Source organism: Lytechinus pictus, chromosome 15, assembly GCF_037042905.1.
Source record: "Lytechinus pictus isolate F3 Inbred chromosome 15, Lp3.0, whole genome shotgun sequence".
NCBI classification, from domain to species: domain Eukaryota; kingdom Metazoa; phylum Echinodermata; class Echinoidea; order Temnopleuroida; family Toxopneustidae; genus Lytechinus; species Lytechinus pictus.
Genome location: NC_087259.1, coordinates 14,620,491 through 14,764,669, shown reverse-complemented (window position 1 = coordinate 14,764,669; position 144,179 = coordinate 14,620,491). Strand labels below are relative to the sequence as shown.

General features: G+C 35.8%; 4 protein-coding genes across 5 annotated transcripts in view; 1 reads left to right on the top strand and 3 right to left on the bottom strand.

The window, feature by feature from the left end:
* Positions 1 to 28,456: 28,456 nt before the first annotated feature.
* LOC135156757 (LIM/homeobox protein Lhx9-like) lies at positions 28,457 to 39,354 on the bottom strand. Its single transcript, XM_064109999.1, has 4 exons — positions 39,011 to 39,354; positions 35,410 to 35,954; positions 30,770 to 31,194; positions 28,457 to 28,671 (listed from the first exon to the last, which is right to left on the bottom strand). The coding sequence occupies exons 2-4, from the start codon at positions 35,736 to 35,738 to the stop codon at positions 28,457 to 28,459; spliced, it is 969 nt and encodes a 322-aa protein (XP_063966069.1). The 5' UTR covers positions 35,739 to 35,954; positions 39,011 to 39,354.
* A 29,432-nt stretch (positions 39,355 to 68,786) lies between these two features.
* Positions 68,787 to 99,421, bottom strand: LOC129277797 (small ribosomal subunit protein mS40-like). The gene is made up of 8 exons (XM_054913966.2): positions 99,277 to 99,421; positions 84,480 to 84,633; positions 83,739 to 83,815; positions 82,820 to 82,840; positions 80,978 to 81,058; positions 79,031 to 79,097; positions 70,754 to 70,813; positions 68,787 to 70,262 (listed from the first exon to the last, which is right to left on the bottom strand). The coding sequence occupies exons 1-8, from the start codon at positions 99,403 to 99,405 to the stop codon at positions 70,162 to 70,164; spliced, it is 690 nt and encodes a 229-aa protein (XP_054769941.2). The 5' UTR covers positions 99,406 to 99,421; the 3' UTR covers positions 68,787 to 70,161.
* A 189-nt stretch (positions 99,422 to 99,610) lies between these two features.
* Positions 99,611 to 138,115, top strand: LOC129277794 (serine/threonine-protein phosphatase 1 regulatory subunit 10-like). Its single transcript, XM_064110253.1, has 20 exons — positions 99,611 to 100,041; positions 108,322 to 108,428; positions 114,765 to 114,874; positions 117,656 to 117,742; positions 118,289 to 118,424; positions 118,948 to 118,999; positions 120,628 to 120,696; positions 121,386 to 121,739; positions 122,455 to 122,569; positions 123,354 to 123,469; positions 124,338 to 124,474; positions 125,333 to 125,357; positions 125,950 to 126,210; positions 126,635 to 126,789; positions 127,688 to 127,894; positions 128,169 to 128,465; positions 128,990 to 129,089; positions 129,755 to 129,946; positions 132,150 to 132,377; positions 134,051 to 138,115. The coding sequence occupies exons 2-20, from the start codon at positions 108,426 to 108,428 to the stop codon at positions 134,146 to 134,148; spliced, it is 2,742 nt and encodes a 913-aa protein (XP_063966323.1). The 5' UTR covers positions 99,611 to 100,041; positions 108,322 to 108,425; the 3' UTR covers positions 134,149 to 138,115.
* A 4,269-nt stretch (positions 138,116 to 142,384) lies between these two features.
* The window catches only part of LOC129277795 (box C/D snoRNA protein 1-like), a 19,285-nt gene continuing 17,490 nt past the window's right edge, over positions 142,385 to 144,179 (bottom strand). Inside the window, exons 10-11 of one of the 2 annotated variants that reach the window (XR_010295832.1) lie at positions 143,445 to 144,179; positions 142,385 to 143,253 (exon numbers count right to left, since the gene is read on the bottom strand). The exon at positions 143,445 to 144,179 is cut by the window's right edge and continues 842 nt beyond it. The gene's annotated coding sequence lies outside the window, so the exon portion shown is untranslated. The other variant, XM_054913964.2, reaches the window with a different exon arrangement.

Below are 144,179 nucleotides of genomic sequence, written 5' to 3'. Positions count from 1 at the left end.
AAAGGTATACCTCGCATGTCCGAGAACGAAATTGCTTATTCGAGAACGTTTGAAGGTTTTCGATGGGAATGGGATATGAGATGGTGTGATGCGGGTGATGATGATGATGATGATTATGATCCTAGTGGTGGTGATGGTGATAGTGGTAGCATTCGGCATCGGTAGTTGTAGTGATGATTATCGTCATGCTGATGATGGTGCTTATGGTGGCCGATGATATTGAAGACATTGACGACTATTACCAAGGGGATGATGATGATAATGATGATTACATAGCGTCATCTATCTAGAACTAATCTATTCCGAGGCGCACTATTATTATTACCCGAATTTAGCGCGAGCTGCCTTTCAGTGCTCAGTGCATTCAAGGAATCATGGACCTATACTTCTTGTAGTAGGTCCATGAAGGAATTAATCCTGCCCGGTATCCATTCACCTCACCTGGGTCGAGTGCAGCATAATGTTATGAAAATATTGACGATTATCGTGGTAGTGGTGGTGGTTGTGGTAGTGGTGGTGGTGGTGGTGGTGGCTAAAAGAAATATGTCATGGCTGGTATTCGAACCCACGTCCCTCTGACTGAAAGACAAGAGTCACTAGACAACGACGCTCCCTTGATGATGATGATTGTAAGGATGATAGCAGTGGTGGTGTTTGCAGGTGTATTGCTCAAGTCACAGGTCTCAAATCGACCCCATACCGATCAAAGCTGTTATGTATATCAAATGCCATGTCATCGGTCGGTTTGGAGTCGGTTTCGTTGGTGTGACTGTTGCAAAAAAATCTGAGACCGATTGTTGAGGGGGGAAACTCGTCCTTTAAACACAAGAGACTCGCAAGCGCAGAGAGCGTGGAGGATCGACTAGTGTCAACTCAACATCGGGACCCGCTGACCTTTCTCTGTGTCATAAATCTCGGGAGAAAAATCAAGGAACGAAGATTATAAAGAAACAATGAGATAGGGACGAGTTGACACGAGGTGTCATCCATAAAAGGGTCCGTTTCCACTGATTCAGTATTGTTCTAGATTGCGACTATTATATGGTATAGTAAATGGGTGATTGTAACATTCAGGATGAAACCCCATTCATGTGAACGTGTTTTCGAAACCTTCCTTTTTATGTGCACTTACATTTAAAATAAAAATGAAGTGGCATTGAATCAATTTTCTAAAAAAATATTAGTCTAAGCAGAGTTGCACTGTATCTAATGCACAGACGAAGACGGGACTATATCAAAATTCGTGCAAAAACTTAATATCCAAAAAAAAATCATCATCTGTCTTAATTTGCTCTTTGTATCGTCTATTTCAATAACCACAGTTTTATACTTTCCACTCTTCAAACTCGAAGCAGAAGCAAAGGGAGCAAACAACGAAATGCTAGGACCTATACCTCGCTAAATTGTCCATGTCTTCTACAAGCGATATCACCAAAAGCCCTGGGCCCATTCCATAAAGACATATTATTATGACAAATGCACAATTTCTACAACAAAATTACCATCAGCCAATCAGATTGAAAGATTTCCGTAGCTTTTAATTGTTATCGCAGATTTGTTATTATAAAAAGTTTCATAAAATGGGCCCCTGACATGCCTGATGTAGATGGGCGATGAACAAGACAGTGGGATCAGTCATTTTACGACCAGGTAACCGGGCTATGTCAACGCCGTTAAAAGAATACAACAAATAAATGTAATATAACTATCCATGCCAAATTGCCCCGTGTGTGTATGTATTTTCAATCTTCATAAATCTATCTCCAGACGTTCAAAGGCATGTTCAGCGACGTAAGCAGTCGTCATGTTAAACATTTTGAACTTTCAGTTTCAAATGTCATTATGAAAAACGAATGAAGGCAAATTCATTTCAAAGAAACAAAGAAAATGTATGTGTTTAAGCAGAAAAAAAATCATTTTTTCTCATGCCAAGAGGTAAGTCGTTAACGCTTCCAAATGGTAATTCATTTTTGTAGTCACTTAATATTTCATCGCCTTCTTTTCACATAGTGTATAATCGCGATCATTGGCCCATAGCAGCAAACTTTGCTCATAATACGTCAATATTTTGAGAAAGGGTACTTATAAATCAAGAAGTTGAACTGATTCTGGAATACAAAAATATCAAATAAAGAAGATGTTCACTGTTTTTAGACTTACTTATTCATTCTAAGAGGTATAATTGCATCGATTTCTATTCATAAAAGTAGTTACAGAGAATTGGAGTTAAGACAGTGTAAGGACAAGGGCGGGCGGGACAAGGACGGGTATAAGAGCATGTCAATGGTTTTTTACCATGCTCTTGTGGTCTGTCACTTCAAGCCCCGCAGAAAGACAAATATTTTCATAAACATCAAACTTTGAGAGAACTTGGCCTCGGGGATGCCGAAAGTTCGGCACTGGGAAGACGCAGGCTGCGTCCATACATACAATACCTTTTTTTTTACAATAAATATTTCAACTGAAGGCACATAGATCTCACACTGTTGCACTCAATGTTACACGCAATTATTGTCCATCATCAACCAATAAGAATCCCTTGTAGAAGATTGTAATTAATCGCATGAATGATGTACTGACTCACTTGACTGATGATCGGCGTATAATATGGCGCAAGCAAAATTCTAAAATGACGCCACGGATTTGATTATAGTCTGCTTATTAATACTGAAACTACTCTTGGCCCTTCTTTCTAGATCTTCTTCATTTCTCGAAGATGTGGTAATAACCGAGCTTTCGCTCTGCGACGTACGGAGGATTTTCAAGAACAGATCAAATGTATTGTCAAATGCCCTTAACGACAAAGACCAACCAAGAAGACTCTGTCGACAATTGGTGAATCAAAACAACAGTTTTGTCCTGGACTCTGGACAAACGACATATTCGCAATTGTTCGTCAGCTTCGAAACTTGGAACGAAATTGCTGTTCCAGTTCACCAGTTTTCGACAAAGTCCTCCCGGCTTTGCTTTGTAATTTGACAGGCATATGCAATATATTTACTGTGTCCTTGAACCCTCTGTTCCTCCCAATTGAGATGTATGAACAGGGCATGTGCTGTGGCCACAGGCAGAGAGTGGTATGGAGCTAAGCCATCCCTAAACAACAAATGAAATATGAGTGGACGAATAAAAGAAATTAAGAGAAGGGGAACATAGTGACATAGGCGTGATATGTGACTAGACTATATAGTTAAAAGAGGAATAAACAACCTTTATCTAAAAAATATATACTATATTCATTGAGAAGGAAATATAACAGTGTTCTTTCTATGGTACATTTTTGTTACAGCCCCCGAGGAAAGGACCCCCCCCCCCCCAACTTTTTTTTTATTGTTTCTGAATTTATTTCCTTTTCTACACTTTCCCTATTCAGAGAGTCATTTTTAGAGAGTATGATCCTTGATTTCTTTAAAATTCTGGCAAACATTTATGAATAGCCCAGTGGAAGATGGATGTCCGATGGTTTGAAAGATGTGAGGCAAGGGACTGATAATTTGTCAAGGCTGATATTTTGACAAAATACTCGCAATTCAATATACCCCGAAGGAACGTCATCGTGATACTTTTCTCCTATTTTTTTTTTATTTTTTCCGTCTTTTCTTTTGAATCCTCATTTTCTGAGGTCAAATATCTGAATTCCCCAGCCAACTACAGATCACGGCCCTCGTGACATGAAGCTTTGCGATTGATCGTGTGCCTACTTTTTATGATTGATAATACACAATGATCAATACAACCAGTCGTAAAAACAACACCACAATAAATTGTCAAGCTTTATGGTACGGGGTCCCAGATGCCTTCTTGAACGTGACCAAAGACTCGGTCAGGATTTGCGTCAAGCTCTGATCGCTAGATGCACAGACAGTCGCATGTTACGACGAAACGAATAATCTATCAATAGTCCCACAAATATCAATTAATAATCATAAGTCAAAGTCAAGGTCAAAATATACTTACAGGGGGAGAGCTGACCATCACTGCGTGGTCTGTCATTGACTGTGTGTTACAAAAAGCTAGTCTTAAGATATACATTTAGACATAACACACAGAATAAATTAGCCTATAGTTTTATTTGTGTAGAGGAACTCAAATCATTTGAGAGGAAAGGAACATGTTTTGCTATTTGGTAACTAATTATTGCTTTATGAATGTAATGAGTACTAAATTAGTGTGTTACAAAAACTATTCTGCTCAGACTTCTCAGCGCCCAACGCAAACAGTGATAACAATTTACACTTGTAATCGCCTCCTTTTAAAATAAATATATAGTTCTGCGGTAGGTGCTAGCAAATAGGAGTGACATTTTATCCTATCAATGATTTAATTCTAGTAATTTGAATTTAATTTAATATAAAATCCCTCCCATCTCTACTCATCCGAGACTCTGGAAGATTTCAGTTGGCTGTATTAAGGTGATTTCCCACAGTTTTTTATGGTTTTAAAACGCAGTAATGTTGGAAATGTAAACATTAGAAGACATCTGTGTTTAGAAGAAGCCCGTCCCGGACAAGGAGTCGGTTATGGGACATAATACAGAGTATGGCATTCTTCGACATAGAACGACGCCCATGATGGATGCGAGCCGGCGCAAAGCTTGCTGGAAAACAAACGACATAAAATAAACATACAGACAACTTCACACAATCAAACTCTTCTTCGTCAACACCACCATCATCATCATCATTCTCGAGTTGGAACAAAGCGGGACGGTTTTCATCTCGGCTGTGCAGACGACGCGGCAGTCGCGATGCCGAACATGTATCAAAACAAAGTCGTGTTGAAGAGAGCGACGCGCGCGGGGCATAACTTTGGCCGCCTACCGGATAACTCGGAGGGGGCCGTTATCGCGCGACACGGTGGGCCGTGACGTTGAGTATCCAAACGCACAGTATACAGAAGTCATCAACAGCTACCCATCACCTCTCCTTGCTAGACCTGGCTCTGTTTATTTTCCGTTCGCCGTTGATTTCATTTTTTAAACAAACGTATATTTTGGAATAGTTGAGAGGGTGATGAACTTGGGTGGGAATGATGGGGTAAGAGAAGAAAGAAAGGGAGCCAAAAAAGACATTAAAATGTCCATTATCGATGTCCCGCATCTGGAGACCGGCGAACTGCCTGAACCCACTATCTCAACTTTTCCATCCTCTCTTCCTCTCTCCTTCTCTCCTGTTACCTTTATTCGACTCTATCTTCCTCTTTTTTATATTTCCTTTTAGCTCCCATACTTCTTCTTATTATCATCACATTCTTGCAAATTTGTAAATCTAACAACATAAGAGGTTTACGTTGCCAACTTAGAAACTGAAATTACTGAATTTCAACATGTTTAAGTTTTTGTTCTCTCTCCCGGGTTTTTTTTTTTCATTCTCTCTCCCTCCTCCTCTCTGTCACATATTTCTCTCTCTCTCTCTCACTCACTCCATCTACTGGTCTATTGTCCAATAAACTTTCCCAAATCAAAACGCAATGTCTGAACATCTCTCGCAACCATCCCCATTTTGTTGTATCTGTCATGAGTTTCATGCATAAACGCAAGATAATTTCTAGAGCACATCACACAAGGGTGGTCAAAACATTATTTCACAGAATTGTATTTAGGATTCTTTGTACGAAACTTCTTGATTGCAAGTCACATGCTATCATTACGCGAAGTTTAACTTATAGTACAATTTTATTGGTCGAGAGCAAACTTGTCCCATAATTTATCTTGATCCCAGGCTTCATGAGAAATGTCCTCGAACAATGAGTAATAACTATGACTTCAAGATATTTTACAGTGTATCTTCAAGAGAGACAGACTTGTTTAAAGAACAACATCTTACCGTCATTTATATTTGGCCCAAGATCATGACGGGAACGTGATTTTCATATCTCCAATAAATAAAATCTGTCCCTGGCTCGTGTCAATACTCGTGATGAAGAGATATAAAGACAATGAGAAGTGATAATAAAATTAAAAATGGGAGGATTCAATGTGAGGATACAGTATTGTTTGTGTCGGATAAACAAGATAATCGGGAGTTTTCGGAATCATACGCAGGCGCATTTTATAAACGCAGAGAATGCCCTTCGGAAAGCGTAATTCCGTAAAAAGGAATTACGCCTTCTTCTGTTAAACAATCTTTTATATTTGTACATTCTTTTCTAAGAAATGATTTGGTGTGGATTGTTTTGAAAAATTATATTTTGTGAAAATATAGGAAAATACATGTGTATTTAAATTGAAAATCGAATTCGATGGCGAAAAAACCTTTGTCGAAAATCTGTGAATCAAAACAGCAGTGTCGTCCTGGACTCTGGACAAACGACATTTTGCAATTTTTCGTCAGCTCCGAGTCATACGACGATCTCCTGTCCTGGGTAGCGTTTCATCAATATTTTCATCCGACAAGTTGTCAGATCTGACATCTTTCCATGATTTTGATTGGCAAAGAGGCACTGTTCCTATGGTAACTGTCGGATAAAATGGGACTTGTCGGATAAAACGTCCGACAAGTCGTTTCATGAAACGCCCCCCAGGTCCACCACCTTTCGACCCCCCCCCCCCCCCAAAAAAAAAAAAAAAAAAAAAAAACTCTCAGCTGTCCATTGTGATTTGACTTACATTTTCAAAGGAATTGGTGCCTTGTATAAGTGTCTACGTAGTAATTGCAAAAACTCCCCTATGATAAATTGCCAACTCGTCCACTCACCACATGGCATACCTTCATTCAGTCTAATGCCATTCCGTCCATCAACATTTCGTCTAACAACAATTTGGTCCAATCATTACTCGTCTAATCACCAGTTGGTCTAATACTCGTTTAATTTTCATTCGTTTTGCCCGTTTATATTTTGTGAAAATATAGGACAATAAATGTGTATTTGAATTGAAACTCACAGCCCGTCTAATTATTATACCCAATGGTATATGGACTAACTAGCTATTGGACCAACTGGCTATTAGACGAAATGGTGCGTGGACGAAATGGCAATTAGAACATGTGAATATTGAACGAACTGATGGTAGACCAAATGATAGTAGACGAGTTGGCAATTGGACAAATTGGCAATGGACCAGATGAAAATGAACCCTCCCTAATAGAGGACGGAGGCGGGGAAGACTTACGATTACTGATAAAATATCTAAACGAGGATAAGGGATAACATTTCAAGAAAATATCTAAATAAGGATTATGGATAACATTTCAAGAAAAATATCTAAATGAGGTTTAGGGATATCATTTCAAGAAAAATATCTAAATGAGGTTTAGGGATAACATTTCAAGAAAAATATCTAAATGAGGTTTAGGGATACTATTTCAAAAAAAATATCTAAATGAGGATTAGGGATAACATTTCAAGAAAAATATCTAAATGAGGAATAGGGATAACATTTCAAGAAAAATACCTAAATGAGGATTAGGGATAACATTTCACGAAAAATATCTAAATGATGATTAGGGATAACATTTCAAGAAAAATATCAAAATGAGGAATAGGGAAAGGATTTCAAGAAAAATATCTAAATGAGGAATAGGGATAGCAGTTCAAGAAAATATCTCAATGAAGAATAGGGATAGCAGTTCAAGAAAAACGAGAAATACGGGACAGTTCCAGTAAACAAACAGGAAATATTAGATGGAAAATTGTAGAAAAGAGTACGATGTAGAAGGAGTAGACACTGATCATTGTATGTAGAGAGAGAAACGGAAAGGAGAATGAGGACAAGACTGAGAAGAAATAGGTAAACGATAGAGAGCAATATGCTCTGGTTTTGATAAGAACAAGCAATCTGGACCAGAGTTGCGATTGATCCGATCAACCACAACTATGGATATCCAGTAAACGTCAGCATATGAATTCATGTTTGATCAAAATGTTTTCGAGATAGTTATGATGTATAATCATACATTCATTGTTCCTTGACAATTCAGTATGCTCCTCTTTTGTTTTTTAAGGACATTGTGCAAATTTGCTGTATAGAAAATTATGATATTGATGGATAATAGTTGAGGTTGATCAGATCAATCACAACTCTTTGTAAGACGGGACCGTGGTATAAAAGAGACGGCAAGAATTCGGGAGGCACTTTACGTCAAAGTGTGATCAAAGTCAACTCGAAGAGTGTGAAAGTCAACTTGAACGAGTAAACAAAGTCATTTTGATAGAGTTCCGTTGCCGCCGAAAAACCTCGGGAGCCAAAAGAAATGGAGAGGATGGATATGGTGTAAAGATATATATATCTAATTCCATCTTATCAGGAAGTATAACATTTCAAATATGTGTCGAGGTGTTCCCAATAACTTATCCTTCCTTTCAATTCTGAAATCTATTATGGGAACTGTCCATCCCTTTCCTACAAAGATGGCCAAACCAGGGGTGTACAATTGTCTCCTTTGCTGCGCTCACCTTTACCTTACCCGTCTAACGAAAAAAAAAGATCTACCACTACAAACACAATATCAACCGAGTTTCGTCTTGTCCGTTAACCCCAGAAAATATATATGCCATATTCCTTAGAACAACGAATGGCCGCCATGTCCCTTAACACCGAAATGTCATGTAATTAATGTATCAAAATCATAAATTATTAACATCCTTTAACCATGTTAACAAGTTTAACACCATGAAATGTCTGTAATGTCCTTTAACACCCTGAAATGTCTGTAATGTCTTTTAACACCATGAAATGTCTGTCGTGTCCTTTAACACCATGAAATGTCTGTCATGTCCTTTAAACATGTTAAAGGGATGCCCGGGCTGAAGATATTTATATCGAAATAAATATAGTAAAATTCACAGAGCAAAATGCTAAAAATTTGATCACCATGAGATGTCCCTCATGTCCTTTAACGTCATAAATATAAACCTCAAGGTACTCGAGTGGTAAAATATTACATCAGGGCATATAACACCATAGACAGAGACCTGAACCTTAAACATGCTACACCTCTTTGACTTCAAATCGAACCAACAAACTTCTTCTTACCACACACGCTTCCGATATCAACACAACACCGAAGGGATGGCGAAATTGTGGCAAAGAAGGTTTTGTTTTGTTTTGTGCGGCCCGCGCCGAACGGTGGAAAGACCCCGGGAAGGTGTGGCGGTACAATAAGGTTTTACAAGTCGACAGTGCCCCTCCAAACATATGGGAGGAAACGGACGACAAAAGATCCAGACTCAGAGGTGTAGCAACCTTTATTGAAGTAAGACATCCTGACTGTACTTTCAAAATATTGTTCTCTCGAGACGTCAGTGCCTCACTCTGTGTCAGCATATCACGCTTTTCGCTGTATATTTTCGGTCTATACCTCTCCGTCTCTTTAAATATTTCATCTTTCATTCCCCATTTCATTTTCTTTTCTCTCTTTCTCTTCTTTCTCCTCATCGTATTGGGGTCCCGTTTCATGAAAACTTGTTATAATAACAAATGCGTCTATAACAAAAATATTATCAGCCAATCAGATTAAAGGATATCAGTAGCTTTTAACTGTTACTACAAATTAGTTAATATAATAATAAGTTTCATGAAATGGGTCTCTAATCTTCAGTTTCCAGATGCCTCAGAGTATTCGCTTAAAAATAAATTTAATTAATTCTTCACCGTGCATGAGTCTTGTGTCCTATTCTCCTTAATTCTTGAGAAAAATGTGCAGCTATAAATCCTTCGATTATAACATGCGAACATTCACATTACGTGGCGCCATGTGATGAGCTCAATCGCTTCGCTCCCTCACTTACATTACGTGATAGGCCATTTTATCCATAACATACGATCTTGCCTCCCAAGTAATAGAGTGTACCTCATCTCAATGTACAGGATGTAACTCGAAGTTGATTAAAACGTTTGAAAGAAGACTAAAATCATATTTTCACAAGTTACCAGGGGCCCGTTGCAGAAAGAGTTGCAATCAATCGCAACTCTAAAAATCATGCGTAACTTGATTTTTAACCAATCAACAGCGCGCATTTGGGACTTGCGATTGATATTTTGACTTGCGTTTAAACGCAACTCTTTCTGCAACGGACCCCATGTATTATTGCCGTTCTTCTGTCCGACTATCGGTTGACCACCAAACACGAAGCAACACGAGTGGATATTGTGCAAAGCAATTGGTTTTGTCATTTTAATGAGGGACTTTCGAGAGTTGGTATATAAAACAAGTAGTCCCACGAGATATATTCATGATCATGGTTAAGGTTTTTTTATTATTTACTTCTCGAATTGGTAAAAAAAAATGATCACGTCTTAAAGGGATGGTCCGGACTGAAAGTTATAGCTGAATAAGTAGAGTAGAATTCACTGAGCAAAATGTCAAAAATTTCATCAAAATCGGATAACAAATATCAAAGTTATTGAATTTTAAAGTTAAGCAATATTTTGTGAAAACGGTCGTCATGAATATTCATTAGGTGGGCTGATGATGTCACATCCCCACTTGTTCTTTTGTATTTTATTATATGGAATTAGGTTTATTCATTTTTTTTTCCTCCAAGAACTAGAAAAATTGGATTGACAACTGATTTAGTTCATTCGATATTTATTGCTGCAACTTATTTCATTATAAGGGAGACATACTATACACGCGAGTTGAAATAATGAAAAAATATTATGTAATAACATAAGAAAACGGAAAGTGGGGATGTGACATCATCAGCCCATGCACCTAATGAATATTCATGATGATTGTTTTCACAAAATATTGCTAAAGTTTAAACTTCAATAACTTTATTATTTGTTATCCGATTTTGATGAAATTTTCGGCATTTTGCTCAGTGAATTCTACTCTATGTATTAAGATAAAAATGTTTTCAGTCCGGACCATCCCTTTAACCGTTGATCGTGAACCTGTGTATGGGAAATTCATTTCTATAAATATCTTACGTAATTGTCATCATTTCATATACCTCATGATAGTACATGTAGATGTAAAAATAAAATCCCACGATTATTTTACTTGGAACTTTTTTAGTACAGGCATTTTTTAAAAATATGATAGCTAAGTTCAAATAATACTGGGTTTTCGTTCTACCTGAGATTTATAAATTACTCCGAGTTTTGACGACACTCAGACTATATATTAAACTTAATCACATCTCAAAGTTTGGTCAAAAGTGAATTAATCAAAATATTTATAAATTTTCGTACCTTTTTTGTTTCATACACATTCATCCATTCACTTTTGATGAATTGCCTATCATAGTACATTTTTAATGTCATTGACCTGCAAAGTCTATATCCTTGTAAAAGAATGTGAAAGAATGCTCCCTCATTTCAAACGCTATTCGTACCCATGGAAACTGTATCCATTTATCAACACTCCGTATTCTAGCCGTCCAACCCTTTTTCAAGCCTAACTCGGCGCCTTGACAGCTAGGCGTGACAGAATGGCATGAAGTCGATCCGATCGAAAGAAATAAACAGATACCCAGAAAATATTCCAGAAAATGTCATTTAAGTGGTTCAGGAAAGAGGAGGATGAAGAGCAAGCAATATTATTATTTTTAAAAGTAGATTATAATTATTTAATTTGATATATAATTTGAGGCTGGCATCTTAAATTGTTAAAAATTATCAGAAAAGATAAAACATGACGAACTCTTATACTTGAATATTGGATGAAACTTATACTAGAAACGAGAATAATATAAACATTTTCTAAAGTAAATACTACACACACAAAAACACACCCACCCCGTCACCCATACACACACCACACTCACGCAAACACAAATTTTACCTACCTACAATTCACTTCCTCCCATAATTTTTATTCAATCTCTTTACTTTATACCTCTATAAATTAAGTGATTAAGATTCCTAACTAACAATAACCATAGGGCTATTACAGAGCTCTATGCAATAACATTGTGTGATAGGAAAAGGGACGATATGCAAAACGGCAACCTTTTTTTTCAAAGCGCAGGTAACTACTAACTATTTGTTCAATAAAATGTATCCATGTCCCTCCCCACATATCCCACCCCTCCCCCCCCCTTTCCAGACTCCATACCCCCACAAGTCCAAGTTATTCCGTTCTCCCCCCCCCCCCTCCCATCCTATTCGGTTCCAACCCCCCAACATTCCCAATCGAATAACCAGTCCATCACGTAGAGAAACCGCCCATCTTTCTGGATGTTAACGACAAACAGATTGAGGCCTCCGCCGCCACGGATCCCCATTCATTTTGTTTTTACGATTTATTCAGCATTTTGAGGGGCTACAAAATAGATTACCTCATTTATTCCACACCCTTTTAATCTTGATTGAAAATAACATTAGCAAACATCCAAATTGAGTGGCGGTCTAACATGTGCGAAACAACAATAAATATATATACAATTTGATATACGAGTATTATTGTCCGGGGAATGTTTCATGAAGAAACTCGACAGTGATTTTCACTGACGATTTGTTCTGAGCCAATCAGATGCAAGTATTTCAGTAGCTTATAACAGTTGTCGGATGCAGGTTTAAACGTTGGCGTATCGAGAAAGACGGGTGCCCGAGGCAAGTCCGAAATTTGCGCCCCTCCTAACAGAAGTTATGACGCCGGGGTGAGCGCGGAAGTCGCCCCCGTTCACGCTCTTGATTGCTGTGGCCACATCGGAGTAAACTTTCTAGTATTTTTCTTTCTTTTCCATCCCCTTCAATTTACAATGGCACCCGGAGTGCATTCCCCTAGACCACCCCTTAAACATGTTTGATATGTTTAATATTCCCCTGGATTTCAATTAAGGATTCATTTGCAAGCGAACTCCCTCTAAAATATTCCCATAGCGAAGTTTAAAAAGTCTTGAATCATCTACACATCAAATGATTTAAGAGCTCTCTGTTAAACAATATGTTATTTTTTTTAACTTTTCATTTTAAAAAGCGTATATTTTTCAAATATATCTTTTCCCTTAAAAAAAATGATTTTTATTATTTTATGTATCACGCAAAAGAGATTAATACACAATTCAACCGGAATTAAACGACCTGCCTTGTCTACAACCACTGCAATTTTACTTGTAATGATTACTATTCATTAACATCCAGTCAGTTTTGCCATCAAAAACTTGTCAAGAAAATTTTCGTTAGTATTATTAGTGCTAGATATTGGTGAGTTAGAAAAAATATTCATATTCAAAGTTCAAAGTTGTTATTAGAGCTAGATATTGGTGTGTTAGATACCATATTCATATTCGACCACATCACTTAATTTCAAATACCTTTTCTCAATACCATACATACCCATGGCTCTCTTCACAACTATCAATCACTTTTATGTAGTCCAGAACGAGCCTAAGGGATGTTTCGAAACTTACACGCTCGTGGTAATCTCAATGGTTATGAGAAAGCAAGGGTATTCTTTAACCCTCTTATTGCCAGAGGACCTGCACACACTTACTTAATCAATTTTGTCATAGCTTAAGACAGTTACAGGATTAATATTCATTTGGTTACGATACAAAAAGGGATTTCTGTTAACGCCTTGGCCGCTGCGTGGACAGCAGTCACGTCTCCTTCTGGAGTCCTACATGTCCTTTTTGTGATGGTATGCCGATAAGGAATGGAAAAAGACCCGCCATTTTTCATCCAAACAATTCCAAAACGTGACACGTACGAATGACCGTTGGCGGGGAATTTGTTGATAGCTATGGTAGATAAGATGAATTCAAATAAACAGAAACTTTCTTGATCGGGGTAATAAATGACGCAGTGTAGACCCCTTGATCGGAAACATACTCGTATGGTATATAAAGCGGCGTGAAAAAACGCATGTCAAATGTTCAATAGCAAGACCAATGCCGAATATGGCGACGGGCGTCCATTTTGCTTCCAAGTTAAAGACATGGCGCTTCAAATGACCCAAACAATAGATTGATTACTGAAATTATTTAAGATGGTAAATGAGTTTGAACGATGTAATTATAAAATATTCAATATCTTGTCACAGACATGTGACAAGATGTATATTTTACTTCATAAATCTTTCCTCTAGTATATAATCAAGGCCTTTACTTAATTATTTTCTCGCATTTGTAGCTGCGTGTAATAGAATTGATGTTAAAGGGAAGAGCAATTCTCATTTTCGGATTTTACATTTCTACAATATTACCACATCGTTTTCCGTATGTTGTATTTCACCACATTATTCTCTAAGAACTGTTTTTAATCTCTACTAAGAATTGAAATGAAATGAAACAAAGTGAAGGCCTCTATGATTTGAAATTTCGCATGTATATTTTCTATTATCTATTTTAATAAAGATCAACTTCAACCATGATTTTTTTTTTCATTTGCTCATTACAATATATCACTGTGTGTTCCTACACGCTCAGCAAAGATATAAATATATTCCCAAACAAATCCATCCTATTCATAATATTAGCACTCTAAGAAATGGAGAAAACCAGGACAGGATAATACTATATTAGCCCAAAGTCCTGCAGATCAGCGTCGGCATAAGTACGCCAAAATGGCGCCTCATTACCACAATCCACTGGTTCATTACGGACAACCATGCAGGTCACGTGGTCAAAGATTAGAGAGTGAGAGAGAGAGAGAGAGAGAAGAAAAGAAAACAACAGAAAGTATGCAATACTGCAACACGATATTCGTTTCTATTATTTTGCATCATTCAGGGAAACTTGACTTAAAAAGTCATTAATGAAAAAGTCTATATTCATTTCGATGAAACCCTTTCTTCCAAGCTGATAGCTCGGCCTCTCTTTTTCTTTCTCCTCCCTCTTTAATGCACCTTTTCTACATGTATTTATTTCATCTAAAAGCTCAAGGTAAGTACAACAAATTTACATATATTCATTTTGTGTTAACACATTCTACAAAATGTATTTACACATCCTCACGCACATCCACACCCACGCACAAACTCGCTCTCTATTTCTCATCCCGATCTCAGTAAGTCACGTTTTACGGGGTCGTTACCACTCAAAAGTTTACGAGATTTGAAGAGTGAGGGAATGGGAGACTTGGGCCAAATTTGGTGAATTGTGCATCAGGGTCGCACCCAGTATTTTGTTTTCCATCCATCGAGATTGGGTTTGACACATATATTGCTTTATCATATTGTCATCATACAGCCTCCCCCCCCCCCCCCCCCTTCATCGCTGATTTTGCAACTAGCAAACGTAGACGTACATTACATACAGGGTTTCTTATATTTGGGGTCATTTTTTCTTTCTTTCTGCAAAACTTTTAGATTTTACATCATTTAGCCAGACAGGAGATAGGAGTTTAAAAAATACCAAAACAAGCTAGTTAAATAAGTAGAAGATATAGAGTGAGAGGAGATGATAATCATCTATTGTACAGTACTTTGAAAACAAAACATATGCCGGGATCCTCTGATACAATAATATTTCATAAAATATATTTATGTGTATTATTTTTCTCATTACAGAGCTCTTACGTGTGTTAACAAAGTCAATGGGAGAATTACGGTATTTCAATTTTTGTAAGTTTTCTTCGTTTTTTGTTACGGTATTTGTAAAGATTTTAATGCAATGCTTCACGTAATTTCTTCATTGGGATTCACTTTACGTATATATTAACAAATGATATGTGTCTTTATCAAACAAGAATGTCTTTCATAAAGGGTTCGTCATTTTTAATTATGTCATCGTCAAAGTACCGCATGGGATATTTAATCACTAATCATCCCGTGAAGAACCATCCCTTGTGGTTCGTGCCAAAGTAAAGGGCCCGTCCCACTGCACTTACGGACGCAAAGCGGATGTAAAACGGAAAAAATAGTGCCATTCGTTGGAAAACGCTATGCATCCGTTGTGTACTCATACGTGCATACGTGCTTCATACGCTCTATCCATCGAGCATCCGTCCACTGTGAATTCATCCGCGCAAAAAAGTTTTGAGCTGCAAAAAACTTTTCGAACAGATGAATTTTCCGCCGTGTACGATGTAAATCCGCAACATATACGAGCAAAACACGTTCCATGTCCGTTATCATCCGTTAAACGTCCGCTGTATCCTCTCTGCATCCTCTGGGCATCCTCGCAACTTACATCCACTTTAGCTGAACAACGGGAAGAGGGAGGAGCGATAAAGTACATGTAACGTTTATACATCGTAAGTAGCATAGAAATAGAAATGATGTAAGCGTATATACAGTTCGTATCGATACCCCCGGTAATCATTTCGGAGCTGTCATCCACTCCCATCCACTTTTATCTGCTACGTTTCCGATGAACATCCGTTTAACATCCCCGCTAAATACTACCCACGTCCGTTCTTTTCCATTATGTTTCCGCAAATTTTTTTTGTCCTTTTCTAGAGCGGATGAAACGGAAGGAGCCACTCCCGAAATTTACTCGTCCGCTGTGTCCTTTATGAATATATCCGTTCTGCGTCCATCGGCCAGTGGGACCAGGCCATTAGGATGTGACTGCAGTTGATGGACCAGATGTCCATGAAGTCAAATTTTCACATGGGTTGTAGTGAACTTCAACGTAAAATACCTTTCCAACTAAAGAAAATGATGACTGAACTAAATTATTATGTTAATTTAATTGAAAAAGGTATTTTGCAAATAATTTTACATCTCATGTATAGGGCAATTGCTTCATAGCCATCTGGATTCATTATTTACCTTACCTTGGCACAAATTGAAATTTCCATCACAGTAAAAAGTGCCTTCTCATTATCAAAGCATGGATGATCCAAGCATACGAAAATAAACCACATACAAATAGTTCAAAATTATTTGGGAGAATAAGCTTTTTTCAGAGCACATACATGAAACCATTTTTATAGGTCCATGATAAGACACAGATGCGTTCATGACAATTTTTTTCACTAAACTTGGCAATATTTGGGTGGAAAAGCCTTTTCCCTTTTCTTTTTCTTCTTTGGTGAAAAGTACGAGAGCAAAGGAATGTGGTTCAGAGTCAAGAGTATAGTGAAAGACAACAGAGTGCTCTTTAGGAGCGCAGGGGTAACAAAACCATCCTTTTCTCCCCCGAAGGAGTGCATCCACACACCTCTTCACTAAAAGCAATATCGCTAAATATTGACTCTACGTGAGGAGTTTAAGCTCAAAGTGTTTACAAACTGTCAGCGAGTTTGACAATTCAAAGGCGATCATATTTCATTTACATTATAAATTGTCTTCATCCCTCTAAAGATAATGCGTTTGGACGCTTAATAGGAGAAAGAGAAGGATTGTTTTCAGGTGTGTAAGGAGCGAGGAAATTAAACGATTGAAAGTTTTTTAACTCGTAACTAAATAAAAATCAACCGTTGGCATGGTTAGAGATACCAAACGCATGAATAAAAATGATCCTGGTTGTATGGACCAGAATATGAACAATATTTGATATTTCGTGTTCCAACAAGTACCACAAGATTGATAATACAATGTATACCACCATATCTCGATACGATATTTCAAAAACCTCATTTTTCCCCCTCTAATTCGGCAAACTAAAATAATTTTACCTTATAAATCTTTTACTTACATAATTAAATATACCTTAAATATAAAAAGTTTTTTTTTAGCTAGCTTGCTTATTTTCATTTTCATTTCTTTTTTATGTTGAAAAAGTGCACCTGCACCGTCTTCAGAGCTTCAGTCCATCGCATTGCCGTTTGTGGTTCATGACGCCAAAGTTTTAATAAAAAGGATTTCAGATATCAAATACATAAGAATAAGTGAGGATATGACATTATCAGGTCGCTTATTGCATATTCATTAATATGTCCATAGAAATGTTTCACCGAACTAATACAAAACTTTAGAATGTCATAAATTTCTTTTTCCTTGTCCGATTTTGATAAACTGTTTAATGTCTTCTTTGACAGGATTTACTGAATCTGTTCCAATCAATTTTTTTTGTAAAGTGTATAATGTATGTGTTATATATTATGAAACGCTCGGTTATTAAACCACACACTTGAGTTTACTCTATTGATTCCATCAACTTTCAGATTTGTCCTCGGTTGGAAGGTTTTGCGTGTTGGTGTTGTGCATGCTCGGATGTGTGGTGTTATGCGTGTGTGAGTTTGTAATGACCTCCCTATGAAAACATTTTTTTGTACATTTTACCCATCAACCGAGGACGTTCTACATCAGGGAATGACCCAGGTCCAGAAAACCATGACAATCAATTCATACTATAAAATAGTTTTAAAAAACACACAAAACAATTAAGAAACAATTATAAAATACGATTTGGGGTAAGGTATCGAAGAAATATGAATTATATATTCTAAAATACATAAGAGAAGCTTTTGTGATTATGTGCAGGATAACTAAATTTAATATGTGTCATACCGCGAAATATCTGGAAAATCTATTTAAGAATTGAACTTACACTCAAAAATCCAAATGAAACGTAACGAAATATATACGGAGTTGATCAAACTTCTAAAGTTAATGATAATTTCGTTGGAGCTTAAGCATTACACGAAGTAATTAAATTCATATAAGCGTGTAATATTTAACAAAAGTAAATATAATGAATGCAAATGGTTGCTAAATAGGAGCATCTGCCGTTTCCAACAAAATACCTCGAAAATTTGCAAAACTCAATATTCATTATGAAGATAAATATGAAAATTTTGTAAATGTATGCATACAACTGAACGAATTCGTAAAATGTATCCCAAATGTGGTATTACAAGTATTAATGAAAGCTACATGTATAATCTTGACAAAGATAACGAAAGAAAGTTCTGAGAGTAAGAGCGGGATAACTAAATTGCAACATCCGATTTTACCATGGCAACCAAATGAACATGTGGAAGCCAGATGTTGGAGGAAATGTAGTGTTCGAACAAGAGAAAGATGGCGCAAGAAGGAGAGGATATCTACAATGGGTGAATGAGTAGACAGAAAAAAGAGGGGAGAGAGAAAGAGTTGGTGGACTTTTCTGAGAAGGAAGTGATGCACGAGGAAAATGATAGCAGGAATAGAGAAAGGAAAGATTCAGGATTAAAAATAAATAGAGATGTAGGATTGGGAAGTTTAAACAAGGTGAAAAACTACAAGGAAATTTTTCTTCTTGGCACGCAAGGCCCTGAACAAAATTCATTTCCTTCAACTGAAAATGAACTTTGATCTATTCTAGTGCGCATGTGTATCACAACAGTCCAGTGTCGGATGAGACTTATTGTGTTCCCCAAAGTATACTTGGAGGACAAATATGATTAAGTATTAGGTGACAAACTTACCTCATTTAATTTGTTTGTATTTTGCAATTCTAATAATTTCTTTGCATTTGGCTACATTAAAACGTTGCTGGAAAGAATGAACTTTATAAAATAACATCAGGACCCCGTCTTCATGGTTTACATATCAAAATCAAATTGAAACTGATCTATTAATTATACACAATCTGAGATCAATAGTAACTCCTTGTAAGACGGGTCTAAGACTTATTTTCTTCTAGAAAGTCAAAAAATTGGAACACCTGCTGAATGTGACCAAGACTTATGGTATGAAAATTGTCTAAAGAAACTCATTAAAGTATCATTCTAATTATCAATGAGTATCACGTGATTGTACACCTTGTTACGCATTTTGAAGAATTATTGATAAGCAGTTGTACAAGTGATCACACAATCGAATTTCTTGGTGAAGTGAAACGAAAATCAAATCAAGACAAATCGTGCCCGGTGCATGCAGAAGACTGTTTCAAATCCACCACAGAGCAATTATCCCATATTGGGATTCGACTCCAACTGCGCTGTAATTTTTTTCAACGTCTTTCAAGCGCCGCCCCCCCCCCTCAATCTCTCGACATATTCCTTCCATCATGTCCATGATCGTATGATTTTAAAGGGGTTTGTTAGACACAGGCAAGGTAAGATAGTTTTTAACAATCTTTATTTGTTAATACCACAATATAGGTATTCATCGATAGAAAGAATAATATGCAAAGTAAATACCACACTTGCCTTAATCATATATTGTCTCATTTACATGAATCGTTGATTTTTGGTAAATGAACTTTTTTTTTGCGGCGTTTTTTTGTTCGGAATAAGTGGAGGTGGATGCTGCCCACTTTCTCACATCATAAACCATAAAGTCAATTTTTTTAAATCGTTTCTGTAAATGTCATAAACTGTGAAAATGTGGCAAAGACAAGTGAGTGTATATATTTCATGAGCAAAGGTGCCGTAAAGGGAAAATTAGTGAATAATGATTACAAATATAATAACGTCCAAATTCATTGTGCTTGATATATTAAAAGAAATGATATATTTTTTTAATCATTAAAGAATATCGGATATGTCGTTATTTGGTAAGTTAAAGAGGTTCACACTCTCGAAATATAACGTTGAATATATATAAAAGAGGATAAAAGATTCTCTTTTCTCCAAGCCAAAAATATATTTCTAATACTTCAAATCTCTTTGTCATTCTTGTTTTTTCATCGAGGTTTATGAACTCTCATAATATAACCCCACCTCCCTCATCCCCCTTCAAAAGTTTCTTTCACCAAAAAAAATAAAAATCAGTTAACAATCGCGAAAAAGAGCACTTTTGTTCAATCTCTTTCATGTGATAATCACAACAATATAATTTTGCAAAAACATCCGTTTTACGGATCTCCATTCACATCCAACTTCGTTGTGTTTTATCGTTTGAATATTTTCTCTCTTTGTCGGATGAATGGGGAGTAAACGGGGGCAGTCGAAATAGGTCATTCTTTTTGGATCCCCTTGGCAGGTGTCAGTCAATCATACGCCTCTATTGCGCCACCCCTTTGGGGAAAAAAAGATGAAATTCATCATAAATAATAGCAATTGTGTTCGCGCACCCGGTCATATCATATTCAAGACTCATGGATTAATCCGACGAGCAAATACACTCGGAAAACTAAAGAGAGATAGATATACATCAAATATTGGGATGTCCTCTCCGAAAGCTCATATCAAAGATTACATATAAATTAGACATTTTGATTGCTATAATCAGATAATAGGGATAATAAGGACTGACATGAGTACCTATTTCGTGCCAAAAACCTACACGAGGATCGAGTTAAATATCATTTGGGGGTTTTCTTTTTGTTTATGTCTGTGTGTGTATTCTTATTTTGGAACTAATTTAATACTCAAATTGAAAGTCTAGAAGGTTTTAAAATAGGACCAGTTAACGTCTAAATAGACGCCGCATTAATCATTCCTTTTGGCTCAGAAAGACAAACCTATTTTCAATCGCAAAGTAATGCAGATGATCTTATCTCAATAGAAAAGCGAAGAGAAACAAGCTGTGTGCGATCACCTATATAACTGGGAGATATCTTATTGTTTACAATCTTCTTACGCGATCCTTTATGTCCTTCTCAAAACTTGATTTACTCACAGTAAAATGGAAGTTTGAAAGTCATAACTCCTTAGATAATATCTATAATTCCAGTTGATGATGGGGCTTAATGAAATGCCAAAAATGAGAAGAAATCAAAACAGAAAACGAAACAATTATCCACAGAAAAATGTTCTGATGACTAAGTATGATCTTTCTTTCATAAGCATGATAAAGACATGCAAGGTAAACTTTACTGAAATTTTGTCTACAATGTTTTTTTTCTGCATGTAATATATCATTTCCCATTACTTTGATATCTCGTTCACACCACTCACGGAGTATAGCTATACCACTATTTATTTACTTATTTATTCGATTCTGCATTTCATGACAATATACACAATGCGAACATCACAAAAGTAAATGTAATAAATTTTACATGAAAAGATTTAAAGATCATTTACATAAATGATTGGATGTAAGAGGCAGACATGCAGCGTTATGACAATATAAGTATAACCGTAGCCTGAGCTGCAATGTAAACTGAAATATATTAACATTCTAGAAAATATGCGTGAGACGTTGTCACGCCTTCAGAAAAATAAAATACATATAAGAAAGTACTAAGAAAGTCAAACGAGCCAATAACTACAAATAATGAAAAAAAATATATAATATAATCCACAATTATGAATTCAAATATTTTCAAAATGTGTGCAAGGCGTAATTACTTGAAATTATATTGATCTGCTTTAGTGGCGTTACTCCAGACATTCAGGTTTGGTATATGGATTCGTATTTCAGGTAAGTCTTACATTAAACACACATGTAGCAAGATCGTTGCACTTTAAGAAAATTTCTAAAGACAACCAAGTGAGAGAGAGAGAAAGAGAGAGGAAGAGCGCCGCTAACTTTTATCGAGTACTGGCTATGAAATCGGGCGGCTCGGTCAGGCGTATGATGCTCTCATTCTCCGCTCACATTCTGTGTACACAAAGCACCACTTTTACAAGTATTAGGGTATTAAAAGCCTGACTCTAGGAGCTCAAAATCGTGAGTAAGAAGTAAAGAAAAGAAGGAAAAGGACATCAGTAAAAAGGGATATGGTGCTTGCTTGAGGTCATTTTTATTCTCTCTTTTGTTACATGTTTTTCTTTGGCGTGTAAAATAAGTATTGTTCATCGTTACTCTTTTTCTCCGGCGTTTTACGGTGGTTTTCGAGACCTGTCTGGTTCAATACCGTTCTTGTGTTGACTTACACCCTCCCATTTTCAGCCTCCTATATTCAGGAGAATAAAACAGGGATCCCAACACTATTTTCTTTCCACCGTCTTTATTTTTCTTTGGCATGAACGGTGCTGTTCCGCGATATAAAAGGGACGTTTTTGTTGAGCGTTGTTTGGAATAGCAACACTGGCTGCGCAGGGACCACATCGACAGAAGAAGGGGGAAATTTCGCCAAGGTTTGAAAATCCTGGCAAAAATCACCTCCAACGAACTTACGACTCGCAATTATTTTATTTAACGACATGTTTATAACATTGTTCTATGTTTCGTGATGCATATGGGCAATTCTAGAAAATGATCAACCTTTTTTGTACGTCCGACCCCTGCTGTTTCCCCAATTCTTACTTTACTCCACAAACTGACCGAGTCATGATCCTTTGAGAACATTACAGACTGTCAAAATATCAAAAAAATCAGAGACATAATTTTTCATGAAGGTCCCACATACAGAAACTCTGGATATAGTGTACATCGTCCCCAATCTTCAATCCAGTGATCAAGAAACAAGGAGGTACAGACCATCACAGGCAGCAAACTGTATAACTGATCAATTGGCTTGAGAAAATCCACAGGAGTGGACGAAAGCTCGCCCCAAAATAATCATTAAGGTTGGTTGAAGCTACAAAATTATTCAATTCATATATCTCTACAATAAACAAAAGTTGAAAATGAAAACAAGTGGGACGCCTCTGGCAGTCTCGCCTGCATTGCGCGATTCGATATAGCAGCAGTGCTGACTTTGAAAACGGCTATTGAATAATTATTCACAAAAGAAAACACTCAAATGATAATAAAACACTATGTCCATTGACCTAACATGACCTTTGACCATGATCATGTGACTTAAGATGTGTGCAAAACATACTTGATAGCCCTTGTGTCTACATGTGTAGATCCATAAACTTTCCAAGTTATGATGCCAATTCAACAAATACCCCCAACATGGTCAAAGCTTGTTGACCCTAAGTGACCTTTGACCTTGGTCATGTGACCTAAAACTCGGACAGGATCTTCAGTGATAAACTATTACCCTTATGTATAAGTTTTATGAACTAGGTCCATATACTTTCTACGTTATAACGACTTTTCAAAAACTTAACCTTGGTTAAGAATTCGATATTGATTCCCCCAACATGGCCTAAGTTCATTGACCCTAAATGACCTTTGACCTTGGTCATGTGACCTGAAACTCAGGCAGGGTGTTCAGTAATACTTGATTACCATTATGTCTAAGTTCAATAAACTATAGGTCCATATACTTTCTAAGTTATGATGACATTTCAAAAACTTAACCTTGGTTAAGACTTCAGTGTTTACGACGACGCCGCCGCCGTCGCCGCCGTCGGAAAAGCAGCGCCTATAGTCTCGCTCTGCTATGCAGGCGAGATAAAAACGAGGAGATATTACGGTGTACTCAATCACGACGAGATTGAAGTGTGATGCCGCGTGATGTGTTATGGCGTTAAAACAAAAACATAAGGTGATACGTTTGTGGATTTTGTAGAAAAAAGTATTTCTGAGTTTGTTACATCTCGTTTAGGTTTTCTTTGTCAAAAGTAATTGGTCAGCATATCGGTGCGACAGAAAAATAATAAACATTCCTTGATTATGATTAGGTAAAAGCTGTATTTCAGTGGCAAAATGTGCCATAAATTTTTGAGGGGGCAAAACATGGCGAATGAGGCAAACTTTCTCAAAACCGGGATCAAGCAAAAAAATTGTCTGTTTGTAATGAAAAACTAATTTTGAATTAAACATATATACATTTCTCTTTTTCCCTTTCCCTTTCCTATCATGCCTCCTCCCTTTTCCTTTAATTCGTGGTCGCGGAACTTTTGGTGAATCCAGAGCCCCACCCCCCCCCCCTCCCTATCTATACGTTAATGCTGCATTTTCAGAGTTGTTTATTGGGTCTAAGTCATAAAAAATTAGTCATGTGTACGCATGTTAATGTATTTGACTAGTTGAAAAAAGAATGCGTTTGGGAATGGTTGGTTTTGAAAACATACTCGTTTGGTCACGTGTGGTAGCAAATGAAAGAGATCAATGTGTCTGCCTTTCACACATTATCAAGAACTGGAATTAAAAATGAAAGAAAATGAAACATTCTACGCGGCTCCTTTCCCATTAATAAACAAGCTCGTGAAGACCACACGTGCACGCATGCTTGAATATGAAGTGGGATGTATATCGACACAATAAACACGTTAATATTATGACATCTGCATGAAATTTGTTTTGGAGGAGGCCGAACATCGCAGGCATGTCTCGGCATCATTACCGCAAATCATCCAGCATGTCTTGACATTCATCCCCCGCCCTTGTCCGGCCGGATTGAAAAGCATCACGGACGCATTGTCAATAAATTCGCGCAATTATTAGGGCTCTAATACGATATGACGCTTCTCCGTGTCCAATTAGCGAAGTCCGATTCGTTGACGGCATCATTTGACTCATATTCGATAATTGTCAAACCGGGATGACACGGTATCCCCATAGTTTCGTCGCCATGGCAACAGCTAGACCTTCGCGAAAGAAGTAATGTGGGACTTCGACATGTGACCATTCCATCGAGTTGGCGGACTCTTCTAATAGTATAATAGTTTAGGAATGATTCGTAAATGTATCCACCCCCCCCCCAAAAAAAAAAAATCATCCAAAAGATTTTTAAGAAAGAAACATATATTTCTGAATGACCACATGCACGATCCGCGTAATTATAAACACAGTTTTGAGCGTAAATGTATTTTTGGGTTTCACAAAACCTGTGTATTTTATTTTTTGTGAAAAAAAAAATTTCAAGCATGAAATATTCTGACATTCTATAGGATATAATCTTTGTATCTTTCCGCACGCAATAGCTAAATTGGTAAGATTGGTGTTCAAATGTCCTCTTCTTAAGAAATGATAAAAACATTAATGAGAATCAAGAGCGCGAATACTAATATCAAAATAATGTTAAATCAAATCCCTCACATGGACGAACGGTCACTAAACTTTTGACATTTTGAAAAGTGAGATGACAGTCCCATATATTTATCTGCACAGGAACTTTTATCGGCGTATTAAAAACGCGTATTTTGGCCTACACGATCTGCCTAAGCAATATCTGAGCACAAAAAAAATAATTTAGAATAACATAGGCGCTATTTTTTTAGTAGTCGGTGGGGAGTTGGAAAGACAATAGTGATGGATAAGTTTGATATTGGCAAAACATTCCAGATGACACGTCTTTCGTATCTAAAAACATTCTTTAAAAAAATTGTCGGGAGATAAACGTCATTAATGTTTCTTGTTGAATACATATTTACACTACTACGATTACTATTAAGAGTGAAAAATGATAAAGCAAACGTGAAAGACTGAAGGTGCATGGAATAAAAAAATCTAGCAGATCTAAATGAGATCAAATCGCTGCAATCTGCAAACTTGTTAATCAATATCATCCATTTATATGGAATCCAAAGCTAATAATTAACACGATTAAGGAAAGTGTGGTATTTCTGCTTTCTAGAATTTCAATACCGGCACCCGATCATAATCCTATTAAAATAAACTCGATTTGGCCCGTACAAGAGCATTTTATTCGACTCATCTTTCGGGGGCCCATTAAAATTTTGTTTATTTTCATCACGGTACCCTTGGCTTACTTTTGGCGGAATCAAAGCCTTAAGTGATGTTACAACAAGCCCGAAGCTTGTTTACGTTAAAATTATGATGGAAGAGTGTCAACTTTCGGCCAATCAGAAACCAGAATACTATATTATAAAATTATGTCCTATATAAGTTAATTATCAGATGCTAATGATCTTAAAGAGAGTGCTGATATCCCGAGCATCTTTATCTCCAATTATCAATTTAACTGTAATGTCCGCAAAAATGATGCAACATTTAGGAATTAATTTAGAAATCCCCGTTTTCAAGAAGTTCTACAACACAGTTCATTGCTAACGTTGAAAAGATTATGTAAGCTATACATCTAAATATTGTTCAACCGTCATTCTATACAGCTGAAAATTGAATGTAAGCATTATGATTTGATATCAAAGACTACTAGTGGCGTAATGGGCCAAACATTTTGAGAGGGCTCGATATGGCGTATCGCGTAAAGTTAATAATTTCGACATTTCTATCACCAAAAATCCAAGTTTGTGATAGATTTTGACATACTATTCGGAAAATCACATTTCACCCTTATCCCTTCCCTTTTCCCTTTTGTTTTCTTAGTCGTGAAAAAGCCCCTCCCCCATCTGCACGCCCATGTAGACTACACAATTAAGCAAGGTTGTCACTTAACTAACTTTTTTCAATGTCGTAACAGACGTTACCTTTCGATTTCTGAACATCGTATCTGGTGAACAAAAATTGTGGCATTTTGATTCAGAAATCGAACATATAGACCAATTTAGATGTTTTCCCATTTCGATTTTCGAGTTGAAAACTTTATACGTTTTGATTGAAATGTCGCTGGGAACAGTACAATCAACCTGATCACGAACTGTCCCCTTTTCTCTCCTTCCTGATCCATTTTTAACCCTGTTTATTGTTGGTGGCGCGAATCTTGGCGTTCGAAAATTTGTTTGAACAGCGATTTAGGCGACATCCCAACGCGAGTCGGCGAAGCCCCATGAATAACATATACCCCACAAATACAAGCCCTTGTCAAATTATTGTATATAAATACATTTGGAGGGGCTTATACTCCAACAAACGGGAAGGGGCACATCCTTCACTACTGTTGTTGGATGTATTGAGTATGATAACGAGCGGAAAAACTATTTTTCCCCCAGTGATATTTGCATGATCAAATTCATTTCGCAATCCGTGCGTCAAGAAACTCGTGTATATGTTTTCATCTCCGCGAAAGCTTACACGATTGCGCTGGATTTTCTGGAGCGCGCGTTTATTAGGTGTCGACATGTCGTCTGATCTGCCAACGATCCTAGGTGAGAAATGGAAGTTCTCGCTTCATAAAGATCTTGTGTTTGTTTTTCTGGAGATCAGACATCGCAGTATTCGCCAAATCCTCTCAGAATAAGTGGACTATTTGCATTTTTGCCGTGCCTGTCATTCAAGGGTACTTAAACCTCATACATTCCGCCTGACGATCAAGTTTGTAGGAACGGGAATCTAAGAAATATGATCATGTCTCTACAATAAGAAATTAGATCATGTTCTTTCACTCTGAACAATGTTACTTTATCACCCCACATACACACACACATTTCATGAGGTATGGTGGTATCGTTCACTTCACTCTATAAGAGGTGACGATTTGAATTCCTGTCAGAAGGGCGTCTGGTATGACATAATTATATGAAACGCAGGTATGCGTTTGTGTATACATTTGGGGAAACACTGGGCGCCCCCCCCCCCCTTGCCCAGACCTCCTAACTTAGATCCACGCCTGCAATAATTTTTAAAAAAATGTATTTAAATTCATTCTAGCTTAATTCAATTTCGACCTATTGCTTTATTCAAGAGCAGATTGTTGTAATGCAGACACGATCAGATTTTCTCCCTTAAACAAAAACAATTTGACCATTTCGTCATCAATCGTCAATAAGACTTTCTTCATTCGGAACCCCGCCCCCCTCCCATCCCCTTTTTCTTATCTTCTTTTTTTTCTTCTTCTTTTTGGTACTTGCTGCGATACCACCAATGCAGCGCCTGTGAGTGTCTGAAGGTCTGATCATGGGCGATGGTACAGCCGTACAGGCACATCGATGAAACCGATTCCATTCCGATGGAAGCTACTACGTTCCTACCAACATGACCAATGACAGACCATCGTTTGGTTTGAAGTCCATTTCAATGATATGACTGGGGCACGGGGATTATGCAAGTGTTATTCTGTGATTCTAAGGCGAGCAGCTGTACAAATCGGGTCGGATGTCCCACTATTTGCCCCCTCTCTGTTTACGGAGGAGCATCACCATGACCTTCTTCAAAGTCAAGGTCATGGTCTGTTTGGGAAAGGGATCATGGCACCATGTGAAACCGAGAATAGTGTCTTTGGGTAGGAAACTGTCCGGGGTTCGGCCGCCAGGACGCGCGGACAGGAAGAGCCGATGTATACAGAACAGCGGTGAATAGTGACGAAAATAGGTGCATTCTAAGAGAATAATGGGGATAAATTGGAAGAATGAAAACAGACAAACAAATTCACCGGCAGCTGGCAGATGTATCAATGTCTGTTGTTTAACTCGCACATTTAGACTTTTGGTCAAGAGGCCAGCATACACTTCGCGTGTATGGCTTCACACCAGCGAAACAGTACATTGATGCCAGGAGGCAAAGGAGACAGTCATGGGGAGAAAAAGAGGGGAATGCTTTCGTAACAATGGCCCCGATTTTTGTGGGCTTCATCATGTAAGAATGAGGGCGGGAAACGTAAATATTGAGGCATTGTTCGTTCGCGCAAAGAGGTGGAGCAGTTTGTGTACGGTCGGTCACAGTGAATATAAATTTCGCCCACATTAGCGCACGGTCGCGCGCGCACGTCACAAAAGAGCTCCACTTGAGAAAAAAAGTTGAAACCATCTATTTTCCGCTCTTTCTCTCTCATTCTCGGTCGTCTTTTTTTCTAATATTTGTATGCGTTTTGTAAGTGCATAATGTTTGAAACCCAATGCATGCTGCATTTCAAAAGGACCTGGTGTCTAACAATGTCTAAACAGTTCCCATTTTTGCCGCAAGAAGTGCAAAGTGGACAGTTTGAAAAATATCGATCGCCCGCAGCAAAAATACTTGTTTCCTTCATTATCATATGGCAAGTCGTGCGCGCGAAAACAATGACGAAAACGAAGAGGAATGAACATTATGCACCATTGAGTATGATGTTATACTAATTTACAGCCAGACGACGTTATCACTTGTGAAGCTATTTATCTCTCGCATCATCTGAAATTCGACTCGGTCATTATTATTATTATTGTTATTATTATGTTATTATTAGTATTATCATTGTTATCATTATTATTGTTATTATCATTATTATCATAATCATTAATTATTATTGAAAAATAATAATGCTCATGTATGCATTTTTGTTTTATCATCAACATCTTCATCATGATCACTGATAATTTACAAATTATATGAATCAAACTGATGCTGTATAAATCGGAACTATAAAAGATAAAGAAAACATTCTTCAAGATTAATATAATAATGAAATCCTTTACATTTCAGAATTAAAAGTGTCGTTTGTAATGATTTCTTATCACAATTCTACTCTCTTCTCGTTCATTTTGGTACTTCTGAATCGAATCAATACAGCTGAATGATAACACTTCGTAGACACTATGACTTTAATCGATTAATATTCTTTCATCAAAGAATATCGACAAGTTAAATTCGTGAAGTGGAAAAGGTTACCCGGCCAATGCGGAGGTGCCGTGGCCGAGTGTTCTATAATGCACCTGGAAAGATATATCAAAGTCACTTATACTACTTCTTTTGTATTTTATTATCTGCATTTTTATAAAGCTCCATTTTTATCTGTTGCTTCTCCGTTTCCGTACACGTGATCCGGGACAAGCGTGGATGTGCACCTTCTCATTATCAGTTAGATAATGCTTATTAAAACTGTTCAATATTTATAGCAACATGTGTATTTTATCATCTGCATTTTTATAAAGCTCCATTTTTATCTAGGGTTTCGCCGTATCTGTTGCTTCTCTTTTTTCCGTACACGTGATCCGGGTCAAGCGTGGATGTGCACCTTCTCATTATCAGTTAAATAAGGCTTATTAAAACTGTTAACAATATTTATAGCAACATGTGGTGGGTGTTGTAATCTTATCGGAGTATTTTGTTCATGTAGGATTCGTCTGATTGAAAAAAAAATACTCCATCATTTTGTATCCGTTGATCATTCATTCATTCATTCAAATACTCTTCAGTATTCACGAAAAACATCATTTTCAACATGAATTATCCAGAATCATTTGTCATTAAATATATAAATATAAATTATCTGATTTGTAAACAGAAGAAGTCGTATCTTCCCTACAAGCTGTTGAAAAGTAATGTCAAAGTTTGCGACAAACCGAAGCAACTTGCATTCAGCTATGATCGTGAATCTACCTTAGATCGGAAATCATCACATACATGTACTGTACCTTCAGGAGGGGGAAAAAATCATCGCTGTGACATAGTATTAAAGAAATAATACATAATTATGAGAAAGAATCGAATAACAAACTCACCCATTCCGAAGCCAATGAGATGATCCACACATTTGCGCTTCCGTGGTCTCCCTTTGTGTATCGGGGACAGTCCATTCTGGAAGAAGGGGTGTCCGTTGGATGGCGTCGAAGGGTTCGGTGATCCGCCGTGGGCGTGGTAGCTGGGTGAGAGATTGTGGAGGGAGGGTTGCTGGGGTTGGGGAGAGGCGTGGTGAAGGTGGTGGTAGCTGCTCTGTTCGGACGTCGGCACGAAGAGGGTTTCGTAGTGGAGTTGACAGTACACCAGGTTGTCCCGCATCCCATAATAGTCCCCTGTTGTGAGTTCGAGGTTGCACACGGCACAACTGAAGCAGGCGAGGTGGTATACCAGCTCACGGGCTCGCATCACCATTTCATGGGATTCGATGCCCACCTGGCATCGAGCGCATTTCTTGTTCCCATACCGTCTTTGGAATAATGAAATGATGAATTAGAATTAAAATCTAAATTAATGCGAATACTACCATCAGCATTATCATAAAAAATAACAGTAACAACATCACGACCATTATTATGAAAAAAAAATAATGTTAATGGAGGAATCGGGTAATCATGTCAAATATATTATTAACCCCAACGGTTATTAAGAATTTGTTTACTGATGGAGGGGAGAAATGGTTTTATATACATGTATGGGCGGAAATCCCAGGGGGAAAGGGGAACGCGTCCACCCCCTACCCAAAATAATAGGGGGACACAATATCAAAAGTCCCCCTACTATTTTGGTCTTTTATAATGGAAAGAAATACATCATTCAAAATCGAATTAAAACATGTATTTTGGATGAGATGAACTGACTTTTTGGGTGATAACCCTTTTTTTCTTTTTTCTTTGCTTGTCAATTTTTTTTTCGAAATTACCTTACATTCGGAGTGATAACCCCTTCTTTTTTCTTTTTTCTTTTTCTTTTTTTTTTTTGCTTGTCAAAGTTATTTTGGTCGAAATGACATTGCATTTGGAGCGTTGTGGCCCAGTGGATTAGTCTTCGGACTTTGAAACAGGGGGTCGTGGGTTCGAATCCCAGTCATGGCGTAATTTCCTTCGGCAAGAAATTTATCCACATTGTTCTGCACTCGACCCAGGTGAGGTGAATGGGTACCCGGTAGGATTTATTCCTTGAATGCTTTAGCGCCTATATGGCCGCTCAGCTACAGCCGGGGTAATAATAATATACCAAGTATATTTCAGCGCCTTGAGCACATAATCAATGTGGATTTGGCGCTTTAGAAATATCACTATAACATTTTTTTTGGTCAAATTTTCCTGCCCCTGATCCCCCTACCGTTAGGGGAGATTTCCACCCTTGTATCATGTATCTTTTTCCATGTGACATAAATGCTTGACTGCACAAAATAGGTCAAATTATTTAGTAATTATTATAACAATTGCACATTCATATCGTGCACAACTCTGCCTAAAATGTATCTTGACAAACAGATCGGCATTATCTTACATATTATTCCCCCTACCCTTAATTGTTACTTATAAAGGTATATAACAAGTCAGTCCAAGAAATTAGAAAATGAAAATATGACGAATGGTAAACATGAATAAACAAATTAAGCCATTTTACTTGAGCAATAGACAGCAACGTCTCTAATCTGGTTTGCCGTGACTCGATGTTTTGCGGGCTTGGTCACCCTAGAACTAATAATTTGTCAAAGGCTCCATTGATTGAATAACGTGGCAGCAATATCTCTACTCGTGCGAGTGTAAAACTTACAATTCTAAGTTCGGCGAACAACCACTGCACAATATATAGACCTACATTGTCTTGTTTTTTCAAAAATGTATTACTTCTCCACATGAGACCCTTTTACCATCCACGGTGGCTAGTCTTTTGGATCCAGCCAGAAATACGTCACTATCTCTCTGTTGGTACGCATCTATTCAATATGGGTAAATAATTGATTTTTATTCTTTGTCGACATTATCTCTAATATTCTTAAAAAGCATTTCACTTTAAAGGCAACCCTAAACAAAAGTTAAAGCAAACCATATAGGCCTATCGATAACAGCTTCACAGCAGTCATATATTACACTCGATAACGTATAAAGTAGATGATAACATGAAATGAAATATAGGCCTATACATCCGATTAAAACGTCAATTAAAAGGTTATTCACGGCTTCTGGAAAGGGCACTGTCTTCATTAAAGTGGGGTTTATCATCATAAGAGCCGGCTTAGATATCTCACACTATTGTCATGATTGTGTACGTACTTCACCATGGAATAATTACTACAATAGCTGAAAAATGCTGAGAAAAGATTATTAAAATATTATTCGTGTTTGAGTAATTAGCACACCTCTTAAAAAAAATCACAAGTAATTTACTCGTTTTATAGTGAAGCAAAGAATACATGTTTATTGTTAAAGGACGAGTCCACCCGAACAAAATGTTGATTTGAATAAAAAGAGAAAAATCCAACAAACACAACACTGAAAAGTTCATCAAATTCGGATGTAAAATAAGAAAGTTATGACATTTTTAAGTTTTGCTTAATTTCACTAAACAGTTATATGCACATCCCGGTCGGTATGCAAATGAGGGAACTGATGACATCACTCACTCACTATTTCTTTTGTACTTTATTGTATGAAATATGAAATATTATAATTTTCTCCTCATTTTCCTTTGAAACAAAGTTTTATTTCCCCCTGAACATATGGAAATACCATTGTTTAACATTTCATGGTTCTGTCAAGTTGGTCCTTATTTTCAAATCCGTAAAAAATGAAATATTGTGTAATTCAAACAATAAAAAACAAAAGATATAGTGAGTGAGAGACATCATTGATTCTCTCATTTGCATGTGACTAAATTGTGCATATAACTATGTTGTGAAAAATAAGCGAAAATTCAAATTGTCATAACTTTCTTATTTTACATGCGATTTTGATGAAATTTTCAGCATTATGTTTGTCAGATTTTTCACTATTGATTTAAATCAACATTTTTCTGAAGTGGACTTGTCCTTTAAGCTGTTTTTTTTTCACTTTATTTGTTGGCAACTGGTGTATAAATTTAATTTACCTACTTCTCTTCGGCATAAATGGTAGAACGTATATATCCCTACAATAATTAATGACACATGCAATATTTAAAAAATGACAATTTTCACATAAATTGCATAATCTAGATCAGAACATAACTAGTGAAAATATCTAAAATTTTGTATAGGGTGTTCCAAAAAAACGACTCATGCAAGAGACGACCATTCTGAGATGAATTCGTCATAATTAATATAACCGTATAAAATGGTATGCATCTGCACTCTGTGTGTATATGCATTATAGGTTTAACGATCTGCCTAGTTTCGGTTAATAATACATCCTCTGATCCAATCGTTAACAGCTTTTGTTTTCACGGACCATGAAACATATATATCTTTTATCACAAACAGAAGACATTAAACAACAATTTAATAAGTTAAACTTTCACAAAAATTGAAATCTGAGTATTACCAGGAAAATTAACAAACTGAAAAAGAAAATAGAAATTTCAAATTTCAGATTAGATTTCTCGACATTTTTATTCCTGCTATCATGTATTTTATTTAAGGAAAGTTGCGTTTTTGTCTTATTATTAGAAATAAAAACATTGATTTTCTAGAGCACTCTGTACTTGCATTATTCTTGAGGAATATGTAACCTGGGAGAAGAAATACAATTGTACAAGATATCTAGGAAAGGTGCATTTTAAGTATAAAGTTCATGTATAAAGCACTTAATAGGCACTGAATGTATATATAATTATATATCACATGTCAGTTTAATTATGAAAAAGGGGATACTGAGAATTTCAATTTGAAATTTACATAATTCATGGTTATGTTGCAATTGGGTTATAATCATTCATAACGTTCATGTCCAAAGCACTTAGAAGGCAGAATATATATATATATATATATATATATATATATATATATATATATATATTCATTATATATAAAATCATCTCATTATATATATATATATATATATATGTGTGTGTGTGTGTGTGTGTGTGTGTGTGTATATCACAGTTTAATTATAAAAAAGGGATACTGAGAATTCCCATTTGAAATTTACATAATTTATTATTATATTGCAATTTGGGTTATAAATCATTTATAATCTTTTTTTTTATTCGTTGGCTGCTTTTTTTTAATAAACTTTCACTGAAATTCTCCTGAGATTTGTATGTTGCTGGTAAATGAAATTTAACAAAAAAGTTGGATTTCGTTGGATTCAGAACAGGTAATAATTAAAATATAGACCAATACAACTTCACTCCGAAAATGTAATGTGGTATAGGGTTAGGGTTTTCATTCTCCACTTGGATTATTTTCAATGATATAATTCTTCAACAGTATTTGTAATTTTATATTATTCATCGGTACATCGTATTCTACTCTTTATCTACATTTCTTTATTCATTCTATCAAGCTATAATAAGCTAACCACCACAACTTTGATCAACTTTTTAGAGGGGGTATATACTTTATAGGCCAATTCTTAGGATAGGGTATAAGTTGCTGATAACGTATCGCAATCAGATATTCTTTAACGTAAGGTATTATTGACGACATGAATATCATAATGAGGTAAACTACCGTACTTAGGACACTAAAACTCACTTTAAATAATCTTCTTTGCAGTAGATATTCCCTTCCTTGGCGAAGCAGGATAACTCGCTGTCTAGTTGGATGCTGCACTCACAGCACTGCAAGCACTGCGTGTGCCACTGTCTATCTGCTGCCAATAGGTAGAATCGATCGGTGATGTGCCCGCTGCACCCGGCGCACATCGCCGGGCTACCAGCTACCAACTCCTGGCTGCTACCGCTGCCACCACCACCACCAGCGCTACTGGAACTGCTACTCGTACTGCTGTTGAGGCTGTTGTTGCTGATGTAAGACCCAGGAGAGTTGACCGACATCTCCCCATCGCAGCCCATCACCGGCATGTTGCTGATGAGGTTGCTACCACGGTATATTGGCGAACGGAGCCCCCTGAATGCCGCGGTGAAAATGGGAAGGCTTCCGTTGTGCCTCGCCTGAAGAGCGGAACGTATGGGAGTGGTGTACCCGGGATGCTCCCGCAAAGCAATGTGGTTACCTGGGCCAATAGAACTTTCTCACCCAAGCCTTCACGAATACGATAGGAGTAGAAGTGTATAGGCCTAGCGGATGAGAGGTGAGAGAGAACGCATGAAGGGAGAGACTCGAAGGGGGGATAGAGTGTGCGGAAAGAAGGACAGAAAGAAAGGAAGATAGAAAGAAAGAAAAGAAAAGAAAAGAAAAGAAAAAAAAGTTTAGTTATACTTAAAACTTCATAGAAATATGATCATCCGTCATAAACAATCCAGAGGCCTGTAACACAAAGCTTAGCAATGATCGTAGAACATTTTTTCTACGATTGATTCCATTGACTACAAATCTACAATGTACACTCAGTCGTAAAAATCAAGCTTACGATTAATCTCTAACCTTTGTGTTACGGAACCCTGATGTAGGCCGTATTTATTTGTCTATGGTAGAGACAGTTGAAGGTAAAACAACAACAAACATGGCGAGGGATTATATTAAAATCACGCCTTTTCTTTTTTATAAGGTATCTTGAAATATCTAGAAGGTTTCAAAAAATTTAAGATACCATGTAAGAGAATAATCAGTGTCTAGTACGCCCACGATTACCGGGTATTTGGGTTTTTTTTTTCAAAAGGTTTCGTCAACATTCCGGGCTATACGTACGTCATTAATGTAAGAGATTAAAATGAGAATGATTGCTATATATTTCACATCTATATCGTATGTAGGTAAATGTTGTTCAGTTTATTAGTTAGGCAATTATATCAAGGTTTTGTAAAGATATATATTTGTGGAAAGTCAATTCAATTTTATTCACATCTCTTTAAAAACATCAAAAGATCAAGTTTACAAATCGATACAAAATACAACATACATTATACATAACATTATAAAAGAAATGGTAAAGATGAAGTGAGGAGGATTTGGGGGGTTAAATAAAAGGCCATTGCCCTGTCAAGGTAAATTCCCGAATTTACCCCCACATCAAAAACTAATACAAAATAACACATTACAAACATAAAGCTAACAACATAAAATAACATAACAAATCGAACATATAAAAGGCAATCAATTACAAATTAAATTATTCAGACTTAAGTAAATACAATTTATATATTTTACTAAAAGAACGAGTAGTTTGGCTTTCTTTGAGGTCATCTGGCAAGAGACTCCAAAACTGTGGGCCTTTAAAACTGACAGTTGTTCTTGAAAAATTATAATGGTAAAAAGGTACATACATTTTATTGGCATTTCTTGTGCTATATTTATTTATGTTGATATTATATTCAAAGTATTCATTAAAATAATTTGGAAGCAATTGTTTAGAGTAAGAAAACATAAAAGATGCTAGTTATAATTTATTTATATCATAAATATTCAATATTTTCAATTTCTTAAATAAAGGTTGAGTATGTGATAAATAATTGGCATTAGTAATAACTCGTATTGCTCGTTTCTGTAATAAAAATAATTTCTGTAATGACTGAGACGAATAGCTGCCCCATACAATATTGGAAAACATGAGATGTGATAAAATCAAGCAATTGTATAATTTAATTAAAATCCTCAATGGTAAAATGTGTTTCAAACTATTAAAAACTCCAATGGATCTTGATATCTTTAAAGCAATGTGATTTACATGTTCCTTCCAATTCAGGTTTTCGTCTATGATTACGTCAAGAAATTTAGTACTAGTTTCTCTCTTTATTAATACATCATTCAGTTTTATATTTATTTCACTATCTTGTATTTTGCAATTCCTACTTTTAAAGATCATGTAACATGTTTTATTTTGATTAATATAAAGTTTATTGACAGTAAACCAAGTTTGTATCTTTTCCATTTCTAATTTAAATAAATTGTTCAATGCCACAGGATCATTACCTGATAAAAATAAACTGATATCATCAGCAAACAAAATTATCGATAAAATATTCTAACATATTGCAGATCATTGATATAAAGTAGAAAGAACAGTGGCCCGAGATTTGAGCCTTGCGGTACGCCTACCGTAACATTTTAATAATCAGAGTTACAATCATCAATAGCCACATACTGTTTCCTATTAGACAAATAGCTTTCAAACCATTTTAATGCACTTTCCCCTTATTCCATAATATTCCAGTTTGTTGAGTAAAATCGAATGGTAATACAGTCAAATGCCTTTGACAAATCTAGAAATAAAACATAATCTAAAAATAAAACACTTTAAAAACACTGTGTAAATTTTACCCAATATTGGGTAGAAATGGGAACATGCATGTTGGTTGGGTAAAAAGATACCAAATATTTTGTAAATTTTGCGCAATGTTGCATTGAAATAGCCCAATATGGGGTAAAAAGAAAAAATACCCAGCAAACATGCATGTTCCCTTTCTACCCAATATTGGGTAAAATTTTACACTGTGTTTTTTAAGCGTAAAACTGACTCCAGAGCGACCAAATTTTTTGTTACATTTTTACCAACACAGCAAATACTGTGGTGTTAACCTGTGTACATAGAGGACCACACCAATTATTTTACACCGGTGTTAAATTGACAGTGTTAGTATATACAATAACCATCGTATAACAATGCACAGCCGGCTATATCTTGTGTTTTTTATTTTATTTTTCTAGAGTAAAGACCTCGAACGTAATATTCATGAATATGAGATTTAGTAAAGACAAGTAAAGAATTTGAGATAAACCTAACAGTTTTTTATTTAACCTATAAGCCTAATTAGTTAAATTTCATATTAAATAGTAAACAAAATATCATGAATAATAATGTGGACATATTAATAACCAAGTCATTAGTGATAATTAGGAAAACATAGACAAACTGAACAGTGAACAAACTGTTTGTAAAGAATCTTAATTATTTAAGGAACACTGCGTGGATTATTATATCAAACAGGTAGGCTTAATTAATATTTCAAGATATGATGATAAACATCTATAAAACAACAAAACAAGTTTAAAAGCATTCAAAAAACTAATTTCTTCAAACGAAATTCAATCTCAAACGTGAGAAACACGTGTTCCAAACTTCAAAAATAGATTAAACTAAGTAGAACTTGAGAAAAATTAATTAATATGGTATTAAATAAATAGGAAAGTGAGGCCAATTATTAATAAGAACGTATTTCATGACATCGATACTTACGATAAGTGGTAGATACGTCCTATCGAGGATTGACGAAAGCAATTAGTGAAAACAGAAAGTCACGAATTCATACGAGGTAACACGGCAGTCTCAATAAAATATCAACTTATCGGTTATAAATCCCGGGTCGAAATGGAGTCTGAAGTGCTCTCGCGGTGAGTTTTTATGGCGGTTTTATGGCAACAGATCTGGAAGAGCTGTCAGACCAGCTCATGTGGACGACCCTCGTCTGAAACAGACGCTGAGTAAAACTTCTTTGGTCGACGATGACTATAGTGGTGGAATAGTGTGTATTGTGAGTTGTATGATTCCCCCTTATATGGGTCGACTCAATCCCCACCCCCCGTCAGGAAGATTGACGTTTGGGTTTGGATCCCTCGAAGGGGGCTGGCTCGAGATCTGGAACGGACAGGAGCAAGTGAATGCTTCGCAGTATACGGCAGAGGTCGCCTTGAATCGTTGGAAGACGGTTGGCCGCTGAGAGTTCCTCGGGCACCAATGAAAACGCTGAAGGCAACTTCATGAATCCCAAGTAAAAAATACATGCGTCTCTAAAAGTCCCGGCTATTCGCCTTTTCGATTCTATACACCTAAGAAAACACTTGGCTTTCAAGGCTTCATGTTCATATTTATACGTTTCGCTCGTAGTTACCTATCCAGTTTGAAGAATTTTCGAATTGATGATTTCGACTGAGATGCATTTTTCTTTCATTCTCGGTCGTCTTACGTTTATATTGTTTTGTAATTCGTTACCTCCATCCATTATTTGAAAGCAGTTATCATTCAACTCTTTAAATTATATTTGTCTTTGTAACGCATAGAAACGATGTGTATAAAGAGCACTTCATAACTGTTGCATATTCTTATTATTATTTTTTTTTTATTATTATCATTATTATTAAATGAAGATCTCATTAGTTTAATTTCCTTTTCTGTTATGGCGGCGTGATTTACAAATTAATCAAAAGCTGTATGCACATCTCAGTTTTGTATTTCATCTCTTACTTTGTACTTCTGTTTTATTTTTGCTCGTCGATTTCTTTATTATTTTAGTAAGGAAACTGACTGACTGAAAGTGACTTTCACCATAACTGCTTTCAAACATTGGACTAGGGTACCTCTTATACTCCCAAGCAATCAACCCCCGTCTCTTTATTAAAAGTCACTTAAAACATTTCTATTTTCCAATCCAGATTTTGAGGATTGAAGGTTTCATTTCTATATTTGTAACATTTTCCTTTTCTTATCATGCTTATTGAATATAAGCCCTTTTGCGCCATTTTGAAAAGCGCAGAATATAAATGTTAATGATTAGAAGATTAATGATGATGATGGTGATAATAATGATAATAATACTGACCATGACATAATGTTATTTTGCTTCTCCTACAAAAGCTTTACTATTAGAGAAAAGTAAAAACAAGAAGATTTTTTTCTAGGTTATCATGTTTGTGCTATCCTGCAAAAAATATCTCTTTGTGTTGATTCATTGTTTGTTTGTTTTTTTCTCCAGATTTTACAAATAAATGTAAAGCATGTTTTTCTATTTCAAAATAAAGCCTTTAAAGGTCAAATCTACCCTATATCGCAAAAAAGGTTGATTGTAATCAATAGAGAAAAACAAAGGGAAATAATGCTGGAAATTTCATGATAATCGGATGATAAATACGAAAGTTATGACATTTTAAAATTTCGCTGATTTTTTACAAAACAATCATAATTATGTAAAACTTATAGTGACATGCGAATGAGAGGGTCGACGATGTCCCTCACTCACTATTTCTTTTCTTTTTCTTTTTTGTTGTTGTTTGAATTACATATTTCAATTTTTACAGATTTGAACATAAGGACCCTCTTCTTTAGACCACAAAATGTTAAAACAATGGTAAATCCATATGTTCAGGGAGGAATAAAACTTTGTTTTACATGACAATGGGGAGAAAATGAGAATATTTTTCCTGTTGTGGGGGCATCGTGGTCTAGTGGTTATGACTCTCGTCAAGCTTGAATCTGAGGGACATGGGTCCGATATCCAGCCATGGCGTGTTTTTATTAAGCAAGAAACTTACCCACATTGTGCTGCACTCAACTTAGGTGAGGTAAATGGGTTCCGGCAGGAAGTAATTCCTCAAAAAGCAATGAGCACTGGATTAGGTAGACTAGCTTAGCCGGGGTAATATAGGAGCGCCTTGAGCACCTAACAAGGTGGACATGTGCGCTGTACAAATCCTATATTATTTACTATTATTTGTAATGAAATATAGAAGAATTAGTGAGTGGGTGATGTCATCGGTCTCCTCATTTGCATACCGACAATTTAATTGATTTGTGAAATAAAGCGAGACTTTAAATGTCATCATTATCTTATTTTACACCAGATTTTAATGAAATTTCTAGTGTTATGCTTGTAGGATTTTTTTTCAAGTCACTTTTTTTGGGGGGGCGGACTTGAAAACAACAATAAAAATTCATGTATTTTTCTCCCAAAGGAAATTGTCAGTGATTTGCACTGAAAAAATGTGCTCTGATCCAATAAGATCAAAAGATTATACACTGCAAAACACCGGTGTTGATTTAACACCAGCCCGGTATCTATATCGGTCCACACTAGAGAAGCGTTGAAACAACGCCAATCAAGGATCAAACCGATATTGGTTAAACACTAATTGGTGTTGCTTAAGATAATGCCAAATTGGTGTTAGCCTGACGCCAAACCGGTGTTGTTTCAACACCTCTCTGGTGTGGACCGAAATAGATACCAGGCTGGTGTTAAATTAACACCGGCGTTTTTGCAGTGCATGTATTAGCCTATAAGAACTATTATCTGGCATTTTGTTCAAAACTACATAGAGTGGTCGTTGTTAGCGTTATACTGGTCGTTCAAGGAACGTTATATTACGATATATTTTTTTTTCTGAATATCTTTGATTAACACCTACAGTACTTCAAAAAGGAAGAAATATCAGAGATGCACTTAACAAAAACATATTATGTACTTACGTCAAGGTGACTGAATGGCTTCAAAACTTGGAAAGAACATGTTAAAACCATACATTATTATTTTATGTAAAAGCAAGAAATTGGGTTCAAGTACGCCAGTTCTTGCCTTTCGGGGATCTAGAATTCTTCCTGGCGTAAATTGCCACAATTTTACGAAATCTAGTGTAATATTAGAGTTAGTACGGACTCTAGAAAGCATATAATTTTTAAACGATTTATACCAGATTTGAATATAGCAAGAACCTTTTTTTTTTTTTTAGTTATGTGTTTTTGTTGTTGTTTATTGTCAAAAGCACGAGGCCTGAAATGGACCCGCTATCATGTATAATCATCCACGATGTAAAATGAGTATGGGTCAAGATTTCTATCATCATTTTACTAACTGGCAAACTTAAAAATTCGCAGAAAATGGGGGTAGAGGTGGAAAGGGGCACTGATGGGGACAGGGGGCGTTGTAATCATTGCCTTCCTATTTTGTGTCGATACATGTAATTTGGTGTTATTTTTTTATGGAATTTTAAACAAACGAACTTGAAGTTAATTGAATCATATATATAAGGTGCGATTCTACAAAGGCACTGATGGACACTGGCGGATCCAAGGGAGGCACAGCCGGCCCGTTCTCTCTCCCCCCTTTTGAGAGGCACAGTTAATATTTGAAATGTAAACATAACGTTAAAACAGATGTGTCACCCCCCCCCCCCCCCTGAAAGAGAAGACCCTTTTTTCTTTTTCTTTTTTTTTTGCTTGTCAATTTTTTTCGTTGACGAAATACCCTTACTTTTTGGTTAAAACCCTTTTTTTTTTCTTTTTTTTGGCTTGTCAATTTTTTTCCTTGGGAAATCCTGGATCCGCCCCTGCTGATGGATAAACTCCAAACTAAATCGCTCAAGCCCCCCCCCCTCCCTAAAAAAAATAAATATATTTTTACGACAAAGGGAAAAAATAGATCCATAATGACCCAAAAGGGAAAGGTGGAGGTAATGAAATATGTCTGTATTAGGCTTTCCGGCATCTTCTATCTGAGCATTATGATTTAAGAACATGCTATAGGAATGTTGTGTTTGAAATAATAATTGCGCAACATCAAAAGACAAGTCCACCCCAACATAAAATTAATTTGAGTAAAACAAGAAAAATCCAACAAGCATAACACTGAAAATTTCATCAAAATCAGATATGAAATAAGAAAGTAATGACATTTTAAAGTTTCGCTTAATTTCACAAAACAGTTATTTGCGCATCCTGGTCGGTATGCGAAATAATGAAGAGAGTGATGACGTCATCCACTCACAATTTCTTTTGTATTTCATTATATGAAATATGAAATATTCAAATTTTCTCCTTAATTTCCTAAGAAACAAAGTTATATTCCTCCCTGAACATGTGGCATTACCATTGTTTTATCATTTTATGAATCATTAAAGTTGGTCCTTAATGTCAAATCTGTAAAATATGAAATATTTTTTAATTCAAACAATAAAAAACAAAAGAACTGGTGAGTGATGGACATCATTGACTCTCTCATTCGCATGTCACTGAGTTGTGCATATAACTGTTTTGTGAAAAATAAGCAAAATTTAAAATGTCATAACTTTCTTGTTTTTACATCTGATTTTGATGAATTTTTCAGCGTTATGCTTGTTTGATTTTGTTCTATCGATTCAAATCAACGTTTAGGTTTTATTAATGATATATTTGTGTGTATTTGGAAAATCTCTTTTTTATGTTTTTATTTGACACTGAAAAAAATCAATATGTTGAATTTATTGTAGAAGTTTATTCTTAATGCATATTATTATCATCAATGTTATTTATAATTATGTATTGAAAGATGTCTGACATTGTGTTTTATTGTAACATTCAAGAAAAAAAATGATGTTAAATTTATGAGTTGTCAAGGTATTTATCAATTTGTAAAGACATCAAACTTCTCTTTGTTATTTATATCTTATTTTGTATATGAATTGAAGTTGTCAATAAAAACTACTTAATACAAAAAAAAATTCCGGGGGGCTTGACCTTTAAGTGGTTGATCCGTCTTTCATCTATTCGTAGAGCTGGTTAATTGTAAGTAAGAAAGTCATTCAGTTAGCCGGGGTTTTTTCATGATCGTAAGACATAAAAATATCTTGAGAGAATAGGCAAATTGTTGGTGTCTGAAGGTGTAGTGAAAAAAGTTGACAGTTTATACCAGTTGTCACCTCCAGAGGGGGTGAATATCCTGTCATCCCATGAGCCTTTTATTTTTGCTTCAAGTTCCTCAATTCTATTTTTATATTTCAATGGGATTAATTAATAAATATTTCATTTCATTCCTCTTGATTATTCTTCTCCCAGAATTTAACCTTTTCTTGATTTTTTTTCCAATTTTCAATTCACCTATTCACTATAATATCTAAATATTGTTTGATAATTTTATGTTTGATTGACCTATATCTTTTTCCTCATTTTGTTCATTCAGTTTTGATTTTAGTTAATAAGTTTATTGTGGTTGTTATCTTCGCTTTCATTTTGCTTTTCTTTCCAGCATATTCTGTTTGAGCTTTAAGATTCAAGAAAATTATGAGAATGTTGTGTGAAGGCTAGTTTATGTTTACATAACTATAAATTAAGCTTACTATACCCATTTTCTCTTTTTTATTTTCAATATTGATTCTTTTTGTGTTTTTGGTTTTTCACATCGTCAATCATGTCAATATTGTGATTCTTGATGATTTATAACCAAAACATAAATATAAAAAAACAGACATAAGGAAGATCATCTTAGAGATAATCAAAACTGATTATTCCACAATTGCGTTTTGTAAAACACGCCCAGAGGCGTCTTGGTACAAATCTCATCGAGAAGCGACGAGGAAATGGCGCGCTGCTCCATCACTCATCGTCATTTCTCAGGTATCATTTTTACCTTGGGCTATTTCTTCAATCCTCGCTTTGTTCTCAGTCATAAAAGAAAATTAAAAAAATAATTGATCCAAATGGACCCGATACAATCCATCCAAAGTAAATCAAATCATATATCTGGGAGGGGTTTTTTTTTGGGGGGGGGGGTATACGAGGCAAGAAACAATGAAGGCACTCTAATTTAGCTATAGGGCACATGCAGGAAAACTGTGAGAATGTCAACAAAATATATTTAATGAGTATTTTAAAGTTGTTTTGATTTACCCAGTGTTGCGGTTCGAAGACCAGCTAAACACTGGGGCCCGTATATTCTGAACTCGGGTTTGAATAATTAATTAAGTCGTGGTTTAACTATGGATAGCCAATTGGGGCACGTATCTCTGTTAGTACAGGTTCAATTTATTAACTCGCATGATACTCGTATCATTCATAACTGCTGGAAATGATAAGAGAAGTATTTTTCTTCATTATGAAAGCAAATGGAAGAAAAAACAGTAATTAAACATATGAAATATACAATGTAAACATATTTTTTTAGTTTTTGGCCCCCATAAACATGATCAATTTAGCACAGAGTTAGACCGTGGTCATTATAAGTTAAACCCGACTTCAGAATACGAGCCTGGAAGTATAATACGTCAGATAGTAAAATAATATAAATGTTATAGTTATTTCGAAGGTTATTTTCTCCCCGGCTGGGGTTTTATTTTGCCTTTTAAAATAACAACAACAAAAAAACATTGCCAAGTCGTTGTAACAATTTACAGAATGATTCTTGTTTTTGTTTTTTCCTGTAAAATCTTCGGTTTTGTACTGCGATGCTACAGGTCAATGGATAATTGGGACATTGAATTGTGGCCCTTTCTTTAAACAAACCTATACTATGGGATTTGAACCCCGGACCATTATGGTTCAAAGTCCGGAGACTGATCCACGGAACCCACATCGCCTTTTTTTATATATTATTTTATAGAGTGTTTGGGAGTTTTTTTTACACTTCCTTTGAATTATATTGTTTTATTTCTTGGTAATATATATTTTTAATTCTTTCGTAAACCATAGGGCCTGATTTCTGCATGCAGCCCCCGTTCCACTATGCAGAGCATTGATTACCAGGGGCCGCGGAACCGGGGGGCTGGGGAGGCTTCAGCCCCCCACTTTTGGCTCAGCCCCCCACTTTGAAAACCGTTCCGCGGCCCCTGATTACTGTGTACAATCAATCGTAAAATCGGGCCCCGTGGTCAGTCGCTAAGCCTCAATTGGCTTCGCACTTTCCATATTGTTTCTTGCCTTTTTCTCTCTTCTTTTCGCCGTAGTATATGTCCTGTAGGTATAGGCCTAGACAGGGCGTATCAAAAAAGTTTAAACTTTGAAATATTCCTATTAAATGATATGTCTGAAATACCGTGAAGCGTTTTCCACATTTATTTATTGGTTCAGCCGTTCTAGTCTCTTTGAGCTAATGACGATTGTTAACAAATCCTTATGCTTGAGTAAGCACCACTTATTTTTAAAAAGTTTCGTTAAGCTTTGAGAAAGTTAAATGGATGAAAGTGGAGGTTAATCATGAAGAGCACATGGATTTGCGCTAAGGTTGATTCGAAGAATTTTTTTTTCATTTCTAACTTGTTTTCTTGCCTCCAAAATACTCCCTCTGAAGTCGCATCGCCCCCCCCCCCCCCCCACACACACAACTATAGACCATCGTGATAGTCATGTAACAGTGACTTGCATGAAATGTGTTGGGCTTGATTTCTTCTGTTATTCCTTGTCAAAAAAATGAATGAAATGAAGAATGTCTACCTCTTTGAATGACAAAAGAAAGATTACAGATAAGAACTTATGTTTACAATGATTTTATTTCATTTCATTTTCTCATTCAGCTGGCACAAACAACCTGAGAGTTACGTTTACCCCGGGTTAAAAAAATTATTCGGATAGCAACGAAGCTATTAGTAAAAGTTATAATTTATCTGTTTTATTTCTATTGACTAAATTTTATTTTAAAAATGAAAAAAAAATACAGCATGGTCATTTTTTCGTTTCCCCCATTTTTCCCCTTGATACAACTTGGAAATTATCATTTTTGCCCGCAAACAGATTTCTGTAAACTTTACAAAAACAGAGTGTGCTCAAGTATAATTGTTTTGTTACAAATTATGCTTTCATCTGATAGATGAGACCAAACCCCCAAATTATTATGTTCATGTTGCATTTTTATTTCGATTTCCAGGACTTTTTGTCTAAGTGTAAACTTTGTACTGTATCAACGAAGAATACCTTGTCCGTTTTCACACGCCAATCAAATAACCAACCAAGTCGTCACTTTCGCCTGACCACCACTTGTCAAAAAAATCCCGAATCAGAGTAGCATTTCTACGTTACATGTCTGCATATGACCCATCCCATTGTCTACGGCCCTTTGTCCGACTAGGTAGCCAAACAATGTCTCTCCCCCGTCCGTCTGGCACCCGCGCGGCGGGGCAACCCCTCGGCTTAAGCCCTCGTGAGCCGGCTACCCCCGCGCGAGCCGACAATTGACTTCTCCAACTCCTTGACAGCATTTCTCGCTTCCCTGCCCCGGCCCATTGTATCACATAACCGCTAAGCCGACAAATGAAAGGTAAATTACGGGAATTGTTGTTTTAGATTCTTCTCTTTTGTATTCCCGCTTTATTCTTGGAGGAAATAAGGTGTGTTTATGAACACCGTTATTTTTGTCAATGAAGTGTCATGTCCTTTTCGTGTTTGATTGACATCATTGAGCCTTTTCAATCTGCAGATTATTGCAAGGCAAACCACCAAGACAGTTAAACGTGGGAAATTTATTTATTTGTAAGCTACTTGATATTAGTAATAACTCACATCAGTCTGGACAAATAATACACAAAGCAACACAAAACATGACACAACATAGTGTTTCGTCTCCGTTTTGTTTTAATTCTCCGTATAAATGAATATACGGCTGCAGTCAGTAGCCGAAAATGTTGAGGTACTCGAGTTTTTTTTGTGTTGTGAGTAAACGTATTACATTTTTGTTATTTATTTACTTACTAGTATTTATCTATTTATTTATTTGTTTGTTTGTTTATTTACTTATTTATTTTATTTATTTATTTATTTATTTCTTTATTCATTCATTCATCCATTCATTTAGAAACCAGGGAAGCCCATTCAACATCATGTTGTCTCACACGAAGCTCTACAACAATATACATAATTATAAAACATTACTTAACTAACATTATAACATAACGCATAACTGCTACATAATACAAGTCAACAATCATAAGGCTAAGTTGGAAAGTATATAAACAAAAGGATAATGACAATAGATACACATTGATTTAAAAGCAAAAGTGAATAATAAAATTCACTGGGGCATACCGTACAGTAACCGAGAGATTTATTTCATACACTGCAAAAACTCTGGTGTTGATTTAACACCGGCCCGGAATCTATATTGTCCACACCAGACAAGTGTTAAACAACACCAGTTTCGTTTTGGTCCAACACCAGATAGGTGTTCATACAACACCAATTAGTATTAAAACAGCATCGGTTTGATTCCAAACTGGTGTTGTTTCAATACTTCTCTGGTGTGGACATATATAGATTCCGGGCTGGTGTTAAATCAACATCCGAGTTTTTGCAGTGTACATGCTATAAGAGAGTCGACCCCCCAAAAAACTCACACTAGTGGACTGAAAATATTAATTTTATGTCAGAAGTTAATGTGAATAGAGGAATGTTCGTTGGTCAGAGGTCATTGTTCATTAATGTTTCTTGAAGTGGGATTCAACGCGAATGAATTAACACTAGATGAATTTGGGATCTTGTTTCCGTTGAAAGATGTTATAGGCCCCTAACCCAAAACATTTGGGTGACACAGTATTTGCTCAGGTCTTAATATCTCAGAAGGTGTAAGGTTAGAGTTATGATTGTAATAAGAGTTTTTGGTTCAGAATAATGTAAAAGATAAGGATTAGGTTGTATTTAGATTATGGAGGTGAGGTTTTACGTTTGGCTTAACACGAAGATTTTTCATCGGAGCAATTGTCGCCGGAGCAAATGTCATGGAACCCTTTGGGGATCTGCATGAGATGACTTCATGGATCGTCACCTGTCACGGGTGAGCTCTGAGGGCTCGTTGCTTGGGGAGTTGCGTTTAAACGTAAGTAAAAAGAATCATTCACACGTGACGAATGCGTGCTTTTGATTGGTTGAAAGTCAAGTTACGTGAGTAACGTTTGATTGTATCTCTCTTTGCAAAGAACCACTGGTAGTCTGCATAGTGCCTTGATATCCTCGTCATACTTTTATAGACTCCTCCTCATGGGTTGATGATCGTATATTGTCAAGTATTAGCGGGGAGTCCCTTTGTCTTCTTACAAAGGGCGATTCAGAGGCCACTAAAAACACTTCTTTGTAGTTAAATACGCTCGAATCATCCATCGTGTTCTCGCTATTAATACACTCTATGTGAATATATACCAATTTCCGTCCTCCTTTCTCTCCATCTCTCTCCCCCCTCTCCCTCTTTATCTCTCCTTCTCTCTCTTTGACTCCCTTTTCTCACTTTTTCTTTCCCTCTCACTATCATCCGCCACTCTCTTTATCAACCCTTACTGTCTTGATTCGTGTATCGAACGGAATTTTTCAGAATTAAAAAATATTAAGAAAAATAACAATGGAAATTTATCTTTTCACAGTTGTTGATGATTTTTTCGTTTATGAAAAAAAAATGTATTGTCTATGTTGAACGAAAAGGATTTTCTGATACTACAAACCCATGGTCATTTGTGTAAGAAAGCTTTTATTTTTGTTCTTGTTGTTATATTACTAAGTTTGATTAAGAAATTAAATCTAACCCCCCCCCAAAAAAAAAATAAAAAAAAAACCGAAGAGAAAATAGAATCAAATTTATAAACTCCATCTGGAAAACAAAATTAGTGTGTTAGTATGCATATGATGCAATATATTTCTTTTGCTGTGGTTGTTGTCGAGTGTGCGCTCAACATCTGAGAGTAAATTTGTTGCTTATCCGTTGGGGTATAATATTCTGGAGGTCGGAAGCTTCTAACAAGATTGACACATCTCCATTTCCAGACCCATTCCAACGATATCGATCATATCGATCGCATCAGAGGTGGGCCAATCGATAGCAAACGTTACCGATATTTCAAGACATTACATAGGATATCTCCACACGTTATATAGAAATATTCCAGAAACATGGAAATGTATCTTGAAGAAACAGATACATGCAGAGACACAGCTTTAAATTTTGAATTTATGTTTCATGGAAATGTGAACACACTAGCTAATATTACATCTAAGAAAATCTATAAAGCTTTGTTAAACGTGAAATCTGAGAGGTCATGCGCTGTGAACATATGACTTTTCCGAAAAAGATACTGATATTTTTAAGACCCAATATAGCCACCTCAAATAGTAAGTTAAGGGACTTTCAATCTAAATTGTTGTATGAATTTGTATATACTAAAAAAATATTTGTTTAGATTTAAATTATCTATACATAATCTATTTTCGTTTTGTGGTAAATGTGAAGAGATCTATAAGCACATATACTCCACCTGTGAATACATAAGAACTATGTGGAGAGAATGTGGTTATTTATTTAATCTATATACGTCAAATTGAAAATGTTAATTGAAAGGATATTCATATTGGAGTTAATAATAAATTATGATAAAACCAATTTTAGGTATTTTTGTAAACCAAACATTTCGTATAATATATCTGCTGTTAAATTAAAACTAGGTTCGACAATTCTGGATGTAACTAAAACTGTCAAATGTTTTGGTATAATTTTAGATGATAAATTAATTTTTACTAATCATCATTTACATATTTGTAACAAAATGTCAAAAAATGTAGGAATGGTGTGTAAATTGAAATCCATATTACCAGAAAAGAATTTAATTATGCTATATAAGTCTTTGATACTACCTTATATTCAATATTGCAACATAACATGGGCCAGTGTTGGAATAACTAAACTGGATTGTATCCATAAACTCCAGAAAAAAGCACTACGCATTTGCACCAATTCTCCATATCTGACACCATCAGGGCCATTATTTTTTAGATTAAAAACAATGACAGTCTACGATATTCATAAATTTAAAATTGCTACACTTATTCATGCAGTAAAATATAGATATGCTCCTATTAATATTATCAATTTTTTTCAATATAACTATGACTTACACCGATACAATACTCGCTCTGCTAATAACTTTCATTACCCTAAATTTTTCTAACAACTTCAACCATAATTCTGAATTCTTTTAAATTTACCGGACCGCGAATCTGGAATAATCTCAATGTATGCTTTTTTTCATGTTCAACTGTTTCTTCGTTTAAATGCAAACTCAAATAAATCTTTGTTAGTAGTACCTATGTATAATTTGAACTCAAACTAACCTCATTATACATGCATTATTTTTGTTAATGAATGATCCAAGACGATGGATGTTCGGGTGTGCTTTTGTGTGTGATGATGACGATGTTTCTCGGTGGGTGGGTGTGTCTGTGTGTGAATGTGCATTTTTCGCTTTTCCACCTCTTCATCTGATGTGTACACATATTGATTACTATTTTTGGAGGCTTCATATTTTCAAGTGTAATCTTTTTGTTGCCCTCCTTTTCTTGTAATGATATTTCCATATAATGTACAATTTGATGATGTTTTGATTATTATCAAGAATAAATTGAATTTGAATTTTTGAATTTTTATTTAAGGTTTTTGATATTGGAAAGGAACAGTTACTAATTTCTAATTAAATTTATGATCTTTGAGCATAGTAAAGCTAAAAGAAGACCCCCAACCCCTCAAGAGATTAGGAGAAAAATATTGGAAAATGAAAAGGAGGAAAAAAGGATAGAAGAGACACGTGGAAAATTATCGGGTCACCTGAGTAAGTGGGAAATTTTTTACGCTTCATGATGACGAGGCATTCCGAATTCATTTATTTCTTAGAGTAAACTTACGACATGCACTTGTTTTTATGACAGCTGCCATGACACTTCATGCGGGCAGATGAAATGCATCTTTGATCAGGGTGGATGTGGGTGTGTGTGTGTGTGTGTGTGTGTGAGTGTGTGTATAATTTAAGGAATTTCATTCCGTCCTTATTTGCTTCAGTTTTTGGTAAATATATATGTATTTTTTTTTTGCATATCCTTGTTGATATAAAATGAAGATTTGTATTTTTTTTTTGTATTTATCTGGAGTTTATGTAATTCATTTGAAAAAGTGTGGGTATGTGTGTGTGTGCAGGGGGAGGTGTTCGTGCGTGAATGTGTGTTGAGTGTGGTGGGAATGGGCTGTGAGTTTGTGGGAGGGATTGTGAATATTAAATCTTCTCTCATAAATCTTATTTGTTGTATTCTAATAATTTACAGGATTCAAATTTTTTTTGGCGTGTGTGACACAACCACCAAGGAATGGTGAATAATTTGTTTGATTTTAGGTTGTACTGCTTTTCAATGTTTATATTTAATTAAAAATATGTATCATGTATGTGAATAAATGTAAGAGAAAAGAATATAGGCCTATATTCCTTGGAAAACAAATAGTTATGGAATCAATCTTGTTTTTAAAAAAAAATGTATATCAGGTATTTTAAGAACAAATTGAATTGATTTAGAATTTATTCATGACACTGTTTTACTTCATTTTCGTTAAGAATTGTCAAAAGTATGGATGTGTTGATCACAATAATTGTACGTTCAAACCAAGCTTTCTAATTATGGTGTAATTTGATTTAATACCTTGATTTTGAATAATGATCATGAATGTAATATTTTACTATGTTCAAATTTGTTTGATGAGAAAAGATAATAAATTATTATTATAAAAAATACTAGTATTGCATCAGTGGTAGCGGTGGGGAAGAGATACATTCTTGCTTGAATACTATTTTACTGCCCTTGATTTTTGTTGTGTGTGAGGGTGTGTGTGTATGTGTACATATAATTATATAACAAGGAATTAGGAAGAGGCACGATGTGACAAACAATGACATATGGCTTCGTCATCAGGGTGAACGATAAGCGGAACATGTAATTTCATAACGTTTTTTTTTTATCAGAATGAAATTAGCCTAACCTATGAAGAAATGGTAATGGAATGTTCCGAATATGAAATTTCCCTCTCGATGTAATATAGTTTCAGATAGAAAGTGCAAACAGTATCCCAAGTTTATGGAAAGGTGATTCACTATTTCATTGATGAACTGCTCATATTTATTGTTTTCGTGTAAGAGAAAGAAGCCAGATAATCTTGACCGCACAAGAGAAATATCGAATTCTGTAACTAGAGTTTAAAAGTTTAATACCCACAAATAAACGTTTTCACTTATTTTAATGTCTATTACTTTTCTGATTTCTTTATTTATTGAATCGTTTACTTACTCATCCATTAATTAATACATTAATTAATTCATTCATTCATTCATTCATTTGTTTATTTACTTGTTTATGTATCATTCATTCATAATATTTTGTCGTTTAATCATTCACTTATGATAACTTTGTATTCATTTGGTCATTTTATTCGTTCCTTTAATTATTTTATTTGTTCGTTTATTTATTTAATTATAATCATTCATTTGTATAATCATATATTTGTTATTTATTCATTTAATCATTATCAATTTCTTTGGGCAAGGTTTCTCAGTCAAAAAAAAAAGTATGTGCGCTTTCATCCCATACAAGCTGTCCATCAAAGCATGGACCTATTACGAACACGCGCTCACTGTCCATATACGTGTTTACATAACAACTCTTGAGCTAATGATGCGCTTAACTGTAAGCAAACAACTCCCTTTGCAAAGTTCTTGATCAAAATCAGCGATGAAATATCCAGTAAAGTCCCAGTTTTGATAAGCTAAATTGAATTATCGAGTGTTTTTGTTTTTTTATTGGATGAAAAACTTCCGAGTCGGCTGTCAATCTGAAAGCAAAAATAGTGATTTTCGATCTTGTCTAGACAGCAGACGGTGTATTTGGTTTACTCTTCTTATTAATCTTCGTTTGGTAGCCATTTCCTTTTGAATTTTCTTTAATTTTGTATTTATTGACTACAAATATTGACAGAAAGGGTTTTTTATTTCTTAAAGGTCAAGTCCACCCCAGGAAAATACTGACTTGAATAAATAGAGAAAAATCAAACTAGCATAGTACTGACAATTTCATCAAAATCGGATGTAAAATAAGAAAGTTATGACATTTTAAAGTTTCGCTTGTTTTTCACAAAACAGTGATATGCACAACTAGGTGATATTTCATTTTTTTTAATAGATTTGACAATAAGGACCAACTTGACTGAACCATATAGTATTAAACAATGCTAATTCCACATATTCAGAGAGGAATTAATCGTTGTATCACTTGACAATGAGGAGAAAATTAGAATATTTCATATTTCATATAGTAAAATACAAAAGAAATAGTGAGTAGATGACGTCATAGTCTCCTCATTTGCATACCAGCCAGGATGTGCATACAGTGTATAACTGTTTTGTGAAATTAAGCGAAACTTTAAAATGTCATAACTTTCTTATTTAACATCCGATTTTGATGAAATTTTCAGTGTTATGCTTGTTGGATTTTTCTCTTTTTATTCAAATCAACTTTTTGTTGGGGTGGACATGTCCTTTAATTTGACTAACCATGGACCTATTGACTAACTGACAAAATTTTAATTTTCTCTAAGGAATTATGCGTTTGCATTCCAAAATTGTTGGTATAGGTTTAGTAGAAGAAGTAGGAGTGTAGAAGTAGTAGTAGTAGTAGTAGAAGTAGTAGTAGTAGTATAGCGGCAGCAGCAGAAGTAGTAGTAGTAGTAGTAGTAGAAGTAGTAGTAGTATTAGTAGTAGTAGTAGTAGTAGTAGTAGTAGTAGTAGTAGTAGTAGTAGAAGTAGTAGTAGTAGTAGTAGTAGTAGTAGTAGTAGTAGTAGTAGTAGTAGTAGTAGTAGTAGTAGTAGTAGTAGTAGTAGTAGTAGTAGTATAGCGGCAGCAGCAAAAGAAGTAGTAGTAGTAGTAGTAGTAGTAGATGACGATAAAGATGACAATGGGATTGAGGATGGAGATGCGGATAAAGAAAGTCAGGAGGAGTAACGAGAAGAAGAGGAAAAAGAAGAAGAAAATGAAGGAGATGATGATGATAATGATGATGATGGTGATGATGAGTAGGAGGAGGATGGTGGTAGTGATGATGAAGATGATGATGATGATGGTAATGATGATGATAATGGTGAGGATGATGAGGATGATGATGAGTATGATAATAATAATGGTGGTGATGACGATGATGATAATGATCGACAAAGATGACATTGGGGTTGAGGATGGAGATGCGGATAAAGAAAGTCAGGAGGAATAACGAGAAGAAGAAGAAACAAGTGGAATGCCTCTGGCCGTCTCACCTGCATCACGCGATTCAATATAGCAGCAGTGCTGATTTTGAAAACTACTATAACTCGCACAAGATGTTCAGTGATACTTGGTTACTCTTATTTCCACGTTTTATGAACTAGACCAATACACTTATAGAGATATGATGGCAATTCAACAAATACCCCCAACGTGGCCAAAGTTCTTTGACCTTACATGACCTTTGACCTTGATCATGTGACCTGAAACTCGCACAGGATGTTCAGTGATACTTGATTACTATTATGTCCAAGTTTTATGAACTAGACCAACACACTTTCAAATTTATGGCTGTAATTCAACAAATACCCCAATTTGGCCAAAGTTCATTGACCCTAAATGACCTTTGACCTTGATCATATGACCTGAAACTTGCACAGGATGTTTAGTAATACTTGATTACTATTATGTCCAAGTTTCATGAATCAGATCCATAAACTTTCAAAGTTATGATGGTAATTCAACAGATACCCCCAATTCGGCCAAAGTTCATTGACCCTAAATGACCTTTGACCTTGGTCATGTGATGTGAAACTCATGCAGGATGTTCAGTGATACTTGATTAACCTTATGTATAAGTTTCATGAACTAGGTCCATATATTTTCTAAGTTATGATGACATTTCAAAAACTTAACCTTAGGTTAAGATTTTGATGTTGATTCCCCCAACATGGTCTAAGTTCATTGACCCTAAATGACCTTTGACCTTGGTCATGTGACATGAAACTCAGGCAGGATGTTCAATAATACTTGATTAACCTTATGGCCAAGTTTCATGAACTAGGTCCATATACTTTCTAAGTTATGCTGTCATTTCAAAAACTTAACCTCAGGTTAAGATTTGGTGTTGACGCCGCCGTCGCCGTCGCCGCCGCCGTCGCCGCCGCCGCCGTCGCCGTCGGAAAAGCGGCGCCTATAGTCTCACTCTGCTATGCAGGTGAGACAAAAAGGAAGAAGCAAATGAAGGAGATTATGATGATAATGATGGTGATGATGGTAATGATAGTGATGATGATGAGGAGGAGGAGAATGATAATGATGATGGTGATGATGAGTAGGAGGAGGATTGTGGTAGTGATGATGGTGATGATGATCATGATCATGATGATCTTGATGATGATGAGGATGATGATGATGATGATGATGGTGATGATAATGATGAGGATGATGATGATGATGATGATAATAATGATGGTGATGACGATGATAGTGATCGATAAGGATGACATTGGAGTTGAAAAAGGAAGAAGAAGCAAATGAAGGAGATTATGATGATAATGATGGTGAAGATAGTGATTATGAGGAGGAGGAGCATGACGAGGAGGAGGATGATGATGATGGTGATGATGATGATCATCATTATCATTATGATGATGCAGGGCCCTGGGAACAAGTTTTTACACGGGTTGCTGATGTAAAATTGACAAGCAAATAAAGGAGGGGTGTTACTATTAAATGAAGGTTATTTTGGTCCCGAGAAATGTGACAAGCAAAAAAAGGGTGTTTCACTACAAAATGTGGATCCTTTCGGTTATATCATGCCATTTTGTCACATCTACCAAAATTCCAGGGGGTGCTGCCTATAGAAAGTAACACACGCAGCACCCCACCCCCTGGAAACCCCCGCTTCTATGCATGGCCATGTGATGATGAGGTTGTTGATGATGATGATGATGATGATGATGATGATGGTGATGATAATGATGATGATGATGATTTAGGGAGGCGCGATAGCTCTGTCGATAGAGCGGGGGTTTCGTATTCCGGTGACCCGGGTTCGATTCCCACTTGGTGCGACAGTGCCCTTTGGTAAGGCATTAATCCTCAGTACCAGGTCCTTCGGAGAGGACCTTAAGCCGTCGGTCTTCTGGTTGTTTGCGTACAAGCATTCATGCTTTCGTAGCAATCAGGTAAAAAATCACCACCAATACCAATTATTATTATAAATATTAATAGTAGTAGTAGTAGTAGTAGTAGTAGTAGTAGTATTACTATTATTATTAGTAGTAATAATATCATTACGGTGATGATGAAGGACATTGTGAAGACGAAGAAGAACTTTTTTTTCTGTAGAACGATATATTGATGCATAAATACAAATCAGTATTTATGACACAAAAAGATGAAACATGAACAAGTTGTGAATGCACTGGAATGGTGGAAAGAGATAGTAAAGGGAATAATTTCAACAGACGTCAGAATGACAGACCTCTTCAGATTGCCACTTCAGTGGATTAAATTCTAAGTATACTCTGATAAGTGTAAGACTGTCACTCGTCCAGCGGAAATAGTAATTTCCGTTAGAAATAGAGATAGATGGATATTGTGAAAACAATTATACACTATTCCGACAATTTCAAAGGAAACTTTTCACATATTTTATTTTTTAACTTTATATCATTACTTATAATTGGTGAGGAAAACATGACAAAATACATGTTAAGGGAGTTTTGAGTTCGGTTGATACGATACTTACGACAGCAATATTTCCGGTATCTTTACGATTATCTACATTTTATAGGTTTCTTACAATAACATTTATTACATTAAACACGTATCTAATAACTATTTCATTTGAATTTTGAATGTTGGATATTTCCGAATATAATTTTGAAAATTATTCAATGTCTTCTTTCAGTGTGCAAATTTTTAGTTTTATTGTGTTTTGTAATGGCCTATAAATCATTTCACAAGGCACACTTATTCCGGAAAATTATGAAACCATCTCCTTTCATTCTCATCTCAGCCATTTAGTAAATAAGTTTTTATTAAGCAAACTCCGACTGTTAAATTGTCTTTTGCTAGTTTTGATATAACGTCTTTCTGGTTCCTTTTCCCTCTTGACATTTCATTTCGTTATTGAGAAGTGACATCTTTTTCTCATTTTTATTGTGGACATAATTTTTAAACGTGGCGACGCTCGCTCGAAATATAAATGTCATTCAAACTTGTTTAATGTTTAATTACTTTGAGTGGCCCACAAAATACAAGCCATTGCTTTTCAGTGGGCCTCTTCATTTCCACAAAGTATAAGTGTCATACTTTATTTATAGATTGTAATTAATATAATGCTATTTAGTTATTTCAAGTGTAATGATGATACATATTTTGTTATTATATCGACTTATTATTTTGATCAAACTGTATTTGTCTGATTTGTATTTTGTTGGAAGTGAAATAAATGAAATTAAACATAAAGTTATATTTGAAGGATTTCAGTCTCTCAAATAGACGCATTTTGTAAGACATTTAGATACCGTTCAATCTTCCAACTCCAGAAAATTTGCTCACTCGCTTTGCTCGCTCGCATATTGATATGCATGGTCAGCCCAATTGTCTTTCAGTACTTTATGTCGTAATGTAACAACAAAACCATAAAAAGAGCCTTCAGGGGATTTTTTTCTTACGAACTCCATAAGGACGCTCTAAAAACAACTTAAAGCATTCTTACGATCATCGTACGAACTTAAGTCTTCTAGAATATTATTGTCTCTCGACCCTGCAAAATCTTGCGCGGATCTCACAATATTCTTATGATATTCGTACGGCCGCCTTGCCTGGGGTTTCGCATGGCGTTAAAAAAATCTTCGGACCATCGACAAAGCAATGAACTGACTATACGAAGAGTCTGCGAGCACTGGTTTCGTAATATGGCCTTCTCAAGAAGATCTTATGAAATCGCTCGTTCTGCGTTCATATCAGTTCTTCACGATATGTGCGACCGAGCCATCACATAATAAACTAAAAGATATTTTCATCACCAACTTTATACTTTATTTATTGCAAAATCTACAAACATTTATTTAAAAAATCGGAGTCAGCTGCTCATTATACAAGACACAACGAACGTCGTGAATGAAAGGATATCGCCAAATATATCTTTGTGTTTTCATATTTCCCCCTTGCCCTACTAATAATAGGCCCCAAAATAACGCACAAAAACAAAATTAATAGAACAGAACAGTGTATAAGTAGTGATACAATAATAGCCATCATATTAATACCCAATCTTTACATATATAGCGAAAATGAGTCAACGGATTGAGAAAGAACGAAAATAACCATATTTTTATTACCTATTAATATCATGATAACAGTCCGAACCTGGGAATCACCCACAATTTAGAAAACGTATTATGATTTATTTCTTAAAAATACATGATGTTGACATGTCATGTAGGTTTTATAGAATGAAACCCCTGGAGCAGGTTAGGTTGTGTGAAAGCAGTTTAAAAAATGAAAGAATAAGATCACAAAAATCTGAGTAAAGTTGGACAAGGAATAGAAATCTAATACCATTTGGATGTTGAGAGCATTAATGCTACTGAGATCCTCTCATTGACAATACGAGCAAGATCTGTGATGTCACACACGTACATGTATTTAGTTTGCGAGTGTACCTAATTTCTTTTTTTTAGTTTCTTCGATTTGTATTGAATTTGGCATGTACAAAGAAACCATAGAAAGATATTGAAAGAAATTCGATGGAAATGTTGATGAAAATAGACTAGCCCCCCGCCCCGCCCCTTCCTCCTCCTACTCATCAATCCAGCCTGCATGCAAGTAGAAATAGAGATAACTCCATGAGAGGGCAAGTGAGATGAAAATAAACAATTCGCATGTAGAAGGGGGTCGAGAAACAAGGGGGAGATAAAAGCGAATCTAATTAAATCTAAAGATGCAAACTGTTTCCAAGCAGTACGCTAAAGCAGAGAGAAGCTCTCAGGAGACATCATTAGTCAGATCCAAGAATTCTCGGCTCGCGTGCCCAAGGGGAGCGTTCCACGAGAAATGATGTAAGCAATAATCGCGGACAGATGCTATATAGAAGCTATTACAAATCCGTGCATTTGATTGGCTGAGAGCAAATTAATCAGTGAAAAATCACTGACAAAATGTCCATGAAACGCTCCCCCTGGCCCGCTCGGCCAACATCCGAAACAATAAACCCTTTGGATGGAGAGATTGAAATACATAAGAAACTTAAAAGGAATCAGGAGGGGGGAATATTCACTAAAGCGATGAATAGAAGGGGAAAGGGTGGATATGAATGAGAGCGGATGATTACGAAGTGTAATCAGGGGATCCAAATATTTATTATATCATTCTTAACAATCTAATCGGCTTGATGTTGGTTTGGAGATCAATATGGGAGGGGATTAAGAGGGAGAAGTGAAAGGAGGGGGAGATGGGAGGTGAGAAAGAAGTCAGTAGAGAATAAAAAAATCCTCTTCTACTTCTTTCTTGTTTTGTCATTACCGTACTTCCCCATTATATCCTTTTTCATATTTTAGATATATATGTATTTCAGTATCATAGTTGTCATTATTGTTTCCATCATTATGTTTGTTACGTTGATGATATATGTTATCATAATAATAATGAAAATAACAATAATAAGAATGAAAATTATCATAATTATTACGATGATGGATGATGATTATTACGTTAACGATAGTAATTTTGATAATGATTAAGAAAATGGTGCAGAACCTGCTTCAGGTGTGATTTTTTATTGCTTTTTTATTTTTTATCATGCTTAAAGGACAAGTCCGCCCCAACAAAAAGTTGATTTGAATAAAAAGGGAATAATCCAAATAGCATAACACTGAAAATTTCATCAAAATCGGATGTAAAATAAGAAAGTTATGACATTTTAAAGTTTCCCTTAATTTCACAAAAACAGTTATAATTATGTACATCCTGGTCGATATGCAAATGAGGAGACTGATGACGTCATCCACTTACTATTTCTATTGTATTTTATTATATGAAATATTCTAATTTTCTCCTCATTGTCAAGTGAAACAACGATTATTTCCTCCCTGAACATGTGGAATTGGCATTGTTTAATATATGGTTCAGTCAAGTTGGTCCTTATTGTCAAATATGTAAAAAAAAAATGAAATATTGTATCATTCAAACAATAAAAAACAAAATAAATAGTGAGGGACATCATCGACTGACTCATCTGCATGACACTGAGGTGTGCATATCACTGTTTTGTGAAAAATAAGCAAAACTTTAAACTGCCATAACTTTCTTATTTTATATCCGATTTTGATGAAATTTTCAGCGTTATGCTAGTTTGATTTTTCTCTATTGATTCAAATCAACAATTCTCTGGGATGGACTTGACCTTTAATTTGTTCAATTTGAAATAATTATCTTCGATGGATCTCGCAGAACTAGAATTCGTTTCATCCTATCATTATATTTGCAAGGTTGACCTAAAGCGAATACTCTATCTTTGCCTTTCTTCAGTAGAACCATTCTCCTGATAATGTTTTCTAAAAAAAAAAGAAAATTATATTAATTGTCCATTTTACCACTTGCATAGGCGCATAGATGGGATGGGGGGGGGGCTGCGAAAAACCGGTGAAAAGGAGAAAAATAAAGAAATCCATTTTGATGTTTCCAGAGTATAGTATATAAACCGTTTGGAGGCCCTCTACGTTGAAAAACTGTAAGGCCCCCCCCAAAAAAAAAAAATGATAATAATAATAATAAAAGGAAGCGAACAAGAGAGAGAGGTAGGAAGACTGAGGAAAGCTCGAAAGTAAAAAAAAACAACGAAATGATAAACAAAATAAACGGAAACGAAAAGAATAAAGAAAAGTATATAAAACAAAATTGAAAGGGGGAGGAAGAGTGGAAGGAGGGAATGAATGAATGAATGAATGAATGAATGAATAAATGAATGAAATGTAGGAAGATGGATGAGACAAAAAAATCTTCTCAAAACAATGATCGACGTCTCACACTGAGATTCCTCGCTGCCTTAATGAGGGATATTCATTGAATACTCGCGTGCGCGTGCTTTGTGGGTTATAAGCTCATCTTATGCTTTTATTTTTTATCTTGTAATCCCGTGGACTGGCAAAATAAGCACCTTTTGTGGTTTCTGTAGTGGGATTTAAATCTAAATAAAATTATGAACTTGTACACAGACAGGCCTACATGCATGCTTATCGATCGAAGATACATTGAGTACAGAGCACAAACGTTTTCATTGCTTATTGTAGTACGTTTTCAAACTCTAGAACAGCTACAATTAAGACAAAACTATCGTCGCTAATATACTCCAAACTTTATTTGCTGCAGATACTTAATTCAAGGAATTCTTAGCCCGACTAATAACTCCCTGTTTAATTTAACTCATCATTTGAATTCAAACATTCCAAATTCAATCAGATGGTGAAAAGTGATGATGTAAATAAGAACATACAAATAAAAAAATCATAATGAGTTAAACAGATTTACTGCTCTGCATCATGGAGGCTATGGGATACATCATTGTTATCGTAAAAGTCACGCAATGAATGAATCAAATATGGAGCATGATATTTTCGATCATCAGTTGGGAAATCATACCATCTACTTTGAACACCTCAGCTGTGACGCCGGGATATTTTGAAAGGGGAGAGGCCAGGCCATCGCACGCACACCTATACGACTGGTCTACAATCCGATTTTAGAACAGATCGCATTTTGCTATTTTTGGGGGAAAATGTGACTAAAAATTATCTTTTTATTTTGAGATCGAAATTAACCGAAGAAAACTAAAATAACAAGTTTGGACGATTGCAACAAGCCTTTAGTGTGGAGTAAGGGCCAAAATTACACAGGAATATATTCCATGTCTCAATATTATCATCGAAATTCTCCTACGTTTCATTCCAAAATCTGGTCGCAGACCAACCGTATATACGGTATGCGGTGGCCTTAACACGTAAAGTGAACTCTCTTTTTTTTGTCTCATCTCAAAAGAATAATAAGGATATTTTATTAATGAACGTCAAATATCTCTATTTTTATACTCTCCTTTCTTCTCTGTTTTACTAATTTGTTTAATTTTCTCCCCCTTTTCTTCTCTTTTTGAACAAAAAGCATAAGGAGATCGTCTCAACACCCCACCCTTGTGGTATCAGAATCTGCGGACAATGGGGTAATCAATGAGATAATGTGATAAATACCATGGGAGGATTGCACTTCAAAAGGGGCGTTTCTATATCGCAGGGGCGGATAATGCATAGAAACACCCATGACCGACTTGCATCTTTGACACTCCTAACTGTTTTCACAAAGGTCAACTTTTTCCAAGGCAAATCGAACAAAATATTTATATCTTTATTTTTTTGTTTCGTTATTTTCTTTGAAATATTAAAAACTGAGGACTGTCTCAGTGTCTGGATCTCGGAAACGGTTCCTACTTGGATCTGAAAAGCAATCGATCGCAACTCTAAAAATCATGCGCAACTTGATTTTCAACCAATCAACAGCGCGCATTTGAGACTCGCGATTGATTTTTTGACTTGCGTTTAAACGCAACTCTTTCTGCAACGGAACAGGCCTCAGAACAAAACTTAAAGATTGGTGTGATTATGGTGATGATGATGATGATAATGATGATGATGATGTGATGATAATGATGATAATAATAATAGTAATAGTAATAATATTAATAATAATACTAATACTACTACTAATGATAATAATAACTAATAATATCAATTGTTATGATTATAATAGCAATAATAATAACAATGATAATAATCCATTGATAATGATACGTAGCTTTGAGGCATGAACTCATCATCATCAAATAACTTAAAAAGAAAAACAAAACCGATATCCCCACACTTTGATTGATTCAGAAGACAAAGAGTCTTCCATGTCACTTGTCAACCATTGTTATTTGATGTTCAGAGACTAATGTCTTTGTTTTTAAGACGTATAGTATCTTGTTAGTGGGGTGGTGCACCTGGGATCTGCCTTGGTGACCGACTCGCGACAATAAGATGGACATTCTTAATGAGTTCCCCAGATAAAATGACGTAACAGGGCTATCTTTATTAGTGGATAGGAGAGGGAGGAATGTATGAAATAGTTGGGATGGGTAACAGAAATTGATGGAGGGGTGGACAGAACAAGAGATGGTTGAAGGTGAGGATTGACAGATGGAGAGGTTAGATGGAGAGATGAAATGCTTTGGACAGATCGCTGATACTGCTGGAGGGATGGACAAAATTAAAGATCAAGTTAAAGAAAGACACAAGTTCGAGGAGATGACGGATAGATGAAAATTAATGGCCTGGAAGAACTAAAGACACTACTGACCATTGATATGTTAGTAGGCCTTTACCAGGCCCCCGAAGCTACCGCAATTTTTTAGGTCTAGACAGTCTAGTAAATATGTTATAACGTCTTTGGCCTATGGGCATTTTCAGGGTAACTGACGTTACAAGGCACAATTTTACACACCTTTTATTGTGTGTATCTCTAAAACAACAAATGATGGGAGTTTGCTTTTGATAGATTTAATAAAGTGAACCTTGCTGTATACTCTGATACTAAGTTTTTCCATGTAACCACATTTGTTACGCATCAGCAAGCAAAAATGTGTCGGTAACTGACGTTACGCAAAAAGGACATGCAATTTCAGGGTGTTTAGTAAAATTGAAATATCTCATGTCCCTGAGTAGATAGAGTAATAATTTGAATATGTAAATATACCTTCGTTACTAGGTTAAGATGTGTCAAAATATTAGATAATTTGTTTTTGTCTTTTGGGGGCTATGATAATTTTTCCACGACCATGCTGATAACTGACGTTACGGTAACTGACATTACACTTAATTTGCCATTGGGATAACACATGGAAGTCAAATGTGTGGAATCATTGCATCGTATCTTCTGTGCAGGGCTTCACATGAAAGTGAGCTTGATGTGGAAGTATACTTGAGTTTCTAGGAACATTTCAATGATTTTTTTTTTTCGTTTTCTTAATTTCTTTTCTTTTATTTGAACATTTTATTATTAATTGTCGGTAACTGACATTCCACATTAACATTTACCAGTGCTATATGATTTTCAAAGGCATAATTTTCTTGCTACTTATATGTAAGGCTTTTTAAAATCATAAAAGTTTCATAATACTTCACATTTTAAATTATCAACAGATACGAAATGAATGTCTTACTTACTCGGGGGGTGTCATAGCAGCTACATGTATTCCTATAGTAATTTAATATTGCATTGACTGTACACATGGATTTTTCTGACTATAAACCCATTAACATATTTTCATCAGTTTTATATTGACTTTTTAAACCTTTTCCTTCTCCAACCTCCCCCTCCCCTCAAAAAAGGCAAAATGAATAAGGGTCTCCTCCCGTAGGCTACCCCTCCCCCGAATCTCATGCAGCCATGCAATTTTATTGATTTATATTCTGGTCAGTGTGAGCAATGCTTGTTCATACATGTAAGTGTCAGATTTCAATTTTCTTCATAATTTGTTTAATTATTCTCTTTGCTAATTTCCTTTTTAAGCTGTCAACAAAAAATAAACTCGAGGTTCTAAACTGAAACTGAACTATTTATAAATTAGAAAAAGACAGTTTTAGTAGATCCATGCAACATTGATCAGAACTGTCAAATTTCACTTTTCATCTATACTTGTAAACCAAAAACAAAAATTGTATCACACATCTACACTACTCACGGGTATAAAATCCAGGAATTTTAGCCCGGCGATGCTCAAAAGAATCCTAGAAACTAAAAAAGGGGCCCTGGAAACCCCCATTCATTGCAATTTTAGGCTTATCAAATGTTGAAGATTTAGGCAATAGGTTGGGAAAAGTAACCCCCCCCCCCCCGAAAACCAAAAAAATTATTTTTTTTTTGTCTGATACAAACAATTAGGAAAAAATTAGAAAAAAAGTTCATGTTTTTGGTAACTGACATTTCACACCATATCACATACTTTATCAATTTTTTTTATCAGATAAATGAATTACTGGTGTTTCTTTCTTTCGGATTTTATAAAGTGTTATAACAACAAGCTAAATAACAGGGGAAACATCATGATCAAACCTGTTCTTTAAAAACCTTTCAAAACAAAATATGTATCAATATACCATTTTCAACACTAATTTGTATCCATACTTTGTCAGCCATTTTGAAATAAAAAATGGCTGCCAGAGTCGGAAAAAATTGTCCCAGAAACTTCAGGTATTGTATTATTAAAAAACATAAAGCATTTGACATGAATATCAATTCGAATTTTTTGCCTCAGTGTCCATCTGTGGTGAAAATGCCCCTCAGTGCTGCTGACGGAGAGACGAACAAAACAAGAGATCGTTGAATTTGAGGATGGACATACTGAAAGAAAGAACAATAACAAGACAAAGGATAGATGAAATGGTTTGGAAGGACTAAAGACACTGCTAATAGGGGGATGAATTGATAAAAGCATGGGTGTCGATCCCGGGGAGGGGGAAGGGAGATATATACATTATCTTCCCCCTCCCCAATAATTTACAATCGAACATCATATTCATGATGATGACAAGTAAGATCATAATATTCAGGAGGGAGTACAAGATGATCATGATCACGACGATGGTAGAACTGATTTTCGTATATTATGCATGATGGCCATAAATGTTGTCGGAATCTTTTGTTTATTGTTATTGAATGAAACCATTCCTTTCAGAAACTGTTAGAGAGAGATGGATGGATAGAGAAAGAAGAAAAAAATCCAGGATGAAATAGAATAACATGTTCATTATTTTGTTTAAATACCCTTCCCGCACTCAGGCGTACTGGATGTGCCCTGTTATATTACCACCATTTTGAATGTTATTTCATTTTTGTTATAATTCTTTATCCCAGTTTACGATGCAAAATAAGTGGAGAACATACAAAAGAAATGAGAATGGAAATTCAAGTGTATAAAATGAAAATGCCTATGAAAATCCTCAAAATTGCTCATTTTCAGGCTGATTCCAAAAAAATTCAGATACCACTACTGATATAAACTAGGTTTTCACAAGGGCACACATAAATCCCATTTTTAAAAAGGCTAGCTTCAATACAGTAATCTGTACTAAGCAAAAGTCAATAATTAAGAGATTGGTTCAATCACAGAGAGGCTCACAAATATTGGTTTCTGAATCCAAAGTCACAAAATGGCAAAAGAAAGACCAATGAAAATGAAATGTAATTGAGCAAACTTCCCAGTTTATTACACATGTCCTTCATGAACATGTTAAAGTGATTGGCTCAATCACAAGGAAGTTAAAGGAATTTAACGTCAAAATTTTAAATGACTGGAACAATCACACAGATACACACAGATTTCCAAGGGGATGTTTTTTGTAAATAATCTCAATACGGTGTGTATCTCACACAGCCACACACAGATACACAATGTGTTCAGATTATACCCCACTTGAATACATTCAATATATCAGTATTTTGGGTACTCAAACTATTACAAACTAAAGTACTGTCCAGTTGCCCGACTAGTCGAGTCTTCTCTCCTAATCGACAACTCCACTAGTCGACTCAAACCAGCCTTCTCTCCAACCACTCAAGCTTCTCACCTCTTCTGGTTTACGGTCCTCTTCAGGACTCCATTCATCTCAGAAAGAATACTATAGTATACCTCCTAACCTTCTTGCCTCTCCATTTGGCATCTACCACTACCCACTTTTACTAGTCCTAGGGCTCTTCTGCCATTGCCTGGGATATATATATATATATATATATATATATATAAATGTGTATAAATATATATAAATATATATATAAATGTATCAAAGTAATAGCTTTGATCCAGCCGAGGCATGGCGGCTTGTCATTGTTCAAAACCCACCTTCACCTGACAAAGGAAATTATAATTGGTATAGTGTCGAAAATCTGTCTATCTCACGGTCAGTCGGATCGGGGTCGCCCTAGCCACTAACCCGTCTCTGTGGTCTTGTGGTTAAGGCACCGGCGTTCAAAGCTGGGGGCCCAGGTTCGATTCCTGGCAGAGACATTTTTTCGGCATTACCAATTTTTCCAAAGGGCAGATAGCTCTGGGGAACCTTGATTTAAGCTACGCCTACCATTGTTCTCTTCATTCATCTCTTTCACAAAATATATATATATATATGTATATATATATATATATATGCATATATATATGTATGTATATATAAATATATGTATGTATATTTAAATATATGCATATATATATATTTCTCTACATCTGTGTATTAGGCGAATTTTTTTGTCTTCCTTCGTTGTTCGTAATGCGCCTTAACGCCCTCTACCTTCGTCTTTACGTCTATACGTGTATTATGACGGAATAAACCCATTCATAGACTTTGCCCTTTCATAGGATGTAGGCATATATATATATATATATATATATATATATATATATATATATATATATATATATATATATAATTTATATATATACATATATATATATATAATTTATATATATACATATATATAAACTGTACATACAATAATTTTTTTGCCATTAAAGCATGTAATAAAGTGACCTTTAATAACATCACATGCTACAATTACTCTTACAATCAAACATAACTCTTAATCAAGTGGCTTTCCATAAACTTATAAATTACACCAATTTATTTGTTTTCATAATACATGTTCATGTGCACAAGTTACACCTTTATTGTAATAATAATAACAATAATAATGTAATATTTTACCCAGGTTAGCCACTTCAGTTCCAAAAGCTGTTCTCCCAGCGGGGCCTACATAACATGTTATCATTACCCCACTTTAGCACAGCTGCATTGATTGGGTGCTTGAGCATTCGAGGAACTTCTTCCTACCGGCTACACATTCACCTTAACCTGGGTTGAGTGCGGCACAATGTGGGTAAACTTCTTGGTGAAGGAAAACACGCCATGGCTATTAATCAAACACATGTCCCTCAGATTGAAAAATGAGAGTTATAATCACTAGACCATGATGTCCCCCATGTCACTCATGTTAACTTAATCGTCGGAGATTGGTCATCAACCTTGTACCTAACATTATTTCTTTTTAAAGATGTTTATTAACCTCATTCATTTGGTGTAGGTCTTTGTGATTTTATGGTATTTTATGTCTAAGTACTTTTTGTTATGGGTTGGCCTATCACAAATTATCTTCCTTTTTCACCATTTTCCTCCTCATTTTCTTTCATTTATTTGATGTACATTGTTATTAACACATTGTTATTCATTGTCTATTTTATGTATTTTTATCTGATCTATTGGGGAGAAATAAATGAAACTTGAAACACTTCAATTGCCCTTGTGCTTATTCCGATTATTTTTTTTTTCATTCTTGGGATTCATCACACATCAAAATGTGTCTTCTTTAATATTTCAATTCTCATTCACAGTGTGTGCTAGTCAGGAAAAACACACCACCCATTGCTTAAAGGACAAGTCCACCCCAACAAAAAGTGGATTTGAATAAAAAGAGCAAAATCCAACAAGCATAACACTGAAAATTTCATCAAAAACGGGTGTAAAATAAGAAAGTTTAGTTATATCACAGGTAACGTTACACCAGTTTTTGTTGAGATTACGGACCTGTGTCACTATAAACTGCAGATGATTTTATTCCTGTCTTATCGCAGTTATCCTGGATATCTTTTATCCTACAGCACGATGCCCTTCCCATACTTACTGCTCTAAACCCGGGTGCAGCAAATGGCTCCCTGATAAAAATTTGATTCCCCCAAAGTGCAGTGGTGCCAAATTCAAGAGAGAGAGAGTTTATAGTTCATAGCACCTTTTGTTGCCAAAGGTCAAAATGTCAACTGATCTCTTCTGTTTCCTTTGGTGGAGTTCGTAGTTCATAGAATCTCATATTGTGTTGTTCAAGGTCAAAGGTCAAATTTCAACTGATCTCCACTTTTCCCTTTCGTGGAGTTCCTAGTTAATAGCATCTCATATCATGTTCTTTGATGTCAAAGGTCAAATGTCAACTGATCTCTTTTTTTCGACTGGTGCAGTTTCATCATGATAGTAATCCTCATAATTGTACTCGATGTTGGGTATGGAATAAGGCAACGCCCCTAGAGGAAAGAAGAAAAAGCAAAGCACATTTTTACTTCTCTATTTCTCAAAATAATAGTGAAGAATGAAGCATACTATGTCCATATTTTGTATAAAGATACTCTTTAAAAGAAGAATACTGCAATACAAATGGGAATAGTAGCTAAAATAAGGGTACGGTTTGTATGTAAAGAATTGGGATACAATGTTTCAAGATATAGATCTTGTTTTCAAGAAGAAAATCTATGATCTAGATGACCTGCATTTGATGGATGTACAGTATAACTTTCTTTCTGTCTTTTTTCCATTTCTCCTCCATTGGCAAAGTTCAAGCTATTGGTAAATTAACAGTTTCTTTAAATACAGCAATCAACTATAAATATAATTCTTAACCAATGAATCTATTTTATGTGCTCTTTCATTTTCACTCACTCTCTCTGTCTGTCTGTCTCTCTATCTAGTTCTCTCTCTTTCTTTATCTCTCTCTCTCATCAATAAAATTCAAACATACCATATCGTCTTGCTTTCTCAATTGATGCACAAAGTTTCTTATGTTGCTTCTGACATAATCCTGGTCATAGAAGAAAGAAAATAATAAGTAAAATGAGGTGAATTATACAGTCATAGAGAATGATACTTTGTAACAATCACTCATTTATTCATTAACCAGAATGTCCTCTGGTTTTTCCAGCACACATTTTTATTTCAATATTTCTGCATTTCCTTCCTTTTTTATAAGTAGTAATGTCCTTAATGGAAATTAGTAGAAAACACAAATTCCAAGAGCACCTGAAAATAACATTGAGGAATGCAAACTAAATGTTATGCAAGAAAACAAGTGAAGCCAGAGAGTTCAGTATAAAAAAGGTTGAAATAAACGTAAGAATATATAACGAAGATTACCGAGAGAAAAACAAAATTACAGAGGACAGAATAGGAAGAAAGCGAAGAGAAGCAATAGAAAAAATGGTCAAGAGGTAATGAAAACAATTTTTTGAAAGAAGAAATGAGGTATGAAATATCAATGGAATGTGCTATACAAATGTAACCTGTATTGTATTGTATAGGTATTTATGAAGGAGAAGTTAAACAGGAGCAATGAAATGAGTGGGAGGAAGGAAAGAATGAGGATAGATGGGAAGAGTGAGAGAGACAAAGGAGAGGGGGAGAAAATGTAAGAAAATAAGGGGGAGGGACGATAATATATAGGTGGGAATGAGAAAAACGAATTTTAATAAAAAATGAATGCGGAACCTTTTAAAGAAACATCAAAAATTGCAAATAAGGTAAATTATGGCAAAAACTTAAAAATAATTCTTCAACAAATGAAGTCACAGTGAGTTCATTACATGCTTAAGAAAAGAAGTAGAAAAGGGGACATGAGCTCAAAGCGAAGACGCAGAAAAATGAAATTAGTACATTCATGGGTTCAAAATCCAATAGAGCAGCTATTACATTCATTTTGTTTGAAATCTGCAGATCAATGGGTTTTAGGAAATTAATACAAAACTGGCTCAAAAACAGAAACTGCAAATATAATGAGGTAAAGTGTGGACTCTTGGAGCTAACAACAATATGCCACGGCTCGGATTTGATTCAAGACTCTCTGGTTAGAGGTAAAGAGTCAGGATCCACATAGACCAAATGGGGTTTTAGCCATAGTGGCAGTCGGTGATTTTAGTGTCAGACCGAATGACATTGGACCAAGTGGCTATCAAGTATCAACCAACTTCATAAAGTCTACTTGATCATGTGGCATCTAACCCCATGAAACTTGACCTTCATATTGTGTACAGGCATGCCAAAATAAAGAAAAAAACATAAGCAGAAGAGATTTACATGGCCGTTGACACTATAAATGCCACAGAAAGAATAACATATCATCCCCTGACATACCATAAAATTGATTTATTATGCGGTCATTCTATAATACATAATAAAACTGACCCATCACCATGGTGTATTAAAGGAGAGTTTACCAGGACCCATTACATAAAGCTTTGCGATTGATTGCATGGCCGATTTTCACGACTGATCATACACTATAATCTATGCAATCGATCCTAGTAATCAATCTTGTAATCAAATGCTAAGCTTCATGTAATGGGGCTCAAGACACTGCTTAACATTGAAAATATCTGATAGCTTTTGAAGCCATAATTTAAAGGAGAATGAAACCTTTGAAACAAGATAGGTTGTGTGAAGACAGAAAAGTCAAAGAAACAGATCAACAAAAGTTTGAGAAAAATCGGACAGATAATGAGAAAGTTATGAGCATTTGAATATTGCGATCACTAATGCTATGGAGATCCTCACATTGGCAATTTGACAAAGATGTGTGATGTCACTTGTGAACAACTCTCCCCATTACCTTAGTATATATTACACTTAAAGGAGAATGAAACTCTGGGAGCAAGTTAGCTTTTGTGAAAGCAGAAAAATCAAAGAATAAGATCAACAAAAGTTTGAGTAAAATAGGACTAGAAATAGAAGAGTTATGAGCATTTGAATGTCGAGATCACTAATGCTATGGAGATCCTCCCATTGGCAATGCGACCAAGATCTATGATGTCACAGATGAACAACTCTCCCCTTTTGGACACTGAAAATATACCCCAAAACATCTCTTTTTGCTCATTCTAATCATATGACAAACGATTCATCAATGATATAATGTTGTGAAACCTCTGTACTTGTCCTCTCATAAAGAGAACACCTCACCTTGTGATAGACTCTATAAAAGTGAGAATATAAGTGAAATCAGTACTAAAGTAATGAGGAAGTTGTACGTGTGTGACATCACAGATCTTGGTCGCATTGCCAATGGGAGGATCTACATGGCATTAGTGATCTCAATATTCAAATGCTCATAACTTTCTTATTATTCATTCAATCTTCCTCAAACTTTCAACAATATGTTTCTTTGATTTTTCTCTTTGATATGGATTCAGCTGGTTTCAAGGGTTTCATTCTCCTTTAAACTGCCTCTTTTGTCACATCTATCAGTAGATCATGTGTTCTTTCTATAGGAGGGCATGTAACACAGATTTTTAAAGAATACATCATGGATAAAGAGTTTGTATCACCATTAGAAAAAGCAAAAAAAGACATTTTGGGGGTATTTTATAGTCCATCAAAGGGAAAGTTGTTCACATGTGACATCACACATCCTTGTCGCATTGCCAATGGGAGGATCTCCATAGCATTAGTGATTGCAATATTCAAATGCTCATAACTTTCTCATTATTTGTCGGATTTTTCTCAAACTTTCTTTATTCTTATTCTATGATTTTTCTGTTTCAACACAAGCCTACTTGTCCCAAAGGTTTCATTCCCCTTTAAGTATCAATATTCTATTCTCATCAGAAAGTTGTATGGGTTCTTTTTTTTTCTTATTCTGCAATCTTGACATCTTTATATTTCTATTCTATTTATGATCTATTCTGTTTCTCATCTTCCACTTTACTTTATAAAGTACATTCACTACTATCTGCAATATATCTGTACAGGTACATGTGCTTGACATCGAAGGGGATAGAAAGATTTAACTAAATGAATGATATATTTGTAATTTAATTTCTGTCCTAAATTGGCACTCAAGATGTTTTTTTCTTCAAAAATATTTATAGTGATAAAGAGTAAAAATAACACCTACATGTATAATAATAATCATATTCATAATAACAGGAACAGAAGGAGGAGGAAGAGGAGGAAGATGAGGGAGAGGAAGAGGGAGAGGAAGAGGAAGAAGAAGAAGAGAAGGAGGAGCAAGAGCAGGAAGAGAGGAAGAAGAAGACGAAGAAGAAGAAGAAGGAAAGAAGAAGAAGAAGGAAAGAAGAAGAACAAGAAGAGGAGGAAGAAGAAGGAAAGAAGATGAACAAGAAGAGGAGGAGGAAGAAGAAGAAAAAGGAGAATGAGAATGATAATGTCTGGATTTATAAGCATGTAAGTGCAAGTATTATTGCCCTTCATATTACACAATAATATTGAACTAAAACTAGACAAAAAAAAACTAACTAAAATAGAAGGGCTTTTCATGAAAAAAAAACAGAACAGAAGAAGAAGGAAAGAAAAAGACAACAAGAAGAGGAGGAAGGGGAAGAAGAAAAAGAAGAAGAAGAAGAAGGAAAGAAGAAGAAGAATAAGAAGAGGAGGAAGAAGAAGAAGGAAAAAAAAGGAGAATGAGAATGATAATGGCTGGATTTATAAGCACATAAGTGCAAGTATTATTACCCTTCATATTACACAATAATATCAAACTAAAACTAGACAAAAAATAAAATTAACTAAAATGGAAGGGCTTTTCATTAAAAAAAAACAATGTTTTTTATGAGAGGCAAGCAATGGATAAAATCATAAAAACAGCAAGAGGGTACGAGAGAGAGATCTAGAGGAAGGGGTTGTATTGGAAGCAGTGAATGTGAAAATAGGTACAGGTACAGGACTGCAGGTGCATAAACTAGTCATTAGGCAAACTTACATACATCATTAATTATAAATATATAGAGAGATAAGACAAAAAGGATCTATTAATGTAAGTGGCATGATATTCCCTTATGCAGGTTCAGAGAAAACAAATGAGTTCTTAGCAAATAAAGTTTGTATTTTAAGTAAGTAGTAACACTTTTGTTGTCGAGTTGGGTAAAAATGTAAAGAGGTTTATTCAAATTTTAAATTGGTCAAGTTGGAAAAGATATACCTTACCTAAAAATGCTACTAAAAAGAGGAAAATATTTGTATGTGAACTAAATTGTTTTCCAGAACATATTCTCAGGTCTTTTTTCTGCTAGCAGTGTTATAGACCGGTGTGTTGGCTCAGTTGGTAGAGCGTCCGTCTCACAACTGGGAGGTCGGGGGTTCAAACCCCGGCCGCGTCAGACCAAAAGACGTTAAAAGATGGGAGTTGCTGCTACCCTGTTTGGCGTTCAATGATTAAAGGGATAGAGCCTCGTCGATCTGGCGCTGTACAGCGGCTGCCGGGCCCACGATCAATTGGGCAAAGCAAATTTTCGGAGTAATTCATTTCATGTCTATTTCGAACAATAAATTATGGATTTTCATTTTCATTTCATAGCTACGGTGGTCAGCAGTAGTTGGATCTGATCACCACAGAAGATTTTTGACCATCACTCATCATGATAAACACTGCTTTCGACTATCACTAATTTCAAATGTAAAGTGTTTCAAAGAAGAAATGTATCTGTATTAATTTCCATCTTTAATCTGGTTGTATTTACATATTTTACATTCAAAGCATTCATATATTTGATACATATTAGTTTATCTTCAAAGATTTTCCAATGTCATAAAGTTGTTACATGATTTTTGACCATCACTCATCACGATAAACACTGCTTTCGATTATCACTAATTTCAAATGAAAAGTGTTTCAAAGAAGAAATGTATCTGTATTAATTTCCATCTTTAATCTGGTTGTATTTGCATATTTTACATTCAAAGCATTCATATATTTGATACATATTAGTTTATTTTCAAAGATTTTCCAATGTCATAAAGTTGTTACATGATTTTTGACCATCACTCATCATGATAAACACTGCTTTCGACTATCACTAATTTCAAATGAAAAGTGTTTCAAAGAAGAAATGTATTTGTATTAATTTCCATCTTAATCTGGTTGTATTTGCATATTTTACATTCAAAGCATTCATATATTTGATACATATTAGTTTATCTTCAAAGATTTTCCAATGTCATAAAGTTGTTACATGATTTTTGACCATCACTCATCATGATAAACACTGCTTTCGACTATCACTAATTTCAAATGAAAAGTGTTTCAAAGAAGAAATGTATTTGTATTAATTTCCATCTTAATCTGGTTGTATTTGCATATTTTACATTCAAAGCATTCATATATTTGATACATATTAGTTTATCTTCAAAGATTTTCCAATGTCATAAAGTTGTTACATGATTTTTGACCATCACTCATCATGATAAACACTGCTTTCGACTATCACTAATTTCAAATGAAAAGTGTTTCAAAGAAGAAATGTATTTGTATTAATTTCCATCTTAATCTGGTTGTATTTGCATATTTTACATTCAAAGCATTCATATATTTGATACATATTAGTTTATTTTCAAAGATTTTCCAATGTCATAAAGTTGTTACATGATTTTTGACCATCACTCATCATGATAAACACTGCTTTCGACTATCACTAATTTCAAATGAAAAGTGTTTCAAAGAAGAAATGTATCTGTATTAATTTCCATCTTAATCTGGTTGTATTTGCATATTTTACATTCAAAGCATTCATATATTTGATACATATTAGTTTATCTTCAAAGATTTTCCAATGTCATAAAGTTGTTACATGATTTTTGACCATCACTCATCATGATAAACACTGCTTTCGACTATCACTAATTTCAAATGAAAAGTGTTTCAAAGAAGAAATGTATTTGTATTAATTTCCATCTTAATCTGGTTGTATTTGCATATTTTACATTCAAAGCATTCATATATTTGATACATATTAGTTTATCTTCAAAGATTTTCCAATGTCATAAAGTTGTTACATGATTTTTGACCATCACTCATCATGATAAACACTGCTTTCGACTATCACTAATTTCAAATGAAAAGTGTTTCAAAGAAGAAATGTATCTGTATTAATTTCCATCTTTAATCTGGTTGTATTTGCATATTTTACATTCAAAGCATTCATATATTTGATACATATTAGTTTATCTTCAAAGATTTTCCAATGTCATAAAGTTGTTACATGATTTTCATTTATTTTCGGCTTCAAGACAACCAACTTGGCCTCAAGAAAAACTTTGTGTTGCAGTGAAATTGACACCACTACAAAGAAGTCTCCAGCTACAACATTAATAATAATAATAATAATAATAGCCAATTTTTATAGAGCGCTTTTCCCAGAATGGCTCAAAGCGCGTTACAGCATATTATTACCCCGGTCATTGGATTCATTTCAATCCCGCACGAAAAGTGCACAATTTCCACTCCCTGGGGAGCATTCCTTGCATTCATCGCAGCCTCATTATGGCGCTGGCAAAATCAAACATACAATATCTTTCGCATCCTACCGGGTACCCATTTAGCACCTGGGTCGAGAGTGGCAAAGTGTGGATTAACGCCTTGCCAAAGGACGCTAGACCGCGGTGGGATTCGAACACACGACCCTCTGTTTACAAGGCGAGAGTCAAACATTGTCTTCAAGCATCCTATCAAACTGTATTGCACATTGCCATGCTAAATGTGTGGTGATATCCAGGTTCGACATAGTGTTAGCAAAGTATGAGAAAGAAAAAATTATGTATTTGCGGCTATTAATATTTCAAATGTTGCTTGAAATAGTTTTAAATCAAGGTGAGGATTCCAAGTAATCAATAAGTACTTCCCACAAAATGGAAGCCCAATATGGACTAACGTCCTGTATTAGATGAGATTACAATTAATTTTAAGGTCAAATCCATCCAAACAGAATTCAAATTATGTATTTGCGGCTATTAATATTTCAAATGTTTCTTGAAATAGTTTTAAATCAAGGTGAGGATTCCAAGTTATCAATAAGTACTTGCCACAAAATGGAAGCCCAATATGGACTAACGTCCTGTAATAGATGAGATTACAATTAATTTAAAGGTCAAATCCATCCAAACAGAATTTGAATGAAGAGAGAAGAATCGGGCAGAAAGGTGAAAAGTTCATCAAAGTCTGATGTAAAATAAGAAAGATAAAGACATTTTCAAATGTTGCTTAAAGGACAAGTCCACCCCAACAAAAACTTGATTTGAATAAAAAGAGAAAAATTCAAAGAGCATAACACTGAAAATTTCATCAAAAACGGATGTAAAATAAGAAAGTTATGACCTTTTAAAGTTTCGCTTCATTTCACAAAACAGTTATATGCACATCTTGGTCGGTATGCAAATGAGGGAACTGATGACATCACTCACTCACTATTTCTTTTGTATTTTATTATAAGAAATATGAAATATTTTGATTTTCTCGTCATTGTCATGTGAAATGAAGTTTCCTTCCTCCCTGAACACGTGGAATTCCATTATTTTAACATTTTGTGCTTCAGGCAAGGAGGTCCTAATCATCAAATTCGTAAAAATTGAAATATTGTATAGTTCAAACAATAAAAAACAAAAGAAATAGTGAGTGAGTGACATCATCGACTCTCATTTGGATGTAACTGGCTCGTTCATATAACTATTTTGTTAAAAATAAGCGAAACTTTTAAATGTCATAACTTTCTCATTTTACATCCGATTTTGATGAAATTTTCAGCATTGTGCTTGTCTGATTTTTCTCTATTGATTCAAATCAACATTTTTCTGAGGTGGACTTGACCTTTAATTTCCCCCAAATAATAACATGCTTAACAGAGTGATGTGTGATTATGTATACTCCATTCCCCTCTCTCTCTCTTCCTTCTTTCATTGCGCAAAAGACACTCTTCACAGTGGATTTTATTCATTACAACCCCATCCATTATTATTATTATTATATAATGCAAATGAGAGAAATTAAAGATTCAAGATTAATTAAATGATGATGTCACTCAATATTTATTTAGTATCTTTACTGTTAGAATTATACAATATTTAATTTTTTTTTTTGCAGATTTGACTATGAGACTCTGTCACAACCTTCTTATCCGACATCTGATTTCGATGAAATTTTCAGCTTTAAGCTTGTTTGATTCTTCTCTTTTCATCTAAATCAACTCTTTCTTGGGGTGGGCTTGACCTTTAATGAAGACTGGAGAATAGAAATCCTTACCTGTCCTGTATGTCGAGTAGATATTCCACGAATGAGGACAGATGAATTGTTCCAATAGCTTTACATTCTGTTCAAATAGAAACAAAGCACATTAAAGATAAACTCTGGTCCTCCTGGAAACAATGGAAAATGAAATCTTCACAGAAGTGAGCAAATCTTACACAGAATTATTTTAAAAAAAAAAATGATACCTGCCAAAAGACATTTTTCAGGAAAATATACAATTACAGAGTAATGCGCAACTGAAGATCAGCAAAAATTACTGTTTGTGGTGTGTTCCCACGTGTTGTTTGAATATTAAGATCACTATTATGTATTAAATGATATGTAGATCCTCTCATAATGGCAATACGACCAACTTTAGTACATATTTCATCTAATTTTCTCTTTTATCTAGTCTACCACAAAATCAGGTGTTCTTTTTACAAGACCCGTCATACAGGTTTCATAATATCATGTCATGAATGAATTTATGAATTTGCATAAACAGCCATTACCTTGCCCATTCTGCTCCTCTCTTCATAAAACTTAAAACTTTGAACATATCTGATCTATATTTGTATCACACAGCAGTGCTCGGGTACTTGTATTTTCATAATCTCCTTCCGTATAACACTTCAACTTTATTTTCGACAAATCTCAATATTCACAATTACAATAGAAGAAATCAATGTAATTTTGATTATTGGAAAGTTTTGCTTGGAAAACTTTTGGAATTCATTACCAACTCATTTCGTTGTTTTCAATAACTAAGAATCATTTAGGAAACATCTGAAAACATTCTTTTTGTCCAAATACTGATATTACCAGATCTCCCCCCCCCCCCTCATTTTCAATGCTCCTCTGACTGATATTTCTTTACAGCATGTTACATTTTTTTAATGTTTTCAATTTTTTTTCAGTTATTTATTATCTATAATATAATACTTCATTGTATTGCGTATGAGGGAATTTTACAGGGCCACATGGCCTTATTTTAGTTTTTTTCATTTTCAACTGATAAATTTGATATGTTTTTTAATACCCTTTCTTTCTTTTTGATTGAAAGGCATTGTAGACTTTGTAGTGACACTCTGTAATTTCTTTAGATGTATTTCATTTGTATCAATGTGTATATGATTATTGCATGCATTTTACTATATTGTAATGACCTGGTTTTATGTGAATATGAAAATAAATGATCAAACAAACAATTGTTTCTCTCATTAGAATAAGCAAAGAAAGAGATGATTTGGGTATGTTTTCAGAGTCCAAAGGGGAGAGTTGTACATGTGTGACATCACTGATCTTGTTTGCATTGCCAATGGGAGGATCTCCATAGCTTTAATAGTGTTCTTGATATTCCAATACAACCTAACTTTCTTATTGTTTGTCCAATTTTACTCAAACTTTTGTTGATCTTATTCTTTCATTTTCTGCTTTCACACAAGCTCATCCCATTCTACAGGTTTCATCCTCCTTTAAACTTTGATAGACCAAGTGATGATTGGACCATTGTAATTAGACCAAACTGTGTCCCGTTTCAAACAAAATTGTTACAATAACAAATGCATGGTTTTTAATTGGTAGTAGGCCTACTTCTAGTTCTGTTCGTACTCATAGTGGTACATGTACATGTAGGCTAGTGAAACGACCAGTTTGTTTTCTTGTGTACTTAGATTGTATAAAAATTGATATGAAGTTTTAACTACTTGCATACAATGTACGCATACATTCGGTTTATAATTCTTGTTTAAATGTTGTTATAATTGTTGTACTCTCATATCCCGAGAAGGGGTCGATAGAGTGAATAAAATCTTATCTTATCCATTACAAATTTTCTGCAAGCCAATCAGAATGAAAGATTTCAGTAGCTTTTAACCATTATTGCAAATCTGTTATCCTAACAAGTTTTATGAAACAAGCCCCAGATGGGCTTTGCGGAAGGCGTCAATGAAGGACACATACCGTGTAGTGTAATACTAGACGAGAGTCTCTGCAGATTGGACATGGGTTACCACTTATTCTTTGCTTCTCTCCGTAACCTCTCTGTAAAAAGACAAAGAAAGGTAGCAACGATTAATGCAAAGTGAACCTGATAATCTATACATCTCTCAAAACAAAAACAGAAGAAATGAAAAATATATGAACATGTATCATCACATCATTTTAACATTAACCACCATCAAACTACAGATGGCAGCATACAAGTTAAAGAAACAGTGCTTAACCAACCTGTTGTTTTGGGTTTAGGTGTTGTTGGGTTTTTTTTGTAAATGAGTAACATGGCATATTGCCTTTTCTTCCACAAGCAAACAAAGAAATAGTTTAGACCATGATGTTGCACCAATTTTAACCAAATTTCCAGATTCTCTAAATATACTTCACTGCACAAAGATAGAGGGGGGGGGTATTTTGAGATTCATGACATCTCTTTGTACAGATCATATGCATCACCATTACTTTATCTAGGTTGGCACAGACACATCTATAGATGGCAGTATACAAGTTACAGAAAGAGCAAGAATAAGCTATTCAGGCAATATGACTTTCAATAAGCAAGAAAGTGGCAAAATTTAAAACAAGGATGTGTTTTGAAATATAATTTAGTAAGACAGTTTCATATACTAGTAAGTAACCATATAATGTAACAACACTACAACAGGAAAAGTAAAATACAAATGTACAGTCACACTTTTGGAAAACGAATAAGCAGGGACTGCAAATTCATCTTTTCACTATCAGGTCTAATTGCCATTTCAGCTAGGTTCCAACCATCAGCTTTCAGATAATATCTAACATTTTTGTAACAACTACTTTGTCTAAGACCCCTTGATATACAAGTAGCAAAGAGACCACTACTTGCAAAATATACAAATGGGCGATTCCATTCTAGAAAAATCTGACATTTTTCAACCTGCTGTCCAAACAAACAAGGAACTTCAATTTGTTTTGTGGTAATAATTAAGTATTACTGGGAAGTCATGTAAATAAATGACAACCAACAAAAATATGTTGTTCATGGGTGAATTAGACGTGAAAATGTTGCGTGACGTACTGGACATTTCTGAGTCCCGTACGACACACAACATTGTTCACCTTTCCTTCACCCATTATCCAAAATTTTTGGTTGGTTATCACTTTTTCACATGAATAACCACTATATCTTTATTATTGAAAAAAAAGAAAAATTTGTTGTTCAAGCATTCAGCTATTAAAGAGACTAGAAATTGTTGTTGATATGTCCTGTACGACACGTATGGAATCACCAAAATTGCAAATTACATAATGTCCATTGGTAACGCACTCATCCACATTTTTCACTCTCCACCCAGGTGTTACCCAGTAGAATGTGAACATCAATGTGATTAGACGTGTGCAGCGATAAAAAAAAAATGGTTGCCCAGGCCAAAATGCTCCCTAGGGAGTGAAGATGGTGCACTTTATGTATGGCACAGTGATGGGTCATATGACCGGGGTAATAAAAATCATAATGTAAAGCGCTTATAGAAACACAAAGTATGAAGTGCTTTATAATTGTAACTATTACCATTAATATCACTAGTTAAAGCAGGAATAAGACCTAGTGATGAATGGTCTTAATGGGCAATACAGACTGAACTTAATAAAAGACTAATGGAATAAAGCCATAGTGGTGTTAGATGATATGGAAATTAGACCTACTGGTTCTACACCAAGTGGCTACATGTACATGAGGCTATCAGATACTTCAATATATGTGTATGAAATTAGACTTATCATGGACTGACACACAAAGTTAGAATAAGCATGAGAAGTGAGGATACTTACAATGCATGTCTTCCTTGTTTTCTGAAAGAAAAAAAAGACAAATTGAAAACAGTATTATATAGTCAGTAGTAACTGTTGAAAGACTACACATTTCCATATACCCCGCACACAAATAGAAGATATGAATTACTACAGGCAAACAATAATTTATAATTTTGGGGGGGCTACTTTTCACAAACTACCGCCTAAATCTGGAAAAATGGATAAGCTTGTACACTGTGCACAGTGAATCCGGATTTTCCAGAGGGGGGGGGGGTTTCTAAAGCTGTTCTTAAGTTAAGAGCGACTTTAAGAACTGGGGAACTTTTCTTATGCACTAAACCACCGCCAATGAAAATTTGGGCGTATACCATTTACCACAAGGATCACCAGTCGTTCTTAAAGTCGCTCAACTTATGAACAGCTTTATGAAACGCCACCTGGGCTCTTTCAAGCATTTCGGGGGGGGGGGGGGGAAGCACCCAAGCCCCCGTGTAATTTGTCCATGAATTACTATTTTAAATACAATCGTCTCTACTAAAATGACTGTTGAAGCACAGCATACAAATAACCAACTTTGAAAACATATATAATACATACTCTACATAATCTATACCGAACCACTACAAATGTGTGTACCATGTAACTCCTTCCTAAAAATGGCTTAATATACAGTTTTATACCCCTGACTGAAATTTGGTTATTGAAATTCATGTCTAGATTTATCAAATACATGGGATAGAAACTTACATTCCATTGGCTGAATTGGTGTGCAAATAAAACCCTAAATGATATTGTGAGCAAATATATTACCAAACTCGTGAGTGAAATAATGAAATATGCACACCTGCACTAATGGAATGTATTGTTTCTCTGACTTTAAAAAAGGAGAATAAGCAGTTTGGATTTAAACTTTTCAAATGTTAAGATTATGATTTACCATTGGGGGTATCCTTCCTTTATGGTTTCTCTTATAGTTGGCCCATACTGGCTTATCTCCATACCGTTCCATGTACTCTGAAAAAACAAATTGTAATCATATTAATATAAAAACTGTTATCATATTTTTTTTCTTAAATTGTAATCATATTTTAAAAAAAATTGTAATCATATTGAAAAAAAAAAATAATTGTAATCATATTTTTTTTTTAATGTAATATTTTCAAAATACTTACCGGTACTTCATGGTAGTTATAAAACAAGAGTAGCCTAAATATTTATTTTTTTTATTGTAAATTTCCTTGGCACTCTTTTGACTCAAGCCATATCATGTCTGAACACTGAAATTCAGCTGCGCTTTGTGGCGCTGTGCATGAAGAAGGCTTCAATATTATGACCATTTAAAACATGACAATATGGATCCTAACCATACTATTGGTTGAGGAGGTCCACATGACCAGGCAGTTACTCACATAATTTTGCGTCAGACCAGTCATAAGCAGTCATATGTAAAGTACAATGACGAGCAATGGTTCTGAACTGAGGGAGATTTATCACAAAGCAAGGATCCACACATTGTTTCAAAACTTATAATACACATCAGTTTTATTCAAGCAAAAGCAGTAACTACTCACATTCTATAGATTTACAATGGTATAAAATCCTACAGCTATTGCTCTTGGTATTCAGTGTGGATAATCCTCGCTAATTCCCCCCTTTTGTTATTTAGTATGCTACACACCTTCACTGTTCAAGTATTCAATGGCTTGAAGAAGTTCATCCTCAGTTAGCTCCTCCTGCCGGATCTGCGGTTTGGTTGCTTCTGTGCCTTCGTTTATCTCATCCCATCTTAGAACCGAAGTTGAGATCGTCTGCTGACCAATGTTACTTATGATCTGATGAAGAGGAAAAAAAATAGGGAGAGAGAGCGAGAATGTAGAAGGAGTTAAAGAGGAGTATTAAAACTGTAAGGTATTTTTTTTCAAAATGACTGTGAATACTCATCTTAAAACTGGCAGAAGTAAAAACAGGTATGTGATGACATCATGTATATAGATGTATGATATCATGTTCAGTTGTTCATATATGCCCGAATTCACAAAGGTGGTTTTGAAAACCCACGGTTGAGTCCATGGTTTATATAGATTTCCTGTTTAAATTACGCTTATTTTACTGCGTATATTAAAAAATGTCCAATGCTGATGCGCGCGTTTGGCACAGTGCGCCAAATTGACGCCTGTTGCCGTGGTTATCCACGCTATTTTATTCACGAGTCCACAGTTTTTAATTAATGAGTCCGCTCTTCGAACAGTGGACTCATTAATAAAATAGCGTATCAAACCATGGTAACAGGCGTCAATTTGGCGCACTGTGACAAAAGCGCGCATCAGCATTGGACATTTTTTATACACGCGCTAAATTAAGCGTAATTTATAAGGAAATCTGCATAAACCATGGATTCAACCGTGGGTTTTCAAAACCACCTTTGTGAATTCGGGCCAATAAGTCTACACGAATGAAAAACTTTGTTTCTTGTGCATGTGCTCATAATATACGTTTTCACTATTGTGAATCTACTTTTTATCAGTGAAGAGACTGGACGCTGATATTTTTTTCAATGGAAAAGAACTTGGAATCATCAATCAATGATTGATGAATCATAGCTGCCAACCTTGGTAAAAAAAGGAATCATAATGGCAAAAAAAGGATTTTCCAACTTCAGTTCATATCAAAATTATGGCAAATCCAAGTTATTTTGATATGGATTTAAGTTAGCGACTATAATCATGTGAACAAACGAGTGAGCTGTCGCGGGCAGATCTAACTTCAGTCAGAATTCATGCATGCGCCAGCTTCAATTCCGGTTTGCCATTTTGTGTGCAATTATGAATAGGAGAGAACCGACACTGAACTTTTTTTCCTTTTTTTTCAGGGTCAAGCTCCTGTATTCATGGTGTATACTACTTATATACACAACAAAAAAAGTAAGTTCCCCCTTAAACAAACATCCATAATTTCCGAACCAAATCGAGTTTTAATATATTTTTACATGAGCGTGTAGGTAATTTTATAAGCTACCCTCGGAGTAAATGTTATGGACGTATTTTATGTCATGCTTCAGCGAGCACCGCCAGAAGGCAAAATTGTCACTTTTCAAAAGTCACAAGCCAAATATCATGATTTTGATTCCACTTTATTGGAACGAATTCCACATTCTCATCATGAAAAATAGTCAGAAGGCTTGTAAAAGGTACTTTCTAAAAGACGATACAAGTTTTTTGGCTAAATTTCACGGTTGAATAACAAGTTGAAATTTGCTATAATTTGATTTTTTACACATTTCTATCGATAAAAATGATCGAATATGATGACAGTTATTTTTGGGAAGAGTATCTTCAACAATATTCATCGTTTCACGGATCAATGAACATTTAATGAAAGCAAAAAATACGAATGTCAAATATCATAGGCAAGTATTGTTTCATTTTGGTAACTGAAATGATCTGTTCTCAACTTTTTTCGTTATGTTCATGACCAATTAACATGCTTCAATGATTCAAATGCGTGGAATGTGATTAGCTCTTGCAATTGCTTACTATGGATATCTGTCACAAACCTCCTTGCATAGTTCAATTGATTTGATTTTTGTAAATATCCCGATGTCTAATGCTTCAGTGAGCACACAATATTAGAAAAGTATGCAAATGAGAAGAAAGTTTAAGGCATTGGCCCCACTCTGTGCCGTATCGAATGTTTATTTTGGTGTGCACGCCTTTTGGATAGTATTAATCTGAAGCCATGTGCGAAGTTTCATGAAAAAATTGTTGGCAGAAGTAACAAAAACCGTCCATGAAACAAACCCTCACTTCATATTTGTTAAAATTTTGACTTCCTCTCTCATAGACATTGTGTACACTATGGGTGCATATGTTTAAAAATAGGTGACCCCTTATTCATTATGGTGGAACTTTTTTTCAAGCAACCAAAAAATTACACGGGGGCGGCGGGCGAATTCGCCCCGGAAAGTCCAAAAAGAGCCCCGGAAAAGGGCTAAAAACATTCACACGAGGGCGACTGCAAAACTCATAATCGCCCCCGTCAACACTGTATATTTCACAGTGGCAAATTGTCCATAGACTGTGTACAACGAATAGACCGTCTCGGCTCAGCGAATCGGAGACCGCTGATTGGCCAATCGCGCAGATCACGTCATGACTACGTGGTCGCCAAAATAGTTCCTTCGGACTGCGTGCGAAAGTATCGATAGCGATAACGATATCCGGTCACATTGTCTACGCGGGAAATGGTCTTGGTTCGTGATCGGATCGCTCCAGTATCGATCGAAAATTATCGAGACTCTGCAATTTCATGCATATTCACGCGACGCTCCGAAACCCGGAAATCAATTGACTTTGTACACGTTGCGATAGACTCTACAGACTCCAACGAACACGATGCTATATCAACGCTAATTCGTAAGATTTTGACCGAAAATCAAGAAGTAATCGAAATTCGCTTACCTGTTCGGTATCGGTGAGAAAATAGATCCTCCGAGAATACCTTTCATAATTCATATAAATTATAGGAAAGTGAAATTCTAGGTCGATTTTGGTACGAGGTGATAGAGTATTGCACACTTGTTTTGGTGGAATACTGTGTGGGGCTATGGAAGGCTTGCACTGCGCATGCTTACTATATTTTCATTCATAAATTGGCTCTCGGCAGTGGCTGGATGACGTCATGTAATAAGCAAAATATACACGCCCGCTAGCGTTGAACGCACCGCATGTACAGTACATCTTGTTAAAGCAGAGCCTGCAGCAGAGCAGCCCTGCACTGCTGACCAGCATCCCTTCAATGTGGCACACACACACACACACAAACGCAAAAAAGCCGCGAAATAGCTCCAGAAATTGTAGCCCTGGAAAGTGGAAAAAGAGCCCTGGAAAATGAAAAAGTAGCCCTGGAAAATTCTTAAGTTTCTCCAAAAAGAGCCCTGGAAAGAAAAAAAGTAATTTTTTGGTTGTTTTCAAGGCTGTCTTTAGCAATGTCATTTATGTTTATCAACCTATGGGCAGAATTCTGTGCAAAAATAAAATCGATATGTTTATTTATGGATGAGTGAGCATGCATCAAAGTGGGAAAAGGGGCATTTTCAATCTCACAGACTCATTTTGAGGGGTAATACAGTGCTTTACTTTTTATATTATTTTTGCTGACGATAATACTTTTTGAAAAATATTCAAAGCGATACAAATTAAACAAAAAATATAGAAAATTCTATGTACCTTGAACGAAGCCCCGTAATTGCTACCGTTCATTTGTCAATTAATGTTTCACCAAAGTCATTACAGTAAAAAGATTGGAAACTTTGCTGACTTCGCGTAACGCTTTGCATCGATTTACGTTTAAAATAGTTTTCGTGCCTAGTCTTTCCCTTGTAGTGTCTTTGATATGAAGATAAATCATGCGCCCTCTTTAGCTCATTAGACGAAAAATTTGGGAAATGGTAGCAGGGTCCGTATTTTGTCAACGAGAAGAAAAATCAACACTTAAATGACGCTTTTTTAGGGATATTCATCATATTAGGGGGAATTGACTTCACATCGTTTGGTAAGTTTCCTAAGTACTTAGTTTTACAATTTTTGGGGGGAAATTCGAGGGGGTTTGATTCAATTTTGCATGCATCGAAGTTTCCTGTAGACGGCGGCAATAATGCACCCATGGGTGGTATTGGCCGTGCGCCTCTACTGCTTTCATAGATAATCAACTTGGCTGCCAGAAAATGTGAAGATGTCGCTACATTTAACTACATTGTTCACTCAACCTCCTTGCATAGTTCAATTGATTTGATTTTTGTAAATATCCCGATGTCTAATGCTTCAGTGAGCACACAATATTAGAAAAGTATGCAAATGAGAAGAAAGTTTAAGGCATTGGCCCCACTCTTTGCCGTATCGAATGTTTATTTTGGTGTGCACGCCTTTTGGATAGTATTACATGTAATCTGAAGCCATGTGCGAAGTTTCATGAAAAAATTGTTGGCAGAAGTAACAAAAACCGTCCATGAAACAAACCCTCACTTCATATTTGTTAAAATTTTGACTTCCTCTCTCATAGACATTGTGTACACTATGGGTGCATATGTTTAAAAATAGGTGACCCCTTATTCATTATGGTGGAACTTTTTTTCAAGGCTGTCTTTAGCAATGTCATTTATGTTTATCAACCTATGGGCAGAATTCTGTGCAAAAATAAAATCGATATGTTTATTTATGGATGAGTGAGCATGCATCAAAGTGGGAAAAGGGGCATTTTCAATCTCACAGACTCATTTTGAGGGGTAATACAGTGCTTTACTTTTTATATTATTTTTGCTGACGATAATACTTTTTGAAAAATATTCAAAGCGATACAAATTAAACAAAAAATATAGAAAATTCTATGTACCTTGAACGAAGCCCCGTAATTGCTACCGTTCATTTGTCAATTAATGTTTCACCAAAGTCGTTACAGTAAAAAGATTGGAAACTTTGCTGACTTCGCGTAACGCTTTGCATCGATTAACGTTTAAAATAGTTTTCGTGCCTAGTCTTTCCCTTGTAGTGTCTTTGATATGAAGATAAATCATGCGCCCTCTTTAGCTCATTAGACGAAAAATTTGGGAGATGGTAGCAGGGTCCGTATTTTGTCAACGAGAAGAAAAATCAACACTTAAATGACGCTTTTTTAGGGATATTCATCATATTAGGGGGAATTGACTTCACATCGTTTGGTAAGTTTCCTAAGTACTTAGTTTTACAATTTTTTGGGGGAAATTCGAGGGGGTTTGATTCAATTTTGCATGCATCGAAGTTTCCTGTAGACGGCGGCAATAATGCACCCATGGGTGGTATTGGCCGTGCGCCTCTACTGCTTTCATAGATAATCAACTTGGCTGCCAGAAAATGTGAAGATGTCGCTACATTTAACTACATTGTTCACTCAAAATATAGAATGAAAATTTGAGGCAAATTCACCTATTGACTTTTTTGGCACATGTCTACAGCACAAATCTGGTGCCATTGCCCACCCTATATACGAATCAGGGACAACTCGGACCACGGGACATCTCGGACCGTGGGCCGAGTTGTCCCACCTGTTTCGTGATTTTTTTTTCCACAAACTTGCGTCTATTTTTCCGTCATTTCGAAATTTCTTGTAAAGATTTTCTAGAGATATGGTCTGTTGGTAATGTTCTTCACTTTCTATTACTTTTTTTTCGCTGAAATTAAAACAAAAGTGTGATTTTAGGCGTTTTTCGACAGCTCGCGATTCCCATAGGCGCGCGTGTATTAACTGTGGTGGTGCTCGGCTCGGCCCCGCTCAACAACTGACTTGATTTTGTGATAATTTCTCCTCAAGTTACCACTTTTATCGCAGAAGATGGACTTTTTTGTATTCCATTAACTCCATTTTTTCATCACAAGGATAAAATTCGGTGTATATGCACGATTCTGTTAAAGTTTTTCACCTTTTCTCTCTGGTCGTAAGAAGCGAACAACCGATGAACGGTCCGCTGCTCTTCATCGCAATTCTACGTAGCTCGGCTGCCGAAACTGGCGGGGTGCCGGTGGGATTCAGCCCGAATCCCCAATGGAAGTGGGCGTGCACAGTCAAAGAGCTGAGCTTGACTGAGTGAGAGAGAGTGAGCTTAAAGAAAGGGGTCGGGACGTACCTATAAGCTCTGCTTTTTTTGGTAAATAAATATATGTATTTTTTTATTTTGTCTATATTGATTTTCCCTGGTGTAGAGCTTTAAGATTGTAACAATTTAATATGCTTCAATTCCTTTGACTGAGTGTGACTGTGGTGTGGATGTTTGAGTCGCACAAAAAATACTTAACGTGGATGGGGGCTCGGGGCGATTTCACTCCTACTTGATACTTGATTAATCTTATGTCCAAAAACTTTCTAAGTTATGCTATCATTTCAGAAACTTAACCTTCGGTTAAGATTTGATGTTGACGCTGCCGTCGAAAAAGCGGCGCCTATAGTCTCACTCTGCTATCCAGGTGAGACAAAAATCATGATACAGTGATGAAAAATAAATAAAGTAATAAAATAAATTTAATCCAAAAAAAAAACCACATGCTATGTAAAAGAAATGAAATTCAAAATCATAAATTCGTCATTTTCATTGAATGAAGAATTTAATTTATTGATAATTGGAAAAAAGATGACCCCTATTTTCTTTCAATGTAACCCAAATAGTTGTAGGGCCTAGTATGATTTTTCATCACATAACATGATTTAGAACAAAAATCAAGCCAGAGGGATGGAGGTAATTTGGCGGATGGGAGGAGATTGACATGATGAGAGGAGGGATGAAGATGATGGGAGGATCAAGGGGTGGAGATAATGAGATGGTGGGAGGAATTGAGATGATGAGAGGGATGGAGATAATAAAGGGAATGGAGATGATGGGAAGAGGGATGGAGGTAATGAGGCAGATGGGAGGAGATCGACATGATGAGAGGAGGGATGAAGATGATGGGAGGATCAAGGGGTGGAGATAATGAGATGGTGGGAGGAATTGAGATGATGAGAGGGATGGAGATAATAAAGGGAATGGAGATGATGGGAAGAGGGATGGAGGTAATGAGGCAGATGGGAGGAGATCGACATGATGAGAGGAGGGATGAAGATGATGGGAGGATCGAGAGGTGGAGATAATGAGATGGTGGGAGGAATTGAGATGAGAGGGATGGAGATAATAAAGGGAATGGAGATGATGGGAAGAGGGATGGAGGTAACGAGGCAGATGGGAGGAGATCGACATGATGAGAGGAGGGATGAAGATGATGGGAGGATCGAGGGGTGGAGATAATGAGATGGTGGGAGGAATGGAGATGATGGGAGAGAATGAGGCGAATGGAAGGAGCATCCCTTTCAAGAAAATAAATCAGGGAAGAACAAGGAATGGAAATGAATTGAATCATTTTAAATCCTGTAAAAATAATAATTAAATTAAAAATTAGGCCCAGAAACAGGAAATTGATTGAAAAAAAAAACCATATTATTGACAACTGCAGGGCCAGGCTAGTCTCCCAGCTCAGGCTGTGCACATACATTCATCGGTTGTTTGCTTCCCGGGGTTCGCTTCTTACGACCAGAGAGAAAAGGTGAAAAACTTTAACAGAATCGTGCATATACACCGTATTTTATCCTTGTGATGAAAAAATGGAGTTAATGGAATACAAAAAAGTCCATCTTCTGCGATAAAAGTGGTAACTTGAGAAGAAATGATCACAAAATCAAGTCAGTTGTCGAGCGGGGCCGAGCCGAGCACCAACACAGTTAATACACGCGCGCCTATGGGAATCGCGAGCTGTCGAAAAACGCCTAAAATTACACTTTTTTTTTTATTTCAGCGAAAGAAAAGTAATAGAAAGTGAAGAACATTACCAACAGACCATATCTCCAGAAAATCTTTACAAGAAATTTCGAAATGACGGAAAAATAGACGCAAATTTGTAAAAAAAAAAAGTAATAGAAAGTGAAGAACATTACCAACAGACCATATCTCCAGAAAATCTTTACAAGAAATTTCGAAATCACGGAAAAATAGACGCAAATTTGTAAAAAAAAAATCTCGAAATGAGTGGGACAACTCAGCCCGCTGTCCGACTCCGACATGTCCCGTGGTCCGAGTTGTCCCGACCCCCCTATCCGGCTATATACTAATTACATGCCGCGCAGACTCTTCCAACAAGCGGGTGGTAATGCCTATGGCTTGCATTCTAGATATAAAGTTACTCGTAGATTTGTAGATTTATATAAAAGATTATGACTGCAAAACTGTGTAAGTAATTTGGTTACAGCCCGATAGACCGCGGGTTCGATAGACCGCGGGTCCGATAGTCCGCGGGTCCGATAGACCGCGGGTCCGATAGACCGCGGGTCCGATATTCCGCGGGTCCGATAGACCGCGGGTCCGATAGACCGCGGGTCCGATAGACCGCGGGTCCGATAGTCCGCGGTGTGTGTAAAATTATGATCAGGATATAGCGAGATCCAATGTCATCAAGAGGTCAAAAGGCCAATGATACGAGTCCATGGGGTTCTATAACGATGACCCAAAGGACAATCGCCCCCTGACATATCTATACTTCAAGGAAAATATTATCCCCATATTTTTATCGTGCAGGGATTGTTACCCCCCCCCCCCCCCCGGAAATTTACCTTCTAGACGCCATACGGAGCCTCTAAAATGGCATCGACTTGACGACATGGCGATATACTTTATCTTGCCTTGTCGACTAAATAAGCTTATTATGTCCGCATGGCGCGATACGTTATCCTGCCAAGTCAGTCCACTTATAAAAAGTTATATGTCAACATGGCGAGATATTTTATCTTGCCAAGTCGACTTAAATAAGTTACATGTCAACAAGGCGATATATCGGGATTCTCGCCGGGACTTGTACACTTCATATCTCGCCATGTGGACATATCGACTTGACAAGATAGAATATATCGCTATGTCGAAATAATAAGCGTATTAATTACTTAGGAGGTGGAAGCGGGGGGGGGGGGTATTTCCCCTCTAAATTTGAGGTGGGGGACGGTCCCCCTAGATTTTTAGTTGAGAACCTTTTTGTTTGCTTGTCAATTTGTTTTCTACGCCCCCCCTAAATTGAGGTGGGCCCCCCTAAAATCTTTTTGCCCCGCCCCTAATTTTGGTTGATAACCTTTTTTTTTTCTTGTCAAGAAATTTTGGTGGTCCCTCCTATAAATTTTGGTTGATTTGCTTGTCAAAATTTTTACCTGTGTCCATCCCAAAATTTCAGGTGGACCCCCTAATTTTTTTTGCCTTCCGCCACCAATGATTAATTAAGACATGGCAAGATAAAGTACCACGCCATGTCTTCACGTTGATGGCATTTTCAAGGCTCCGTACTAGGGGTAATTATCCGGGGTAATTGTCTGGAGAGTAAATTTCCGGGGGGGGGGTAACAGTCCCCGGCGGTAAAAATATGGGGATAATGTTTTCCTTGAAGTAGTTGTCAGGGGGTGATTGCCCTAATTGGGTTATTGTTATAGAACCCAGGCGCGGATCCAGGATTTCGTGGGGAGGGAGGGGGGAATTTGACCTGATTTTTGGCGCCCATGTGTACTTTTCGAAAAATGGAGCCCACTCCCTCCTGGCCAGGCTAACTTAAGTGCCTTAAATGGATTTTGAATTATCTTATAATCACATTTTAAAAAAACAAAGACCACTTTTTCATGTATTCTATAAAAAAAATCCATCAATATATAATGTGATATCAATGGGAGCGCGAAGCACGAGCGATTTTTTTTTGGGGGGAGGGTTCAATTTGGTTTAACTTCTAACCAGAGTAGGCCCTACTAGAATATTGTGTGAACGGGAGCTGTAGTTTCTGTACTGTTGATTTAGAATACCCTTCAATAATATTAATGATAACCTCTTGGGAATAATGCAATCTCGAAGCAATCGACTAATTCTCCTCATCAGTGGCGTATTTATTCAGCATGGGTGCATGGGGGGTGGCGACGGCACCAAGTTAAAAAAAAATAAATGAAGTGGGAGGGGGGTAGACGTTAAAGAAAATCTGAGATTTCATTGTCAAAAACACATTGAGGTATCTCACATAGCCTAAATAAATAATCAGAACGCGAAGCTCGATCTGATTTTTTAAAATAGATTTTTCATGTATTATATCCTGAAAGCCTAAGTCAGGGGCGGACCCAGCTTCCGCCAATAGGGGGAGGGGCCATTTTTTCACCCATATTTTCCCCGATCGGCCGCTCAAAGTTGATTTTTTTTCTTTGAAGGGGTTGTCCCAGTGCCGTAATGAGCCAACAATTTCGAGGGGGCTCGATATGGTGTATCGCATGAAATTAAATTAAAGAAGTTGCCAGTGAGCGAAGTGAGCAAGCAAATATGCCGACATTTTTATTACAAAAATACAAGGTTGTGATAGATTTTGACATAATATTTGGTAAATAATAATATATTTCATCCTAATCCATTTCCTTTTCTCTCTATTTTTTCTTAATCTTGATTCTCTCTTTTTTTTTGGGGGGGGGGGGTGGGCAAAACGCCCGTGTCCTAACAGTCATTTCCTAGCTTTACTTTATAAGCCACATAAATGTGTAATAATCTCTTAAGCCCTATGTAATCTAAAAATGAAATTTCATGTATTTTGTCCTGAAAATTGAACATTTTGGGCAATGTTTGTGAACCTGAACAGGACGCGTATGTAACTAGATAATTACCACGAGCGCGAAGCGCGAGCAAAAATGTTAAATATTCGTTCTGGCCTGGTCGAAAAGGGACCTGTTAAGGATGTTTTGTAGTTAGCCATTAAGACGATACATATTTCAACGATTAAATAATGCGAGCGCGAAGCGCGAGCTGAACATTTTTGATATTCCAACCTAAAAAGATGAGATTTCAAATCCCCTTATTGGACATTCGATTCATGTATGTCAATCATGAAAAAGCATGGGTAATTTTTGGTATCTTTTTACAATAATAATGCGAGCGCAAAGCGCGAGCAGAAAATTTTTGATATTCTGATCCGAAACTGGATAATTTTAGCACATTTTGAATAAGATCAAGCTTTGTATCTCAAACAAGTGGAATGCCTCTGGCTGTCTCACCTGCATCACGCGATTCAATATAGCGGCAGTGCTGATTTTGAAAACTACTATAACTCGCACAAGATGTTCAGTGATACTTGGTTACTCTTATTTCCACATTTTATGAACTAGACCAATACACTTATAGAGATATGATGGCAATTCAACAAATACCCCCAACGTGGCCAAAGTTCTTTGACCTTACATGACCTTTGACCTTGATCATGTGACCTGAAACTTGCACAGGATGTTCAGTAATACTTGATTACTATTATGTCCAAGTTTCATGAATCAGATCCATAAACTTTCAAAGTTATGATGGTAATTCAACAGATACCCCCAATTCGGCCAAAGTTCATTGACCCTAAATGACCTTTGACCTTGGTCATGTGACGTGAAACTCATGCAGGATGTTCAGTGATACTTGATTAACCTTATGGCCAAGTTTCATGAACTAGGTCCATATACTTTCTAAGTTATGCTGTCATTTCAAAAACTTAACCTCAGGTTAAGATTTGGTGTTGACGCCGCCGCCGCCGGAAAAGCGGCGCCTATAGTCTCACTCTGCTATGCAGGTGAGACAAAAACATGCGTGCGCGTGTTTTAGAGTTCGACAGAATCCTGGCAATCTGAATACATTTCATTTTTCATCATAAAAATCAATAATGCGAGCGCAGAGCCCGAGCTGAAAATAATATTTGAAATTCTGATATAAAAAAGGGTCAATTTAAGCACTGTTTACAGCACTGTGTATATAGTGGAATTTGATAGCACTATATAAATAATGCGAGCGTGAAGCGCGAGCTGATATTTTATTATTATTTTGACCTAGGATCGAGACATTTTAGGCCTAAGGACATTTTGTCATCATATAAGAATGATGACTGTCTTCTATTTCTTTTTCTAAAACTTGTCGATATTTATTTCTGAAAAAGGGACAATTTAGTTATTATGAATTCATACAAATTTTATTTAATATTTATTAATCTGTTAAGCCTAGTGTGTGAAATTTGTTGACAGTGCATGAGGCCTGAAAACTGGATATTTTAAGTATTTTTGTAATCATGAATAGGATTCATTGATATATTTTTAGCAAATAATGCGAGCGCAAATCGCGATCCGGAATTTTTTAATGGGGGATTTAAGTAGTTTGTTATAGAATTAATATATAGGTATACATAACTCATCAATCAAAATGCGAGCGCACAGCGCTAGCTCATAGGTCTTTATTATTATATTTTTACAATCGAGACACCTGAAAAGGTATATTTAGAAAATCTTATATGAAATACAAAAAGAAAATAGGTAGGCCTACTTGGCAAATAGTGCGAGCGCACAAATTAAATGTTGTAAATGTTGATTCAAACCATAAAACGGACATTTTCCAGAGCACTTAAAAACATAAATTGGTAAATAAAACAAAATAATGAAAGATCGATGTTCGAGCAGAATTTTTTTTGTATATTGATATCAAAACTTGATATTTTAAACTACATATCAGCCTATTGAGCAAGATATGTATCTCATTGAACAGGCAATGCGAGCGCGATGCGCGAGCGAAACTTTAATATAGTGACATTAAATATTTTTAAAAATTGTTTTCCAAGTCTTCTCCTGACCTTATTTTATTCACTCGTCTTCCTCCTTTTATGTTTTGTCTTCTTTTTTTCTCCTTTCTTTCCCCCTTTTTTCTTTCCCCGTTTTTCACAATTTATTTGCTCTGTCAATAGGGGGGGGGGGAGGTTGCCCTCGGGCCGCCTCAATCCGCCTATGTTAGTAGTTGTTATGATGAACATATGATGAAATATCTATTAAGAAATGAATGCGACCGCGGAGCGCTAGCTGAAAACTTTTATAATGATGAAATGAAAAATACATTTTCAGTTGTCAGGTTAAAATATCAAATATTTTCAGCTTGTGCTTCTCGTTCGCATAAAAAACTGTAAGGTCGGGATGCGTATATAACTAAACAATTTATTGATGCCAGCGCGAAGCGCGAGCTCAATTTTTTATATACTGACTTAAGAAGGACTAAGGTATAATTCCTATTCTAATTGCTTGTCCTTTTTCTCTTCCTTTTTTCTGTTTCTTACCCATTTTTTTGCGCCACCATGGGGGGGGGGGCAAAATCTTTGCCCCCTGGATCGGCCTATGTATGTTGACTTGAAAAACACTAACACTTACATGTGGGATTGAAGCAGAGGATGAATACCTCATTAATCAAATATTGCGAGCGCGTAGCGCGAGCTGAATTTGATAATAACCCTTTTTGTGACCCTGAACAGTGTATCTATCTCGCTAAACAGACTTAAAACTCGAAAACATTGTTTTTTCTGTTATCGTAAAAACGGGATATTTTAATTCAGCCGCATTAATTTTAGTTTTTTGGGCAGGACATATATTTCACTATAAACAGGCAATACGAGCAATGTTGCACCCCCGGTCGAAAATGAATTTGCATGAAGCCCCCTAAGTTCAAGGTCATTTGGCGCCCTCGGTTGAACATAAACTTGGCGCCCCCATGTGAAATATAACTTTGTCCTCCCTCCCCCTCTCTGAAACATGTATTTGACGCATTATGGTCAAAATTCAAATTAGCGCTCCCCAAGTTCGAACATCAATTCGGCGCCCCATAGTTCGAACGTCATTTTGGCGCCATCAAATCGACGTCCAGGTCAACATCTCCCTCTTCCGTTTCCCATCTCCTTTTCTTTCTTTTTTCTTTCTCTTATCCTCATTCCCCTTTCTTTCTCTCTTACTTTCCTCCTCTTCTTTCCCCCCTTTTCTTCTCTTTCCCCCATCTTTTCTTTCCCCCTTTTCTTCTCTTTTTCTGTCTTTTCTTTCCCTCTTTTCCTCTCTATTTTCTCGTTTTTCCTCTCTTCCCCCCTTACTATCTCTTTTTTCTTATCTTTTCCTCTCTTCCTCTCTCTCTCTTTTCTTATCTTTTTTCCCACCTTCCTCTCTCTTTAAATATTATTCTCTTCCTTCCTCTTTTTTTTCTTCTTCTTTTCCCCCTTTTCCTTATTCTGTTCTTTTCTTTCTTTTCCCTCTTCCACTTTTTTCTCTTTCCCCCTTTACTTCTCCCTTTTTCTTTTTCTTTCCTGTCCCTCTTTGTTCTCTTTTTTTCTTCTCTCCCTCCCCTTCCTCCCTCTCTTTCTTCTCTTCTTTTCCCCTCTTCCTCTCTCTCTCTTTTTTCTTATCTTTCTTCCCATCTTCCTCTCTATTTAAATATTCTTCTCTTCCTTCCTCTTTTTTTTCTTCTTTTTCCTCCTTTTCCTTTCTCCTTTCTTTTCTTCTTTTCCTTTTCCCTCCTCTTTTTTACTCTTCTTTCCCCTTTTCTTCTCCATTTTTTTCTTTGTCTTTCCTTTTCCCTTTTTCTTCTCTTCCTTTCTCCTTCTTACTCTCTTTTCTATTCTCTTCTTTTCCCATCTTCCTCTTTTTTTATTCTCCCCCTTTTCCCCTCTTCCCCCCTCTTTTTTGAGCTGGGGGTGGGGGGGGGGTGAGGCAGTTCCCCCTCGGCCCCCCACTCTCGATGACATTTGATATATCTGATCATAATTTTACACACACTGTGGACTATCGGACCCGCGGTCTATCGGACCCGCGGACTATCGGACCCGCGGTCTATCGGACCCGCGGTCTAACGGACCCGCGGTCTATCGGACCCCCGGTCCACCCCCGGTCTATCGGACCCCCGGTCTATCGGACCCGCGGTCTATCGGACCCGCGGTCTAACGGTACATACATACAATTTGTACTAGTACAAGTACAAACATGAAATTAAACACGTGGGTCTGTTGTTTATTTCTAATATAACAATTTTATTTTTGAAATTCAATTCTACTAGGCCTACAATGAATTATTAAAGGGGTCTGTTTATAAAAACTTACATTTTTCGGTGAAAAATTTCCAGCTCTGTATAAAATTGGATTTACTCTTGAAATGCATAGAGGGTTTCTTCGTAATACTGCATTTCCTATCACACGAAAACAGTAATTTGCACGCACGGAGGCTGCCATCTTGATTGGTATATGAAATGTTTAAAATTTATTATAAAAAATGTCCCCAAAAAATATTTTATTCATTTTTTTATTTGGAAAAATAAATGCAACTTTTTAAAAATTATAACTAATTATTTATCCTGTAACTTTGGTATTAATGATCGATTTCCATATACAAAAAGAACTATTCGGGACGAATTTGTCACAGGCACGTGACTAATGCACATGCGCGATTCATTTGGGCGTTTTTCACAGATCAAGGAATTGCTTTCGAGAAAGCTCCGTCTACCTTAGTTATAACTTACTTAATTTCTCCCTATCTAGTCTTTGGACATAGTAAATGATTTAGTTTTGTTTTGGGAACTATAAGACTTTAAGATTTGACGATTTTCTGGGTTCAGTTTTGGCATAATAGAGGGGAAATTTGTCAAAATACGTGGCCACTTAGGCAAGTTACAAGAAACCACGCACCTCCCGCTGTCCAAACGGGAGGGCGATGGAATTGGAATGAGACCATTTGGGTAAATTTAATTTTTGTCTTTGTCAAAAAAATTGGGTCAGAAAAGCGGTTTCGGGAGCTGTAACCTGAATTAAAAATCTATAAGAACGAGGAGAGATGGCCTGAGGTTTTCTGAAAGAGAAAGAAAATAAAGTGTAAGTTGTGCAAATGTGAGCAAAATGTGTCATGGTCGCCCATGTTTCTGTTCACAGGAACGTGTGTCGTCATCAACTTTCTGTTCACGACTTCATTGATTTTTCTCAATATTACTCGTTAGTGGATGGATTTGTCTGATTTCTGACTTGCTTGGTATGTCAGCGCGATCTTTGTGACTATTGAGATGTGGATTATGGACAGTCTTCTGGAGTGTGTCATTGGAATTTCTGGAGCAAAGCGGGCCAACTACAACGAACTTGCAACGTAAACTCGTTCTGCACACGCCATGTTTTCCGCATCGTCTTGGTGTATGCAAATGAGCTGCCTGGGATATGCTAATGAGCTTATTTGGCGCGCAAGCTGCTTACGTCACTGGCTGGCGAGCTGCGACCAAGCATTGATGATGAGGTGCTGACCTGGATCAATCTCAGCTCAGGGACTTTCCCCAAGTCATGTTGCATGCTCGATCAGGGAGGGCTGACCAGTGCGCTAGCATCCGACCGATCCCTGTTATGTTAGCACTAGCATTCTTTTTTTCTTTTTTTAAAGAATGCTAGTGCCCCTCGATAATTAAGTGAATCAATAATATTTGGGGCTGGGCTTTCTTACACTTGGGGTTGCAGCATGCATGAACGTACCGGTAGTCGTAACTGTCTTGGGTTTTGAAATGTTGAAATTAAATGTAAAGTTGTTTTTGTTTTTGAAATGTACATTCTAATCAAAATCCATAAATGATAAAGTTAGATCTTGAACTAGCTAATATTTATATGAGTTTATGACATTGTCTTATGTAGTTCTGATATCTAATACTATATACCTCGAGCGAAGTTCGTGCAGGCTCCACTTCACTCACCCGAACTTCTGGACGGTGAACTCGATTGGATATTCGGAGTGACAAAGGTGGGATGGAAATGGTATTTATTGTAAAAATTATAGGCCAAAAATATAACGAGAAAGAAAAATAGTTTAATTTCTTAGTCATACTCTTCACCCGTATTTCAATCCGTGTCCATCCTCCGGTTATCCTCAAAATTGGTGATTTTGGGCCAGTATCTTTTTCCTCACTCGTATTATTCATGGCTGATTTCAAAACATCGCATGCTGCGATCGGTCGCAGGTCAAACCAATCACATGTGATGTTTTGAAATCGGCCGTGAATAATACGTGTGAGGAAAGAGATACTGGCCCAAAATCACCAATTTTGAGGATAACCGGAGGATGGACACAGTGAAATACGGGTGAAGAGTAAGAAATTAAACTATTTTGCTTTCTCTGTATATTTTTTTCTATAATTTTTACAATAAATAACATCTCCATCCCACCTTTGTCACTCGGAATATCCGATGGAGTTCACCGTCCCGAAGTTTGGGTAGGTGGAGTGTAGTGTAGCGGAAGTGGAGTAGATCCTGCACGAACTTCGCTTGAGGTAATAAATGATACTGTTATATGTAACCTAGATCTATTCTAGACCGAATCTATTTTACAGGGGCTGCAGAATGATTTTGAAAGGGGGGGGGCTGACCATGCAAAAAATCACAATCAGATGGTCCTATTTACGTTTTTGCACAGTTTGGAAAAAAGTGAGGTCTGATTTGAAGCCCCCCCCCCCCCCCCCCCCCCCCCCCGTTGCGGTCCTTTTATTTGTTTTTTGTATAACAGTTTGACATTGGGGTTTTTTTTGGTTTAATTTAATGTTTTCTGTGATGCTAGCACTAGTAAAAATAGCAGCTGCCCCTACATCGTGTCTAAATCTCTTTTTTTGACATAGATTCTACCAAATCATTAATTGGCATTGTTTTCGATCTGAGTTTATGAAGAGTTTTATTCCAAAAGGAGCTACATGTATATCCACATTTGGCATTTTTCGTAAATCAAGGCTTTTTAATTAACCACTTTCCCTTAAATCTACTGCGAATTGAATTTTGATGAAGGCATGAGTGCCTGTTCATCGATAATGTATCGCTGGTGGTACAACACTATCCATGACATTGAATAAATAGAGTTAACACGATAAAGGACTTTCAGAAGTGTATACAAACTGAAGAAAAAAGATAATACTGCCTACAGTATGTACACAGGCTAGCTCATAGCAGAGCAAGTCATAGGCCTAATTCTTTTACCAGTGTCTATCCAGTAATGAGTTGATCGAAGGAGCTGAGACAACACTGTCAGGAAGACTATTCCACATATCTACAACTCTGTTTCGCTCCTTTTGCAATAAAACCTTAGTGGAATGTCCATTTTTGCACATTTAAACATGTTTAGTAATTGAACTAACAATTTAATAGAAAATTGCTAGCAGATTATATCCATTGAGAAGTTAAGAAGAGAATTAAAAAAAACATCTTTTCTAAGGAAGGTGACTTCTCAATGATGTATTCCAAAAAGAGCTAAATCCAAAAATATTGATATAAAAAGAGTAAAATTTTGTAATTTTCATCAAAATTTACACTGATGGTGTGAACTTGTATCCACAACATGTACTGTACTTAAAAATCTGAATGCATAACTTTAGGTAAAGTGGTAAAATTAACCAACTTTGAATTACTACATGTAGATAGTTGATTTAGCTCCTTTTGTAAATTAAGTTGATTTCTTATTTTACCCATATCAGGTTGACAGGATTGTTTGATTATTTGATATGTAGTTTGCAAGTTTTGCTTAAAGTTAAGTGCAAATTTTATGAGTAAATGTTTCCTTATAAAAAATAGTATTCTTTTTGGAACGAATCATGTAGGCCCTCGTGTAACAAGAATATAATTTAATATCAAATTAAATAGTACAAGCCTTTTGTTGGATCTAATTTAGAGAATTTGTTCATTCATCATGCATGTACAGATCTTACCTGCATAACCATAACACTTGATAATGGCTTTTGAGTATCAGCAAGTGAACAAATGCAATTTCAGTTCACTCAGGCATTTGGCCTCAGTTTGGGGTCAGTAAACTTTGAGCATGCTGAGGAATCACGTACATGTACATGTATGGAATCATAGCAAAAACCCATGCAATCAACAGCTAAGATTTTGAAAATTCAAGATTCTGTGAAACTTTGATTACAAAGGTTATCGGGTAACAGCAATGTGATGGGTATAATTTCAGCTCAGGTGACTGAGTCAAGATGAAAGTTAATTCAAGTTCAATTAAGAACCAACTAATGATTATGATTCAACTTTGTTTTCATATGCATTTTAATCCTATAAAACTTGTACTTGATACTTGATGCGATAATTCCTCTTGCAGCTCCAAAAAGCTAAACTGGAATGTGATACTTGATGCGATAATTCAGGTGGTTATTGGATATCACAAATGACATGAAATGAATAATCTGATTAATAATTCATGGTCAAAGTTCATTTCAGGTCAGTGAACATTTGATTTTCATTGTGAAAACATCACATTCTATTTTCTTTCAATTTTCATAATGGAAAATTATACATTTAGTTTGAATAAGTAATATGAAGCATCAGCAATGAATGAAATGAGTAAAATTCTAGGTTATTTGATCAAAGTCGAAGATTGTCATGCTTAAGAATTTTTGATAAAATATTTCATCTAGCCTTCAAGAGTAATGATATTTTCCATTCACCTTATTCATGAAAGTTTACATTAAAAAAGTGAACACAAGTTTATCGTGTTTATCATATCGCAACATGAGACACATTCCTGCTTTAGTGCAACACAAATAGGGAAAATTTAGAGGGAGCCAAAAACTTTCAAGGCCAATAAGGGATATTAGTGATCGTCAACAGGGCATCTACATACAGCCTTGTCCGTACAGTATCATTGGATTGTTATTTTGTACATTAAAAGGGTACAAAAAAGATGTTTTAAAAAATCAATGTTAAAAAGTCGACATTGTTGCTTCATGTATTTGTAATGCAGATGAGAGTCACAAGACCGCCAGAGGAATTCCACTTCTTTATAGATGAAATTATATTCTTTTGTAATTTGTGATGTTTCAGTTGATTTTGTTATATTTTGTCGGGAATTAGAATTAAATATTGAATCTCTGGACAACAACGCTAACTAGTATTCAGTGTGGGAAATTTTTTATTCGTCGAAACTTTCCAAACTTACAAATGCTGATTGAAGTAATGGAATTATTAAGAATGTACATACATGATTGTATCAATCAAAATTGATAAGCCAGGATGATCCAAGCATGTCAACTCATGCTTCTTTCTAACAAATGTTCTGGAACAATTTGCTCATTCAGCATCTGTTCATTCTGAATGAATATGAAACCTAATTTTGATTAAATCAAAGGCTGTTCATTTGTCTTACATGTACGTGTTCCATGTTATTGAATATCATATTTCAATTTACCAAAATATGAATGAGCAATTCTTAAGTTTTTATTGATACCTTGCTGCCTCTATGTACATGTACCTCAACACCACGTGCTGCTCCACTAATTGATGTTGAAGACATTGGGTAGGAATTATATTTTATCATATTTTTGGCAAGTAGGGTTGGGATGAAATTTTCACAGATGCTTGGCTGAGTGATTTCTTTGTCATTGGAGTCCAACATTTTGAATAGCCCTTTTTTTTTCTTTTTTTTGCTAATTGCTATATTATTGAATGAAATGCTATTCCTCACTGACTAATCAGTTTTAATTCATTTCATCCATTTTAACAAAAAATCGAGAAAAATACAATCTGTGCCTTTTGTCTCCCAAAATGATTCATATAGCCATGCATCATGTAGGCCTAAGTGGTACAAGTAAGGTATCAACTCATAGCTAAAGTGTTGCGCTTATTTATTCTGGTATTTAGATTGTAATATTCAAAGATACATGTAAATCTACATTCAGATTACTTTTATTTTTGATGCGCACTGTAGGCCTAGTATCTTTAAAAATAGTGGGGAGATTTTTTTAACAAAAAAAAAATCGCATAAAAACACAGGTAGAGCTTGAAAATGAAATTCTGAGTGTTAGTTAATGCTGATTTTCATGATTTCGGGGTACATGTAGATCAATATTAACATCACTCTAAAATACAGGTCAATTCTTGATTTGGCCCCAAAGATTAAAAGTTGTAAAGTTCTAATATTGCTTAATGTTACAGTTGTGTATTGATTGTCTGCGGGAGTATTTGTGACTCTGTCTCCTACATGTCATGTATTGTATTGTATGAGCAGATAAAATATCTAGTCTAAGTTATGTTGTGGCATTTATGGCAAAATTCTTGTGTAGAAAAATGTTTTCTCTTGTTTTTTTTTTGTAAGTGTTTCTAAAACACATGTGTTATATATTATTAATAAAAAAGAAAATGGATTTGATGTTTTCATTTCCATAGACAAATTATAGAAAACCATTATCTCAAATGTTTGAGATACTCTAATACATGGTGCATACAAAATGAGAAAAATATACATGTCTAAATTCCTGGAAATAATAAGAGTGTGGTTTATATATTAGGATGATAAACATGCACAGGCTTTTAAATAACATTTGTCTCCATTTTTGTCTCACCTGCATAGCAGAGAGAGACTATAGGCGCCGCTTTTCCGACGACGGCGGCGTCAACACCAAATCTTAACCGAAGGTTAAGTTTTTAAAATGACAGCATAACTTATCATAAGGTTAATCAAGTATTACTGAACATTCTGCCTGAGTTTCAGGTCACATGACCAAGGTCAAAGGTCATTTAGGGTCAATGAACTTACACCATGTTGGGGAATCAAAATCTTAACCTAAGGTTAAGTTTTTGAAATGTCATCATAACTTAGAAAATATATGGACCTAGTTCATGAAACTTGGACATAAGGTTAATCAAGTATTACTGAACATCCTGCTTGAGTTTCACATCACATGACCAAGGTCAAAGGTCATTTAGGGTCAATGAACTTAGGCCAAATTGGGGGTATCTGTATAATTACCATCGTAACTTTGATAGTTTATGGATCTGATTTATGAAACTTGAACATAATACTAGAATAGTAATCAAGTATCACTGAACATCCTGTGCAAGTCTCAGGTCACATGACCAAGGTCAAAGGTCATTTAGGGTCAATGAACTTTGGCCAAATTGGGGTATTTGTTGAATTACCATTATAACTTTGAAAGTTTATTGGTCTAGTTCATAAAACTTGGACATAACAGTAATCAAGTATTACTGAACATCCTGTGCGAGTTGCAGGTCACATGATCAAGGTCAAAGGTCAATGAACTTTGGCCATAATGGGGTATCTGTTGAATTACCATCATAACTTCGAAAGTTTATGGATCTGATTCATGAAACTTGGACATAAGAGTAATCAAGTATCACTGAACATCCTGTGCGAGTTTTAGGTCACATGATCAAGGTCAAATGTCAATGAATGTAGTATTGTATCATTATATGAATGGTGTTTTTTGTGAATAATTATTTTATAGTAGTTTTCAAAGTCAGCACTGCTGCTATATTGATTCACGTGATGCAGGTGAGACACCCAGAGGCATTCCACTTGTTTTAATATATATTTTTTTTTTTTTTGTGAGTTATTTGCATAACACCTAATGTTATAAACTTGTATACTGAATATATTTAATCTCAATGAAGTCTTGTACTGGCAAAGCCCAACAACAGTATTTGCAGCTGTCCTAATGAATTATTTACACACATAAAATCTAATATATCATGTGAAAGAGAAAGGTATAGTCGTATATTTTGTCCCAAATTGCAGTCGGCGGTGCATTCACAATTATGAAACACAAAATGTGATGGGCATATTTTCAGACTTTCCTGTGAACATTGTTCAAAGCATGACTTGCAATGCTTAAATGATTATGACTTTTCTTTTTCTGAGAAATGAGATAGCCTGTCGGAGTATTATATTTCTCATTTTGCAAATGTATGTGGATGAATGAATGTCTGACTACAGACTAACCTCATTGACTTACGGTATGTACAGGGGATGTATATTAATATTTTACTCTTTGTCAAAATTGATAATACTACTGCAAAATATCCGAATTTTATATCAATCAAAAGGAAATTTTATCTCTGAAAAATTACCGGTATTCTATTCTGTCATGATCTTTGAAGCATGAGTTATACTTCAGTGGACACCGAAAGGTCCAACCTCTGAAAATATGCATTTACACATTTAATGTTTCATGATCATTCATATATGAATGATGACAATTTGCCCATTTGCAATTAGGTGAAAAAGAAAGGTTATATTCTTTTTGTCTCGCCTGAACAAAGTTCGGCAGAGACCTAGTAATCACTTTTCCTGTTGGTCCGTTAGTCTGTTGTTCAGTTCATACTTGGTACATATGATCCTTGGGTAACTATTTCTACATTATGGGGTCATAAGGTCAAATATGTCATGTCCATCCTTTTTTAAAGTTTTTGTGCGACTTATTCTCATTTCTTTATTTTTTTGTCCATCAATTTTAATCACACTTGGTTGAAATGATCATTTGGTTATGCCTCATGTATGTTGTTGAGGATGATGAGATCAAAGGTAAGGGTCAAAGTTCAACAAAAATTTGCAAATTGTTCTCATTTCGTTATTTCTGCATTCAGTTATGTTCACACTTGATACAAATGATCATTGGGTAATACCATGTGTGTATTCATGAGAATGATTGGGTCAAAGGTCATCTAAGGGTCAAGAGGTCAAATGATATGAGGTCATGTCAACCCTTTTCCCAAGTTTTGTTCACCTTGCTCTCATTTCTTTACATCTGTATCAATTGTGTGTTTTTGTTGTGTTAATACTCTGTACAATTGATCTTTGGGTAATACCAAACATGTGTTTCTGAGGATGACAAGGTCATATAGGGGTAAAAAGATATTGCATATTTTATTGATCGCAAACTCAGGCGAGACTCGTGGTTCGTGATGCACCTTATTCTGATTGTAAACAATTAGATTTGTGGTAGCTAGGCTGGGAATGGGATTTTATTTCAAGTATAGTTTTTAGTTTTAGTGTTGTTCCTTGTGACACTGTACAAGGCTCGTAATTGAATAACGATGAACAAAGTACATCACTTAAGCTTAAGAACATTATTATAACAGCTTCATATCTAAAATTTGAATTTAATCTGACAATTTTTTTACTGAATTTATTGGTAATGAGTGAATTTTCACTCTGCATCTAGCAACAAAATATTGTTTGACAAATCGTATCCCATTGTTTTTGTTTTAGAAAAAAAAAGTTCAAACTTTGTTGCTGGGCTTTGCTTCATTGTCCAACAAACTTTTTATTGTTGAAAATTATCAGTGCAGTTACTCATCAACTTTTTTTTCCTCTTTTCTTTCTTTTCTCTTCCTTTGCAGGTAACAAAAGCCTTTTGTACTACCAATCCCATACAAGATCACAGTTGACACTGACCAAGCTTCGATTGTATATTCTATATTAGAATATATACTTTCATTTCACAATGGTAAATTTACTCAAAGTTCATGGAAAATATGAATATCCAAATCAATGAGCATAACATATATGCTTAGGTTAAAATGAAATACTGCAATTTGTTTAATAAATGAACATATCAATATACTCACTTTCTTACCATTCAATTCATGAATGGGCAAGAAAGCAGTATATTTCTGTGAAACTTGGCAAGAAGATACTTTGCATATTTGGAAATTTTACACACTTGTAAAAAAAAATATTTAAGATTTTAAAATATATACACATGTACTTGTAAGCAATCAAAAAATATATTAGATATGATCTTAAAGTGAAATTGAAAAAAAAACTTTGCTTTTGAACTTGATCTTGCAATCAAACAAAAAATAATATTCGTCGTTAAACTTATATAGGAATTACATAATTCTTGTACATGTAGATAAATGTGTGAACTAAATCTGAATTTCTATTCAAACAAATTCTGAAATTCTAGTCAGGATACATGTATAATGACCTTCAACGGGGGGGGGGGGGGGTTTCAACAATATATTGGAAAATCATCTGACATTGATTTTTTTTTTCTGATACATGTATTTCTGTGGAATAATTTCAATCCTATCTTTGAGGATATTTAGTGCCCCCTCAGTATTTTAGTTGTTTTTTTTTCTCAATCACTTCCCTGCAATTTGCAGCCACTTTGATTGAGAAGTGGTTACATAACGAGTGAGAATAATGCTCAGCTATTTCAATTGTTATGGATGCGAGTCCAGACTTTCCAACCCCCCCCCCCCAAAAAAAAAAAAATAATAATAATAATAATAGTAAATAAATACAAATTTTGAAAAATAAATAAATTTACCCATAGATTTAATTTAAAGTGTATCTTTCTTACATCATGATTGATACACGTTTTATAATAAATTCAAAATTATATATTGAATACTCTTCAGAATCATCCAAGTTTAGTACCAGTTTTAAAGAAGGTTCGAATATTTACTTGGCAGTATAAATTAAACAATTATCGATTTCACTTTGATACATGTCGTTCAGATTATCAAATACCCACTCCCTATATGTATATTTATTTCTTAACTTGCATATTTTTTTTTATTTTTTTTTGCTTTGCATGCCATGTTTTTACATGTTTTGTGCAAAAAAAAATTGTGTTAATTTTTATGTGTTCAGCGGGTCAGATGTCATGAAGTTGTGTGAGGGTTTCTAATAAGTCAGAGAGTGATTTTGTGCAAGGTTTCCTCTTGAGTAAGATTAATTAAGATGGGGAATATAAGGATGAATGTGCAATCCCGGGTGCAATCAGAAATAAGTAACAGTCCACCTAATGATATAAGAGCTCGAATCTTTCTGTTTCTCCTTTTCGTCAAATCTCTCTTGATACTCTTCATTTTTCTCTTTTCTTGTTTTTCATTTTCCCTTCTACATTTCCTATTCTAGATAAATTTGCTGGGTAGTGTACTGTTGATGTCTCACATGTGTAGGGCCTAAAATTCCTCACAAATATCAACCACTAAATTACATTTCATAAACATTTGGCTGATTTAGATTAGGGGGATGAAAACAATTAGGATTTTCCTGTGCTTTGCAATGATTTCCAAAAAATAAATCTTAAATTCTTAATTTTGATTAAATAAAGGGAAATGGGGAAATGTTCCTAGAAATGGTAAAAAATAGAAAAGTACTGGACTACTGGGACTGGATTGTTAATAACAACAGAATAATATTGCATTTCTGATCTTGCATAATAAGAAGGGGAAGTTTATGATGAAGCCATTATTAAGCCTGCTTTAAAGTTTTGGTAAATATTCAATACTAACGACTACATTGCTCTGTTATTTTTTACATTAATTAATGTCTTACAAAATTAATGCCCTGTCTAAACTTTGAAATGGGCTTTGAGGAGTGACAAATCATAGGAACAGTTGCAAATTGTAACTTGCACATTATTTTCATACACATAACACTGATATGAATAACCACTCATGACAGAAATAGTTCATAATATTCATACTTCTAATTTAAGGAATTACAAATCATTAAATAAGCCTGAAGATCAGTCTCGTGTAATGCAATATATAAATGATTGAAAGGATGACCAACTTTTGACTACTCATTTTGAAGGGGGCACAAATTGTTAAATTGGGGGGAGGGGCATGACTCCTGTCTTTCCATTTTCTCTTTGTTAATCAGTAAAATGCATACCTGTCAAGTGTTCCTATTAAGTAGATATATATTCATATTTCTGATGACAAATCTTTGGCATTGTACAGGAAATTCAAGAATGTTCCTGTTTCTAGAAATTTTCCAGTCATCATTTTATGTATTTCTTGGCTGTCGTGTCGGCAGGTATGAAAGTGGTATGGGCAACTGGCTTTGCCGTCTCCCCTACTTCGCTGACCTCAGTGACTCCATACAGGCTTAACGTATATGATATCCTTTTCTTTCTTTCTGAAATTGGTAACAATTTTGAAATTTTTACCCTAATTAGGACGTGACCAAATGTAGGCAAAATGACACAGTATGCTAATGAAAATCTATGTAATGCGTGTCGGATAAACCAAATCAGTTACAATTAATGCTGCCTCTTTCATTACAATTCAAGCTACTAGTATCTTTCTTTTAACAACTCCAGTTGAATGATTCTTTTTTTTTCGGGGGGGGGGGGGATGAAAAGTCAATATTACTAATAATTCAGATGAAGCAGTGTTGGGTTAGTGCCATTACATCAGGTTATCGGTTGGATAATCGTATAACACCTCCAAGAAAAGGACCCCCCTAAATTCCTGAAAGGTTGGGTCCAGTTTACCCGACCTTTTGTGTATTTGGCTTATTATTTTCACAAAAATCAGGTCGATTGGAGCAGAGCTTTTAGGAATGGTCGAGTTACATGATTGACCAACCAGACTCTGGGACCCGTTGCATATAACATACCATTATGGTAACTGTCATACAATGGTAACTTGCATAGAATCCTTGATTTTGATTGGCTGTTGATCAGCGAAGTTACCATAATAGTAACTTTTATGCAACGGGGCCCTGCAGGGTTATTAAACTTTCTGAAACACATGTTCATACACAGAATGATGTAAGTATATATATGCACACACAGGCAATATGCATATACCTGTGCAATCATACCATACACTTGCAACAAGAAAAGAGGAAGTGACTCATACACAAAATAAAGTCCACATTCTGAAAGCAGCTTTCATCTATCTAATGCAATGCCTTCACAGCCTCTAAAACTCGCAATATCTGTTGCATGCTGTTGTTCAGTATAATTATGAAGATCTACTGCCAATAGAGGGATAAATCATGGTCAAGTTTATAAACAAATCCATAAATCACTGTTGTATATTTCTAAGTCTATATATAAGAATGTTTTTCTTAGCTAAAATGGGGGGGGGGGTGGCAGGCACAGATCCAGCTGGATTAGACACAAACAGTTTTGAGGGGCTGACTATTGTGCAAAAACATTATGGCCATAAAATGGTATTGTGTCTAATGTGTTAGGATCCAGGAGAGGGGGGGGGGGGGCATGTAATGAAACAAATAGTTTGTGATTAATGATGATGAAATGGGACTGCTTTTGAAAACTCGGACACACAATTATCAGAACCTTTTTACTTTCTAAATTTGTTAATGCAATTTTTGTAGAATGAAAGTTTGGATCATATCGACTATTGTCTCAGCATTTGCAGACCTTTTTTTTTTTTGGGGGGGGGTGGGATATTTTAGAGAAGATGTGCATAACTTGTATTTATTAATAGATAACAACTATATAGGCCAGCTAATTTGTAGGTTTTAATTCATGCATATAAAGGGACGTTCATGAGCCCTATAGATAGGAAGTATAATTGTAGCATGTAATAAGGGGACGTCTTTATGAGCCCCGGGATATAAATGCTACAAATTAATTAGTAAAAACCATTACTGATCCTGATTTGGCCAAGTATGAGGGGACAGTTTTCAATATGAGCCCCACTAATCAATCTATATAAATATTCATGCGTGTATTATACAATGTACTTCATTTGTGGGGACACTTGATAATTGGGCCATACATGTACTTGGGGAAGGAAAATATAACTTGTGAAAAGTCTCCAAAAGAAATCCATTAAAAGAATCCAATGTATGTTTGTGTTCAAAGGGGTAGCCTGACTATGTGGAGAAAAAAAGATAGATTTAGACAATTTAAAAGTGCATATTTTTAATAACAGAAAATCCTATTCCAAAAATAAATGTGTCAAACAAAAACGTGCATATTTATCATTTTGGCACTCCTGTAGTACACCAGTTTTCAGAAGATCTTAAAATTTCATATTGCAATTGTATAATTTTGCAAATGCACCAAATGTTCAGTCTCCTACCAGGCCACAAATAATTTGCATATATATGCATTAGTTTTGATTGAAAGTTCATTTAATTTTAACCCTTCCGGTGCGGCAGGCCCAAATATGGCCTGCCGCATAATTAATCAAATACCACCATTATTCAAAGCATTTGGGTTCCTTTAAATTCTTCTATATAATAAATCAATCCCTAATTATTCTTTTAGTCTTTGACTGCATCACAGTTGATTTGACTAACCTCAGAAGAAAATCTTTTCTGAAAGAAAAGATTTTTTTAATTAAAAAAAAATGTCCTTTATGTACACTGCTTTGGGCTGTATTTGAAGTACATGTATGATGCATGTATTGTCAAAAAAAAGATATTTAGAAGGTATCAGAATCATGGCTTGTCTGCTTTTGTGATAAGCAATGAATGAAAGTGCACATTGCATTACTTCTATTTCCTACTTAAAGGGTTTCTGTAATGTCCTTCATTGTTATAGTATTGCAATTGGGACTTTATAAGAGAGAAGGTAATCAAAGTCCATGAATTAAAAAAAATTAAACCCATTTCATTTTAAAGTCAACATAAGATCTCGCATAATAAAATGGACCTTGTCAATGTAAAAAAAATCAAAATTGGTCAATGCAGAAGCATTTTCAGGCATAACATACTTTTCAAGGGAAAGAAAGAGTACATTTTTAGAAATGATGACATTTATTGGTTTTACAATTTTAAGAGAGTGGGAGGGAGGTAGGCTTGTATTAAAGCAATTAACACATATATATAGTTACGTTTAGTTACAGCATGAAAGCTCGTTCCTAATTGCAAACGCTTGCTTTGAAGGTCAAATCCCCCATTTCATTCCACCTCCCACTCTTCCTATTTCCCTTTTAATTTTTCTTGATATGTAATCAAGATTAATTTCCTTTTAACTTTCTATTTACGTTACTGTAAATTCATAATGGATTGCATATATGCCTCCATATTGTAGATAATCATATGCTATTTCCTTATTACTATTATCTGCTGTAGCAAAGTAAGTCGTACACTTGTGTATTATTTAAAATCAAAAGAATTTCATTCAAAATAAAACAAATAAGAAATGGGATTTTACATTTGAATTTATTTGGCAGTCGTGAAGGAAATCTGACCAGAAAAAAACTTTTTTATTATTATTATTGAAAGGCATCTGGAATGTGGACAAAGAAAGTTGTTGCAGATATTGGAAGTCAAAGACATTAGAATATTAAAGAAAATTGAGTATTTTTCTTTTTAAATCAAATTGCCTTCTGTTATCCCTTGTATTGGTCTTGAAGGAGTATGCTCTATGTGAGTTACACTTCTTAGGCGGAAATTCACAAAGAACATAGCTGGAAATGTGTGGTTAAGATCAATTCAACCTATTAATGCTAACTTGGGGAGGGGGGTCAGGAGGTATATATGTTCCCCTAACACAATAAACACATGTAAATACTATGATTATTATTCTGATTTTCTCTATTTGTTCCATCTGATCTTCCAATATCATCCCTCTGCTGCATCCTGTGCATACTCTTCTCCCCCTCGTATTGATTTCTTTACCACATTTACCTGCCCGCCCTCCCTCAAAATGATTAGCCAATCATCTCGTCACATCTTACCTAAACATAGTGGGGGAATAAATTGTGACTCTTTAATTAGCTTTGGCTCAAAATTTAATTTTTGTGTGTGTGTGTTCGAAGGGGGGGGGGGGTAGCTTTTTAATGAAATTGGAAATTAATGTCTTGTTAAAACTTTGGCATGCATTTTTATGCAGATTCAACATAGGCTTGTAATTCCAAGTCATAGGCCGGCCACTGGATAAAACCTCTCATAGACTTTGCACAAGTGACTCGGGCCGAGACCAAGGCCGGCATAAAGAGGCCTCGAGGCCAGCCTCGACTACATCCCTGATGTTGACTGTATTTTCTTGATATTGAATGTGTTATTCTTGTGTGTGTATCTCGTTAATATGATTTTGTATTGATATTCCTTACAGGCCACCCGTCACAATCCAGTTGACCCTAACCAGCTACTCAAGGCTCTCTCGTCGCTTCTAAATAAAGATGGAGGCATCAAGGGAGTCACGGAGGTCACCAAAATACTTATGTAAGAGTTTCTCATTTTATTAAGATTCGTTCCTTTTTCTTTTCATTTTTGTCTCACCTGCATAGCAGAGTGAGACTATAGGCGCCGCTTTTCCGACGGCGGCGGCGGCGGCGTCAACACCAAATCTTAACCTGAGGTTAAGTTTTTGAAATGACAGCATAACTTAGAAAGTATATGGACCTAGTTCATGAAACTTGGCCATAAGGTTAATCAAGTATTACTGAACATCCTGCCTGAGTTTCATGTCACATGACCAAGGTCAAAGGTCATTTAGGGTCAATGAACTTAGACCATGTTGGGGGAATCAACATCAAAATCTTAACCTAAGGTTAAGTTTTTGAAATGTCATCATAACTTAGAAAATATATGGACCTAGTTCATGAAACTTATACATAAGGTTAATCAAGTATCACTGAACATCCTGCATTAGTTTCACATCACATGACCAAGGTCAAAGGTCATTTAGGGTCAATGAACTTTGGCCGAATTGGGGGTATCTGTTGAATTACCATCATAACTTTGAAAGTTTATGGATCTGATTCATGAAACTTGGACATAATAGTAATCAAGTATTACTGAACATCCTGTGCAAGTTTCAGGTCATATGATCAAGGTCAAAGGTCATTTAGGGTCAATGAACTTTGGCCAAATTGGGGTATTTGTTGAATTACAGCCATAAATTTGAAAGTGTGTTGGTCTAGTTCATAAAACTTGGACATAATAGTAATCAAGTATCACTGAACATCCTGTGCGAGTTTCAGGTCACATGATCAAGGTCAAAGGTCATGTAAGGTCAAAGAACTTTGGCCACGTTGGGGGTATTTGTTGAATTGCCATCATATCTCTATAAGTGTATTGGTGTAGTTCATAAAACGTGGAAATAAGAGTAACCAAGTATCACTGAACATCTTGTGCGAGTTATAGTAGTTTTCAAAATCAGCACTGCTGCTATATTGAATCGCGTGATGCAGGTGAGACGGCCAGAGGCATTCCACTTGTTTTTTTTAAATGTTATATTGTGCATTGCTGCATGCCTTCCATTCCTCCTATCCTGGGCCCCGTCTTACAAAGAGTCGCGATTCATCCGATCAATCACAACTATGGACGGCCAGCAAAGTCAACATCTATTATGCATGTTTGTTCAAAATATTTTCTAACTATGATGTATACTCATGCATTCAATGTTTTCTTGAAAATTCGCTGTGCTTCTCTTTGTTTACAAAAGACATTGTGCAAATTTCCTGTAGAAAAAATTATGACACTGATGGATTTCCAAAGAGTTACGATTGATCCGATCAATCGTAACTCTTTGTAAGACAGGGCCCTGGTGTGTTTCATGAAAGGACTTGTCAGACATTTTATCCAACTAGTCCCATTATGATCTTACAGTTACCATGGTAAGGGTGCTTTTCTGCCAATCAGAATCAGGGAAAAATGTCAGACCTGACAACTTGTCGGACAAAAACGTTGATGAAACACCCCAGTTTAGCATTGCGTGGTTGGATTTTTCATCTGTTTGTCATAGGCTAATAAGAATAAATTTGTCTGCTTGGGTTTACCAATACTACACATGACTTAATCTGAAAGAGACTGAATGGTTTTGCTATAACACATGTTTTCCATAGACTCCTGCCTGCATATATGACAGCTTATTCTCCAACAGGTTATAGCCTTGGGGGCCATATTTTTCTGCCATTTTTAAATTTTCACATTTGTGCTGAAATGTGAAAAGTAATATAGAAAATAGATATGTGGCCTTGTCCTCAATATTGAAGGCCTGATGCTGCACTACTTGAGTTAAGCTGTTTCAGTTAATGCATATGTGATTCAAACGAGAACTCCACTTTTACTCCCCTTCAAGATAACCTTATTTTCTTCGAAGTTGTAAGGATTTTAATAATTAACCAAGAGAATGAATTATATTGAGCATGACATTCAAACTCATTTTACATGTAATGTAACATCATGACCAAGGGTTTTTTGTGTGTGTGTACTACCATGCTTGACTTATGATAGTGCACATATATACCAGTCGAATCAATATGTTATGGTCCAAAGATCAGTACTGGTATGTTCTGATTGTTAAAATGTAAGCTCGTGTAATTCGGAAGTTCAAAGGTCATTTTGTGAATAGCAAATGGTAGTAGTATAGTATTTTCGTATAAGCATGATCACAATTAAAGACTCTGGTTTGACAGGTAATGAGACACGTAGGTCTCGTTTGCTACGTAGTCCCTTCACTTGAGGAAAGTGGTCTGAATAGTTAGCCTAAAATCCATGCCAATGACCTGTGTACAGAATTAGGCCCCTCTGAGAGCAAGTGTTATGAGTGCTAGTCTCATGTGAACACCGACTTGTCAATCAGGGTCTGTGCTTGCAGACAACATGTAGCGTTTGTTTGCTCAGGTGTATCTTAGAGAACAAAAGTTATCATATTTGTCTTTGGAAAGAAATTAAATATTATAATTTAATTCTATTTGTATTTCTTACAATGATTAAGGTTCACATTTAAGTGTTCCATCTGATATACTATTTAAAAGCATTTTTCCCTTAGAGAAACTGGCCCAGTAATTTTGTCTGTATATTATTAAATTATTATCTTGGTAATTCATATTTGCAATTCAATCAATAATGTTGATGAGGATTATTGTTATTTTTATTCTTATTCAACAAGTGATGCAGAAATAATAATAATTTAAAAAAAAAGAAGATAGAAAACTGTTTAATTCACAATGCCTTGGAATGATTTTCATGATTTTTTTTTTGCTTTAATTTTTACAGATTAATGAAGAGTGCTAAAAAGATGGTTAGTCGATGTATCTACATGCATATTCTAATTGCCACGAAAGATAGTGAAATACAAGAAAAGTAAGTATAAATCATAAGGATTTGGTTGGTCAATATTCATTGCGTGAATATAACTTTGTATCCTTGGAATGGCCAATTATCATTATTGAAGACTGTTTTCAATTTTGCTGTTGCTGGCATGCAATTCATGAAGTTATAGTGTTATAAGTGCTCATTCAAACTTCTTTATTTTTTCTATCCTGTATTTCTTTGAATCCTTGTATCTTTAATACCTACTTTGCCACTAACGGCTATTCACTTTTTATTTTTTTATGGCCTGTTTTAATTTCATTATTTAATTACCCTGACCTCTTTCTGTTTCTCTTGCTCTCTTTCTTTTCCTTTCCTTTTCATCATTATTTCTCTCCCTCTCGCTCTTCTTTTTTCTCATGCTTTCTCTATGTCTTTTTTCTCATGCTTTCTCTGTCTTTTTATGTCATTCTCCTTTTCTTTCACTTTCACCTCCTTTCTCATTCTCTTCCCTCTATCTGTCGCTCTCCCACCCCCCCCCCCCCTTCTCTATCAATCAATCCTCCAACATCACTTCCATTCTCTCATATCTCTCAGGTTTATAGCAGCGGGTGGTTGGGAGCTTCTAAACATATGGCTTCAAGATGCTAAGATGCAGGAGTACAATCCAATCATCATGAAACTCATCGAAGTCTTCAAAGAACTTCCTGTTACCATAGATATCCTCAAGAAAGTAAGTGTATTTCACCTCAAAAGGGCATGCTGATTATTTTCTCCAACAGCAATGGCTCCCACAAAATTTGCACTTGGCGTCAAACTTAGAAATCTTACTGGAATCTAATACACAATGTTGTGAAGCAATTAATACTCATTACAAATGCAATCTTTAGCCTGTGTCTGGAAAAAATTACGATAAGAGAAATTGTGTTACTGTCTTTTGGAAGGGAACATTTTTTTCTTTGCTTTAATGAAAAAATTACATACAGTTCTATAAGCTGCTCTAATCATTACATTAAATTAGAGCAAACGGAATCAAGAAGTAGAGATTTATCGAAGTATGTTTGGATCAGAACCACGGCGTAAAATGCTTTTTCTTTCTTCATCCCAAATCATGAATATCACTGTATGAAACTCTTGGATTATTAATTTAAGCTATAATGTACATATATTGTATCGGGTATTAATCTAAATACACATTTTAGTTTTGTTAATTGCTTGTTATTGAAATTTGGTTTTAATTATCTTTCTCGTCTCAGAATAATACTGCCAAAATTATCAAGTCATTTAGCAAAGCTGAAGGGGAAGATGGTAAGTTCATTGTCAGTTTATATTTTTGCTGTGTTTTTAGGAAATATTGGATATACATGTACGTAAAGAAATATTGCATCATTAAATATGAAAAGATATGATAGAAATCAATAAATCTATTAAAATCAAATGAAACGTTGAAGTAACCATTTATGAATAAGTCAGGTTGCCGAATACTCTTTCATGTATGGCTGGCTGAACTATATGGGTTATGAAATAAAAAAGCACTGCTACATTGATTTTTACATGACCGAAATTTCCGTCTTAAGACAAAATTGTAACTTATTGTTTTCTGAATGCTATAATATGTGCAATAACCACAAGATAGCTGTGTGTGAGGGTGTGTGTGTGTGTGTTGTTGCTTTTTTTTTTAACTTGAACTTCCCTGTTTTGCGATGAATATGTATTTTATTCTAACTTCCCTTTATCATCATTACACCTTTGTTCGTGTGTATAGATATATGTACAAAAGAGTCACAGTTTGACAGTTTCCTACTATTCTGCAACACTTTATCTCCTCACTTCTTGTTTAGGAACAAATTATCTTTGAAAATATCTTTACTCTTTTCCTTTTTGTTGTCCATAATACGTATGTCAATAGAGGAGGCATTTATGTGTCTAGCATGTGTAACTCTGGCAAGCTGGAACCTAAATTTACATTGATATTGATATATTTTAGTAATATTTAATGGTTGTTTCCTTATCGTTGTGTACAAGGTGTGTAGATAAAACAGGCTTTGTTGGGTTTAAAGCTAAATGAAAGTAGTTGCAGTAAAACACTGATTTCGTGAGAAAGTCTGTAAAATCAAGGTTAAGTATTACTATATCATCGTGGATATAGATCTGGTACAGTTACATAAACTGAACTTGTGAAATCTTAAAATCTATGCTGAAAAACGATCACACTGAAGATCGCCAACACGGATAGGAACACGTGGGACAGTGTATTATTATTGCTGGAATAAAGACCCGACGGAAGTGACCAAATCCGCGCTTATTTTGCTTATTTCTCAGCAATTACACAATTTCTTCCAGAATCCTTTTGCACATATTTTTTATTCATACAAACAGACACTTTGGTGGTCATTATATTAAATTCTGTAAAGTCATTTTGAGGTCATTACCACTACTGGCATTTATCTTTAATGTGTGTGGTACTGACAAACTAGGGCCTAAATCAGCCATTGCTAAATACCAGTGGAGAGCTCAACTTTACTCTGGTTTCTGGGTCCTTGTTGTGTACAGGGTGTGTAGATAAAACATGCTTCGATGAGTTTAGTGTACATGTAGTATTGACAAGGTAGGACTGACTTACTGATACACAATACCAATGAAGTGAACAAAATAACTTGAACAAAGCCCCTGCTTCGGTCGATGGGTTTGTATGGTTCCGTACAGGATGTGTAGATAAAACATCCATTGTTGACAGTTTACCTTTGCAAAGTAGGGACAAATCCCCTGTAGCTTAAAACCCTAGAAAAGTGAGCAAAAGATCTGAAACAATGACCCTGCCCTGGCAGATGGGTCTCTATTGTTGTCTGGTATAAAGGTCAGACACAATTCTTTGATTGACCTATGTATTACTTCCTGTTGTGAATCATGCCCTCTGAATGTATTGTCCCTTTCAGAGCTCAAAGCAATGGCAGATGACCTAGTCACAACATGGAAAGGAGTTATCCGGACTTCAAATACTACTGGTAAGTTGATACACCCTGACCTGGAATGCCAATGATTGTATCAGAAAAATTTGTGACTCTATCATGAGCATGATGTAGGTATTAACAGTAAAGTGACTGCAGTGCTCCAATTTATACTGTATAGTATTAACCTGTGCAAGTGAGAAAGCACCATTGACTTTAGCCAAAGAAATCTGAAACATGTGAATAGAAAAAGAAGCAGGAAATGGTGGACAAGAGATAAAACAGAAACCAGTGTACCTAGTTATGAGAAGAAGAAAATTGATTGATGACTACAAATTTTGCTCTCTCTTTCGCTCTCATATATCTCTATTGTAGAATATATGAAATCATGTTGCTTCAGTTAGGCTTCCAAGAAATGAAATATCTATATCTGTACATTACCAGCTTATTATGCAAAACTGAGTCTAAGGGATCACTTCCTGTTTTCAGAGAAGCAAAACTGTTCTACTTTCATTATTGTTCTTATTTTGCATTCGTTTGAAAATTACTTTTGTTGAAATTCTGAATTAAATAATGATATAACTATTAATTGTTTTTTAAGAATTGAGAAAATCGCAACCATAATTTGGTTTAATTCACTATGAATCTTATTGTATAATCTTAATTACTTATGTTGCATCATACAAGCTTCATCAACTGCTTATAAAATGTTTACACTTTCTTCCCGCTATCCTTTGCATTTACAGACAGTGCCAAGGAGAAGTCACCGAGTGTGAAGAAGAAGCTGAAACCAAAGAAAGTGGAAAAATCCCTCAGCAACGACCGAGATGCGGACGACGAGAGCGAGGAACCGGTCGCCAAGAAGTCGCGGCTTGGCTCCGGGGACGGTGAGCCCATGGACACCGACGACGCGAGTAAGCCTTCCAGGGCGAGGCATCCGAGCGATTCAAGAACGACAAGAGCAGGAGCGTCGAAGACTGCTTCCAGGAAGAACTCCAGCGAGGAGCCCGTTAAGAAGGAAGAGGGGAAGAAGGAGGATGGGGTTAAGAAGAAGAGGGCAGCCATCATGAGACCGGCACATACGAAAATGCGATCGACAGGTACGTACTGAACATCTAACTGGAGATGACCGTTTCGTATTACCTTCTCATGGCTACCTGTAGATGAAATAATAATGATAATGATTTACATTTTTATAGCACCATCTATCTAGAAATAATCTGTTCTAAGGCGCATTATTATTTTCCCAGCTTTAGATGTGTGTTATTGATCAAGTTAACACATGTTTTAAAGGATGCCCTTAAACTAAGACTTTTATTGTTAACTCGTTGGCTCTACCTATTAGGAATCATGTAATTTATGTCTATTGTCATGTAATTATGTTGTTTGTTGATATAAATTGTAAATGAATATTTTTTCCTTTAAACTTCTACAGCCACTAAACTCTAGCAAGATTTAAATGTTAAATTATACTACAGTATCATTCGTATTATTGATCATTTACCAAACTTTAGACCAGCTATGATACGTAAGACACTGATTATTTGTGTATCTGTGCACTAGGTTGTACACTACGGTGAAGTGCAATCTGTACCGTACATAGCACCAGGGGGCCGTTTCATAAAGCTGTTTGTAACATTAGAGTGACTTTAGGAAAGACTGGTGATCCTTGTGGAAAATAATATTCACCATTAAATGTTCATTGGTGATTATTTCTCGCGTAAGAAAGGTTCACCAGTCGTTCTTAACTTACAATCAGTTTCATGCCCATCAGACATTATTGATAATTTTCACCTTTTGTATTTCCATTGATAGGATTGGAGAAGCAATCTGACCTACCTCTCCCGAAGTTCAAGAAGAAGACACCTGCTCCTGTCCCCCCTCCCAAGGTGGAGAAACCTATTCCAACCATAACAATAAAAAAGGATGGGTAAGTCCCAGCTTCACCACCATTATACAATATAATTATTTATCATTCTGTTTGTTTTGTTGTAATGATTTTGCATTGCCTCTCTGACCCCTGACCTTCGTTGCACCATTTTACTAAAACCTAGTTTTAGAAGCACACTTTTCTTCACTTGATTTATGAATTGGCAGTTTACATGTTTGTACATGTACGTGTTCCCCTGTTACATGGATACACTTCCGTGTTGTACTTCTGATTTATGTCCTGATGTATCTGTTTGGCCCTTTTTTTTAATACTTATTTTAATGCTTTATGTAATCTCCTTAATATGCCTCCAATTTTTATTGCATTTTAAAAATTTTAGTTATGATTTAATGTTTGTTTCTTTGTTTTGTTCTATTTTCATTATGTTTTTGACATTTTTGTAAGAGTATGTGGCGAGAACTCTCTCCATCCATTTTATATACAGTATCCGTAAAGACTCTTGTTGAACCTTGAAGAAGTACACTCCCAAAAGCATACACACTGTCCATGAGAGGGTTGTGCTGTGTCAGGTGCTGCCAGTGCTTCGGGTGATGTCGTGATCCTGTGGTGGTATTCTTGATGCACTATATACGGTGTGCTAGGTGCAGTGTGCGGATGTTGTGTGTGTGTCCCTCTTACAGCATATTAAGGGGAGGGGGAGGCAACATTTGTTGAATGATAGACAATGTTGCTCCTGAAAGGTTGAAGTTACAGCAGCGTTTGCATTTGGGAGAGTATTCCAAATAATGAAATCATTTGTTCCTTTTGACATTTTCATTGGCAGCCCGATCTTCAGCAAATCACTGTCTCCCACTGAGAAGAGGACGAGACCAGATGAACTCCCAAAACCATCAGGTCATGGTCATGGCAAGATTAAAATCATTCCTGCTAAACATAAATGTAAGTATAAAGAGATCTTGAAATTTTGTTATTTGTTGTAATTCCATGAAATAACCTTTTTGTAATGTCCGGCCCCCATTTGTCGCCATTCTTAATTTATTTCAGGAACCATGAAATGACATTTCAGAAAATCCTACATACAGGGGGACAGACATACATATGTTAATGAAATTACCCTGAATATAATGGTATACCACAAAAATAAAAAAAATGTATCACCATTCCTTCATCTAGATCTTGAATGATATTAAAATAGATTATAGCCACTTAGTCTATTCACATCTAGGGAGGCAGCGTAGCTCAGTCGGTTAGAGCGCCTGTTCCGGATAAGATCGTAGATCTCAAAAATCTGATGCTAGCGCTGTGTGTTAGCGTGCCTCACCACTGTGTTCAGTGCGGGTGTGAATGCAGTTGGAAAACACTCCGTCCATCGGAAAGGACGCAAATGTTGGTCCCTTGTATAGGAGAGTCTCAACCTATGCATGTTAAAAACCAATACACTATTCGTCAAAGAGTAGGGCGTTCACCCGGTGTATTGCACCTGCCGGTCCCCGGTACTACAATACTGCAAGAATCTTCAGGATTGAAGGAGGCAGTCAGTGTAGCTTGAAACCTTGAAACCACAATCAGTTTAATCCTTTAATCATGTTACACCATTATGACCATACTCAAGGAGTATATAAGGAGTATATTACATAAATTTGTTCTAATTGCTGAATACTAAAATCATTTTCATTCCTAAATCCGTGGTTGCCAGATCATTATTTTCACATCTTTTATGATAAATCATTAGGTAGATATAATGATAACATTATCTTGTTGACATAAGTTGTATTATGAAATTGTTTCTTTTATTATTGTACTCCAGTGCAAGAGAGTTCTGGCTTCCTAGATGCCCTAAACAATGCTCCAAGTGTGGTGGTCAAGAAGAAGATCCCCAAGAAAGTCGCAAGAACCAACTCCACCACTGGCCCCACCAAGGTCAAGAGCCCTACACCTCCAGAGGTAAGATCATGGAAGCATTTCATTCAAGAAATGGTAGTGAAAAATCAATAACAACCGTTACAAGCTACAAGAATCCATGCCTGTGATTGGCTCAGAGCAAAATTTTCAGTGAAAAATGACAACTGTCAATGCTCATAGCAATTTTGTCAGTGAAAATCATGAGAAGATGCTGTATGAGACATCCACAGGGGAGCATTTCACAAAACAAATCATCTGGGCCCCGTTTCAAAAAAAGTTGATATGATAGCAAATCTTGCTGGAATGTCAACTAACATGACAACAGTGAAAATTGTACTTCTTTTTGGCTCTACCAATTAAAGTCATTCCAGCGAGAAAGAGTTGGTATCATGACAACTTTTATGAAATGGGGCCATGATTTTCACTGACGTTATAAGCTACTGAAATCTTTGCATCTGATTGGCTCAGCGCAAAGTTGTCTGAAATCTCAGACAATAGTCTTTATGAAACATTTCTCAGAGTGATACCACCAATATTCAACCTTGTTAGCTTTCATTTGTAAAGCGTTTCATGATATGATTTTGCATGACATTTTCTGATATCCAAGCTTTTAATTTGTAAGATTATCATTCAAATGTCTTTTTTATTTAAGTTTAAGCAGTACCATGAGTTTGTGCTAGATATCCAAGAATTGAATGTACAAATTTTCAACAACAACAAAAAGTATTCCACTGACGTTATTTTGTAAGATTTGAATGTGAGATGATATTTTAGTATAATTTGTATTATTGGCCCTTTGCCAAATCCTATGGTGGCTTTTAATATGAAAGTTCAAATGCAATTTACTAGAATGGTACCACTAATTGTTGTTTTGTTTTTATTCTTATGTTGCTCTCTCAGGAGATTAAAGTGGAACCACCGAAATGTAAGTAAAATCAAATCTGTCATACAATTTGTAGATAAGTATTCTTGATACAAACTGTATTTTGAATTTGTTGACTCATTGATATTTGGTTGTATGATGGCAATGAAATTTATATTGGAATCATTATGAAAATTTCAAACATTTCAGATGCTGCTTTATTGCCCAATAACTGCAGATTTCAAAAGCTGATATTTTCTTTGTGTTTGACATTTTTTGTCTCTTGTGTGATGCTGTCATTGTGATTCTATATTCTGTAAAGGGGGGGGGGATGCTCCCATGCCGCCCCCCCCCCCCCCTTGGTGCTGTTAAGGGTTAAGTCTTTTTTGTTTAGTGAGTGAGTGACTCTTGATTGAGTTTTTAGCATTTTCCCCTTTTTTTTTAATCATGTAAAATTGCATTTTTTTACAATCTAACCCTCTGAAAGCGATAAATTAATTTCCAATACTTCATGCCACTTCATACCACATTGTATGAAAGTGTCTCCCTTTCTGAATGATCAGGTTTGACAACCCAACCATACAGGGTTTTTTTCTGAGATCAAACTGTTTTAATAAACATAAAATAAGTCTCACTCCATCCTTTCGTATTTCAGTTTCTTTCTACTCGTCCAACCAACCGGTCGAAGATGAGAAGAAGGCGGAAGATGATGCGGAGAAGAAGGCGGAGACAGTTACCAAGGAAACCAGCAAAGAGGAAGGCGACATAGGGGATGATTGGAACGAGGAGAGACCCATTACCATCGGAAAGAGCAATCTCAAGTTTGGTCCGTCGAAGAGCAAGAAGAAAGTAAGATGGAAGGAGGAGACTGATCTAGTTGATGTTTATTATTTTGAGCTTGATGAGACAGAGAGAGGTGAGTATTTGTAACTTTGTTCATGTATCTTTGTCTGTTTGTATCACCATTGTGCATGGTATTTTGATTATGGCTGCTTGGGACCTCTGGAACCTATTACACAAACTTTGAAAAGGGATATAGTTTAAATGCGATTGTAACTGTTTTGGTACATATTGTCCAACTTTGCCAAACAATTTTTTTTTTCTTAAATAATGTTTGATGATTAAGTTAAGTATTATTGTCGCCTTGTAATCCGCAAATCCAGATTTGCATCCCAAGTCAAAGTGCCGGTGCTATTTGCTTTTACCTCATTACCAGGTTTCGCTGAGAGGGCACTAAACAATGGGTACTCTGTTTACTAATGACAAGCATTCAAACTTTGATATTTATCTAGTAAATCACTGATTCGCGTTGACCCGTTTGTCATTCCCTTCCAACCCAGTCAATGTAAACAAGATCAAAGACTTCCAAGACGCTATGCAGATCGAGAAGATGATGGAGAAACAGGCCATTAAGAATGCCATTAAGATGGGCGGTCAGACGCCGACGGATGAGGAGGAAAAACAAAATGGCAACACGACTCAGGAATACTGCACCGTAAGCATTATACAAATGTTCAATTCTTTTGACATTTACTACCCCTATCTTTCAAATTTCATCAAAATAATTTGTTAAAGGTAAAAGACAGTATTTCATGAGAAAGTCTTTTAAATCAAGGTTAATTGTCAAGATATGTTACCATACATCTAGATCTGGTACATTAATGTAAACTTATCTTTTGTAAAATCATGAAATCTCCGTTCAAAATCGATAATTCTGATGATCACTAACACAGAAAAGCATATATGGGACAGTGTATTAATATTGCTTCGAAAAATACCTGACATTTGACAAAATTCAGTGCTTACTTTGCTAATTTCTAAGCAATTACGCATTTTCTTCCAGAGCTATTTGGCACATATTTTTTATTTATACATACAAACACTTTGGTGGTAATTTCATTGGATTATGTTTGAACTCATTTTGAGATCGTTACCACAACTGGTATTTATTCTTAAAATCATAGATTATATCTTATCTCTTCTAAGAACATAAATGTATTAAAAATGTTGGTAAGTAGCACACTTTGCAAGAATGTCTGATTTGAGTAAAAATTGTTTTATTTTTAGATTTATTGAGTATTCAAATTAATCCATGTGAGACTTTTTCCCCTTGATATGGCAATAGTAAGAAATTCTCAAGATATATGTATAATTTCAGACAATGAGAAGAAATTAGGACAAAATTAAAAACAAAATAATTTCAAGCATTAGTTGAAATATTGTATTATATCATATTGTAATCGTTGGAAACGGAGATAAACAAAATGAAATAAATTTTGCTCACAGTAATTTACCTTTTTTTTTTCCTTCATCTTTTTCTCCCTGTAACTGTGTTTCATCTGTTTTTGTCCCCATCTTATCTCCGCCTCCATCTCTATCCCTCCATTAAATAGTGGAGACGTCCAACCAAGATGGATATTCCAGGCACGGTGGTGTCCTATGGCACGAATAGTCAGGAGAAGACTGTCCAGGCCAAGAGAGAACAGACGGTCCTTAGAGAGATCTTCTTTGATCAGATGAACCTACCAATGACTCCTAAGGAACCGGACCCTGAAGCCAAGAGGGCTTTTGAAGAAACCCGCATCATACCTCTTGAAGATGTAAGTGAAACTGGTTGCGTGGTATGCTGATAGTCCGTGTTGAACCCATTGGTAGAATTTTCATGTTCATGTTTCCTATTCATTTCATGGATATATTTGTCACTCTGAATCTCTGAAGCTTACAAAAACAAGAGTATAGTGATAGTTAACATTGGTATGTTACCTTTCTATTGGATATTTTTGTTTTATACTGGGGTTTGGGGGGGGGGGGTTTAATCCAACAAGCTTTCAATTGCATTGAACCATTTCTCCCATTTACTTTTGTCCTTCTCAGGAGGCAAGTGGGGATGTTCCTGCTCAAGAACCCATCTTTCCCCAAGAACCGTTCATGCCCCATGGTCCCGGCGCTCCCGGTGGGATGGGGCATGGCATGGGGGGACCTGGGCTACTAGGGCCCTCGCCAGGGGCACCACACCATATGCCACTCCAAGGCGGGCACCCAGGGGGACACCCAGGGGGGTCCCCTCGAGGTCCCATGCAACAGCAGCAAAGACCACCAGGCCAAGGGAACACCCCGCCCTCACCAAACACCACTATCAAGAATGTCCAGAATCTATTGGCAACCTTATCTGTGAGTACTTCCTACAGAATATTTGTGAAAGAAAGTTCCCGATCAGATCTCATGAGGATTGTTTTGAATTATTCCCAAAGTACAGAATTCTAGGGACATCGTGATTATTATCTAGATGTACCCATTGTCCCCTTTCGCATTTTTCTTAAAGTCATTTTCAAGATCAGGGCCATGTCTCAACAAACATCATTCCCATCCAGTATTAAACACCATAATTCACCATCTAGAAGGCATATGCATCATATATATTTAGCCTCTTTATTTTCTTCATCTTTCCTTGCTTTGTACATTTTTCCATATCCTCAAAACTTTACAGATTAACATTCAGACACTTCTTTGACACCTTATGTTGGTAGTGTCGTTGAATCTTGATCAATCGTTCATTCTGTCAGTCCATATCCTCAAATATCTCAAACTTTTTAATGAATAGAAGGAAGATAAGTGTATCCTAAGACCTGAAGACCCAAGTGCAATATCAAGATGATTAACATAGCTAATGATTTTTTTTTCTATTATGCTTGCAGGAGGGTGGACCTGACAGCACCGGAAGCGATCTCCTGAAGAAAGAAAACCTTGACAAACTGAAAGAAATGCTGGAACCTTTCAAAAACCAGAATCCAGGTGGTAAGAACTCATTCCACTTCTTCACTCATTTAGCCTGGTTTAGGCATTCTTTGGAGATATCGGGCATTTGTAACAGGCATTATCACCTTCTAAGAAGTAGGGTATCAGGGTAGCAGTATTACTAGACCTATTATTTTATGCTTTACAAGTAGAATAAACTCAACATTTCTTCCTGTGAGAATAGCTTCTGTATTTGTTTTAATCCAGCATTTGTTAATTCCAGTCTCAATTTTTGTCTCACCTGCATGAATTTCCATCATAACTTTGAAAGCTTATGGATCTAGTTCATGAATGTGGACATATGGTTAATCAAGTAGAACTGATTGTTTTGCACAAGTCTTAGGTCACATGATCAAGATCACATGTCATTTAGGGTCAATGAACATAGTATTCTATTATTATATGAATGGTGCTTTTGTAAATAATTTATTATATATCATCAGCACTGCTGGTATATTGAATCACATAATGCAGGCGAGACTGCCAGATGTGTTCCACTTATTTAGAATTAGTGATCATGTTTTATGGTTCATTTGCACACAAAAAAAGCAACAAAGTTCTTTTGTAGGAAAATGGTCAAGTTTTTTTTTGTGAGTGATTTTTCACAGCAGCGAATTGAACATATTTAACATTGACATTTCACCTTTGACCTTTACTTCCTCCAGATAACCAACAGCATGAAGGAGGTAACGCACCCCCATTCCACCCTGGCCAAGGTCCAGGACATGGTCCAGGTGGACCAGGTAACTTTGGTCCAGGTGGACCAGGAGACTTTGGACCTCATAACGACCACGGAGGACCATTTCCTCCTATGGGTCCCGGTCCAGGCCCAATGGGTGGAGGACCACCCTTTGATGGTAAGGCATCAAGTTTGTGTATTGTTTTGGGGGGCTTTTTTAGAAATCTAGAGGGGTTACACTAAAAAGTCCATGCATGTTGGCTTCTTTAGGTACCTAAACAAATTCAAATTCTTGAATGGTGAGAAATTTTCATGAACGGCTGATCATGGCATTTGTGAAGGATCGCACAGCAGTGGGAACGAGTTGTAAAAGATTATACAAAACACTACGCTGACTTATGTTAGGGACCTTGTATTTTAATTCCCCCCCTCAAATGCAGTACAATACATATGCCCAGTTTGTAAAATTTTATGCATGTTCTATTGAATGCGAAGAACGAATTAGCAACATTAGGAGAGTTTTTTGTGAACCTTGTTCTAGAAAAAAAAACTTAATTAAATCATGAAAATGAATCTGTGAATTTACAATTTCAAAAAAATGTATGCAAAATATGTGGCATATTCGATACAACTTGTCTCTTATACAAGAATCTTAAAGGGATCGTTTAACTTTGTGAGCAGCTGATTAAAAAAATTCTCAAACTGAGTTGAAACGTGCGTATGAGTGCCTGTATTTGTCCTCAAAAACCCTGAAACAGACCACAATATAGGATGACAAACTCTAATTTAGATACAAGTAGCAATTAGCCTGATTTTGAGAACCGTCTAGTAGACGGGTTCAGCTTATGACCAGTTTTCTCCAATTCAAAAAGTCAGTTGGCTATTTTGACTGCCTTCTGTTGTGTGTATCTCCTATACACACGCCATTAGCTGCACTGTACATTCAGTGTATACCTTGTACACACTGTATGTAGGTCATGCTGTGTTCATCTAGAATTAATGTGTTGTGGTGCACAGATTCCCTGTATACACATAGTCATTGAAACCAACTCCCAATTATTTTCAAACTTTGGTTTACATCTCCAAGGTTTTTAAATTGATCCTGTAAATATAATACTTTGAAACTTTTGGGATGGTATTTTTACACTATAAGCCTAATGTTTAGCCCATTTTCAGGAACCAAAAGGAGAATTTTTAAATCAGAACAAAGTGAAATGATCACTTTAAGAAGTGAAGAAGGCAGATTGAGAAGAATACATTTCCTAGCCACCCATTGAATTGCCTTTAATAGATAAAAGTTTACTCTAACATTTTTGTCTCACCTGCATAGCAGAGTGAGACTATAGGCGCCGCTTTTCCGACGGCGACGGCGGCGGCGACGGCGGCGTCAACACCAAATCTTAACCTGAGGTTAAGTTTTTGAAATGACAGCATAACTTAGAAAGTATATGGACCTAGTTCATGAAACTTGGCCATAAGGTTAATCAAGTATTACTGAACATCCTGCCTGAGTTTCATGTCACATGACCAAGGTCAAAGGTCATTTAGGGTCAATGAACTTAGACCATGTTGGGGGAATCAACATCAAAATCTTAACCTAAGGTTAAGTTTTTGAAATGTCATCATAACTTAGAAAATATATGGACCTAGTTCATGAAACTTATACATAAGGTTAATCAAGTATCACTGAACATCCTGCATGAGTTTCACATCACATGACCAAGGTCAAAGGTCATTTAGGGTCAATGAACTTTGGCCGAATTGGGGGTATCTGTTGAATTACCATCATAACTTTGAAAGTTTATGGATCTGATTCATGAAACTTGGACATAATAGTAATCAAGTATTACTGAACATCCTGTGCAAGTTTCAGGTCACATGATCAAGGTCAAAGGTCATTTAGGGTCAATGAACTTTGGCCAAATTGGGGTATTTGTTGAATTACAGCCATAAATTTGAAAGTGTGTTGGTCTAGTTCATAAAACTTGGACATAATAGTAATCAAGTATCACTGAACATCCTGTGCGAGTTTCAGGTCACATGATCAAGGTCAAAGGTCATGTAAGGTCAAAGAACTTTGGCCACGTTGGGGGTATTTGTTGAATTGCCATCATATCTCTATAAGTGTATTGGTCTAGTTCATAAAACGTGGAAATAAGAGTAACCAAGTATCACTGAACATCTTGTGCGAGTTATAGTAGTTTTCAAAATCAGCACTGCTGCTATATTGAATCGCGTGATGCAGGTGAGACGGCCAGAGGCATTCCACTTGTTAATAAATGTGAGCTGTATGGACTTTCCCTTTATTGTATCATACCTTCCGGCAAATTTGGCATTTAAGGATAATAACAAATTCTTCTTTTCTTTTTTTTTTATAACAGGACCTGGGATGGGACCCGGTGGGCAGTTCCATCCCCATTTTGGACCTGGGCCTGGCCCTAACTTTCCAGGGCCTCGAGGGAGGGGCATGAGACCCCGTGGTAGGGGTGGCTTCCCTGATCGAGGTCGTGGCGGACCCCATGATCGAGGGCGTGGCGGACCCCCTGATAGAGGGATGGGCCCCAGGGGGCCATGGAGAGGAGGAAGGGGTGGCAATAAAAATTCTGGTGGTAAGTGATGTTTGTGGGTTGTAGCCACTTGGTCTAATACCAGTTGGTCTAATGTTTATGGCTTAATCTATTTGGTCTACTCTGTTTGTGAAGATTGCATTACTTCTTGATTCCTTATTAACAGACATAATCAAAAATGAAAAATAAATAAGGATTCGTCCATCGCAAATAGTCTATTTTGCTGTTTTATCCTGTTGGTACCAATACTGTCTTCTAATTTTCATCCTTTTTATATGATCAGATAGTATAAGTGGTATTAGGTAGTGTAAGTTATAGACCAAGTGGGTATTGCATGAAACAGGCAAATCCTGAACCAGAAATTAGACAGATTCATTTATGAATGAACAGAATAAAATTCTGTTAGATGAGACCAAATGGGAATCCGGCAAAGTGAGATTAAATTGACAATGCAATACATGTGAAGATTTACCATTATTAGAATCATATCAATATACAATCAAGGAATAAAATTCACAATTCGCTAGTTTCTGTATTTGTAAAAGATCAATACTTACAATAGATGTATTGTCAAAATAAATACAACATACAATTACTTTTTAACATTGATATAGATGCATGTGAATGACTAAGCTGTAGAGTTCGCATGAGGTGGTGTAACAGATTATGATAATTATTATTTTTCTGCTGACACACAAATATTGTCATATCTGCCAACAGTCCAACGATAAAGTGAATTGCATTGTCTTTTCTTCTTAATGTTCCATGTAATGTCTCTGAAATTGGAATTTTATTTTGTCCACATTTCTTGTCTCACACTGCAAGTATGTGATTTCAAAATAATTTCAAAATTCTGTAATACTATTAAAGGGATGCTCCAGGCTGAAGATATTTATATCGATAAATAGAGTAAAATTCAAAGAGCAAAATGCTGAAAATTTGATCAAAATCGGATAATGAAGTTATTGAATTTTAAAGATTTGCATTATTCTGGTGAAACAGTTCTAGGCATATCCTCATGAATATTTATTAGGTGGGCTGATGATATCATGTCCACATTTGTTCTTTTGTATTTTATTATATGAAATTAGGTCTATTCAAAAATTTTCTACCAAAAACTAAAACAATTGGATTGGCAACTGATTAAGTGCATTAGTTATTTCTTGCTGCAACTTATTTTATCATAATGGAGACACATCATTTACACATTTATGAAAAAATGAAACAATTATGATTTCATGTAATAACATAAGAAAAAGGAAAGTTATTTGTTATCCGAGTTTGATGAAATTTTCAGCATTTTGCTCTGTGAATTTTACTCTATTTATTTAGATATGGATATCTTCAGCCCAGAGCATCCCTTTAACCCATATACTCACAGCAATAGTTTAATTTCGACCTCACTTTTATGGAGTGCCAGTTGTCAACTCATTCACGATGTGAAAATTTATTTGATTTTTTTGGCTAAAGGTGTCCAAAAATTGTGTCGTGAAATGAGAAAAATATGAGTATAAAATTCAGTTCTATTAAATCATTTGGTGAATTATCTTTGCCATGAATGCAGAAGAATTAAAATGAAACCTAGCATTCCATAGAAGTAAAATCTGGCATTCCATAGAAGTGTGAGAACTGACATTTCGGTTTAGTCTAGGGTTAAACTTTGATTTAATTATGAAAATACCTCCCAATGTCTTTATTTGTATCTTTGTTTGTAGGTCGGCAAGTGTGTTATCACTTTCAGTCTGAAAGGGGTTGTATGAGAGGAAACGAATGCTTCTTTCTACATCCCGGTAGCAACAAACCACCGTCATGACGACGCTACTCCTGAAACCCCGCCTCGGCGTCTTGATCCGTCCGTCACGAAATTGATAGGGGGAGGGGTAAAGGGCATGCAACCAGAGGATGACTGGAGGAGAGATCTCAGATCATGCTATGAAGGAGCTTTAGAGACAAGAGTTTATAAACATCCAGAGATTTTGATCATGGCCTTAAGACAAACAAAAAACAATGTTAACAGTTGCTGCCTTTTCCGAGAACTGTTTTAAACAGGCGTGAATGGAGGAAACGGAAGAAGAAAGGAGACTTGCCAGTAGAACGACTCCATTGCCAGTCAATTCTTTAGGCTCTAGGGAATAGAACGGATTTGTTGTACCCTGATTGCGGATGATCTCCATTGTAAGGAGAATCATTGCTAATATGTATGTTCTTGTTGGTATACTGACTTGAAATTTGACATATCACCGCAAGTATCATTTTCCATCTCACCGAGAAAGTGCTCTCTTCATTCAAAAGCTTCATCCTTGGAATCTGTCCTCGAAGGTGGAAGAAGTCTACGTCCGGTTTGATTCTTTGGCCGCATACAGAGTTATCATGGAAAATGTATTCAGCGAGCAAACGATAGGAGCTTCTCAAGTATTGTCTTCACACTTACCTGGCGAATTATGTCTTCAGAGAACTTGGAAACTTCTTCCCAACAAATTTCAAAAGAACTTTTTTTTAAATGTGGTATCATACAACTCTTATTCAGTTGCATTAATTTTTAAGACCAAAAATAAAAACTATGGCTGTGTTGAAGAAAACTCCAAGAAAGTTTATATTTTCCAAAAACAAATCAGCTTCCATAAAAAAAACAGTCATAGACAGAGTAAATAATGGAGTTGACACCAGAGGATTGAGTCACACGATGAAGGACAAGCTTCCATGAACTGTGTACATTTCACTCTTGACGACTGTGATATTATAGACCAGTGTTTAATTCATCTCTGAAAAATTAACAAGTTATATAAGATGCATCTGGGTCCCGTAACACAAAGGTTAGGGATTAATCGTACGCTTGATTTTCATGATTGATTGTACATCGCAGTCAATGCAATCAATCGTAGAAAAAAAATTCTACGGTCATTGCTAAGCTTTGTGTTACGGGCCCCTGGTGTGACATAGTTCTTCTCCTAGTCCTCGTTCCAACCGTTGTACTTGATAAAAGTGTGCACAATTATTTCAAAAAAGATAAGAGCACACCTGTATACAAACAGGTATTACCAATGTAGAAATGAAAGATTAAAGAAAGGGTATAACCCAGTATCGTGCTGGATGTAATTATTGATTTTATCAAGAATTATTGTACTCCAAGTGCACAGATATTATTAGTCTAGTTTAAGCTCCAGCTCCAGCCAAATTCTCTTTCCGAAAAGGAAATATTCAGTGATATATATCTACTCCCATAAAAGATCCTTTTCCTAGAAATGGTTTCCTTATCTCTGCACATGCATACATTTTCATGTAAATGTCAATGGTGCTAACTCCTCTGTCATGATGTCCTCAATTTACATGTAGCTCTATAAAGATGATTGCAATTATCTGCCAAATAACGATGTTGAAATCAATAACCTTCATATTATTGAACTAGTTTGAGAAGCAGTTAGATAAAACAAAAATATGAAAAGAAGATGGGTGGTATTTTCTTGCATGGCTGATACTTCTTTTCACTTAATTGATATCAATGAAAATAGAAAGGACTTGCCCTTATCTCATTCATGAATAATGTATTTTTTACAAAGCTGTAAAATCTTACAGATTTTCCTGAATAATTTTTCTAAATGTGCTTGCTTAATTTTGTGAAAAACGAGTCCATCATTAATTTGACAATTCATTACCCTGATTTAGGTTGCATTATTGAATTTCATGATTTTTCATAAATTGATTGATTTGTGGTGCTATGCCAGGCAGGCACATTTCAATGTTTGCCAATTTGAGGAATATAACAATGAGACAAATCCTTGATATATGTTGTGATGTTTTGAAAACAAAAAATGTATGCTTATAGAGAGAGGATTATATTTTTATACAATCAATCATGAATTGTTTTTTGGCTTTATTTCGTCTTAATGTGCTGCCGAAGGTTGGAGTATCTTTATCCTAGTCTGCAGGCACAGACCCTAATTGTAATATTAATTAATTTGCAGGTCCTAGAGAGTAGCCTGTTGCAAGTTAAAAGTTGTATATTTAAGGCACTACAGAACATTCATCTAAGTTAGTTTACCACTTTGAAAACTAGATATTTAATTAGATAGACACAAAAAGGGTTTGTGCCTGCAAATTAACTCAACTCTGCATCTCATATTTGGAGACTGGTAATTAGACTATTCTATTCTTCATTAAGGTAAGGTAAGAAAATATGCCTACACATGTGAATAATGCCCTCAGAGCATTCTCATGACAGAAATGAAATTAAAAAGATTTGAATTTAACTGACAAACGCATGATTTCCAACAATATTTAATGAATAAAAAGGGGGGTAATTCTGATTGGGACTTACATATCTTTTTGTCTTTTCAACCTGCCCAGTTTAATAAGAAACAAGCATGGAAAGACAAGTCATAATGTTATACCAAAATATAATTAACAAAAGTAAAATGCATACAAGGAACACATTCAAGTATTAGAGGGACAAAAGTATCTTGTATAAAGATTTGGGGGGTCCATATATGAATTAAAAGAAAAGATTTACAGTGTTCTTCATGAACTGATGCACCCAATACCAAAATTTAAGTAGAAAATTACATAAATGCATTAATTTTTCTTGAAAATTGTCATTTCCATATTTCTTTTCTTCCCTTCGTTTCCTTCATTTTTCTTCTCAAGCTTTTTTTGTAGTATCCTCTCTTTTGCTTATCTTTAAACCAGTTTGTCAAACTATGCAACCTCACTTTTTGATGGGCAATTTTCCATTTTATAGAAGATACTTATTCAAAGGGGGTACAAATTTCCTTTATTTAGACAAATATAGATATGAAACAAGCAATAGAGGAATGGGGCAGAAAAAATGGCACATGAAAGAATTATACATACATATTCCCAGTCACTTCAGAAAAAACGCCACACATGGAAAAGAGGGAGAAATGGTACATATGTCTAAACTCGTATCATAAGCATGAAAAAAGTTCATTTCAAGTAATTGAATAAAATTCCTGAACCAATTTGGTATTAATTGAGACTAGCAACCGTCTATTAGATGAAAGGGTGGGGGGGGGGGTAATGACACACGATCAGGTTCGTCGCCCCCCCCCCCTTTTTTTTTCCTTCCTTTTTTTCTTTCTTTTTGTGGCTAGATTTGGGCTATTAAATTGGTCATTAATGCTGTAAATGCAAATCAAATAATGATACGATAGACCCCCGTAACCCAAACCCTATGCCACAAATTCATATCTCGTCCCCTGCCCCTTCCATTCCCGTTTCTGATCGTTCTGTCACGCATCAAATGCGCTTTTTGCGTGGGTCAAACCATTTACGATCTCTAATTCGCGCGCCAACTATTCATAAAATGCTGGATTCTTGAGCTTCCCTAATGTCTCTCCTTAACAAACATATATTTTCTGAAAGTCTGAAAATACATGACAAATGTCAAATCGGGCTGGTGATACGACAATTCCTTTTAAAGAATGTTGATGATCATGTTGATTAGAAGACCTTGCGAACAGCGAGAAATGTTACAAAATAATTTTCTTTGTGTACCTATGGATACGCAACATTCGATTCAAAGTGATTTTGAAACGTAGTGACGTGCGCTAATATTTTACATCTTAGAGTTGGCTTATAAATGAACAATTGCTATGCAGATTTATAGAATGTTTGAATCCGCCATTTGTTGATCTTTGTAAATGTCGAATCATATTTGTTCTATTTTGTGAGCTTCATGTAGCCTAAACGCCAGGCATTGACATGTATTGTAAAAATGTCACCGATATGTTACGAATTAAAGATATTGCATTATTTGTACTATATATTCTGGTTTATTTATGTTTATTTTAGTGTGTATTGTTAGAGTATAAAGCGCGATGAGAGTGAATAATGAATGAATGTGGAAAAGAACGGAAAAGAGTATAAGGACTAATGTGAATTAGACATTGAAAACGAGCGTATAATCCATTTAATTATTGTCAGCAGAGCGAGACTATATATAGGCGCCGCTTTTCCGACGGCGGCGGCGCGGCGTCGTCAACATTGAAATCTTAACCGAAGGTTAGGTTTTTGAAATGTCATCATAACTTAAAAAGTACATGTATATGAACCTAGATCATGAAACTTGGCCGTAAGTGAAATCAAGTATTACTGAACATCCTGCCAGAGTTTCAGGTCACATGACCAAGGTCAATGACCATTTTGAGGAATCAACATCGATATCTTAACCATTGTTAAGTTTTTTTAATGTCAGAATTTTGAAAGTTTATGGATCTAGTTCATGAAACTTATTGGACATAGGGTAAGGGTGTATCATTGAACATCCTGCCTGAGTTTCGGGTCACATGACTAAGGTCAAAGGTCACTTAAGGGTCAACGAACTTTGGCCATATGTTGGGGGTATTTGTTGAATTGCCATCATAACTTTGAAACTTGATGGATCTAGTTCATGAAACTTGGTCATAAGAGCAATCAATTACCACTGAACATCCTGTGCGAGTTCTAGGTCACCTGACCAAGGTCAAAGGTCATTTAGGGTCAACAAACTTAGGCGATGTTTCGGGGTACATGTATTTGTTGAATTGCCGTCATAACTTTGAAAGTTTATGGATCTGGTTCATAAAACATGAGAGTAATCAAGTATATCATTGAACATCTTGCATGGGTTTCGGGTTGCATGATCAAGGTCATTAAGGGTCAATTAACATAGTATTTCATTATCATATGAATGGTGTTTTTGTGAATAATTATTCAATAGTTGTTTTTAAAGTCAGAACTGATGTTATATTGAATCGCGTAATGCAGGCGAGACTGCCAGAGGCGTTCAACTTGTTTTAAACGGGTACTTAAAATAATCAAAACAAAATGGTCGTAAATATTTACAATGACATTTGCAAATAAAACTTATACTAATGATATAAATTTAAGTAGGTACAATATATATTTTCCATAAGTAAAGTATTATAAAAAAGCATATTATCATAATCATTATAAATCAAGACTCTGAGAAAATGGAGGGATCCACTGAAAAGGCAAATGCTTTGTCTCTTTAAAGACATGAAGTAAGAGAATAGTGCTTCCAATGTGCGTCATTAGGCCGACATATAAACAGAAGATAGAGGATCTACAGTTCGTTACCATGGAAACGCTAGTCATTGATGCGATTTTCCATAACATTCTTGATGACAGTACTCGAGAAGAGGAGTAGGGAAAGTAAGAATGGCGGAAATACTCAGTAAGTATTAGAGCAAGAGAGGAGATATAGAATACGTCATCACCTCCCGTATAGGGTGAAAATTATCCCAGCAAAAATAAAGAATAATTAAATCAGTGCCAATTTGATGATTCTTTAAGGAAAATGATAAATATTTTGCTATGTACGAAGACAGGTTAATTATTCTTGATTCTAAAAAGAAAATAGTGTTGTGCTGGAAATTGTAGAAAGGGTTAATTGTAGTGTGTAAAGTCTCTATTTAGTACATCAAGATCTAAATATTATTAACCATGGGTTCATACGATAAGAAAATAGGAAAATTGCAAAGGAGACGCTCACAAATCATGGAAATGTCACCAAAGGGGAAAAATCGAGATTTAAGCCGGGATGGGTCTTAAAACGGAAGACCATTTCAAAGGGAGAAATCAAGTGATGAAGCCCACAGAAGAAAGAAGAAATAAGATATGATGATAATAAGGGAAAATAACGAGACATTTTAAACGAGTTTTGGGTTAGTACATGAATTCCCGCTGTCTTTGGCGACAATGAGCCGGGACGTTTCGCTCATTAGACAGGTAAAAATAAGGAATGACCTGAAGAAAAAAATAAAAATGTTAAATGCCAACATCAATAGCCTTGACCCAGTAATCTACCCCGCTAAGGGGCGGACAAGCACCCACTTTGGATTGAATTGGGGACACGAAAACACCGTAACCCACTATTCAAGTGCCGCATCTCACCTATCTAGACCCAGTCTTCCATGAATGTAGTCAATGATAGCATCTCACAAGGGCATTCTAGAAGTTCGCTTCCCCATATCAATTCATGAGTCCGGTACCATTTTGCAGAGGAAATGGCTGAAAGTCAAAGAGATCAGTCTGTACCTCATCATATTAAAGATCCATCTTTTCTTTGTTTAATGTACAAATCTGCATTTTATATCTTAAGTGTGCTTATGATGTATTTTCCTTCATTACTTACATCTCATTTAGTGTAAGGCCCCTCTCAAAAGCCTCCTTCTTTATTGAGGTCCTAAAAACCTTTCATATTCTGATTGTATTACACAACCTGCAGACGATTTCCAAATTTTCACAAGTTGACAGAGATTTAGATTTTAGATTTATTTATTTTCCACAATCTGATGAAAGTACAGGTACAATAGCATAAAAAACACATTCAAACATTAATACAAAAGGGTACATTATAAATAGAGTAAATAACAGAAAGTGGTGGGATTAACAATAGGCCTCAAGACCTTTCAAAGGTCAATCCTATAACACAAAAGATCTACCAAAACGAAAAACCAAGGGGGGGGGGAACGGATAAGGCAAATTAATATGAGTTCAGAAGAAAATGTCTGAATGTTCGTTTAAAAGTCGAAAGACTTTGGCAAGATTTCAGGCTACTAGGAAGGCTATTCCATATACTCGGTCCTGAATATTTTATGGTTGATCGAGGAAAATTATATTTGTATTTTTGGTACATACAAGTTGTCGTTCTGTCGTATATCATATACATATTTTTTTCTTAAGAAAACAATTACCTAAAAAGTTTGGCTAGGAGTTATGGACATATTTATACATAAATATACATGTAGACATATAGAGGGAATATTAGTATGATCTCATAATTTGTTTTCGGTCATTGTTCACTGTTCTATTTACGGACATGTCTGTCTTCAGTCTTTCTGTAAATATTTGGTAGGTTATCTGTAATATTACTTTAATTAACCAGTGTCCCTCTTTTTGTTTATTATATCTGCGCTTTCTCTCCGATGTTTATATTTTTGTCTGTTTAAACTTCCAAACCAAAAAAATCACATCTTTAATATGTTCTCTTTATTCATTCTCTTCATCTATTGTCTTAATTGGTCATTGCCTATTTGAAAGTCGTTACCTGACCTTATAGATATTTAGGGAATATTGGATGGCCTCGAGTGGGATGTGTAGAAATGTTGTACGAAGAACAATATTTCTACGCATCCCACGAAAATTGGTCATCCAATATTATTATTTTTTGGATGCTCCCACAAAACTAAACATAAATTAATAAAGCAAAACATGTTTTTACTAACCACCATTCATGGCAATCCTGTAAATCATGAGCATCGCACCGGAGTATTGTCAGAAAGAAATCGCTGTAAAGATGCGCTTGCGTATAGTGCATAATTTTTAATATTTTGCCTCTTCGAAACATCCTCGCAAGACGTCAAAAAATATCTGCGCCTCTAAAACCCTACATCTAAATAATAACAGTTTTTATTGTCTTAAACTTCATAACATTTTATAATTCACCCTGCCTATCTGTTGTTTTGTATTAGTGTTGGATTTATTCTCTGTAGCTTCCTCTCAATGATTACACGATTTCAACCGTCTTTAATTGTCATCAATCTCCGTCACATTTTCTTTATTATACCCCGATATCCATCATATCTTTTCCTACATGTCCTTTCAAATTTCGACCCCAACCCCTCCCTCTTTCTCGCTGTCTCAGAACTCAGAACTGGCCGGGGAATCGCTCAAAATCATGATTCCCCATCAAATCCACCATTCATCTTATTTTACATTTTTCGTGAATTACCTAACCCGCCTAATCTTACCCCCCCCCCCACATTCTTTTTTCTCACCTTACTCTAGCTCTGCTAGTTTCCGTCTTCCCTCTCCGTCTTTCCCATCTTTCTTTGTTTCTCTCCTCTCCTTTCTTTTTACCTAGGTTTCTATTTCTATTGGTCCATTCACCCCTCCCCTTTTCTTGCTCCCCCCTCTCTCTCCATCTCCCTTTGTTTGTCTCCATTCTATCTTTCTTTCTCTCCCTCCAATCACTGAATCACCTTTCCTTTTTTGGAAGAAAAAAATATAATCACTTACTCATTTCCAAGTGTTGAATATAAAAGAAGCAACTTTCACGTAAATTTATTAACTTTCACGTAATCCTTATTACAAAAACAATAATGAAAATAATTTGAGTTCATTTATTTACAAGAGGAAATATGATTGCTGTCCCCTTGTAAAAGTGAGCTATGTGTCTGCTCATATCAGGGAGTTTCGTTTCCATGACGCACGACGGATTCAAGAACATAGAAAATATATTGTCAAATGCCCTTCATGACAAGCACAACCATGAAGTCTGTCGAAAAATTGGTGAATCAAAAGAGCAATTTCATCATGGCTTCCGGACAAACAACATATTTGTAATTTGTCGCCAGCTCAGAATCTTAGGATGAAGCTACTCTTCCCGTTTACCAATTTTCGACAAAGGCCTCCCAGCTGTTCTTTGTCATTTGACGGGCATTTTCAATACATTTACCGTGTCCTTAAATCTGTCCCTGTTGCAGTTGCGAAAAACTTGATTACCCGACCAGAGACAGTGAAAGTTTTTATCATTACAGAAGCATATTTCCTTTTGTATCTAGCCAATAACTCTGTAGTCTATAGGCAGGAATCTTTTTGTCAACAAAACCTGCAAGAAAAATCCAATCAAGCATTTGGTGTCTTATACATTTAATTCCTGTGGCATCAAACGTGGCATACCTCTATGGTATGCCGAACAATTGAGAACTCGTGACCCGACAAAGAAATGCATCTAGCCCCCCCCCCCCCTGTTAAATTCATCCATAGTATAAAGGCTATTTTTTCCAGGCAACTTTAAATATCACACACCACAGCAACAGTGCAGATGTAACTTGTTTTGTTCTTCATCAGAAATGGGCATTTGTTATTTTTTTTTGGTGCATGTTGGAACTTCACCCTAAAAATTATCATAGGGCCTCTTCACACATGAATCTTGAATCATCATTGTAATGATGATTCCTATTGTTATCGTGACTGTGATTAGCGTTCGTGATTCTAATCACGTTCTAGTTTGGTTTCACACGTGTTAAATATTCGTCATTAGCCATATTTTTCACTGGAATCATTCAAATTACGATTTTTTTTTACCGTTTGAAAGGGCGGTTAGTTGTTCCAAACAACCCAAGAGCTTGCCCAACATATAATATTATACTTGCAAAGTGGATTCCTAATGATAGTTCATTCAGGCTAATTAATATCATTATTAGACCCGAGGAAACAAAAACTGTTAAAAGCAATGAACTATTGAACAAGTAAATAGACATATCTCAAAAAAGTAATTAAAATTATAAACAGTTCTTTCCTGGACCTGATAACTGTACTTCATTATAAGGTATTTCATTATGCAATGTTCAACAAATACTTGGAATCTAGTTTGCATTTATCACTTGTTGCTATTTCTGGCACTCTTCTAACAAGCCCACAATTCATCAAGAACCTTTATTTGGAAGGTATGTAGACAATAGCAAACATACTAAAATGGCATCCTCTCAATAAATATATGTGAATAGGCATAACAAATCCAGAAAGACATGTTCAACTAGAGTCAGAACAGTCAGGGACCCCATTTCACAAAACTGTCACAGGATTTAGTTATTGACCACTCCATGGAACACATACTCATTGTAGGCATTTTGATGGAATGTACATGAACCTGAGACTTGAACCTGTTTCATGAAGCTGAGCCCAAATGCAATGGTGATTTGGTACACATGTATTTATGACATTAAAGGGTAAGACAGATAGGACTGATGGGTTGACATTGGGCTTTGGGTTCGAGAAGTACCATCTGACTTCATTCGCTTACATTTATTTAATAAATGA

Coding starts and splice junctions, on each gene's coding strand:
- LOC129277797 (XM_054913966.2), bottom strand. CDS start 99,405: ATGGCAGCCTCCGTGCGTGCAAATTACTGTTTTCGTGTGATAGGAAAT. Junction 84,634..99,276: donor GAAATTTTTCACCGAAAAAT/GTAAGTTTTTAT, acceptor CCTCTTCATCAG/ATCATAAGTAACATTGGTCA. Junction 81,059..82,819: donor AAACAAGGAAGACATGCATT/GTAAGTATCCTC, acceptor GTCTTTTTACAG/AGAGGTTACGGAGAGAAGCA.
- LOC129277794 (XM_064110253.1), top strand. Junction 124,475..125,332: donor AGAGCCCTACACCTCCAGAG/GTAAGATCATGG, acceptor TTGCTCTCTCAG/GAGATTAAAGTGGAACCACC. Junction 125,358..125,949: donor TAAAGTGGAACCACCGAAAT/GTAAGTAAAATC, acceptor TTCGTATTTCAG/TTTCTTTCTACTCGTCCAAC.
- LOC135156757 (XM_064109999.1), bottom strand. CDS start 35,738: ATGCCGGTGATGGGCTGCGATGGGGAGATGTCGGTCAACTCTCCTGGG. Junction 31,195..35,409: donor TGCAAAGAAGATTATTTAAA/GTGAGTTTTAGT, acceptor ATTATTCCAAAG/ACGGTATGGGAACAAGAAAT. Junction 28,672..30,769: donor TCTCATTGGCTTCGGAATGG/GTGAGTTTGTTA, acceptor TTATTCTCTTAG/AATGCACCTATTTTCGTCAC.